General features: G+C 53.0%; 5 protein-coding genes across 6 annotated transcripts; 2 read left to right on the top strand and 3 right to left on the bottom strand.

Annotated features, from left to right (window-relative positions):
- Positions 1 to 9178: 9178 nt before the first annotated feature.
- On the bottom strand, positions 9179 to 10395 carry POU4F3 (POU class 4 homeobox 3). Its single transcript, XM_041489974.1, is given in 3 exon segments — positions 9179 to 9699; positions 9702 to 10002; positions 10276 to 10395. Coding segments are annotated over 3 exon segments (942 nt in total).
- A 9962-nt stretch (positions 10396 to 20357) lies between these two features.
- Positions 20358 to 40769, bottom strand: RBM27 (RNA binding motif protein 27). Of its 2 annotated transcripts, XM_041489972.1 has the most exons (21): positions 40640 to 40769; positions 38038 to 38156; positions 37146 to 37270; positions 35262 to 35368; positions 34507 to 34697; positions 33441 to 33704; positions 32657 to 32890; positions 31119 to 31253; positions 28967 to 29116; positions 27002 to 27149; positions 26568 to 26721; positions 25219 to 25473; positions 24996 to 25124; positions 24038 to 24160; positions 23470 to 23544; positions 23197 to 23361; positions 22660 to 22764; positions 22384 to 22575; positions 22036 to 22122; positions 21469 to 21579; positions 20358 to 20888 (listed from the first exon to the last, which is right to left on the bottom strand). In XM_041489972.1, the coding sequence occupies exons 1-21, from the start codon at positions 40696 to 40698 to the stop codon at positions 20802 to 20804; spliced, it is 3015 nt and encodes a 1004-aa protein (XP_041345906.1). In that variant the 5' UTR covers positions 40699 to 40769; the 3' UTR covers positions 20358 to 20801. The 2 variants fall into 2 exon arrangements, with proteins under 2 accessions (XP_041345906.1, XP_041345907.1); XM_041489973.1 differs by lacking the exon at positions 28967 to 29116.
- A 286-nt stretch (positions 40770 to 41055) lies between these two features.
- On the top strand, positions 41056 to 66661 carry LARS1 (leucyl-tRNA synthetase 1). Its single transcript, XM_041489961.1, has 32 exons — positions 41056 to 41198; positions 42136 to 42254; positions 43657 to 43744; positions 44316 to 44396; positions 44827 to 44967; positions 46095 to 46256; positions 46837 to 46949; positions 47350 to 47413; positions 47942 to 48009; positions 48365 to 48590; positions 49672 to 49759; positions 49850 to 49926; positions 50577 to 50630; positions 51292 to 51432; positions 52139 to 52216; positions 53091 to 53176; positions 53267 to 53332; positions 53426 to 53508; positions 54100 to 54238; positions 56261 to 56473; positions 57309 to 57366; positions 58099 to 58162; positions 58811 to 58994; positions 59211 to 59301; positions 60111 to 60251; positions 60774 to 60914; positions 60999 to 61109; positions 61939 to 62049; positions 63836 to 63940; positions 65047 to 65142; positions 65526 to 65658; positions 66283 to 66661. The coding sequence occupies exons 1-32, from the start codon at positions 41193 to 41195 to the stop codon at positions 66486 to 66488; spliced, it is 3534 nt and encodes a 1177-aa protein (XP_041345895.1). The 5' UTR covers positions 41056 to 41192; the 3' UTR covers positions 66489 to 66661.
- A 3123-nt stretch (positions 66662 to 69784) lies between these two features.
- SH3RF2 (SH3 domain containing ring finger 2) lies at positions 69785 to 90586 on the bottom strand. Its single transcript, XM_041490000.1, has 8 exons — positions 90215 to 90586; positions 79041 to 79298; positions 77081 to 77392; positions 74375 to 74469; positions 72160 to 72330; positions 71749 to 71957; positions 70878 to 71239; positions 69785 to 70069 (listed from the first exon to the last, which is right to left on the bottom strand). Exons 1-8 carry the CDS (start codon positions 90584 to 90586, stop codon positions 69785 to 69787), a joined length of 2064 nt encoding a protein of 687 aa, XP_041345934.1.
- Positions 90587 to 100462: 9876 nt separating this feature from the next.
- Positions 100463 to 104268, top strand: GRXCR2 (glutaredoxin and cysteine rich domain containing 2). The gene is made up of 3 exons (XM_041490017.1): positions 100463 to 100810; positions 102752 to 102967; positions 104089 to 104268. The coding sequence occupies exons 1-3, from the start codon at positions 100463 to 100465 to the stop codon at positions 104266 to 104268; spliced, it is 744 nt and encodes a 247-aa protein (XP_041345951.1).
- Positions 104269 to 128507: the final 24239 nt, after the last annotated feature.

Genomic DNA, 128507 nt, shown 5'->3' with positions numbered 1-128507 from the left:
CCGCGCGGGCCCCGCCGCTCCCCATTGGTCGGCACGCCTGCCCGTCAGCGCGCGCGGGGCCGAGCCCGCCCCGCCATTGGCCGCCGCGCCCGCCGGCTTTGAATGGGGGGAGCCGGGCGCGCCGCGATTGGCCCGCGCCTCTCGCGCCTGGGGTCACGTGATGCGCGACCCGGGGAGCGAACCGGAAGTGACTCAAGCCGTAGAGGGAAGGGGAGGAGCAGCATCCAATCAGCGCTCGGAACCACGTGCGCCAATCACCGCCAGCACCCGGCGGTGCGCCCCCCCGAAACCAAATAGGGAATGTCCCACCTCGTGACGTCACGGGGCACGGAGCCAATGAGCGATCCTGGAAGGGGGAACCCGGCGGCCGCCAGGGGCCGCTGTGCGCACGGGGGGGCTCTGAGGGACCCGGGGGCTCTGAGGGGGCTCTGAGGGACCCGGGGGGCTCCGAGGGGGCTCTGGGGCGTCCGGGGGACACAGGGGGATCTGTGGGTCCGGGGATCTGTGCATCCGGGGGGATCTGTGGGTCCGGTGTGTCCGGGGGTCCGCGGGGTCCCGGGGTCCGGGCGATGCGGGGGGCTGCGAGGGGCGCGGGGGCTCGGCCCTGTGCGGGGCAGGGCCCCCAGGCCGCGGTGGGCCCGGGTCCGCAGCCCCCGGCACCGGCGGGTCCGCGCGGGGTGCCCGGCGCGCGGGAACGGGACGAAGAACGGGGCAGCGGGAGCACGGCCGGCCGTGTCCCGGTGCCGTGACCCACGCCCTGGGCACGGGAGAGCGGCTGCTCCCGGGGACGCTCGGCAGCGAGCCCGGGACAGCCCGGGGGAGCCGTGCGGGGAGCGCTGCCCGCACCGGGCGCGGACGGGGCATCACGCACCGCTGGGCAGCGGCAGCGCGGAGGAAGCCCCGCATGGCCGAGGGCACGGACGCGCTCCCGGCACACGGGGCACGGGCCGGCGGCCGTCCGCCAGGCCTTTGCAGCTGGCTCCGTGGTCCCACATGTCCCGTTCCTCTCCTGCTCTCAATAAAAAGATCGTGACAGTGAGGAGTTGCTGGGGGCCTTTTGGCGGTGCTGAGCCACAGGGGCTTTCACACGCTCTGAGTTCTGCGGGGTCTTTGTTGGTGTGTTGTGCCTGCGGCTGCTGCCGCGGTGAGGATCGGGGCTGCTGGCCCCGGGAGCCTGTGTGCCCCGCTCCGTGCGCGCTCTGCCCCGGCAGCAGCGGAGCCGGGTGTCCCTCCCCGGGTCCCCTCCGCACCCGCCTCACCAGCGCTTCTGATGGCAGACATTGGAACGGGTTTGCCCAGAGTGCTCGAATCCTCCGCGCACAGCGGGGCTGCCTGTCTGCCACGCGTCTTTCATCCTCTTTTATCTCCGCGTTCCCCGGTCGTCTCCATGCTTTATTGATGTCAAGCCAGCAGGCGGGAGCAGCTGCAGGGCTTCTCCCAGGTTCGGGGGGGCTGGAGCTGCTGCCGTACCCCAGCCCCCTCACCTTTGTGTTCTCAAAACATTCCCGTCAGGCGTTCTCAGCCTGCAGCTCCTTCAGGAGCTGTTAGGTGACGGTGAGCTGCAGAGCACGAGTCATTTTGACGAATGCACACTTCCGTGGGTTTCATTGAAACCGAGAATTCCAATGGCTCAACTCTCCGTTTGCCTGGACACCCTCCCGACCTCCCGGTGGGCTCAGGGGGGCAGGTGGAGGCTCGGTAAATCCCCTCGGGAAGCCGTGCATGCTCCCGGAGCTGCGAGGGTACTGCTGGCCGTGCTCCTCGGGGAGCGGGGCTGTGCAAGCCCTGGAGACCGGGATTCTCTGCGGGGGAATCCCAACCCACACCCACTGCAGCGCCAGTGGATCTGCTGATGGAATCCTGCAAAAGGAACGGCTGTGGGTGCAGCAGGTACCCAGGTTTTCCAGAGAAGGCTGCAGCTGGGGCCCCACTGCAGCCCTGGCTCCCCATCTGTCCTGCCAGTCCTCCCCAGAGCCCTTGTTCCCTGGCTGGAATGCTGCTGGCTAAGCTGTGCCACATACCAGCGCAGAGCTGCTGTGCTGCTGTCACTGCTGCTGCTGCTGCTGCCCCAGAAATTGTTCCCAGGGAGGCTTTAAACTGGGAACCTTCTCAAGTATTTGGATCTCTGTAGTTTTTAAAAGGCTGTTGGTGACACGGTCTGATTTCTCTGCCAGGCATATGGGAAGGAGTCCTGAATCCCCCAGCGCAGATGTTCCCCCTCAAACCTGCCCATGTTCCTGTGTTTCCTTGGCCCAAGGTGAGTGGCCTTCTTCATCCTCGTTGCAGCTCTGTGCCATGAGCTGGTTTCAGCAGCAAGGCTCCTCTGGGCAGTGTGGCAGGCCCTGAGCTGCTGTGGGCTCCCGCTGCTGGGACTGGCCCCTGCCGTGGAGCTGCAGCGGCCGTGGGGTTGTGTTGTCTCGGAGACACCAACATCCTGCCATTCTTTTTACATTTTTTCAGATTTCAGGTTGAAGCGTGATGACAAATTTAAAATTTTGCCCTGGGCTGTCTGCAGGGCCTCTGGGCTGCTGCGGTGCCAGCATCTGCCGGGGAGAGCCCCGGATGCCGTGCTGGGGGCGGCGGCGGGGGAGGCTCCTGCTGGCACCGAGGTGCCCCCGCTTTCCCAGCCCCCCTCGGCCTCTGGCTCGCTGCTGAAGCTGGGGCTGAAGCCACTGGGAGTCCCCCCATCCCTCCAGCCCTGGGGGCCTTGGGGGGCATGGCTGCTGTGCCCCTGCTTGGCCCTGCAGCTGGGCTGGCCATGTGAGGCATCATCTGGGCACTGTGGGGAGCAAGTGGGTCTGGGCAGTACTGAAATTTAACAGGGCTCCTCCCTGTCTGTGGCACGGCACAGCACGGCTCGGTATGCTGCACCCAGGCTCTGGGCACGGAGCTCCCCTGTCTGGTGCCAGGCTTTCCCTGTATTTACATGAATACATCCTATTTTTCTCTACATATGGAGCCTGCAGATTCCCTCCTGCAGCGGGAAAGGGGTGCAGGCTCAGCCATGGCAAGAGCAGCAGATGGGCGGGAGGTCTGGGCGGTGCCGAGTCAGCCAGAGCAGGGGTTAGCCCAAAGGAGCTCCTTGGAGGTGATGGCTGCAAAGAGCCCAGCAGAGCAGAGCCCAGCAGCAGAGCTGCAGACATCACCTCTTGCGCTCCTTGGCCAGCGGGGACGGTGCCACGGGCCCTGCGAGTCTTCTGAAAACATCGGAGTCCTGTGACTGCAGCGGCCGCATCCCGACATTCTGGGAGCATCCAGGGAGAGTTCTCCTGTCTGAAACCACCGCAGAGCTGACACTAATACAAAAAGACCACTAAAAAGCTGTGCGATATTCTGCTCTGCTCCCGGTCCCTCTCTCCCTCTGTTGCTGCTGGCATTTTATGAAATATTGATGTGCTTAGGTGCTGCCGCTCTCCCGTGTTCTCCGCACTGCTGCCGCGGCCGCGCCGGTCCGGGGACGGGCAAGGGAACGGGACACGGGACGGGCCACGGGACGGGCTCGGTGCCCGGGGACGGCCCACGGGACGGGCTCGGTGCCGCGGCTGGGGAGCAGGCTGGGGCTCCCGGCCGGAGCAGGCGGGGGCTTCCCACGGGCTTAGAGATGTCGTGCTCGCTTCCCTTCTCATGCGAGGCTTTTCTCCGGCTCCAGACCACGAGTTGTGGTCCCCCCGAACGCCCTTCTCCAGCCCGTCCTGCCACGGGCTTCCCCTCCGGGCTGCCGGAGCTCCGGAGCCCGCGGAGCAGCCGGTCCGGGGCCGGCCGGGCTCTCCGGAGCCGGTCCGGGGCTGGTCGGGCTCCCCGCAGCCGGTCCGGGGCCGGCCGGGCTCTCCGGAGCCGGTCCGGCACGGCTGGCCGGGCTCCCCGGAGCCGGTCCGCAGCGGCGTTGCCCCGGAGCAGGGGCGGGCGGCCGTCGGGAGCGGCGGCAGGGTGGGCTGAGGGGACACGGGGCTCGGTGGGCTGAGGGGACACGGGGCTCGGTGTCCCCTCCCCGCGGGACACGCGGGGTTTGTGCTGGCCCCGTGTGACAGTGCGCCACGCAAGGACATCACCCTCGGAGCGCTGCAAATGCGCCTCCTTCCCCAGAGACCGGGCACGCTCCGGCTCGGGGTTAATATTTCATGCGGTTTCAGGGCAGGCGAGCTCTCCCGTCCCCGCAGCAGGGCAGGGAGGCTCGCGGTGGCCCAGGGGCCCTGCCCTGCGGCAGGGGACAGCTCCGTGCCGTTCCAGAGGGCTGCTCCCGTCCGGCGCTCCTGCGGCTGCCTGGGCCGAACTGGGGTGAGCTGGAGCCAGCCGGCTCCTCAGCCTCAGCTCTGCTGTCCTGTCTCAGGAATGGCATCGGTGTGAAATCCCAGGATGCCTCATCTCATGGCAAATTTGCTCGGGTTTCCTCGGCGGGGGCTAATGTGTTTTCCATGTTAACGTGCCTGCACGTGGCATCCAACCTGACTGCAACATGGAGCCACTAATACTACATGACTGGCACACATGCCCCGTTGGAGGGGACAGGGCTGCATGCTGTGCCACTCCTCCACTGGCTTTTGCCTGGGCTGACCCCAAATTTACAACATTTCAGGTTTCCTCAATAAAGAAGGAATGTTTCTCCCACAAGGAAAACATTTGCTTTATCCAAAATATTTCAGGTCCCTTTGTTGCTCCTCCCCTGACCCCCGCTAACGAAACTGCTGGAAAAGGTGCAGGGAGCTGCAGGGGGTCATGGGGGGCTGCAGGGGGCTGAGGGAGTTGTGGAGGGCTGTGTGGAGCTCTGGAGATGCTGCACACAATACTCGAGGCTCTGGCAAACGAGGGGTGAGCACAGGATGCCCAGCTGAACCTTCCTTAGTTCTGCGTCACACAGAGGTCTTGAAAATGCAATCCCTCTCCCCAGATAATGTTCTGATTTTCAGTGTGTTTATGCTCTGACCCCCTGTATGTGTTTCTGTGGTGTGGATTGCAGTATTTGGCTGGGCTCCATGCACAGTTGTGGAGCCAGGAGGGTACATGTCCCTGCAGCAGCCCATGTGCTGCCCCTTGGCCCTGCCAGCTGGCACCTGGGGGAGGATTTGCTCCCCATGCCACAGCCCCTGCCCCCAGTGACATCCCCAGGGCCTCGGGATCCAGGGTCAGGATCTCCTGGGATGACCAAGGGCCCTGGTAAGCCAACAGGTGTGTTAGACACACCAGCCTCTGGAGGAGGAAAACCCAAGTTTCCTGCCTGTCCCTCTGCCCTGCCCCTCTCCACTTCAGCTCATGCCAGTTTCAGAGCAAGTAAATGCAGGTGGTGGATTCAGCTGCCCACCCATTCCCTGCTCCTTTTGTTCCTGGAATGAGAAGTTCAGCTCACCTGCCTGGCGGGAGCACCACTCCAAGCACAAGGACATGGGGAACTGCACAAGATGCTTCCACTGAAACCAAAAACCTCTCCAGTCCGAACAGCACTGAGTTGTTCACTCCCCTCCCCGAGCTGTGCGTGCCGAGCTCTGATGGAAGGCGGTGCCTTGGGTCCCCTCCCGCTGGTCTGCTGACAGTCCAGAGCGAAGGGACAGAGAGCCCGCTCCTGCAGCACTTACAACAATGACCCACACCGGCTGGGGCAGCGCTGCCGGGGGCAGGCAGGGCCGGGGCTGCTCCTGCTGCTCTGGCCAGCACCCCGGTGCTCTCCCATCCCAGTCCCAGCCCTGCCAGCCCCAGCCGTGGGGACCACAGCTCCCCGCCAGAGCCCGGAGCAAAGCCTGGCAGCAGAAACCACTGTCCTAAGGAACGTTTTTCATCTCAAACTGAATGTGTCTCCTTGGGAGGACAAAGGTCCTTGAAAACTCAGGAGAAGGGAAACACTGAGGGCAGAACGTGTGAAGGAAAAGGGGACTGGAAGTTTGGAATTTTGCAGCAGAAAAGCAGTTTTCTCTGGGAAAGCAGCATGGCTCCAGCTCCAGGGGCTGCTTCTGGGACCTTCTGGTGCCATCACGAGCACGGGCCTGGCTCCACGCCAAGCCAGGACCTCAGCAGCTCCTGCCACTCACACGGGACACGGGCGGCTGGTGGGGACACGCACACCGGCACGGGCACGCAGGGACACGTGTGCGCACACACACACACACACGCACACACACATGCACACACACACACACACACATATGCACACAAATTCACACTCACACATACACACACACACAGGGCACACACACACACACACACACACACATGCACACTCACACACACACACACACACTCTCACAAATTCACACTCACAAATTCACACACACTCACACACACACGCACACACACACACTCACACACACTCACACACACACATGAATTCACACTCACAAATTCACAAAAACTCACACTCACACACACACACACTCACACACACACACTCACGAATTCACACTCACAAATTCACACAAACTCACACACACGTGCACACTCACAAACTCACACGCTCCTGCCGGGCCCTCTGCTGTTCCCCCCTGCCCCACAGCACCTGCTGCCTTGCTCCCGAACCCCCCAAGCCCCTGAGCCCCCTCTCCTCTCTTCCCCCTCCTCCTCACTCATGCTTTTGCACATCCAGGAGCTCCCCCCAGCCCCCTCGTGTTATCAGATGTGCTGCTATTGATTTCCTCCCTGCATTTGTTTCTGTTATTCATTATTAATGGGATCATTTTTCCATCCTTTGTGCATGAAGGCAAATTTTGTGTAAAAATCAATTGAGTGAGTAGCGCCAATGGCTTGTTTGGTTTTCTGTGCTTTCATCTCCTGTGCACAGGTCCCGGGAGACAGAGAGCAGGATATTAAGGAACAAGCATGGAATGGGGAAAAAATAATAAATCAATGGTTAGTGGTTCAGAAACCATAGACAGGGAGTTTGCCTGCTGAGTCTCTCACACGTGTACTGGGTATTTCCTATTTCAGCAGGTTTCCCTTTCCCCTTTACCTGGGCTGTCACTGAAAGGGAATTCCCTTTCTCAGCAAATTTCACCTGCATTTTTCATTTTACCTGTGGGAGATGGGTTTGTGCACGGGGTGTGTTTTGAAGAGTCAAGTGTCCCAGGTGGATCCCACAGACCTACTGCCCAGGACAAGGAGCCCCAGCCCCAAGAAAATTGCGAGTCTGATCCCCAGGCACCCGTTGGGAGAGATGGGGCAGCGGGGAGTGGGGGCCGGGGGCTGTGTTGTGGGGCAGCTTCTCACAAACCCGGAATTCCGAGCCCTGGCTCCATCCTGCCTCCCATCCCCTGCTGGCGGCGCTCACTGGCTGCGGGGCGCTGCTCGTTACCCGGAGGGAAAACGTGGGCAGCTCCTTTGTGCCCCTCCAGCATTAAATACCGGCTCCGAACTCTTCCGCCGGGGCTGAGAGAAGTTCATCCCCGGCTCCAGGAGGATCAGACGAGCTTCCTGTATCCCAGAGGGTTTACCCCAGAGCCTTGGGAGCCAAACCCAGGGACAGACTGAGGCACCGACCGGGACCTGCTTGACCTCCAGAGCAAATCTCAAACGGAGCGATCAGGTCCTGTGTGAAATCTGGGCAGAGCCCCCCGTCCAGAGCCCTGCCGGGAGAAAAGGAGCCGGGAGGGAGGGAGGGAGGGTGAGCTAAAAGGTCAAGGGGCTTAGGGTGTCCCTGGTGATCCTGCTGGACGTGAGGAGGAGCTCAGAGGAGCTGCTTTGTGGGACAGTCGCTGCGGGTTTGGGAAAGTTCGTTTAGGATTTGTTTTACATCTTTAAGGCACTCTCCAGAGCTGTGCAAAAGGGACAAACGCAGAAACGTCCAAACCACAAAGCTAGGCAACACAAGAAGAGCCACAAGAGAAACAGCGGCGATCCCTTTGCCATTGCAGGAGCGAGCCCGGTCCGATCTCCCTTCTGCAGGAGCGCAGGGCGGAGGTGGCGGTGAGGGCGTTCCGCGCTGCCGGCTGCGGGGCTCGGGGGGCTCACCCTGGCTGTGACCCCAGCCGGGGAGGACACTGATCCCATCCGAGGGCCGCGCTAGCCGTGATTTCTGCTGGGACACAAAAGACGCGAGGCTGCGGTGCCCCGGGGCAGCGGCACCGCCTGGGATCCCGGCTGGATCTCCATTCCCGTGCCCGGAAAGGCTCCCGGCTCCTCGCCCGCTCCTCCGGAGCCCCGACTGCCTCGGGGCCCGTCCTCAGCCCGGGGCAAGGCGGGGGCAGCTCCCGGACACACACGAGAACGGGGGAAGAGATAAAGGCACATCTTACCTGTGAGAACACGGGCCTGGAGTCCGCAGCTGGGGGGAAGATGCCGTCGGAGCTGCCTTCTTTATAATGCGGAAGGCAATTGATATTGCGTCGCCCTGATTCTAAATTTTCAGAGCCCACAATATAATGTAATGGCATGAGGGCATTTTTTGTTAAAGGACATTTGACTGGGGAAAAAAAAAAATCACTGAGGGTGATTGGGAAAACGCGGTGAGAGCAAGAGTTACCCGCGAGGAAAAGGTGAATTCGTGAGATCGTTTCCTGGCGGGGGAGGAGGATGAGACCCGGTTCTCAAGTTCGATGTTTGTCACTCATTGAAATGCTAAAGTGGAATATCCAGAGAAGGCTCACGCTTCGAACATTAATCTTTAATCGTTAAGGTGCTTCTGGGAATCGCAAATAAAAGCCCTTTCCCCGTCCTGAACACATTCAGAAACGAACCCGGCATCGGTTTTGGTGGGGGGATGTTTCCGTTTCCCCGGGGCCGCGGGGCCCGGCGGGGCGAAGCCCAGCTGAGGGGCGTTTATTGAGGGTGGGATTGCTCTTTCAGGTTATTTCGGGTATTCCCGTCGGCGCTGCGGCGCGGGGCGGCGAGGAACGACACGTCCCGACGGGTTGAAAAATAAAGCTTTATTAGGGAGCGGGGCTCGCTCGCCGCGGCAGGACGGGGCGGGACGGGACGGGAGCGGCTCTGCCCGGGGCGCGCCCCGGAGGCCTCGCCCGCCGCCAACGCGGTCCGGGGACCCGCGGAATTCCGGCCGCGCCGCTTCGCTCCTCGGCTCCGCTCCTCGGCTCCGCGCCCCGCCGGGCTTCTGTCCCGGGCTGGCTCGGCGGGACCGGCCGGGCCGGGGGACGTTCAGGGCAGTCCGCTGCTCCCCGCCCCGTCCCGTCCCGTCCCGTCCCGTCCCGTCCCGTCCCGTCCCGTCCCGTCCCGTCCCGGGTGTCGGGGCGGTCGGGCCGGGCCGTCAGTGCACCGCCGAGTACTTCATGCGCTTCTGCTTCTGGCGCTGGTTGCAGAACCAGACGCGGACCACGTTCTTCTTGAGGTCCAGCTTCTCGGCGATGGCCGCGATCTTCTCGGCCGAGGGCCGAGGCTGCAGCGCGAAATACGCCTCCAGCGAGCGCCGCTCGGGCGCGGCGATCGAGGTCCGCCGGCGCTTGCGCTCGGCGCCGGGCGGCGGGTCGGGGCCGGCGGGGCGGGCGCGCCGGGCGGCCTCGGCGCCCTCCAGCCAGGCCTGGAGCACCGGCCGCAGCGCCGTCATGTTGTTGTGCGACAGCGTCAGCGACTCGAAGCGGCAGATCGTGCTCTGGCTGAGCGAGCCCACGCCCGGCAGCTTCAGCGCCGCCAGCGCCGCCCCCACGTCGGCCTGGGTCACCCCCAGCCGCACCCGCCGCTGCTTGAAGCGCTCGGCGAACGCCTCCAGCTCCCGCGGGTCCGCGGCGGGCGCGGGAGCCCCCGGGGCGCCCACGGGCAGGCCGAGGGCGGGGCGGGCAGCGCGGGGGGCTCGGCCAGCCCCGCCACGGCCAGCGACGGCGAGAGGTGCTCCAGCAGGTCGGCGCCGTCCAGCGCCGGGTGCGGGAGCGGGTGCGGGTGGGCGGCGAGGGCGGCGGGGTGCGGGAGGGCGGCGGCGGCGCAGGGGACGCCGCTCATGGCGTGGAAGGCGGCGTCCGGCTTGAAGTGAGGGTGGAGGTGGTGGCCCTTGGCGTGGGGGGCGATGTCCGCGGCCGCCAGCGCCTCGGCGCGGGCCAGCAGGCTCTCATCGAAGCTCCCGAATATATTGCCCTGCAGCTGCGAGCAAGAGCACGCATGGCGAGGTCAGTGGGGAATTCTGTCATCTCCGCCTGAAAAACCGGCCCCGGCACCGCGGGTCCTCCCCGGAGCTCAGGTCATAAAAATTAATGGGAAGACAGCGGCCCCGCTCCGCACGGCGCGGATCAGGGGCGGGCACGGGGGGGGCGCGGGGCCGCGACGCGCGATGGTGCTGCCGACATGAAAAAAACATTAACCCGGTGCCTGTCAGAAAATGTGGCTCAGAGCGGCAATTGCGCTGCATCCACGTACCTGCGGGGCCGGGAGGCAAACTCTGCGCATCGCCTCGCTGCCGGCGTGCAGGCTGGGGAACTTGGGCTCCTGGAGGGCGGCGGGCACGGCGAAGGGCTGCTTGGCGTCCATGGCCATCATCTCGGCGCGGCCCGCGGGCGGCGGGCCCCGGGCATGGGCGCGGGGCTGTGTCTGCCCTCGGCACTGCCCGAGCGAGCGGGGTTGGGTGGCAGAGCTCCGCCGGCGCCCGCCCCCCCCGCGCCCCCTCGCTCATCTTACAGCCGCCCGCCCGCCCGCACGGGCCGCGCACGCGTGATGCGGCACCGGCACGGACCGGCGGCACCGGCACCGACCGGCGGCGAGACCCCCCGGTGTCCCGGGCCCGCCGCCCCCAGCCCCGCTCGGGGTCCGGCACCGCGCGGCGCCGGGAGCGGCTCCAGCCCCCGCTCGAACCCCGCTCGAACCCCGCTCGAACCCCGCTCGAACCCCGCTGTTCCTCGGCCGGCAGGTCCCGGGGGAAGAGGGAGCAGCGGGCGTTTCTCCGTGGGCAAACCCCGCGGGCTGACGTCCACACACCCACCCCGGGAAAGCGGCTCTGGAGTTGGCATTGCTCTGCTGCTGAGCGGCCCCTTCACTTCTGCTCTCCCAGTCTTCACACATCTTCAGACATTACTGTACTTTGAGGCACCAGAGATGCAAATATTTTGCAAAATTCTGAGTTCTTAAGCAGAAATAAAACCTACTCCGAGATTTAACGTTTCCAAGTCTTATAAGCCTCGGTAAATACGGACCACGAGCCGGAGGAGCTGCTCTCTGCTTTCTAAAAACGGGCTCTGATCGCGGGCAGAGGGAAGAAGCGCTGCTGCTGCGGTGACACGGTTCCTTTGGGAAACACGCAGCGAGCCCAGACCGCAGGACCAAGGAGCGGCTCGGGCTCGAAGGGGCTCCGCTGCGGGTCGGGCCGGCCCGGCCGTGCGGGGAGCGGCGGCGGCGGCACGGGAGCGCGGCAGCAGCACCGCGGACAGCGCCGGCGGCGGGGCCGCTCCGAGCCGAGCCGAGCCGCTCCGAGCCGAGCCGAGCCGAGCCGCTCCCGTCCTGTTCCGCTCCCGCCCCCGGGGTCCGCCGCCGGGCCGGGGGCGAGGGGCCGGGCCGGGCCGGGCCGGGCTAGCGGCTCCCTCCCACCGGGGGGAACGGCGCGTTGTGGCGAAGCTGCCTGCCCTGATTTACGATAAAACATTTAAAGGAAATCATTTATATTTCAGAGGCCCTAAATAGCTGCATGAAAGTTTTATCTGAAGTGGCACCGCTTTAAAGGCGGCCCTGCTTGCTGGAAGTAATTAATAGAGGGATAAATTTCAGGCCTTTGTTTTGTTTTGGTTTTAACCCTCCCTTTATTTAGCGCTGTCTGTTAACGCCAGTAAACAAGAAGATGCGAAGGGCGGATGCAGAGCCCGAGTAGCGCCAGACTCCGACTCCCCGGCCCCGGCTCCGGGGTGCCCGCAGATTGGCACCTTTTCTGTCTCTCTGCTGTTTCATTCTCTCCCAAACGAGGAGAAGCTGCCGGGGACCCCCACGCTCCTTCTGCCGGTCCCGTTGTCGCTGCCACAGCCGAGCATCACCCGTGGGACCGCAGCCGGGCTCGGGCCGCTGTCACGGCTCAGAGGGTCCCTGTCGCAGCCCACCCCAGCACAGCTCTCCTGGCCACCCGCCTTGGGCACGGTCCTCGCCTCCCTCCGCAGGCAGCCGGGCCGGGCAATGCAGCTGCTGAGCTGCCTTTAATTAATGCTGTAAAATATTGATGCTCCTGGCCCTGTCTGCTGCCGTTACACCTCAGAGCCGGGGGAGAGGAGTCCAAAGGATAAACAATAACAAGTTAAAGGAGCCCAGATGGTTTGCCATCAGAAACTGTCTGCAGACTCAGAGGTGTCACTGCAATAGATTTCAGAGATCATTCACCTACTGGTAAATAATTAATGACATTTCTGGAAGAAAAAACCCAAACCCATACACTGATGAAACATTGCTGGTGACTCACTGGAAATCTGAAGGCAAAAGTCAGATTAAAAGCATGTGCTATTTTATCCTTTGTCACAGTTCATGGATTGTTATCAATTTTCCTAATACATCAAAATATTCTGATCTTATTTAAATTTTAGTTCAAAGCTCATGACAGAGTGGTGCCAATAGGTTCTGTGTTTCATTGTATGAACTCCATGTAGTTTAAAAAATATGCAGTACATGCTGACAGAGGAGTGATGTCCTGTGAAAGTTTGTGAAAGTTTCTGGGCAAGTCTGAAATAAAACCATGAGTTATTTAATCCACACTTCATGCTGGTACCCTCTCTGCCACGGGCTGGGGGCAGCACGATGTGTTACAGTCACAAAGCTGACAGAACTCACCTCTCTGAATGTTCTTCAGCTGCTGTTCAGAACCCTCACGATGTCCTGCACTCCTCTGGAGGAGCTGCGAGGCAGCTGAAGCGCGCACAGCTCCCACAGGGACACCTCCCTGCACCTTCACCCCTTTGCTCCTGCTCTGGAGGCTTTGCTCCCTCCCAGCTCACCTCGAGGCCTGGCCAGGTCTCACTGCTCTGCCCTTGTGTTTGTATTCGCTGCAGATCTGGAAAAGAAATCCTGTTTCCAGACCTGAGTCAAGGTTTATGTGATAAAATAACTTCTGTTGCTAAAATGCAGCCAGTTACCAAAATCATAGAATCAGGGGATGGTTTGTGTTGGAAGGGATCATCCCCAGGCTCAGGAGGTTCCATGGGCCCACTGCTTGAGCTCATGTGCCTGCTGCATGTGGAGGAAGAGGACTAGAGCTGACTCTGGAAGGTTCCTGCGGACCCTGAGCTTGCATTTCCAGCACCCCAGAGTTGTGAGCCATGCTGCACCGTGGGTGACACAGTTGTTCCACTGCACAATCTGATCGAGGAAATATCTCGAGTTACCCAGACAGTCAATTATTCATCAGCTAAATGGCCAAGCATCAATTACCTGGCCTGATTCTCTTATTCATTAAGGAGATTGAAGAACCCACCTTAACAGAGCAAAAAAAAAAGTTGCTAAGTTACAGGAGCTGTCTGCTGCAGTGTCGGGCTTCCAAAGGAAAGGGCCTGCCCTGAGCCTTCCTCTTGGCCTCCAGAGCACTTGCTTTTGTGGAGCCTGTTCCACTGCAGGCTGGAAGAGTGGCCTTGGGAGAGCAGCTGGGGTTGGGCTGAGCCTTGTGTGGAACCATGGGGCCTGAAAGGGAGTTTGGCAGGACTTGGAGGGTTAAAGGGAGGGACCAGGGCAGGTCCCATCGCCCTGGGAAGGTTTTAATGCAGGAGAGGATGGGATGGGGAGTGTTTCAAAGAGCACAGCTGCCATGGCATCACAGCAAGGACGGGCTTCCTCTGCAGGCAGGGAGCACTCGGCAGGGAGCACAGAGAGGGTCACCCCCACAAACCCACCAGAGGGCTGAGCATTGGGCCAGCTGCTGAACTTCCTTCTGAGGAGAGGGAAGGGGAAGCATCTGGGGTCTGTGCATTGCTTCAGATTAAGTTAGAAGTGCTTTCTCTCCTCTTGTGTAACTAAAATCCAAGCAGGGCTTTGCTGGCTGCAGGGGGCTCTTGGCAAGCACAGCCTTGGGCACGTCCTTGGCCTCAGGTGGTGGCACGGGTGGCCCCAGGGGCTCAGCAGGTGTTTGTGGGTGTCAATCCCCGACCAAAGCCCAAAGCCTTTGGCATTAGCAGAGCATTGTGGCCACGCTAGAACACAAGAAGTGCTGGGGCTGTGCTGCAGCTCTGCCGTGCTGGATGATGGGGCAGGACAGACAGCCTTGGCCAGCAGCAGCAGGTGGAAAGCTCATCAACTGAGTTTTGAATTTTTCAGGAAGCAAGGTTTGGATTTGAGATTCCAGCAAAACAGGAGGCCACTCTCTTGGGAGTGGCATCCTTTACTCGCTTGTATTGTACATGAATTATAGAATTTTTTACACGCATCACTCACTGTAATTAAAACTGCAATAAAGATCAGAACAAACTCTCCCCTTCCTGCTGGAGAGGATGGGAGCAGTGGGGCAGTGCTTTCCACAGGTGGAACAGAACACTCAGCTGCCAGGCATCTGGTTATATTTGCTCCTAATTCTAGAAATACACCTAAATGCATCTAACAGGACTGTGCCACAAGAAGTTAATGAGGAACAAACATTAATTATTCATGCCCTGAAACAGTAGGTCTCCTAATGTTTTTGCTAATCAACAAGTGAAACATCTGTATCTTCTCAGGGCAATCTTGGGGGGACAGAAGAACAACGCTGACACTCTGGGGACTGCCCCCAGGGTCTCACCCTCTAGCTCAGTGAAGGGTGTTTGTTCCCAGCCCAGCAAAGGTGCCACGAGTGTGGGAGCACGAGCAGTCTTGGCCCTGCACTGCCCAGCAGCAGCAGCTCTGCACCCTGACTTCTGCCAGGGGCACGGACGGGGCTGGCCAGGGGTGCCCGGGGAGCACGGACAGGGGGAAGGCTCAGTCTGCTCCCAGAGCAGAGAGCTCAGGCTGTTTGGTGAGAGCCAGCTCCCTCTGGGTGCCCCCGGAGCCCCCCTGCTCCTCTGCCGCCCGCAGGTAACACAAAGCCACGGGAGCAGCTACAGGGAACAGAGGATGGCAGCGCTGTCTGACAGAGCCTTCGCCGCGAGAGAGCACAGAGAGGATTGTGATGTTGAGTTGACTTCAAATAATTTTCACATGAATTACTAAAGAAATGTATAATTTATCGGGGTTTAAATAAATCACTGGCAGGAGTGCTTTAAGGCTGCCGGCGCAGGACGGGCTATAATTAACTCCCGTCACGGAGCGCAGGGCTGCTCCAGCAGCGAGAGGAGGCACGAAAGGAATTCGGCTCCATAAACAAGGTGAATGACGGCCGAGCAGTCAAAGCGCTGGGCTGGGGGCGATGCCGGTGTCCCCAGGCTCCGGGGCTGTCCCCAGGCTCCGGGACAGGGTTCGGGCTCCCCCGGAGCTGCCCCGGCAGTGCCCGGCCCGGGCTGAGCCCGGCTGCCGGGAAAAGCGACCCCGGTGGAGGCACAGGGACACTGCTGGGGGACCTGCTCTGCTGACAGGGGCCACTGCTGGTGCTCCTGCTCCTGCCCCAGCTCCTGCCCTGCTCCTGCTCCTGCCTCTGCTCCTGCTCCTACCCTGCTGCTGCTCCTGCCCCTGCTCCTGCCCTGCTCCTGCCCTTGCCCTGCTCCTGCCCCTGCTCTGCTCCAGCTGCTGCTCCTGCTCCTGCCCCTGCCCTGCTCCTGCTCCTGCCCCTGCCCGGGCCCCTCTGGCCGGGGTCACTGCCTCTGCCCAGCTGGAGGCACCCAGTGCTGAAGCCCCTGTCATGGGCTCTGTTTGGGCTGAAGTCTCTTGATCAGGTAAAACGTGTTTTTGAACTTCAAATCCAAGAGATGACAAAAAGTGTGTTTTCCAGATGCCATGAAAAAGTAATGAAAAACCCTGGATTTTTTTGTGGAAAAAGGGGGAAGCTCCAGGTGGAGGAGGCACCAGGCAGCGTGGCACAGGAGGCTTTACCCCCCTGCCAGCTCTGCCCCCAGCGCCCCGCAGGGACCAGCCTACCTGAGACCACCACACAGCCCCTGAAACCGTCTGTGGGATGGTCCTGGCGAGAAAGAAAGTGCTCTAGTTTATGAATTTAGGGTTTGATCATCACAGTTGTAAGTCTGTCATGGAATAAAGCAGTGGAAGATATGAGAACCTCCAGAGAAACATCAGACAAACTTATTTTTCCCTTTTGAAAGCCCCTTGCATCAGTGATCTCACCAGCAAAGGCCCAGACGTGTTACACAACCTGCTCCAGAGGACAGAACTGGGTCCCCCGTTTCCAGATGAGTTAAAATTAGATTGTCACCTTTGGGAACCCTCCCCAGAAGTTAGTGCTGTATTCCTTACAGCCTCGACTGGAGACAACAAAGAGATTCTTGGCCTGACAACGACACCAACAATTTACCTTCATGTGACTGTTCCCTTCAAACCCTTCCTGCAGACATTTGTTTCCTTCCAAGGGGCTCCTGGCAGGGCTGGGAAGAGCTGTCCCACCTGCTGAACGCTGCTGCTGCGCTCAGGGAACTCTCAGATCGCATTTGGAATGGCTGGGGGAAAAATACATCCAAAGCCACACACCCTAGCACAAATGCTACTCCAATTCCTTGTACACCCCTTTCCCGGTGAAATGAATTTTAATTGTGTAGGAAGCAGCAAGTGCTTTGGCCACTAAACCTTTCCTGCTGCAGGTCAGGCTCTGCCTCCTGAAGGACCCTGCTGCTCCCTGCAGAGCGGGGCTGGGGCAGACTCCAGGGTTTAACTCTGGGCACTGAGATGTCTCAAAGCCACAGGTTTGTCACGGAGAGGCTCTTCAGCAGCACAGAAGAGAAACACGGGTTTTATATCAGCCTGCAGCACCTGGACACAGCAGGGACAGGGAGGGGCTGCAGGAGGGAATAACAGAGCTGGTGAAAGGGCCCAAGACCAAAAATAAAGTTAATAATAGAACACATTAGTTTTCACTCCAATCTACAAAGCAGCCAGAACTGGCAGCTGTGTCCTGCCAGGGTTTGTATCCAACAGCCCAGAACACTGCAAACCTGTGAGAGGGAACCACCCTGGCCTGCACAGCTTCTGTTCAACTCTGAGCCCCCACAAGTGCCACACAGCCTTTACTGGGCTCCCTCCACCCCTCTCCTCCCACATCCATTTGCCTGTCTTAACGCAGTGGAAGATTTCTCTCTCTGCTCTGACCTAAACCAGACCTGCACAACATTACACACACAAATCCCCCTTCACACACCCACTTCCCCCCAAAGAAGTGATAATGCTCTTTTTCTGGGAGTTGTAATTTCTTGAATGGTTCTCCTTCCAATTTATTTCAGTTAGAATTTTGTCTTTTCTAAATCTTGAACCATTCCATACTATAACTTTATTGCAAAAAAGTCAACATGCATCTTAGAAATTTGGCTTGTAATCAATAAAACAAACATTACATATATGAATTTTAATGTGTAAACAATTAGAAATTCAACAATATCTGCTATTATCCTATTACACAAGTTCACAATCTGTAAAAACTATAGTACAAGGTTACTATACACCAAGAGGAGCTTTGTTCCTTTTCACATGATTTTGCTAAAGTGGTGTTTTCCTAAGCAGGTGCCTGGTTTCAGATTTGAGGTGGTTCTGTCTGTTTTGCCCAGGTTAATTCAGCACAGAAAGGGAGGGGATTGTTTGCAGTGACTTCCTTCCCCCATGCCCTCACCCTGCAGTCTGTCCCCAGCTCAGGCTGGCACTCAGGCACCCCCGAGGGCTGCTTTGCCCGAGGTGCAGGTGAATTCCCAGTGAACATCACCGTGAATGATGAATGAACTCAGCTGCACTGCCCTGCAGCTCTGGAAACACAGAAACCCAAGGCAAACCACGCTGAGACAGGCCCAGCGTGCCCCAAAACACAGGGGTGTCCAGAGGCTGCGGCAAAAGGCAGGCCAGCTGCACCCAGCTCCTCTCCTCCTCCTCCTCCTCCAGCCCCTCTGCCTGGGCACTGCCAGCCCTGGGGGGCACTGCCAGCCTGGGGGCACTGCCAGCCCTGGGGGGCACTGCCAGCCTGGGGGCACTGCCAGCCCCTGAGGGCACTGCCACCCCGGGGGGCACTGCCAGCCCTGGGGGGCACTGCCAGCCTGGGGGCACTGCCAGCCCCTGAGGGCACTGCCACCCCGGGGGGCACTGCCAGCCCTGGGGGGCACTGCCAGCCTGGGGGCACTGCCAGCCCCTGAGGGCACTGCCACCCCGGGGGGCACTGCCAGCCCTGGGGGGCACTGCCAGCCTGGGGGCACTGCCAGCCCAGGGGACACCGCCACCCCTGGGGGCACTGCCAACCCCTGAACTGCCAGCCCGGGGGGCACTGCCACCCCTGGGGGGCACTGCCAGCCTGGGGGGGCACTGCCAACCCCTGGAGGGGCACTGCCAGTCCGGGGGGGCACTGCCAGCCCGGGGGCACTGCCAGCCCCTGGGGGGCACTGCCAGCCCTGGGGCACTGCCACCCCTGGGGGACACTGCCAACCCCTGGGGGCACAGCCAGCCCAGGGGCACTGCCAACCCCTGGGGACACTGCCAGCCCCTGGGGACACTGCCAGCCTGTGGGGGCACTGCCACCCCTGGGGGCACAGCCAGCCTGGGGGGCACTGCCAGCCTGGGGGGCACTGCCAGCCCTGGGGACACTGCCAGCCTGGGGGCACAGCCAGCCTGGGGGCACTGCCAGCCCCTGGGGGCACTGCCAACCTGGGGGCACTGGCAGCCCTGGGGACACTGCCAGCCCCACTGCCAGCCCCAGCCTGGGGGCACAGCCAGCCTGGGGGCACTGCCAGCCCCTGGGGGCACTGCCACCCCTGGGGGCACAGCCAGCCCAGGGGCACTGCCAGCCCGGGGGGGCACTGCCAGCCCCTGGGGGGCACTGCCAGCCCCTGGGGGCACTGCCAACCCCTGGGGGGCACTGCCAGCCCTGGGGTGGCACCTGGCACTCAGGCCAGCCTGCCAGGGGCACCAAGGACAAACTGCAGCCGTGGGCAGCGCTCCGAGCTGGCCCTCGCTGCTCACCTGGCACAGGTGCCACCCCGCTGTCACTTAGAGCTAAAACCATATGAAAAGGAACCCATTCTGTGTGTGTCGAAGGCTACCGCAGTTTTTCTTACAGCTTAATTAATCCACTGTAATTTTCATTTTCCAAATACAAAAATACGACAATTCTTATTGAAATCTATACGCCGGTAATTTTAGTACACAAAAAAGCAAAATATTTACAAAATTATACAGTTTAAGAAAAAACTCTGTACAAAAAAATATATAAATCCTTTTGATCCCTCTCTCCTTTTTTAAGCTGTCAGGACTCGGACATGTTTGCTGCAATGGACTTCTCAAGATACACACTGTGCCACAGACATTAAAACCCCTAGAGGTGATGGGAGAAGAGCAAGACATTCTCGTAAGTTCATGGGGTGTGTTTCTCCTCCATTTCTTCATGCCTGGAATTTAGTCTCAGCATTAGCAGGACTGTCCTAATTCTAGGAAGAGGAGAGGTTTGAAAAGAGACAGAATACTGGAGACATTCCCTTCAGCTGACAAGAAACAGGACGTTACACAAGTTGGAAACCTCAGCACAGCACAAGGACAGAGTCAGCAGGGCTGTGACCCCAAAGGGTGCCACAGGCAGGGAAAGGGTTTGGTAGATGCTGTCCTTGAGTCAGGAGCTACTGGGGCCTACACTGGCAGTCATCCAAGAGAGAAGAGCACCGTGCATGGCCACGGTGCTGGTTTTGTGTAGAAATGCACAAAAAACGTCTTGAGGAGCGGGCAGGGCAAGCAGGCAGTCAGGGAAGGTGCTGCTGGGTGTCCCAGGCACAAGGCACAGCCCTGGCTCAGCACAGCCCTGCTGGCTCAGGGGACAGCAGAGCCACGGGCAGGGGACACGAGGGGCACCCAGTGCACAGGCAGCTCTGAGCTGGGCCGGGCTAGGCAGGACACCCCAGCCCTGGGGTGAGCCCACCCTGCTCTGACCCCCAGGCCTGCCTGGACACAGCTGGGAACAGCCAGAGCAGAGCTGCTCCTGCCTGGACACGGCTGGGAACAGCCAGAGCAGAGCTGCTCCTGCCTGGACACGGCTGGGAACAGCCAGAGCAGAGCTGCTCCTGCCTGGACACAGGGGCCAGTGCAGCTGCCTTTGAGGAAGACTGCAACTCCTTTCTTCTTGCTCACAAATACTGAAATGCAATGAACAGCCTGACCTACACTGAGCCTTACACTGAAATGACAGAAGGAAACCAAGGAGTGAAAATCCACTCCGCTGTGTGCTCCTGCTGATGTTCCCTGTGAGAAACAGTGAACTGGACAACGTTACAACAATACCCTGTGAAATTGTTTCTTCCACCTCCTCTCACAAAAAGCAGCACAACATAGAGATGGTGTGGCTGTCACACATACTGAAGTAAATGATTTAACAATCTAGCCACAAGTAATTCCTACAACATGAGACTCCACAGGAAATAAAATGCTCCCTTTTTTCAACGAGCAAATGAGGCCAGTTTTTCTTTCATAATATTTAATGAAAGTTTGTCTTTCCCCTAACCTCGTAATATTGCTAAATAAAACCTGTAATATCTTTTCAATTATAAACTAACAAACCAATCACATTATAAAAAACCCAAAACAAGGTAATACAGGTGACACAAAAAGAGGACAAGAAAATACTGATTTCCAACCCCCTCCCCCCCTTTTTATCCTTCTTAAATAGAAAAAAATCACCACCCTGGTGAGCTTGATAATCCTGTAAGAAGTTCCTGGGCCCTTGGCTAGCTCAGTCTCACAGCTCTGTGTCCCAAATGTTTTCATACCAAACTGCTCATGGTAAATTTTGTCGTTTGAAAAGAAAGTAAAGCTCTTTTTGGCTCATCAACTTCCTTAAATAAACGTTTAAAAGATGTACTTTGAACTATATTCCTAAAATTATACATTTCAAACATCAAGTTTCATCTTCTCCAAGAACGGGATTCATCCTCATCTTCATCATCATCATCATCATCTTCGTGCAAAAATAAATCTGAGGTTTCAGTCTCCTGGAGGAAGAAAAAAATGAATTTTCAGACACAAGTTCCAAGCTGTGCTGGTATCTGGTGCAGGTGTTAGAGTGTCTCTCTCAAAGTCACACAGTTACATCCAAACAGTTTTAGGGGAAGAACAGCAGCCTCACATCAGGAAAGAGAAAGAGAGCCAGGCTTCAGGGGAAGCAGGAACAAACCACCACTCACCCTCTCCCAAACAAGGTTTCTGTTAAGTGCTACAACAAAATAACCTTTAAAAGCTGAAGGTGTCAAGGTGAATTACAGGGAAGAACACACAACTTCTAGAGTAGAGCACAAAGAGTGAGAAGTAAAAGGCTTTGCAGCCTGCACATACAGAACCTGAGGCTTGTTTACATCATTGACAAATTAACAGCCCATCCACAGTGTCTTTCTTCCCCCCATTTTCTCTGTTTTGAAAGGTGGGAAATGTACCTGACTATTCAAAACCAGTTCAAACTGGTTTGCAAAAGCATCTTCTATGAAGTTTCTTCAGCACACAGGAAACTGTACCCTAAGAGCTCTCAGCTGTTAAGATTCCAGTAAGAATGATCAGGTTGTTAAGAGATTTCCATACCTCTTCCTTGGACTCCTCTTCCTCGACTTCAGTGGACACAGAGGGTACCTTGGGTTTGTGCCACGAGATCTGGAGCCGCCGGTCCTTGAAGCGGGAGCCCTGGTTAGCAGCCTGAGTGGAGTCCAAGCGCACAGATGTTCAGAGAGAGGACCAAGCAAAGAACCTCTAGCACCAGCAACAAGCCAGAGCCAGAGCACGTGGTACAGGGGCATGTTTGAAGACCCCAACCATATAAACCACAACCACCCACTTCAGTGTTCCAGGAGCAACTTCAGCCACACCCAAATCTGCCCAATCCTGCTCCTGCCCGGGCACTGTGAGAGGATGAGCAGAGCTCTGAACTACCAGGGACACGCAGCTTCATCAGGGAAAGCCCTTGCCTGTGTCACTGCTCAGACACCAGGAGCTACTTCCCCTTCAGGGGCACTACCTGCAGCAGCACCAAGCACTATCAAGCTCTAACTGGGGGATCAAAGCCTTTGACATTTTAAAATACAAAGACAGACACAAGTGGTTAAATGCTCTTATTTTAGATATGTGAAAAAATATATCCATGATTCTACTTACATTTTCAGCTTCTGAGCGGGACTTAAAAGTTACAACAACACTTAATGGGGAATCCTCTTCCTGAAGATCTTCAATATCTCCGAATTTCTGTGAGGAAAAGTTCGTTAGGACTGGCAGTAATGCTCTCCTCCACTCCCATAATTGCGGTACAATTGTAGTGTACTGAAGTGGCACTGAAATCTGATTTTTTGGACAGGAAAGCGAGAGCCAGAGGACTCCCAGCTGCAGCAGCCATCACTATTGTAGCCCTTGTATTTTTGGGCAAAATCTCAGACTTATTGCTATTCTAAGACGAGCTTGATTTTACAGCAGCAACAGAAAGGCGTATTAATTTCAGGCCACACTTACAGAGAAGTGCTGTAGCAATTCATCCTTCTCCTCTTCAATGAAGCCTCCCACGGTGAGCGCCTTGGGCCGGTGATCCACCACCATGTGGTTCAGCACGCCCCGGCCTCGGCCCCCACGGCCGCGGCCCCGGCCCCGGCCCGCGCCCGCCGCTGCCTTTCCCCGACCAGCAGGGAGGATGCCCAAGCGGGCAGCCTGGGGAGAGAACACAGCACAGCGAGAGGATCGCAGCAGCCCGGAGTCACACACCCACTAACGGCAGCACTCAGCCCAGCTCACCTCCACCTGCAACTGATTGAGCTTCTTCCGCAGCTCGGTCGTGTCCTCTCCAGAGGACAGCCTCTTATGGAAGTCCAGCTCTGCATCCAACAGTTCCTTCTGTGCCTGGCAGAAAAAGGGGTGGGAAGAGAAAACAGAAGCTAAGGGCAGAACTGTAAGGACAGCTGTAATGTTTTATTGCACTTCAGCAGTACATTCATGCAAATGATACAGAAAGATCAGGACACAATAGCCATACTTTTCTCTAAATTCAGTTTTGTTTTCATTGCCTCTGTGTGTGTGTGGTCCCCCCCATTGGTCCCCCCCATTTTTTGAAGGACCCACAATTCTCTGCTTTAGAAATGGAACAAACATGAATGAGCTACAAGCAAAACTAGGTCATGGAGCTCCTCCAACCATGGCTTGTTTGTCCATGGTTATCACTCACATTAAAATGCTGCTTGCAAGTGTTTTGATGTAATGCTGTTGCATTTTTAAGACATATTAATAGAAATAGTAACAAAAACAAAGCAGGCAAGTGTGTTGCACAATAAATACCTCTGTCTTGGACTTCAATTTGGATGGTGTGGAGGTTGTAGATGAAGTTTTTAATTCATCCTTTAACTGAGATATTTTTCCTGTTAGCTCTTTTAAAGTCTTCATAATTTCTGCTCTCTCTTCTGGTTTCATGGCCTTGTTTTTCTCCAGCTTGGATATCAACATCTATACAAAAATAAAAGAACAGGAACATAAAATTCCAGGAAAAACAGCCTTCAACAGACAGGTATGTACAAAATCAGAATGTGCTTACTAGCCACATCCCAGACTTACCTTCTGGCATTCTATTTGTTTTTCTAACATCTCCTGCTTCTTTTTCCTCATATCTTGCTGGAGTTTCATTGCCTCCTATAAGAGGAGAAAATTCTTTCCATCAGTAAAAAGCAGTCTGGCATTGCATGTACTCATAGAGATCATATTGTCCTCTTCAAGCTACAGAAGTTAAATCCACAACCAAAAGTACTGTCTGCAAAAAGCAGAAGTATCAAGTGCAGCTGATTCAATAAATAAAAAATAAATAAAATCCTTATTTCCTACTGCAAGGTACTTTACTAACGTTTTGCCCCTTTCAGACACCTCTTAAGAAACATACTGTGTGCACTGTCATGCAAGTGTCTCATACTTGCAGAGATTAAATCCAGAAAACCCCAAGCAAACCCAGAAAACCCAACATGGCCAAGTGTGTCAAGTAAGACACCCCAAAAGGACACTCCACACATGATCACCCCCAGGTGTGTCTGCAAGCTCTAGAGGGGTGGTTGAGGTTTCAGGTGCCCATCAAACCTTGCATTTAAAGCACTTTGCTCCTTACACTGTCAAGCAGCCATCAAGCATTAAGTACCTGCTTTTTTTTAAGGGCTTCTTGCACGTCGTGAGGTTTAGACCCTGCACCAGACTTCAGAGTTGTCTTCAAGTTTGGAGAACTGTAAACCATTTTTGAGTGGCTTGTAGAAGTAGGAAATACCTGAAATAGTAAAAAACACATAGTAAAATATGGAATATTTCCAAGTGACCGCGATATACCAGCAGGGAACTCCAGTGGATCATGTCCCCTGAAACCCCAACTCAGATGTCCAGATTTGTGCAAGGAGGCAGAAAGACCAAGGCAATTAAACACATGGATAAAGACATCAGCCCAGTTAAAAGGATTTCTGAAAAAGATACTGTCTTTCCTGCTCCACGGCAGACTCCCTTTGCATCCTGACTCCCACCAGGACACCGCTGAAGGTGATGATCTGCCTGTTCCTTAGTTTCAGCTCTGCAGTCGCAGCCCAACATCCTACTTTCTGATCAAGTAAGGCAGCAAAAGCCACTCCATGCTTCCTTTCTTAAAAGGACTTCCCCATGGCCCAGAACACATGCTGCACTATGGTATCAGTGTGAATTGAACGCTTATTGGCTTGAACTCTGGGTACAAATACTCTCTAAGCTTCTAGCACTGCTATGAAAGCACAGCAAAAGCTCAAAAATTACTGGGAGAGCCATTACATTTGTTGATAAAAGGCTGGTCTCACATACAGGTTGTCAGACTTGTTAACTATCAAGCACTGCTAAAAATATTTTATGCTATTTACAACACTGATAGTGCTGTAGTTGATAGTTCCTGAAGTCATTGTCCCTGTTCCATATAACCAGTCGATGAAACGAGGAAGAAGTGACTGACCATGGCTGCATGAAACATTACTGAAAAGGAACAGAACCAAGAGGGAACGATTCACAAGTTCTCTTTGCTTGTTCCTTCCTGGCTGACAAGCTAAAGCTGTCCCTGAGAGCACGACCATGGTCCACTCCCAACATACCTGAGACTCCTCCACCCCAGCCCCGGGCTGGCTGAGCTCAGGCTGGCTCCCACCCGCTGCTCCAAGGCGCCTTTTCACTGGGACTTTGTTAAGGACGTAGGCACCAGAGGCCAGGGGTTTGTTCATCACCTGTGTACCCAGAGATGTGAAAACATCAAGGTTAGGTACTCCTCTGCAGCAGCAGCCACTCGGGAACGCTGCTGAGCCCCTCGACAGCACGTACCTTGGCCAGGCTGCTGTGCACGGTGACGGCGGGCGGCGTGGCCAGGGCCTGCTGCTGCAGGTGCTGCAGGGCCTGCGGGGTGGGCGCCTGCTGCTGCTGCTGCAGCAACGGGGGCTGCTGCTCGCTCTCCCTGTGCCACAGCACCCGGATGAACCGATTGCTCAGCACGGCCTCCGTGCTGGAAATCGCCTTCCGCGCCTCGTCGTTGCTCAAGTACTGAATGAGAGCAGCTTCGGGGTCATTCTGGAAAGCCACCTGAAGCAAAAGTTCACAAATGCTTTATTTCTCAAGGAAGAAGACATTTCAATCACTAGCAAACCCATCTACAAATAATGTGCAATGATGACTTGAGTATCCAGTGTACTAACAGCTCAAAACACTGGTAAGACACTCTACGTAATTAAAGCAAAATAGCTTTTGGCAAACTTTACATGTACTTGCAGCAAAGTCTATATACACTCAAATAAATGGATGGATGGATGGATGAATGAATCTCCTCCACCAACAGCATCACATATTCAGAGCACTGTGCAGTGCCCCTGGGTATGTCTGGTACCACTGGTGTTGACCCCGAGGCTCTTTATTCCAGCCTCCCGAGGGTGCACAGTGCAAAGCCTCACCACACCCTCAATGCAGCAGCATCTCAAAGTCTTCAATAAGCATCTTTTTCTCTGAAAATTAGTATCATAGCAATAAAAATGTACCTTGCACCTTCTAGTGTAGTAATTGAGATAGCATGTTTGAAATACATTATTTCATTAGAGAGGTGCAGAAAGCACCACAATATCTTTTGGGCTAAGACAAAGTTATCAAGAAATACAGAGGCTTCCCAGGTATCTCTCTCTTATTTAGACCTCTAACTGAGGACTTCAGAGGCAACCGTTTTGTCTAGAAAAATAAATGGAAATGAAATGTTATTTTAACTACTATTTTTAAGTGCTTTTTCTGTTTTTTTACAAGGCAAGGGCACCCCTGAGTTGGAGCCAGTTCTAGGATGCCAAGTGGTAACAAACTGAAGCAGATAAAGACTGTCATATAAGACAAACTGTCAGATCATCTCATTCAAAAGTCATACACAAGTTGCTCAAAAACTGAGTTGGTTTAGACACTGTTATAAACCTGCCAGCTTTCACATGTAATTAGTCGTCATGAAGGCTGAAACCAGTATGTTTTACAGAATTAATAATACACAGTACAGCAGACCAAGAAAAGGTTTCTCTGAACTTGATTACCTCCTCTCCAAATCCATCTCCACTAAGATTTCTCAAAGAAACTATGCAGCATTCAAGCAGGCTTCAGGGAAAATAAAATACCCACACACAGACATAAAACCGATTTTGGTTTTTTACCTGAATGTTTACAATAGTTCCAAATTTGCTGAAGTGTTCATTGAGCTGTGTAATATTGTTCAATTCTGGTGGAATTTTTCGAACTTCTAATTTCGTATTAGTATACTGATTCTTTTTCAAAAACCCTGGCTTATTCTGGCTGTTATTCACTTGCCTAGAGAAAAGGAGAATAGGAAGAGTTCAGATAAGTACATAAATGCCTAACTAAGGCAGCAAATGTTAACATACATCTAAAATGCATTTCTCCTCTGAAAAGTACACCCTCTAGCCACTAACAAAAGAGAGCTTCCCCCAATCCCATGTTTAGTCTCCATATTATGGGAACACAGACTTTCTGACCCAACCATCCCAAATTACAGACTGGTGAATAGCAATGCTCACAGCACTGACAGCCATCGAGTACATTTGAATTAACATCTGTGGCTAACTCTTACTTTCCCAACCAGGGTTTCTTCAGTGGTGGACATTCCATGCTGCTTGGAGATCTCTTCCTGCTGTCCGGTTCCAGGACAACTCTAGTGACATTGCTGCTGTTATTTGTAATGGGAATGGGAGGTTCAGTTTGGATGATAATGTTGGCAGCTGGAGGGAAGGAAAAAGGCCTGTGTTATCCACCACACATGGAAAAGCTTTCACACAGCAAAACAGAACTGAGATTAAAAACATAAACATTAGGATGACTTTATCAAATCAATCAGTTTTGTTTCTGAACAAAACCATTCAAATCATTCCCTAGCCTAACTAAACATCCTGAGAGAAACACACATGGTCCAGCTGGGAGGGATGGGTTTTGACCTTTAAGGCTAGTACTAGCTTGAAGAAGCACAGCTAAAACGTCATTTTTCAGGTACTGAAAACTCAGATTCTGCAAGAAAGGGAGAGAAAGAAAAAAGAAAACCCCAAATCCCAACAAAACAGAAAAGGAGGAAAAGAACCCATGGGTGGATCCTCAGGCTTTAAGTTAGAGCCCTGCAGTGGGCAGGGGCTGCATTAACAACCAGCTTGCCCCGTATGAACCCCTGACAGAGCAAAAGCAACTAAGAACCAACCCCTTCTTTCCACTGCTATCCCACTGCCGCCCTCCAGCCAGGTTTCAGCAACAAACTGCTAACTAAGCACAACTATTACACTCTTTTAAGACATCAGATTTAAAGTTTGAAGCAAATTCTACCAACACAAAGTTGCTAGAAATTTATTTGCAACCTTTTCAAGATTATGCCCTTTGTGTTAGTCTCCTGTGAATGCCAAATATTCAACCCCTAAAAAGAAGTCTGAGTTACACAACAATTTCTATGGCTTTTGTTTAAGCCAGGGCTCTGCTGGTTACACTGGTGAGAACAGAGACTGGGTATTTCTGGGCATGTCATCCTCATTTTGGAGGATGATCTGAGAGCAAACCTTTCATAGCTGTGATAAAGACAGTAAAACATGTCGTGTGAGGCCCTGCACTGAGCACTCACCCCTGCCTTACCTGAGATGGGCTCTCAATTAAGCCCCAACCCTGCCCCTGTGACAGTCATTAAGATGCAAACAGCAACAGCAATTTCTACAATAATATTTAACCATATTCCTTATAAGATGAGTCACTGGAAGGAAATACTGGGGGGGGAAAAAAAAAAAAAAAATCTTTCTTAGCTACTAAGTAAGAAATACTGAAGTAGAACAATAAAACCCAAAACTTAACATTTTTGGTTTAAGAATCAGGGCAGGAAAACACAACGGAGAAAGAAAGTTTTGCTACTACAACTAAACTTTGAAGAGCCTTGACCTGTGCCCTTCCCTAAAAGATGCTTTGTGCACATCACCACTAAGAGACAGCAGCCACATCCGTTCAGGCAGGGGCTAGGAATTATGTAAGTGCAGACTGGGATTCCCATCAGCTGGGAAACTGGAATGATACCTGTGATGTTCACTTCAGAGAGAACACCTGGCTGACAGAGTCAGAGCATAAAGCACCAAAACATGCCATGGCAGCTCTCTTCTTCACTACCATCACAACAGCCAAGGCAAGGAGCTTGGATCATCACCTCTGTGCCCTCCGCTGATCAAAAGCAGTCTGCAGACTGTGCTGCTAAATCCATCTTTAGGCACCATTTTTCTTTCTAGGAGCTACCAGTACCTGGAAAATACCTTCACAGGCTTAAGAGGAATAAAACCCCAACCAACCAACAAAACCCTTGTAGCATTCCCAAGCAAGTGGTTATTTTTAATCAAAAAAGGCTGCTTTGACTTTAATATGGGCATGTTAGCACTTAAAAAAGGTAGAAATGTAAAAAAAAAAAAAAAGCTCTGAAACACTAGATCAGTGAGAAAAACTAGTGCTTTCAGCCTGAAAAGAGGGAAAAGTGTTGACGGTCTTGGACAAAAATAGCAACAGCAATGACCAGAACCCTTCCTACCTCGAGGGTTTGTATCCATCTCCCCAGATGTTAGGCCAATTAGATTTGGACGCTGCATTTGTGCTCTCGTAAAGAACTGTCGATACTGAGATCTACCAGCACTGGTAATACTAGGAGCTTCAGGGTTATAGCCATCTGGCTCATATGTATCTACAAAAAAAGGAGAGAAATGACAGAATTTTTCAAGTGAGTTTAAGACTCGGGGTTAATTTTCCTTCAAGGAAGTGCACGGATGTCCAAGAGTCAGAAGCTCTCTTGGATGAAGAGAAGAGAGGTGGTACAGCCAACCTGTGCAGCCACTGCAAACCCTCACCTGAATTCCAGGCCTAGCCTATCTGGACACATTCTCCTTTGGTTTTTATTCTGGTCCTGTTTGTCCAAAGCACACAGGTCACAATACAGAGTACTGCTGATCCACTGCCTGGAAAGGCCTGAGGTGTCTGTGTGACAGCGTGCACAACGCCTGGCAGTGTTTTAAGGACAACAACACAGGTTTTGGTTTCAGCATGTATACTGTAGAGTCTAAGATGCAAAGAGATTTTCAGCCCAGCAGTCTGGGTCTCTTCAGACAAGAATTTTAGGTGAAGAACATACTTAAATGATTTCAATCAAAGAAAGCTGAGAAATGAGGTAATGGAACCAATACTTACCTACTGAACTCTCTTTATATAAGAGTGAGATCAGCTGCCTAGCTTAGGCAAGGTACTAATGATTATTTCCATTAGAAGTGGTCACCACAAGAATACAAGATGACAATTGACTCCTATTGTTCCTCCAGCCCAAGGTCCAAATTGAGGATAACACAATTTTTTAACCGTAAAAAGGAAAAGCTGTACAAGAACTGGAATGAATGAAGTCTGTGAAGAGCCTTCACAGGAACAGAACAAATGCCTGTACAAGGGAACCTGACAAACATGAATGCCTCCAAAATCTCAGCTCCTTATTCTGCAGCAACAAAGACAACTCTACAGGTAAAATCAGATGCCCCACAATATCCACGTTGATAGCAGGGCCTGACACTGTAAAACAAGAACTTTCTCTAACCTCGAAGGAGCAGAACCACCAGCTCCTCTTCCCTTACTTAGAACATGATTGACTGCAAGAGGGCAACCAGCAGCTGTTACCACAACAGCCCAAGAACAGGACATGAGAATCTCCACAGAGGCTCTGGAGAACAGAATTACTGTGAAGCCCTGTGAGCTCCGACAGGCAGAATCTCCCATTAGAAGTTCTGGAGCTGAAAGGATCAGATGGTGACACCCAAACACCCAACAGGACTTGGGGATAACTGAACAGATTACCTAATAAGAAATTTGAGTGTCTCAGGTTTTGAGAAGCACGGAAGTTACAAATAAAATGACATGGATCATGAACTGAACTAGATCCCCTCTTTGAATAAAATTCAGAATATTTATGTTAAAAAAACCCAGATGAGACTATTATAAAACACATTTAATTATCTTGTTTTGGTGATAGAGAACATGGGAATGCCATTAATGCTTTAATTATCAAAGAAATAAATTTTGTTGTTAAATTTTGTTGTTTGTTGTTGTTAAATTGAGCAATCTAGGACTTTCCAGGTATTTTGCTATATTTTTCCCTCGTAAAAACACACTTTTGAAAATTGTGTTAAGGAAGAGGGATGTGTCCAGTGAAAGCTAACAACCTTTAGAAAGCTAGAATCAGGGTGATTCTGGAAAACGAACAGGAAAAGCACTGATGTCTATGAAGACTGTATGAACTATTGTGACATACAGCTGGAAAAAAAAAGCTCTCATCTGTATTAGTCCAAACTGGAGAGGAATAAAACCCAAGTTCAACAGCAATTACAGGTTTGCAGATCCATCTTTCATCTACTAATGTCCTACTGAATGGCTTGAAGATGAAAGGAACATTTCTCATACAACAATTGGATTGCTGCGAGGACATGAAACCCAGAGCCTCCCACAGTGCTCCTCCTCAGACCAGGGCAGAGCACTGCTGCCATTCCATCCCAGAATGGATGAAGGGCTGACCCAGGGAGAGCCATCAGACTTCTTTTTAGATTTGTATATATTGGAGGAAGACAGATCATAACTTCTAATCACACATCAACAGAGAAAGTGTAAAATGTTTCCATCAAAGAGATTTAAACCAAAAGGCACTTGCTTACGTTCTGACACTGTATAGAGCAGGTTCTGAGGCAGAGGAGGAGGCAGCCTTGCTCCCACGGGTGCAAGACTGGGCACTGCACTTGTCCCCGGCTGGTCACGACTGTTTATCAAGCTGGACTGTGTTAAAGGTGGCCCTGCAACAACAACACCACAGAACACATCACACACCGACAGCCCGAAGGCAGAACAAGCAAACAATTCAGTGCTGTGTTTATGCCTTGCTTTGAGCAAGGTCAGGGTTGTAAGTATGTCCAATCCCACTACAGCAACAGTAAACTGAGAAGCCTGTTCAGGTAGGCTACTCTGAGTCCAACACATTTTCTCTTTCTCAGGAGAGACAAAGCTTTAAGGGAAAAGAAAGAAGTGTCTTTTCTTCCCCAGTGGTTTGTTCATGCTTTAACCACAGCAGCTCCTCCCTCAGCTCTACCATGGAGAGCCAAAGCTTGCTCAGAGCAAGAGATCAGCTCAGCAGCATTCAGACTGCAGTTCTGAAAGAAGAGCTGCAGGGCAAGAGGCATTCCCAGACAAGGAATTTCTCTAGCTGGTTGTGCTTTGGTTTCCCCATGTACCATACAGACATTCCTATTGACTGTATGATCCAAAAGGACCCCAAGTGACACTGCACAGCCCATCCTAGCAGTGTCTGTTCTCCCACAGCAAGCCAGTTCCACCTGCTGAAGGGCTCATGCAAAGTTTAGGGTTAATCCTGTATCAAATTATTCCTCATCCCAAAACTGCTGATACTGGACACAATTATCACAGCATTTATTTTGTCCCTGGAATAGACAATACTGAAACAGAGTAAGCATGCCCCTAATATGCTACTTCTTCATAGACTTTAAAGATGCAGGAGGATAACACAAAAGGTTCAACATCTCAGATCACCGCTGAACTAAGAAAGCTCTTAAATGTGTCAGTAATATATTGCTTTCTAGTATGTAGATAATGTAGCACCAACACTAGATCTTTATTAGAACCTGGTGTTCTAGGTCCTAAGCCCTAGTGTTCTAAGAGACTGCATTGCAATGTTTCTTGCATTACAGCAGGAAAAACCTGGCTAGTAAGTGTCAGTGACCAATCCAATCACCACCACTGCCACTGAGGTGAGCTGAAAGATCCCCAGCTCCACTCCCCAGCCCAGTCTGCAGTGCTAGGAACATCATGGTTTACCAACTAAATATTCAGAATTCTTTGGGCACTGCTCTGAGCAGCACACTGCCAGCAAAGAAAGGAGCCCCAGCTCTGGGCACTGCTCTGAAGAGCACAGTGCCAGCAAAGGAGCTGCAGCTCTGGGCACTGCTCTGAAGAGCACAGTGCCAGCAGAGGAGCTGCAGCTCTGGGCACTGCTGTGAGCAGCACCCTGCAGCAGAGGAGCCCCAGCTCTGGGCTCTGCTGTGAGCAGCACAGTGCCAGCAGAGGAGCTGCAGCTCTGGGCACTGCTGTGAGCAGCACCCCGCAGCAGAGGAGCCCCAGCTCTGGGCACTGCTCTGAGCAGCACCCCGCAGCAGAGGAGCCGGCTCAGCCGCGCTGGACTCACGCGGCACGGGCAGCACGACGGGCGGCGGGGGCTGCGGGTGCGGCTGCGGCACCGGCAGGCGCAGGCCGCGCACCGGCCCCGGCAGCGGCGGCAGCAGCAGTCCCGGCGGCGGCGGCAGCCCCGGCGGCGGCGGCGGGAACGGGATCATGCTGGGCAAGGAGACTTCATCCACCACTAACGGATCGTTTCCGTGATCAAACTGGCAGAGATCACCAAGGACACAATAGCCTCGCTCTGCAAAACAGGACATTTCACCTCGTGTTAGACAGCACACGCAGCAGTTCTCAGCGATTTGTAACACTTCAGGTTTTCATGCAATTTCTTACTAAAAAAAACATGCATCCACTGCTACGTTATTATATTGTAAGGTAAAGTTTCACAAAATAATTAAAATTAGAACCATCTTTCATACAAGCATACAAACTTACATGCATTCATCATAAAAGCTGTGGAAAAAAGTCAGAAGTACTGCGGTTTGTTTTAAACATACACTGCAATCTGCACCAGGACTGCCAGTGGTTGAGGTATTTGTCTGGCACATAGAGAACTGTGAAAAAACTCCATATGTTCTTATCCAGCAATTGCCACAGCATATGCAAACTGCTTGCAGTAAGACTGGTTATTTCTCCAGTACAATAAAGGGCACCTCTGCATCTGTTACATACAAGTACACATCACATGCTGCTGCAGTGTGACTTGCTGCTCAGATTTAGCGAATATCTAAAAAAAAAAGTAACAGAAACATTGAAATAAGGCATGAAACTGAAAACTAAGGAACAGTTACCATCATAATCTTGACATCTTCTTTTAGGAGGAGGGTTTCTGCCAAATGAACTGGGATTGCTGTGATTGTTGAAGTAATTTGACCAGCTCTCGGTGGTGCCTTCAAGGTGGTGTGCAGGTGCAACGACAGTTACAGCACTGGGAATAGCTTGTGCAGAGGAATACTGCTCAGAGGATTTACTGGGAGATGCGGACACCGGATTATATGAGCTTTCGACGTCATTTTTTTCGCTCTTGTATTTTGACCTCTCTCTCTCTCGGTGCTCTGTTTAAAAAAAACAAAGCTGAGTAAAGCCTTCATGTTGTGCTCTGTACACCAGAGCCATGAGCAAGAGATAATAACACGTTCTCTGAAATACTCAGCGTTCTGCACATTGAGCTGTTCTTGAAGGAGCTCGGTCTTACCAATGGAGTAGTAACTAAATATAACGTAAATAGGGGTTTACCTTCAGAAATATCCAAGTCTTCTTTGCAAAATGCACATTCATTCCTCTACTACTTATTTCACTCTGGCTTACAGCTCTCTTTTAAAGGAGAAAGAAGGGCAAAAGCCTGAAACAACAAACCTACCTCTGCCCTTAACTAACGCGGCCTCAAGGTGCGTGGAATGCTGTAATCTGTGCCACCTACTTTTCCGACAGACCTGAACTAGCCCTAAAAGAACAATCATATGGTAACCACCTGCAACTGCAAAGAAACCTTCTCTAAAAAATACACAGTAACAAAAGGAAAAGGGAAACACTGCTTGGCAAAAGTTCAGTCCTTAAGAGGAAAAAAGAATAAAATCAACAGCTTTGGCAGAACACACAGTACAAAAATATGAGCTACTGCTATCCACAAGAATACACCTGTGGATAAATTAAGAGGTTAGCAAATAAGAAAACAAACCTCTTAATTGTTCTACTCTGAAGAACAGCATCTTAACTAATCATTTCAAGAACACAAAGCTATCAGAATTTGCTCCAACTTCTCAAGGGCATCTCCTGCCTGCTGGGTGATCCCGAATGCAGAAGTGACAGCTGTCACTGCAACAGGATGCTCTCCTGAAGCAGCCCCCGGGTACTCACCACTCCTGCTGCCATCCCGGTCTTTGCTGCGGCCCCTGCTGCGGCTGCGGCTCCGACTCAGCCCTCTGCTCTTGCTCCGGCTTTTACTGCGGCCCCGGCGCCAGCCAGACTTCTCCCTGTACAAGTCACTCCTATCATAGTACCTGTCATAGTCCCTCCATTTCCCATCATCCCGCTTCTTCTCTCTGGTTCTAGGAAAGACAGACGCAGACCATGTCAGTGAAAAGAGACACAAAATTAAAAAAGAAGGTTACAACATGGAAAGATACTGTTCACCCTTCCCATCCATTTGGGCAGTGAAACACTTAAGTCAGAATTTCACAAATTACACTGAGAAGTACAGAATCTTAAAGCTGGTTCACCGGTATGTAGAAAGCAGGAGGAGCTTCCAAAGTGAGACAGTTATGATGCTCAAACCAGAACAGGCTTTAGAAGTGATGCTGACACAGTGTGAACAGCTGCCCCCAAAAACTAGACCCCAAAAATGTTCTTCATTTATATAACAAGGGAAACAATGGAACTGATGACATTCCTAGGAATTGTAATTTGAAGAATATTTGGCCTCTTTTGCAAGAGGCCAACTTCCTGTGAAGACTTCTCATGCACGTGAACAGCATATACACAACGTATCACAGTCAAACGAAGGAGAAAATCCCTATTTTTCACAAAAATCACTACCTACAAGGTAAGAAAACACAGTCAAAGACTGACAGCAAATACAGAAAAATTTCTTAACATTGTGGCTCAAAGCTAACCTTTGCTCACTGGAATCTGCACGGCTCCTCTGGGGACTGGAATACTTCTTCTTCCTGCTCTCCCGCTCTTCTTCAACAGACTCTTGAAAATTCTGTTTAACACACAACTACCAAACAAGGACGAGTATCACTTTTTAAAATTAAGAAAATGACACTAAAATGTAGTCAAGTTATAGACAGCAGCACAAAGAAAACAATATTCAAGTATTACTTGCCCAGAGTACTGAAGCACTAGAAGTAATCAAGCACTAGAGTCTGTTGAAGAGTTTTGGTCTCAAAACTTACTTTTTTTTTCTGCAGAAGAGATGCCCCTAAATAAAACCACTTTGATGTTTTGTTTCTAAACAGGATTCATGAAGGACAAGATCTCTCTCCACTCTACTTCCTTATTTAGCATAAGCACTCCTACAAGTGAGGTATTTCCTGAACCTTTAAACACAAAGTGTGCAGTCACCTCTCCAGGCAGGGAAGTCACTAGCTGACATTTTAAATAACTGCTTCAGGGCAAAAACCTGCTCCCATGGTGGAACTGGTCACATTTCTTGCTGGCCTCCACCATAGCAGATTCAGAAGTCTGCCAGCTGTACCACTACTGCAAACCACTGACCCATTCTGTACTTCTGCTGACATTTCACACTGCTTACAAGTTACTGTAAATTTTGGTGGAAAAAGCTTACATGCACTGATTTTTAAAAGACTTTTTTTTCCAACTGAAACCAAAAGGAAGGCTTCCTGCATCCTTCTAAAAGAGGATGATCTGGGGAGAACTGGCAGAAACACTCAAGGCTTGGCTTGACAGCGCTCTGGAGAGCTCCACTGCAGTCCTGCTCCCAGCACAAGGTGTACCACATGGCACCTGGGGTCCCCTCCAGCCCTGTAATCCCATGTGTGGTTCATTTTGTGGCCTCCATGTGTAGGAAACACACCATACACCGAGCTTCATGACACATTGTGAAGGCCTTGCTGATGTCAAAGTAACTAATTAATGTCCTGAATTCTGTAACGTTGTCCCATAAAGCTGTCCTAGATATCTTCTTTTGCTTATTGCCACTCCCCTCCAGCCCCTCAAACCTTCTCCTCTGCCCCCACCAGAGCACTGGCAGTGTCAGCTGAAGGTAGTTCTGTGGGACTTTCCATAAACTACAGCAGTACTTTGAGAACAGAGGGGAAAGCTCTTACAGTGAAAGTCTTGCTCAAATTATGAACTGCCATAAGCAAAGCTACTTCCACAAACTGTCATAACTCTGCATCACATCCTCAAGTAAAACAAGTCATCAGAGAAAAGGAAAAAGAAGTAGAAAGCAACTTTAATTTATATCAGTTGATGAACCACAGTCAGGTAAATAAGGACCTGCATTGGTTTGGGCTGACCTGGGTTTGGCTGACTGACAATTTCTGCAATTATTTGTCACCTTCTTTCAAAAATGTGATTGCTTTCAATTTTGCCAACAGAACTTAAAATCAAGATATACCTGTTGGCATAAAAACCCTACCTACCTTCCCAAAGTAACTATTCCAATACAGAGGCTGACATATTTCAATGATTTTAAGCATCACAGAAAACATTTTACGTAATTTTCATTCCTCACAGAATATACAAAATTGGAAATGTTTTGGAATGTTTTTGCTGCTTCCCCCCTCTCAAACCCTTCCAAGCAATCATCCACTGGAATTACCAGAGCTGTGAACAGGATTTCTGGGTGCTTAATCAAAGGTAGACTCTACAAAGGGATGTACAGTGTTCTTGTGTGAACAGTCACCTTCCATGGTTCTTTGGACACACATCACTAGTCACAATAGAGTACATTTTTCTGTCACATTTTGCCTCACAAATGTAGGAGAGCTGATTTGAAAATAAAAGGCAGGCAGAATAAATAACATTACCTCCTCCTTGACTTCTTCTTTCTCTTGCCCTGCAGGCTTTGCCTCTGCCTTTGTGGGCTCAGCAGAAGGAAGGTAACTCTTGGTGTACAAACTTTCAAAAAGTTTATCTACAAACCCTGAAGTTTCTGAGGATACAGAACACAAGAAAATACAGTTACATATGCATTTAAGTGCATGCTTACATTTACCAGAGAAGACCCTGAAAACAGTCAGCCAGGTGGGCTGCTTGCAGCCCCTCAGATTAATGAGCATTAGCTCCACTGAAGGAGCTGGAATTACATTTGTGGCACTTGAGGCTGTTCATTTAGAGAAAGAAATTCCTCAGGCATATCACAGACAGCAACAGAGACTCTCCTGTTCTAAGAGGCAAGCATGACTGGTGCCTGAGATCAAGGAGCAAGTCCACAGCCATCCACAAGTTCCATCAGCTACACTCAGCAGCCTCTCAAGGGCAATTTTTATGAGAGTAAACAATTTTCAACACCCTCATCAGCAGTTCGACATCACAAGAAATGCACAGTAACCTTCCCAGTGAGTGTCAGACTTTCAGGTGTTTAAATCCTTGACTATGAAGCCAACTGCCACATGTGAAGGTGCCAGCAATCTGAAGGACTAACACGGACCAGGTTTTCAAAAGTTACCAAACACCTGTCAGAGAAGCTTCTGGCAACTCGACTGACACTTTAAATTAAATTGCTTTTATTTAAGAACATTTCTTCCCACACACCGATAAAAGTCCAAGTTACCTGACTTCATCTCATGATTGTTATGTTTTTAATCACAGGATTCCTTCAAACTCTGTATGGAATATTCAGAGCTACCAAGAAAGATTTAGAAGGCAGTGGTGGTACAGCACCCTCCCTCCCCCAGCCAGCCAGCCGTGCCACCACACCTTTCTGCAGGAACACATCCAGCTGGTCAGCACAGAAAGCTTTCAGCTCCTTCTCGGGCTTGTCCTTCTTGACTAACGCCACGACATAGTTGGCCAAGGCTGAGGGGTCAGCGTCACATCTGCTGAGAGAGAGAGCTGTGCTGGGCTGGGGCACAGGCACTGCAGAGCCCCCAGGAGCTGCCCACACCCCTGGGCTGCCAGCTCACCCAGCACAGCACAGCTGCCCTGGGGCCAGCACAGGGCTTTCTGCCAACACAGCCCAACATTTCAGCTGCCACACCTGGCAGGGGCAGCCCTGCTCTGCTCCTCCTGGGCTCTGCTGGGGGAAGACCACCTTTCCTCTGCCCAGCCAGACCCACTGCTGCTGAACCTCCCCTGGCCCAGCAGAGCACGGCCGGGGCAGGCATGCACAAGGACTGGGAAGGGTTAAACTGCGTTTATAAGTTAAAACATTGTTATAAAGGAGTTCAGAAGGTGTCACAGAGGTCATACACAGACGTGTTTTGCACAGCTTCCCTGACTATCCTGCTGAGCTGGGGTTTCCTCCTCGAGGACACTCTCATGCCATATTTTACAGAAACCCTTTAAGGCTGGCAGAACACCTAGAGGGGAGCAATTACTGACCCAGGCTCTCTCCTTGTGCTCTCTCACTCGTGTCTGGTCCACAAAGACCAAGCTCACCAACTGTGTGCAGTGATACTTCACCACTAATCTTTCAATTGGATATTGCTTTAGATCCCATTATTCAGCAGTGTGACTAAATTACAGCTCCTTGTTTGGCCTCTCAGAGTGTGCAGATGCCAGATATCAGGTGGGGGCAGACACCTAAAATACTCAAAAGACTTTTTTTTTTTAAATTAAATTAACATTTAAAGAGGTGATTGTGTATTTTCTGAGAACAGTAACTGTGGAAACTGAAAGAAAAATTCTGAAGTATGTGTACCTCAAAATAATTTCAAGTAAAAAAAAGATCCAAAAAACAAGCAAAAGGCAAAAAGCCAAGCAGAGGGCAACAGGTGAAAGAAATAAAAATCCTCAATGAGCAGCAATCAAGCAGCTCTGCTCTCATATAGCCTCCAACAACATCCAACCTCCACTGAGAGCCAGGGTAAATGGAGCAATTAAGAACAAAGAAACCACAAATTGACAGATTTTACAATTCTTACACACACAGAGAAATAACCTGTATGTGATGCATTCACTGTGTGTGATGTACTGGGGCCCTCACCCACTGACTATAAATCTTCAATTCCAAATAGAGGAAGCAATCCCTCACTGCACAACCATCACCTTTCCTTCCTCCATATGCCAGGCACCCATCCCACACAAGCCAGCCTGTACTGGCACTCCAGTGCCACTCTAGTGCCACTACAGTGACAATAGTGCCAGGGCCCACTGGCCAATCCCTTGATTTTCTGCCTCACATTCCACAGTGCAGCTCAGATGCCCAAGAACGCTGGACACTGACTGGAGCTGGCAGGGAAAGTGCAGGAGCAGGAGTCGTGCTCCAGCCTGGAGACCTGCAGCAGCGTTTGACCAAACACCAGAGAAACCCTGAATGTAACAAGGGAAAAAGAAAGCTGTGAAGAACTTCCAAAAGCCTAATACTTAATGATGGCAACCGAGCAGACCTAAGGCCTATTTAAAACCCTTCTCACAGGCCTTGGCTGCACATCATGGGAGCCCCAAGCCTGGCCAGGCACTGACAGGCAGCTTCCCCCAGTGAGAGCCCTCGCTGTGTGTGCCAGCAGCACCAGCTGTGCCCAGGCACTGCAGAGCTTGGGGCCAGCACAACTCCAGCACCCCTTGGCAGCCAGTTACCAGAACCCAAAATGCACACCGTGACCCGGACCCATGCTGACTCCATCCCGGTCCCACTGCAAGCAGCAGCAGGATGTAAATGCAGAGTTCCCACAGTTTCAACGTTATGCCTGGCTTTGTCAGCTCCTCCAGCAGCCCCTGGCTGTGCTCCGAGATGACAGAGCTGGGGCTGAAGTCGACAGCACAGCTGGGGCAGCAGTTGGGAGCAGAGAGAATCACAGAGATTGGAAAAGTGCTCCCAGACCACCAAATTCAATCTATCCCCACCCTGTCCCCAGCCCAGAGCCCCGAGTGCCACCTCCAGCCCTTCCTGGGACACTCCAGGGATGGGGATCCAAACCTCCCTGGGCAGTTCCAGTGCCTGAGCACCCTTTCCATGGGGAAATTCCTGCTGTGCCCACCCTGAGCCTGCCCTGGCCCAGCCTGAGGCCGTTCCCTCTGCTCCTGTCCCTGTTCCCTGGAGCACAGCCCGACCCCCCGGCTGTCCCCTCCTGGCAGGAGCTGTGCAGAGCCACAAGGGCCCCTGAGCCTCCTGTGCTCCAGGCTGAGCCCCCCCAGCTGCTCCTCATCACACTTGTGCTCCAAACCCTTCTCCAGCTCCGCTGCACGCTGTAGGACAGAGGGCCCCGGCACCTCCCCGGCCGGGCTGTCCCGCACTCCGGGCGCGCCGGGCCCGGGCCGGGGGCAGGCGGGGCAGGGCCGTAACGCCCGGGCCGGGCCGGGCCCGGCCCGCGGGAAGCGCTGTCCGCCCGGTCCGCCCGGCCCGCACGCCCGCACTCACATGGGCTCCAGCAGCTTGGCCAGCCAGGACTTGAGCGCGTCTACGCTCTCGATGATCATGGTGGCCCCGCGCCGCCCGCTCGCAGCTACACCGCCGCCATCGCCGCGACCTGCCCGGCACCGCCCGCAGCGCAGCCTGCTGGGCATGGCCGGGGCGGGGCCGCGCGCCAGCACCAATCAGAAGGAGCCGCTCCGCGCTGCCAACCAATGGCAGCCGCCAAGAGCCCGAGCCGAGGGTCAGGGAGAACCAGCAAGTTCGGTAGAGCGAGCACATGAACCCGCGGCGACATCTTGGGGGGGGCGCTCTTAAAGGGACAGCGTGCCCGCGGGCGCACCCCTTGGCCCGGCGCACCGCGCTCATTTCCCCCTCCCCAGCCTGGACGAGAGGCCGCAGCGATCGCTGCGCTCGCTCTCCCTGCCGCCCTCCTTCTGTCCTCTTCCTTCACCCTAAAAAGGGCCCGGTGTTCCCCCTCCGCTGCCTTGGTACGGCCTGGGCGCCCCCGCGCGCTGCCGCTGTTGGCACGGCCCGTGCGGACCCCGTCAGGCGCGGCAATATGGCGGTGAGTGCAGGAGCCGGGCCGGGCTCCGGCCTCAGGGCTCCGCGGGGGCTCGTGGCGGTCCCCGCGGGGGCTCGTGGCGGTCCCCGCGGGGGCTCGTGGCGGTCCCCGCGGGGGCTCGTGGCGGTCCCCGCGGGGGCTCGTGGCGGTCCCCGCGGCGGCTCGTGGCGGTCCCCGCGGCGGCTCGTGGCGGTCCCCGCGGCTCCTCACCCTCTCCTCAGGGTCACTCTCCGGCGCCGCGGTCTCCGGGAAGGGGGTCCCATAGCGGCGTGCGCGGGGCCTTTGCCCGGCGGCTGCGGCCCCTTGGTGTAAAGGTCTTAGGGGTGTCTTGGTTTTGATGGGAAAAAACCGAAATCCTCAACTTTTATCAGTGCAGAATGCGTGTGTCTGTAATGCGTGTGTCCTTCACCTATTCCTGTGTGTTATATGGTGAAAGAATAAGATCCTTCAATACTTGCCATGTGTTATGTGATAAAAGAGTGAGGGGAAGGGCTGCTGAACACCGATTTAGTTAAAATCGCTTGGAATTCTTTACCTGATGAACTCCGCGAACCACAGTTAGAGTTGTCACCTGCTCTCTTAGCATAGCGAGTGCTGTACGTCAAGAGGGGCATGCATCGCATGGGTTTATGGGGAGTCTGGAATAAAACAAGAATTCTATGGGAGTTTTCACTTAAACTTTATATCCTCTTGTACCTCCCCAGTTCAGACACCTCTGAGTTTGCTCTTTACTGGCAGGACGGCCGGTGTGTGTGTGTGTCCTGGCTGCTGTGGAGCCCTTTGCTGTGGGAGGTTGTGCTTTCCCTGCAGATCTGGGCCCGGTGTCAGAGGGCTGGATCTCAGGACACAGAGCCCTTACCCCGGAGATCGGGCTGGGCTGGGCTACAGCTCTGCCATTGCCCTGTTCAGCCAGACTTCTCTTCCTTTCTCCGCTCAACAGGAGCGCAAGGGAACAGCCAAAGTGGATTTCCTGAAGAAGATTGAAAGAGAGGTCCAGCAGAAGTGGGAGCGCGATCGGGTGTTTGAGATCAATGCTGCAGACAGGAAGGACCAGAGGAGGTATCGTTGTACCCGACTGCTTGAAATGTCTTTTCATTTGAAATCTCTGGGGGGAAAACCTGGCCCCTTTGTAAGGAGCAGTGCTCGTGGCTCAGCTGGAGGGACTTGCTGACACGTTGTGACACAAAGCGGCTGAGTACGTGCGTGGCGGGGTTCCAGCAGGGTGAGAGAAGCTTTGTCATTCCCTGGCAGTGTCAGCACCCTCTGTGAGCCTGAAGCCAGGCTCTCCCTGGTGCCGTGTCCCTTGGCTGGAGGGGGTTGTGCAGTGGGTGTCTCCTCGCCCCTGGGAGGGACGGCTGTGCTGCTCTGCTCGCAGAGCACAGCAGCGCTGTGCAGGATCCCAGTCCTGCCGGGCAGCAGCCTCCTGTGCTTGTGCAGAGCTGCAGGAAGGCAGCTCCCGGGGAGCCTCCGTGGTCAGCACGGGCTGCAGCCCCGCCGGGGTGGGGCAGGGGCCTGGCACAGTGCACAGAGGGCTCTGCGCTGCTGGGGAAGACCGTAGCTCTGCCGCTGTTGTTTCTGCCCCAGAGTAAACACTGAGGAACTCCTTTATCCTCTGGGAATGTGGAGCGTGCTTGGAAGCACAGATCCTTTGGAATTGGTGGGGTCCATGCTCTTCACAGGTGTGGAGGGCTGTCTGGGGCAACAGCATTCATCCTGTGGGGAGGTCTCTGGCTGGAAAAGCAGTGACCTTGGCAGTGTGAGGTTAATAGTTGTGTGTGGGAAAGTCAGACTGAGCCAAGATAATAACTGAAGTGGTGTAACAGGTGTCAGGTTCTTAAATTGTAGATTTTGCAGGCAAACAAATGACTTGGCCTTTATTCCTCTGTTAATGGATTGAGGGAGTGTGTGAAGGGGAGAGACAAGGCGTAGAGTACAAAGGTAGAGGTAGAAATTCACTGTTCTAAATGTAAATATTTTCTTAACTGCTTTGAGAGCTCAGGTTCCAACAACTTAATACATCTTTGAAACACCCTGCAACAATATATCCCTGTGAAAGGAGTGATTGCTTGCAGTGTGCCCTTAAAATCTGAACTCACACAGTGGGAGATTAAATAAATTACTTCAAGCCTTTGCTGTAATTAATTTACAGAAGCAGGATTAGAATTTGTTACTTTTGGGAGCATGCTCCTATTTCAATGTTTCTGTGTGATGTCAGTCCTTATGGGTTTTTTCTTCTGTGTTTATTTTTTAGGATGATAAAGCCTGTTAGTGTATCAGCTCTTTAAAATCAAATACTCAGGTTACTGGCAAGGAAAATATTTTAACATCACTGTGTTAATGTGTTATTTTAACATCACTGTGACAACAGCTGAACATCCCAGTTACCTGTTTTGCTCGTGTATTGTCTGATGGTCATTTACAAAGCTGATTGTGTGTTTTAATTCTTTGACTTTCTTCTCAGCAAAGGGAAGTACTTTGTTACCTTTCCTTACCCTTACATGAATGGCCGCCTGCACCTGGGACACACGTTTTCCTTATCTAAATGTGAGGTAAAAATTCTCCTTTGCTGATACCTTTAAATACTACTCTAGAACAAATGCAGATTTTGTAGTTCAGTTTTGAGCTAATAGGATGCCATGTCAATTCCTTTATATCTTTAGTAATGACTTATTAAACTTTCCTTGTTTCCCCACACTTTCAGTAGAAGTATTGCTAGCTGAAGGGAAATTCCATTAATGTAGTTTTTAATTTGATGAGATGAGGCTGCAGGTGTTTCCCCTGTTTTTTCTTTGAGATGAGATTTTTAGGAGACGCTGCTGAATGGCTCAGCCTTCACAAGAGCTGTGTCCCCTTTGTTAGGTGGCTGTGCTCTGTGAGCTGTGTGGGGGCAGGCTGTGGGTCTGGGGTGGGCTCCCACACCCGCGGTCGGGGAGCCTGGCACGCCCGTGCAGCCACAGGGGCAGGCCTGGGACAAACTGGGCTCCACCTTCCTGCCAGGGCTGCCCCAGCTCTGTCACCTGCCAGTGGCTGTGTTAGAGGAGGGGTCTGAGCAGTGTTTGAGCAGGTGCTGGCTCAGCCAGGGCCGTGCCCGTTCCAGCTGTTCCATTTCCCTGTCTGCAGTTTGCAGTCGGGTACCAGAGGCTGAAGGGGAGGAGCTGCCTGTTTCCCTTTGGGCTGCACTGCACGGGGATGCCCATCAAGGTGAGAGTTTGGCATTTGCTGGGGGGTTGTTTCTGGTGGGGTTTTTGTCCCTAAGGCTCCTCGGAGCCTTGCTTGCTGTCCATCCCCAACATCATCTTAGTTTATTTCAAAACTCACCAAGACAATGTGATTTGGAACCTGAGTTTGTAATAAACATGTGTTGTGCTTGAGTTATAACATCACTTTAAAAGACAAAGTGATGGAAAACTGAATTTTACCTGTTGTATATTTTCATTTGCAAGAAAATCCTTACAGTAAATCTCTTCCTGCCCTGGAAGGAGTTCTGGAAGTGGCAGGATCTCCTAGATCTTAATTCAAGGCCCAAAAAAAGTTTAAAGTGTGGAATGCAAAATGTTATCAGTAAAACCCCCTCCTTGGCTGTGGCTGCAGCTGGTGCCCTGGCTGACATACTCCCAATAACTCTGTTCAGGCTTGTGCAGATAAGCTGAAAAGAGAAATGGAGTTGTATGGTTGCCCACCGGAATTTCCTGATGAGGAGGAGGAAGAGGAAGAAAATTCTGGTAAAAAAGAGGAAGAAATTATCATCAAAGACAAAGCAAAAGGCAAAAAGGTAAAGTTTAAACCAAGCCTTCCTGGACTGAGAGTTGTGCTGTCAAAACTTTGGTGTGCACATTGTAGGCTTTTCTTCCTTTGGGCTCACAGAAACCTTGATACAAAGATTTTTTTTTTTCAAGGTAGCTGAGTTACCTTTAGGGTGGACTTGAAAAAATGCACTAGCTGCATGGTTCCAGAGATACCATGTTAATGCATAAACCCTTATTGGTAAGCTAATGCACTGCCTAATAGTTTTCTGAGAAAAAACAGATCAGATCCAGAGTAATACTCTCATTTTTTTCTCTTTTTTTTTTTTTTTTTTAAATCCATTCATGGAACATTCATAAGCAGGTTGTAGGAAGTAGCCTGCTTTCTCAGAGGTAAAGCATGTGTGTTCCTGCTGTTCTAGTTACTGTTTTTTAAGTTGATATCTAGTCAGTTCTGTCTAGATAGGCTCAGTAAAATCATCCAAACTATTTTTACTTACCAGCTATTTAAATGAGATTTAGGCTTTTGGGAGTGTCCCAAAGCAAGCCAAAGAATCAAGTCTGGGAAAAGTTTAGAGATGCTCTGTGTGTTGTTAATGTATATCCAAGAGATTGTGCCACTGGAACTGCTGGGTTTGGGGTTCTGGCTGCTCTGCAGGACAGAAGGTGTGACCTTGCCTGGGTCACTGCTGGGGAAAGCCAGGAGATTCTCAAGGGACAACAGCTGGGAAAAGTACCATGAGCAAAGTGACAGCAGCAGAGGTTTTTGGTACAGGGGTGCAGGGCTATCCACCTTTCCGTGGTGCAAAACACCATGGGTTTGAGCAGGGCCCTGACAACAGGCAATTCCTTGCCAGGGTGTTGTGGCAGAGCCTCTGCAGGTGTTTTGGACATTGGCATGGAACAGTTGGGAAGAGGAGGCTTAGGGCATGAGCAGTGAACACAAGGTGTGGTAGAATATACCCTGTATTCTACACCTCTGTGAATCCAGGGTGTAGAATGGAAACTCCAGCCAATTACCCTCACTGTTAGAGGCAGGATGTGAGAGTGTTTGTATTAACTTGTGTATCTGGGATCAGAAACCAGAACATTAACAGAGGCAAATGCTCCTGTGACGAGACTGTGCGCTTCTTCCTAATCCCAATTGTTCTTTCAGAGCAAGGCTGCTGCCAAGACTGGCTCTTCCAAATACCAGTGGGGGATCATGAAGTCTTTGGGTCTGTCTGATGAAGAAGTGGTCAGTTTCTCTGAAGCTGAGCACTGGCTGGATTATTTCCCTCCCCTTGCTGTCCAGGATCTGAAGAGCATGGGATTGAAGGTGACTCTGGGTGATCCCAACCTCAGTTATGCAGGCAGCCATACCTGTATTGTTACTGTGTTGGTGAATGTGTGCTTCTCCTTGAGATTTTCTGAGTAATACCAGCATAATTCCAGGAATGTTTCTGATATTTATGGAATTAGTCATTTAACATTTAATGGTCTTGGGCGATAATTAAATCGTTTCTGATATAGAGCTTGTACCCTGTACAGTGGTCACAGCTGGAAATTAGTCCAGTAAAGACATTGTGACCTATGGTTCCCATGTGAGATAACTTTTCTGTAGTCAGTATTGACAGTAGTTCTATTTGACATCACATCATTCTTCTTCCTGAAAGTACTTGTCCTGCTGACAACAGATTTTTGAAAATGGAGAGAAATAAAGATGATGAAACAAGGCAGTGCTGAAATGCAGCTTGAATGGTTGGTTTAAACTACTAAAAAATCTCTAAATTTCTCAGTCAGTGGAGGGATTTTGGAGAGAAAGCTCTTTTTATTTTTAAAATAATAGTTATGGTATTATGAGATTCCTTTGGTTTCTTGATTGTGCTTACTTACCGGAGCCTCTTGCGCGTTTTCAGGTGGACTGGAGGCGTTCCTTCATTACAACAAATGTCAATCCCTACTATGATTCCTTTGTGAGATGGCAATTCCTGACACTAAAGGAAAGAAACAAGATTAAGTTTGGCAAACGGTAAGCTGCCACTGAGCTCTGAGATTTTGGGAGTGTGGATAAGCTCAGCTGTGCCAGAGACAGAGCCCTGTGGCACATCTCTGGAGCCTGGTTTTAACTCACATGAAACCAGAATCATTCCTTGCTGGTGCTCTGCCTGTCACAGTGAAGTGTAGTTGTTGTGCCAGCAAAGCCTGTGAGATTTGTCTTCCAGGTTTAGTTTTCCTGTGGGTACCAACTCCAAGCAAAAAAGGGTCAATTCTGAAAGCTCTTGTGAAAACTGAGCATTGGCACTGATGGAAACAGATACACACAAAATTTGAAAATGCCATTAAGAGGTCTTTTTTTCCCAGAAGCTGTTTTTTTTTCATCTTGCTCTATACACTAGTTTACTCACTGTTAAATGAAAATATTTTTCTAGGTATACAATTTATTCTCCTAAAGATGGACAACCTTGCATGGATCATGACAGGCAAACAGGAGAGGTAATTTTTAACTTGACATTTTCATGCATTGCTTATGATCCTAAATACTAAATGGAAAGTAAGTTGTATCTTAGAGCAAAACAGTTTGGATGTGCAGAGTCACTGGCTCTCAGCTGTCAGTGCATGTGAAAATTGAATGAACTCCTCTCTTGAGGAGTTTTGTCTGGAACTATGGATAGTATTTTCCATTGTAGCTGGTTTCTGTGATTGTTTGGCAATCTGTGCCAGCAGCATTACTCCATTGTGTTGTTAGCTATTGAACTAAATAAACAAGCTGTTGTTAACTTAGATGTTGCTAAGACATTGTCTGTGACTAGTAAGTTTGTGGCTGTAGGAGCACAGTATAACTTCTGCAGGCTGCATTTTAGTGAACAGCCTTTCAAATGAGTGGAAATAGGATTTACTCTGAGGAAAGCATCAGTACCTTAAATAGTGTTTGGATTAGGTTCCTACAGAATAGGATTTATTTTCTTTCCCGCTCAAGTGACTTTAATTTATTGATTATTGCATTGTTTGTGGGAATTGTAGGGTGTTGGGCCTCAAGAATACACACTGATAAAAATGAAGGTGTTGGATCCTTACCCTGCGAAATTGAGGTAGGTGTTGACTTTTTTAGTGGCAGCTGGGCTCTATCTCCTGGCCAGAACTGACCATTGAATTAAACAGACTGTTTTGCCTAGTGCAGAATTTAATTTCACCTGGTTATTTCCATCACTTCAAAGACCTGGTCAGAATTTTGACCTGCTCTATTTGCTGTGTCTGCATGGACCTCAAGATGGAATTTTAAAAAAAAAAAAAAAAAGGAAAGGAAATGGAAAACCCACAATGAACTAATGACTCACTTCTGTCTCTTAGGAAACGTTGCTTGGAAGTTGATGTTAGTTTGTTCTTGTTCTGTATGAGCCGTAATGATTTTCTGCTGGTAACTTATCCAATACTTGTTCCCCCCAGTGGCTTGAGAGGGAAAAACATCTTCCTGGTGGCTGCCACGCTCAGGCCAGAGACCATGTTTGGCCAGACCAACTGCTGGCTGCGCCCGGACATGAAGTACATCGGCTTCGAGACGGGCAGCGGGGACATCTTCATCTGCACGCAGCGCGCCGCGCGCAACATGGCCTACCAGGGCTTCACCAGGGACAACGGCGTCGTGCCCGTGGTCAAGGAGCTGATGGGAGAGGTGAGCAGCCTGCAGCCTGCTGCCCAGGCTCAGCTGCTCCTCTGGGGCTTAGGAGGTGATGGTGGAATTCTAATTGTGAAGAGAATGCAGGAGGGATTGCAGAAATGTTGGAGTGGCTGAAAGCTTTGGTGACAAACAGTGCAAGCAGCAGGCAGCTTCCTTGGCAGCCAAGCCAGAGCTGCTGCTGGGAGAATAACCTGGTGCACTTAGCTGGGGACAGATGCATTCCTATGCCCTCAGCATGATGTGGTGAGAGGATAGTGTTAAGTGATGCTTTTTTGCTTGCTGGGAAGAGTAAATGGAAAGGGAGGGGGAAAGGTAATAGCTAGAAATGGTTATGTGGAAAACTTTTGTTGGTGCTGACATTTCTAGTACATCTGTGTGAATGAAGCTTTCTTAGCCAGTAGGGGTTGTCAGTGGTTTTGGGGTTTGCTGTCCTTAACTTGTGTGCTTTGTGCAAGTGTCATCAGTGGTGTTTATTCATCCTGATACAAAGCACCTTCAGCTGTTTGCATCCCTTGATCTCCATTCACTACAACTTGTCACCATCTTTCTTGATCTTTTTTGGAAGAATGAAGTAGAAAATATGTGTTTTTTTCCTTTGTTAGTAGACATGATGTGAATTCAAGCAAATGAGTGAGGTAGAAGACAGCTGCTGCATCTTGACTGCATCCTGTCAGGGTGTGAATATCTTGACAATGTACTTTCTTTGTTTAATGTCACTTGGGATGCTGGCTTCCTAAGCCACTTCTGCCTCAATGCTGTTGTGCTTCAGACACTTGGAAGCAAACTGTCCTTCTGCTTCCTATGCTTTCCCAATTCTACATACCTGCAGTTTAAGTTTCTTGGTATTTGGTATTTGACTTTTCTACCAATATATAACCCATACCCTGTCTCAAATAGTACCACACATTTTCATATGTACTTCCTCCTTGTCCCTCTGTATATAAAATGCATTTAATTTGTTTGTAATGTGTCAGGAAAATGTACAGAAAATTTGAAGAATATCAGCCAGGAGAGCTTACTCTACTAGGCTGAAAGCCCCTGATTTACTGTAATGCTGTTGCTTTGTCCTGCTCAGGAGATCCTTGGCGCTGCACTTTCAGCACCCCTCACCACCTACAAGGTCATCTATGCCCTGCCCATGCTCACCATCAAGGAGGATAAAGGTAATTCTGCAGCAGAGCCTGTTGGATGGCCACTGGCATTCAGTATGTGGGGACAAATCCTTTCATCTGTTTATCTCTTCCTTTGCCAAGGAACTGGAGTGGTGACAAGTGTTCCCTCTGACTCTCCAGATGACTTTGCAGCCCTGAGAGACTTGAAAAAGAAGCAGGTCAGTCTGTTAACTGAATTGTTTGTTTCCTTTCCCTAGTGAAAAGGGTCAAAAGTGAATATCCAGTGAGTAAAATGAAACTTGCTTCAATTGGCATTTTGCCATCTCTAACTTGAAATCAAAGCAGTTAGAAATAAATGAAGTTTAAACCAACTGGGCTAGGACAGATGGGTTTTTTTTTCAGACTTCAGTCTGAGTTTTGGATGAGAATCATGTAACTTGTGCTGCATGTTAAGGTAGAGAAGAGCACCAGTGAAACAGAAATGAATTCTTGTTGTGGAAATGACTTCCAAAAATGAGATTAAGATTCTCTGTGAATTTCAAATGAGACTGAAAGTGATTGTTACTAACTGAAGGAGTACATCAGCATCTGAACAGCTATCTCTGGCTACTGAATTTTTGCCCACTCGTTTCAGGGTAGAGCAATATCAGTTTTTCCCCTTTTAAAAAATGCAGACAATTATGGCAAAGAATCACCTGGAAATGAGGTGGGGATTGAGCTCAGGTGTCAGAAATAGTGAGAAGGCAGGGAAGTGGCTTTGTCTGATTTGTAATAAAACATTATGTACAAAAAAACCACTATGAATGGATAAAAACCTTTACATCTAGAAGACTTCTATCTATTGCTTTTTTTTCTTCCAACTTTCAAGGCTTTGAGGGTGAAGTATGGCATCAGAGATGAAATGGTCCTGCCGTTCGAGCCGGTGAGTGCACCCAGACGTGTCCATCTGCAGCACACAGGGAGTTATGCTCACTGATGAGAAACAAACCAGGAGCTCTGCTAGAGAGTTTCTGTTTGAAGTCCTTCTCAGCTGAAAAATGTAAAGTTTTCATACTGTCCTGTAGCTGCAACATTTGGTCTGTTAAGGGCTGCAACCAAGATTTGTTGTTCTATGCTATACTTCAGAGAGAAAGGAAAGCATCAATTTTTATAGGAGTTATTGTTTTGGGAAATGGAATGCATCATTATCCTGATAACCTGTTGGTTGATTAAAACTTAGTGCCCTCATGGCTAGGTTAGGAGGGTATCTGTTCAATGCAAAAAGCTGAAGTCCCTCACTGCTAGCACAGCCTCGAGGCTGAGGCAGTTTTCATGAGGAAATGCAGGTTCCAGGTAAAGCCATCCCAGTACTCTGCAGTACCCTTGGTTCCACGTGCCAGCTGCAGTCCTGGCACAGCTCCGTGTGGTGTCCTGTCATGGGACACACCTGGGCAGCTCAGGAGTCCCCCTGGGGCTGCCAGAGCTTCTGGGCAGTGAGGGAATTGCAGCCATCTGTTGTAAGCCCTGTGTAACTTGTGTTGGATGTTGTACAGAGTGAGCAGTGGGGTGCAGCAGGGGTTTGACAGCCCTCTGTTAATTCTCAGGTGCCCATCATTGAAATCCCAGGCTATGGCAGCCTTTGTGCTCCATTTGTCTGTGAGGAGCTCAAAATCCAGAGCCAGAATGACAGAGAGAAGCTTGCAGAGGCCAAGGAGAGAGTGTACCTGAAAGGATTCTATGAGGGAGTAAGTAATACAAGATTTTGGTAAGTCTCGGTGAGTTCAACTAGGAGAAAATAAAGGCAGGTAAAGAATTGAAAAAAAAAAAATCTCAAGAAAGAGGGATAGTGTCCTTTTTTCCCAAAAAAGTCCCAAAGGGCTTTTCATTTAGACTCTTCCTGCAGTAAGATTCTGCAGCTGAAGGAGTGGTGTAGAATTGGAGAAAGTTTCCATTCACACATTCCTGTGTTCTCTGGGCATTATAACCTGGTTTCTGAGCAAGTGATCACCTTCTGGGGAGCTGATCCATTTTGTTGCAAGTATAGATAGGGAAACTGTTGTTGTTTGCAGGTTTTTTATTTTGTTTTGGAGTTGGTTGTTGTTGTTGTTTTGGGATTTTTGGTGTTTGTTTTGGTTTTTTTTTTCTTTTTTTTCTCCTGTTTTTACCCCAGTAGCTCACCATGTGTATTTCTCAGCTGTTCTTTTGTAAGCAAGCAATAGTTTTTATTTCTGACTCTTTGCAATCTGTCATCAGTGTGGATGCTGATGTGTACAAATTGTTCTTGGGTAAAGATGACTGCACATAATGAAAAAACCCCAATACCTGTACTCTTATTTTTTGCATGTCAAAGATTTTAGTACCTGCTACTTCCTTATATTGATTTGAACACCTGTGGCACATATTTCTTGCTAAATTTTGGAAAAAATTATCTCCTGTGACCCGTCTTTGCAGGTGATGTTGGTGGATGACTTCAAGGGACAAAAAGTTCAAGATGTCAAGAAACACATTCAGAAGCTGATGCTGGATAAGGTCAGTGACAGTGGGCACACAGCTGCTTCTGAACTGTCTGCTTTGCTCTTTTCACAGGGCTGAGTGCCAGAGAAACCCCTGGTGTGGTTCTGCAGCCCTCAGGGTGCAGAGAGAGGGACCTGCTCTTCTTGGGCTCGTGGGCTGAGCAGCTTCCTTAGAGTTCTCTTGTTCCCTGCCTCATTCTGTCACCTTCCCTAGGACATGTTTGGTGGTCCAGTTTATTCTTTAGCATAGCTGGGAGGATACTGGAAGTGTAGGACCTGGACTGTCAAGTCTCTTTCAGGCCAGTGAAGGAGATGTGTGATGTGCAAATGCCCCCTTGCTGGGCTCCTGTTTCAGAAAATGAGAGCAGTAAACAAACAGTGATTGTGGCATCCCTCTAATGAGACTCCCTGATGAGGACTGGGAGTGAGAGAGGCTTCAGGCATGTAGTCATCATTCCCTTGGTATTGTGGCATTATGTCCAGATTATAATGCATCAGCATGATGTGTGCAAGTAGATTTGAAGCTCAGCATCCCATTTTCCTTTGCCTTTCCCCCTCCTTCTGTCCCCCAGTTTCCTAGGAGCTTTTTCAGTCAGGGGCAGAGTCAGTGGGGAATATTTTGTGCTTATGTCCTCCTTTTCCTCATGCATTCTGCACAAAGTGCTGTGAGCTGGTACCTTAGAGAAGTTGTCCTAGGGTACAGAGTCAAGCCTTGCCTCATTTTGCCCAAGGGGATACTGAGGCAGAGAGCTTGTGCAGTGGTGAGAGCTGTGCAGTAAATGCTGTAAACCAAATTAGAATGGAGAGGATGCTTTTTAGTAAGTTGTCAGGATTGTCAGTACTTTGGTAAGTACCTAAATCTCAGCTTTCATTGCCCTTTCAACTGTTAGGGTGAAGCCATGATTTATATGGAACCTGAGAAACAAGTTATATCGAGATCTGCTGATGAGTGTGTCGTGGCCCTTTGTGACCAGTGGTGAGTGAAACAAAGCTGCAGTTACAAAGTTGCTCCAATTGTACACTACTTCTCAATTGCTTTATTACAATAAACCTCTCCTGACTGTAGGTATTTAGATTATGGTGAAGTGAGCTGGAAGAAACAGACTTCAGAGTGCTTGCAACATCTGGAGACGTGAGTTATGAATGTGGCTGTAAAGGAGAGTGACTTTGCTGCTCTTGGTGGGGTCTGAGAGGGCTGAGGGCAGTAAGAGCCTCTTTCTTACAGGTTCTGTGAAGAGACTAGGAGAAATTTTGAAGCTACCTTAGGTTGGCTACAAGAGCATGCGTGCTCCAGGACGTATGGCTTAGGTAGGCAAAACATTCCTTTCTCAGCTGGTTCTTTGTAAGGATGGTACTCCTTGTTTAGTTTGGAAGGCTTAAGTGCTATACAACATCCCCAGTGGTATAGGGAAGTGTGGGAATGTTTTCCAACTTGTATCTTGGCCCAGCATCCCAGAGAAGGTGTGCTTTGTTGGAAGGGCATGGGGCTGGTAATATTTGCACTACTACAGGTAGTCTGTGCAACGTCTTAGTAGCTTTCTGCCTGGGCCATTGATTTGGAAGGGACCTCAGGAGAGGGAGCTTATAGCATTTCTTGAGTTTTCTCCTTGAATCCTGATTAGCCTTCATCTTGTGTAGCCTGACATGGGACAGCTGCTAGATGTGCACTGTAACCCACAGCAGATGTCCTTGCGCAGTGTCAGGAAATAGATTGAAAATCAGCAACTGTTTGCTCTTGAGTAAAATTTTCAAATGCATAGTTTAATTTTTAAACCAAATGTTTTTTAAACCCATAAGCATGAGTACTAAAGTACATATGTGTGTTTGTGTTCCACTGGAACTGGGGAGCTGCAGCGGGTGTGGGTCGGGGTGCCTGGGCCTGACGCAGCCTCCCCGCAGGGACCCGCCTGCCCTGGGATGAGCAGTGGCTGATCGAGTCTCTCTCCGACTCCACCATCTACATGGCCTACTACACCGTGGCTCACCTGCTGCAGGGGGGGAACCTGAGGGGCCAAGGGGAGTCTCCTCTGGGCATCAGGTAAGGAGAGTGAACCATTCAGTTCTCTCGTTTCATTCGCTGTGCTTACCTCCTGAATTGCTCTGCAGAAAGGCTTGCTGAGGAGGCTGAGTCTGCTTTGTGTGTAAAAAGTGTCTTTATTAAACTTAACCTGACGTGAGCTGAGTTGGAACAGGTTTGCAGAGGGGCAGTAAGGAAAGAGAGGAGTGTGACAGGCAGTGAGAAAAATAGAGAGGGGAAAAGTGCTTCTGAAAGCACCTCTGAAAGAACTGTGTGGAGAGTAAATCACTTTTTTCAATACTTGTTTGACTTGCCTTGAAATGGGCCTTGGCAGGTCGTTGGGTGATTGGTTTCAGTGGCTGCTTAGGTGTCTGAGGCTGCTGTGCACCACAATAAATTGTAGGCTCCAGTGTACAGAGAGAGTAGGATTAGTTCTTGGGTTTTGTCACTGTCACTCTCCTGGAAGCTCAGAACCATCTTTTATCCACAGCTTGTCTGTGGGAGCCTTCAGAGCAACGGGGAGGAGGCATGTGACCTCGTGGTTGAGTGGCTTTTGAAGTGTGGTGATAGGGGTCAGAGAGATGAGATAGTACAGCTCAGTCTGGAGTTGAAAAAACACTTCAGATTGTGCCTTGAATCATCTGCTCTAATTCTGTGTGGTTTGTGGACTAATTTCTGGAGTAGTTTACATATTGGAATGGAAAGTTTTCTTACTTTATGTTATAACTAATCTGAAAATCATTTCCAAAGTAAAGATTCTGATACTTACAGACAGAAATACCTCTGAGACTGGGCAAGGCTATCACTTGGGCTCAAACCTCTGTAATTACAGAGAAGCTATGCACGAGCTAGTTGTGTCTAGAAACAAGCTTTGAAGTGAGCATCCTGGGCCCTGAATTACAGATCTGATGTAATTAAGCATGTACAATTAGAGTGCTCTCCTATGCAAGTAGATGACATCTAGCAGCCTTGGAAAATGCTTTTTACTGATACTTGCTCTGTGGTGTGAAGGAAAAGGGGATCTATGGCCCATCCTTTCAGTCACCTTCAGTTACAATGAATTTGGCACCAAACACAAGCCCAGTCACAGCACAGCAATTTAAAGCCTAGAACAAGAACTGCCGGAACCAAAGCAGCAAACCTGTAGCTGTAGGATTTATTCTGGACTGGTAGTAGAGACCACTATCTGAGGTGTTATTTAATGTGTACTGGAAGTATTTGGGGTCCAGAATGCTTTTCCTCTCTGCATAGCACAGATCAAAGCCCCTTAGCAGGTGCTAGCACATAGCAAACTTTGGCTTGAAAGTATTTAATTTGGAATGCATGCAGTATCTGGTGCACTGTACTGAAGTTCTGGGAGCCAGGAATAAGAATCTCTGTAGAAACAAGCAGGATGTGTCAGTGCAGCCCAGTGGCCACAGAGCTCTGGGTATCACTTGTATCTCATCAGTATTTTCCTTCAAAATTGTGGATCTTACCTCTGGTAATCGGTAAGATGTGTCTTGCAGTAAATGTTAATTTTAAATTTTCATTCCATCTGAAGTGGGAAAAGACCACAAATATTTTCCATGTAGGAGGCAGCCTTGAACTGTACAGCAGTTCTCTCCTGTCCTCCTGCTCCTGGACTTCTGGGAAGCCAGAAGGAATGGCTCCATGAGGCATTCCACTGAGGGGCTCTAAGATTCACTTAAGGCCACTTGAGGCTTGGGTGGTGACATTTGGAAAAGAAATGATCAAGTTTCCAGGATATCCAAGATTATGCTTGAATTATTAATCACTTTTTCTTTATGGGAGTCTGTATGTTTAATTGGGAAATCTCCAAGGGCAGTTTAAGCAGGGCATGGCGTGAGCAGTTCTGAATTCTGTTTCTGACACTGGATTCACTCACCTGAACTGAGGTAAAGGCCCTGGGCACTCTGTGTTGGCTGATGAGGTGGACTGTGCCGTGAGAATGGAGCCACAGGTTTAAGCTGCCTTGCAGAAAGTGCTGTAGAACGTGAGGAGCTTTTACTGACTGTGCAATGTGGGACTGATTCTGTGCAGGGCACATCAAATGAGCAAAGAGGTTTGGGATTACATCTTCTTCAAGACAGCTCCATTCCCTAAAACTGAGATTCCAAAAGAAAAGTTGGATAAGCTGAAGGAGGAGTTTGAATTTTGGTATCCTGTGGATCTCAGAGTTTCTGGCAAAGATCTTGTTCCCAATCACCTGTCGTACTACCTCTACAATCACGTGGCCATGTGGTCAGAGCAAAGGTGAGTTGGGAAGTGATGCAGGTAAAGCTGGACAGTTTGCAGTTCTGCTCCATTTGCTAATGGCCTTTGGACTGGACAGCATTTAGAATTGTGTTCAAAATGTTGTACGTATTCTTTCATATTGCAGCTTTGATAGTTTTCTGTAACAGAAGTTACTGAAATGGAAAGGTTTTTTACCATTACTTCCCCTGGTTTTTCTGCATTATCTCCTCCTGTGGATTTCCCAGTGTTGAGTTTGTTTGACTTGATCATTAAGTCTCCTTAATTCCTTCTCAGGGATAGTTAAAAGAGCCATATATACTCCCCTGGGCTGTGCAGGACTGGTTGAGAATCTTTGCCCATTGCATGATGCTTTTATGGTGAAGGTACCGTTTGCATTCCCTTGAATTTTGGTTTAGGGGTTGCATAAAACTGTATGTAGGAAAAGTGTGTTTCTGATGTATAGTAAAGATGGTTGTGGATAATTTAATATCTCCTTCCTTCATGGGTAGAAATGTGGACCCAGCACTGTTGTGTGCTCTTGGGCAGTGCCAATCACTTGGACTTTAAATTAAAAATACCTGAACTGAAGAAGGTGACATAAATGAACTGTAATTGCAGGTGCACTGCTCCCTGCCCTGCATTTCAGCAATGATAATCCTTAGCCTTTATACTGTAGTTCTTTTCATCTTCAGAGACACTCCTTAATATATTTAAGACAACCCTTAGGTATTTTTTTTGAAGATTCCACTGAAGGCGTTCATCTCAAACTGGAACATAAAATATTTATTCCTTTTTTTAAAAAAGAGAAAATGTATTTACTTGGTGAAAAGATTTGTGTCTTGCCTTTGAACAGGGAAAAATGGCCAGTAGCTGTGAGAGCCAATGGACATCTACTCCTCAATTCTGAAAAGGTATGGTGAGGTTTTGTGTGACATGGCTTTTGTGTGGTCAAAATAGGCATTTGCTAGCCAGGCTGGAAACTTCATCTTGGGATGTGAGCAGGGGAAGTACTGACATTTCTTCATTAGTGCCCTCCACTTTTTCATTCATTAGAGGTAGAGACCTGCTTTGCCTGTGATTCTGTGTAGCACCTTCTCTTAAGTCAGCTCTTGTGTAGTCACACCAATTTAGTGAAGAGTTTGGTGCATTTCTATTAAGTTTTATAGTAATATAGAATATTAATTTATTTAGGTAAAGTTTATCTTTTTAGAGCATTTGTGTAGGTGCAGTGAGAGGAAAAAGTTTGTGCCAATAGCTTGCTAATGTGTGCAAGTTCTGACACTGAATTGAATTGAAAGTGCCTGAACCCAGGAGTTAGGTCTTGGGTACTGTCTGGTATGAATCAAAAACCCCCCAGACAAACCCTAGTGGAGTCCTTCTTGAAAAATAAATACATGGGGATCTGAAGCTGCCAGTTTTAAAGTAGTCTTTAAGTTTAATTTAGGGAATTTCTGGGATTATGTTTTGTTGCTGAGTGCATGCAGAGTTCAGTCTGCTTTTGCTGTGAGACCTCATTCAGATTTACCAAATGCTTTTTGCTGTGATTCATGAGAAAATTGTTTGCCCAAACCCTTGGGTTTGTCTTGCTTATCCACCAACACAGGGGATGTGTGAGAAAACAAACATTCTTATCTTTCTTTCAGATGTCTAAATCGACAGGCAACTTCCTCACCCTCACTCAAGCTGTTGACAAGTTTTCTGCAGATGGTGAGTGTGTTCTGACCTGCATCTGATTGTCAATTATGCCAAAACGACTGAAATGAGTGTTTAGCTCTCAAAGGAGTTTATTGGAGTATTGAATGGCAATAAATCTGCCACTTGCCACCTGTTCTTGTTGAAAAGCTGAGCTCCACTTGGAAGATTGGGATGTGTGTTAGCACACCTGGTTCAGCCAGGAGCTGCTCCTGGGGCTGAGCTCTCCAGGAGCTGCTCCTGGGGCTGAGCTCTCCAGGAGCAGCCTGCTTGGTCTCTCTGCATTCACTGGGGAGATCAGGACACACTGTTGGTGTGCATGGGGTGTGTACATATTTGTGTACCCACGTGTGCCATGCTCCTCCCTTGGTGTGCATGGGGTGTGTACATATTTGTGTACCCATGCTCCTCCCTCGCTCCTGTGTTTTGGCAGGGACCGTGCTGGTCTCCTGCTTCTGGGGTCTGTCTGGTCCCTGCCACGGAGGGCAGTGTTCCTGTCCTGGGGAAGTGCCTCCTCTGAGGCACCTCTGGCTGGCCAGGCAGTTTGTGGCCTGGCTTTGCATTTATCTGCAGCTGAAGGGAGCTGTCACAGGAGGCACAGCACTCCAGGGGTGTGGGCCAGCTCATGGCACCCAGCCCTGCAGCTGATCCCCTTTTCTTCAGGCATGCGTTTGGCCTTGGCTGATGCTGGAGACACTGTTGAAGATGCCAACTTCGTGGAAGCCATGGCAGATGCTGGTATTCTTCGCCTCTACACGTGGGTGGAGTGGGTGAAGGAGATGATTGCAAACAGAGACAGCCTGAGGAGTGGCCCAGCCAGCACCTTCAATGACAGAGTCTTTGCCAGGTGTGGTACGAAGGTTAATGATACAGTTTGGACTAGGTTTTTCCTTGCAAGGTGGAATCTTGTAGTTATTTTTTCTAAAAATTAATGAATTGCATAAAACAGAGCTCATTCCAGAACAGGCTATGGGGTTTGGCTGAATTGGTGACAGTTTTACAGCTGCCATTATGTAGGGCTGACTATGCGGTATTGATGTTGTCACTTCCCTTCCCTTCCCAGTGAGATGAATGCAGGCATAATGAAGACAGAACAAAATTATGAGAAGATGATGTTTAAGGAAGCTCTGAAAACTGGCTTCTTTGAGTTTCAGGTAGGAGGTGTAAGAAAGTGACACCCAATATTTGTTATTTAGTGGATTTCTTTTGCTCCTTCTGTCTCTGATCCTTAATCATACAGCTGAAATCAGAATTATGTCAAGAAACAAGTGTACTCCAAGGGAATAAATGTGGAATCGTAGAGGTTTACCAAGGTCCAGAGGAAAGCAAATGCAATTCTGCAAATAGTCCTGATATCTAATATGAGCAAGGAGCTGCTTAAAAAGAGACACTGTTAAAAAGAGTATTGTCTTTCTTTATATATTTCATGATAAAGGACTCTTCATAAGAAAGCCAGATAATGCATCAACAAAATTGTTTGGAAGCATAGTGCTTTTTGATACCCTCCATAAACCATGTCTCCAGAGTGTCTGCAGAGCCATGCTGCTCCACTTCGTGAATTACACACGCTCCTTCATGTGGCTGCTTTGAGATACTCAGGAGCAGGGATAAATAGGCTGAATTATGTATAATGATAGATCATATTCATTGCCCTTTTCTTAGTTCTTATTAGTATCTGTATGTAACTTATTTGGGATGACAGCACCTGATACACAGCTGTGGATGTCTTTGTCTTTTATGTTTGTGCCAATAAACAGTTTTTTAAAGTACCACATAAATGCAAAAATCCAATGGCCAGCTGGCAGATTCACATGTGGGTGCTTCAGGAAAACACGGTTCTTAGAGCTCAGTAGTGGATTATGACAAGCTGCTCACGTTCTGAAGGCGTGTTGGAGCCAGCAGGTGTGAGTGACTCTGGTGTTTCTCCCTGGCAGCAGGGCTGATGGCTGTGTTGTTGTTCCAGGCAGCGAAAGACAAGTACCGGGAGCTGGCCATCGAGGGCATGCACAGGGAGCTGGTGTTCCAGTTCATCGAGGTGCAGACTCTGCTGCTGGCTCCCATCTGCCCCCACCTGTGTGAGCACATCTGGTCCCTGCTGGGGAAGGTACTGGCGTTTCAGTTCTGTCATTGATTCACATCTGAGCTTTTGTGGATTTCAGTAACACCCATGTCAGGCTTCCAGATATTCTGTACAAATAGGAAAGATATGTCAGAATCCAAGAAGTCATACTGGCTCCTTGTCCCTGGGACAGTGACTGCAGGGAGCTGGCCTTGCTGTGATGATACGTGCAGCATTAATACCAGTCACTATCATTGCGTATGAAGAGGTGATCTAATATTTAGTGCAACAATGCAGTAATCTTACAGTTCTGCACAAAGCTTAGTTTTGATGTTTTTGAAGCCCTCTGCTTATAGATGACATTCCATAGGCATATGGTAGTTGTGACTGTATGTGTACTCCTGAACACACTCACAGTGCTTCTTGGCTGTGTGTCCCCTCCTTTAGGCTGTTAGGGGTGGGTGCTCACTGAGGTCCAAACTGCTAAGCTCTCTTTTCCAATCAAGCTGCAAGCCCACCAGCTAACGTGTGCTCACCCAGTGCATTCCTGTCTTGCTCTGCCCAAAGGCTGAGTCCATCCTGAGGGCCTCGTGGCCAGCAGCAGGGCCCGTGGATGAGGTGCTGATTCGCTCCTCTCAGTACCTGATGGAAGCAGCTCACGACCTGCGCCTCCGCCTCAAGAGCTACATGGCACCTGTGAAGGGAAAGGTGAGGCTGCTCTGCTTCTGTGCACGTGTGGCAATTCTGTAGTGCCTAGGGACTCCTTCCTGATTTTTTTTTTTATTTCCTCAGAAAAGTACAAAAGAGCCTTCCCAGAAGCCTTCTCACTGTACCATCTACGTGGCAAAGAGCTACCCACCCTGGCAGCACACCACCCTGTCCGTCCTGCGCAAGCACTTCCAGGTGCTCACCCCTCCTCTGCCCTCCAGCTGCTTGGGGGCTCATCTGTAGAAAGCTTATAAGCGGTACCTTGCTACCAAATTATTTCAGTAGAATAATTTTCTTTATGCTTTTACAACTGTCCAGTAAGTTTTGATGCTGAATGAAGATATCCCAAGGACTGTCATTGATTTGACAGTTGCATTTCATTGGTTTTGACAATCTGAGTAAAAAACATGCCTGTGCTCTGTTTTTTCTTTCAGTTGTAAGTGGTTAACTTTTGAATATTCTTTACAAGTATGTTTTTGAGGAAACATGGTTGTCTGACAGACTGCTGCTGCCTTACTCTGCAAGTGGGCTAGGAAGCTTTGTTCTAGTCCTTGAGTAAGTGTATACCACTCAGCAGTGTCACAAGAAATAGCTGAAATGGAGTAAGTCAGTCATAAGAAGAAATATATTAAGAGAACAGAAGGATCTATGCTTCTGACATGGGGAAACTGCTGAGAGTGGCTTTGGGATCCCGATGAGCCATCCTCAGCATGAACACACCAGGGTTGTAGCTGGTAGATTTGGGAGTCCTGACTATTCCAGCTTGTGGCAATGAGATAAACCAACATTCCTCATTTGGAATTTGTTCTTGGGGGTATTCACCTTTGGGCATTGTATAGGCTTTTTTTCTGTATTAGTGTTAAATGCTGTTTGGGTTTCAGAAGGATGAGAAAACGATCTGTGGAATCAGTGATGCTGACAAACTGTGCTGGTATTTATGGGAAAGCAGGAAAGTACATGATATTAAAAGGCAAATTTTTCATGATAGCTGTTCCCTTTAATGCTTGTTCATCCCTGTTTCTAGGCCAGTGGAGGTCAGCTGCCAGATAATAAAGTAATTGCCAGTGAGCTGAACACCTTGCCAGAGCTGAAGAAGTATATGAAGAAGGTGATGCCTTTTGTTGCCATGGTTAAGGTAAGTGTCAGAGGGACAGTTGTGGTACAGGAAAAGCTTTTGTGATTGCAGTGTCTCTCCCTTTGCTTATTTGGCAGCTTCAAGGGTTTGTTTATAAACATCTTCTACATCTCTAGAAGAGCTACATAATAAAAATGTCTCTGTGTGACTTAGCCCAGGTGAGCTCTGGATCTGGTTGAGGCTTGGTGCTTTCTGTGTTTTGTGGGTGGTGCAGTCTGTACTTCAAACATACCTGGATCCCTCTCTATTTGAAATGTATCCTATTTGACTTCTCCAGTTTTTTGAAAATCTTGGCTTTCATTTCTTTAAAGAAACTTTCTTGTGCTTGCTGTTGCAGATGAAAATTCAATACAACTAGGGAGAGCCAAGAAGCAAAGAATGAACAAATTTTTTTAAATGAGTGGTTGCAGTGTATTATTTAAAACCTTTTTAATGACTTTTCATGATCTGTAGAAATTGAGAGGGATTAGTAATGGAAAAAAATCTTAATGAGTGAAAAAAAAAAAAATTACTTTTTGTCCTTAAGCTTTAGCTTGATTTTTGAAATGCACATAATAATTACTTCTCTTTGTAAGCTTTGTCATGTGGAGTGAAGCTGTTCTTTGCTGTCTCTGTGGGGTTGTTCTGATTGTTCCTTTTCATGGAAGCTTGGGAATCTTCAGAGGAGCAGAGAGCACAGAGCAGTTCTGTAGCTTCCTAAGTTTGTAAGAACAGTAGGGATGTGTTAGATCCACTGATCCAGCTGGGAAAGGTCAGACAAGCTCTCAGTCCTAAGAGTTAGGGCTGAAACATTGCTGTGTGTTGGTGTCTTTAGTCTGGCAGCAGTGAGTGATCCTGGGGCAAGTGGGGAAGGAGCTGAGGCTTACCTCAAATCCATCTTTTTCCTTCCAAAGAGCAGCAGCCTGTTTCCCACAGAGACATGGAAACACCTGAGCTCAGACTCCCCTGAGCAATGTCTTTCTCTGAAACCAATTATTCATCAATTCCAGGGTACAAGGAGCATCTCTGCTTGTGCTTCCTACTCATCAGAGGAGGGCTGAAATGTAGGAGCACCTCTGTGATTTACAAAGGGAAGCAGTTCCATGTTGAAAGGGAATCTTCACATTAAACTGATGAGGAAACCAGGAAACCACAGCCATGCTGAGGCTGACAAAGCAGAGCTTCAAAGGAGACAGCTGGCTCAGCATGTGAGAGCCAGGCAGGGACAGATTAAACTCCAAAGAGGAAGTTCTGTTTTAGTTAAAAAAAAAAGTGTGGTTTTTATACTGCCTTTAATACTGTGCCTCCTGTGACTGTTGCTGCTGGCTTTCTGGACTAATTAAGTTACTTTTATGTTAACGTACAAAGTGGTTGTTATTTCCCTGCAGAGAACTCGCTGTGAGCACGTCCAGGTGTTGTGGGCTCGTCCTTTATTTTAAACTGGGTCATAAGCCTGAGTTTCCTGCTGTGAAATACCACTGAAATGCTGACTGATTTTGTGAATTCTCAACCTGCACATTAAGTAGGGATTTAAATAACTGTGAATGTCAAACACCTTTTCAATTCTATATTAAAAATGTGTTCTAATTGCTCTTACTCCTCCCATCAGTGTCACCTGCTCCCTGTAGAAGAAGAAGCCCTGTTACAAGAAAATTATTGCTCCAATGCTAATGTTGTGCCAGCAGAGAGCTCTTGGATTTACAAGCCTGTTCTTTTCATGACTAATGTGGATAGTTTGCCATTTTGAAGCATCATTTTACTTGCAGCCTTTAGAAGGTTTTAATACTTTTTCCCTCCCCCCCCACAGGAAAACTTGGAGAAAAATGGTTCTCGTGTTCTTGATCTTGAGCTGGAGTTTGATGAGCGTGCAGTGCTCATGGAGAACATTGTCTATTTGACAAATTCCCTGGAGGTTGGTACAGACTTGGCACCTACCACTTGGCATTTATTGGGATAGCTGGAGCAGCAGCCTTCCCTAAGGCTCTAAGCCACTTTACATTAACTTCTGGGTGTGCATTGCTCAGGTAACAGTTTTTCATCAGCTTTGTCTCCATTTGTCAAATAGATGCGTGTGGATCTGCTCAGTGTTGGCATGAGGTACAGGGGTAGGTGTGCACTGCAAGCCTGGTCCCAGAAAGCAGGGCTGCTTTTCACTGCAGAACTGGGTGCAGCTGTGACAGTGAGTCCACTGGCACTTTGAGTTTTTCTCTGAGCCAGTCTGTATCTCACATTTCCAGCTGAAGAAATGGGAAGGAGCTGCTTCAAGGCATTAGCAAGACCAGTCAGTCCTTGGGCACCTGCACTGGTATGCAGCAGGATGTCTTCCCTCTGCAAGGAGCAGGCTCTGGGCAGGGCTTTTCACACTGTGCTGTGTAAAAGGCATCCAGCCTGGCAGCAGTTGTGCTGCTTCATGTGATGAGCAGAATTTAGTTTAATAGGGGCATGGTGATGAGGGGACAGCTCAGGCACGTGGTGTTAAACCCAAAACAAACAAAACCAAACAACCCCAACACCGAAAGTCAAAATCAAAAGCAACTGTTTTTTAAGAATTAGAAACTACACATACTGCAGAGCTGGATGTAACGTGTGCAGTATGAAACAAGTGTGACTTTGTTGGGCTTGTCCCACGTCAGAGCAAAGCTGAGAGCGAGCAGCAACTTTAATTAAACCATCTGTAAATCTTCAAAGCCCTCTGACAGGGGGGAGGGAGCAGTGTGTCCTCAGAGCAGGAATGCACTGCTGGGAACAGCCAGAGGGGCTGGGGGTCTCTGGGGGTCACTGTCCTCAGAGACTGACAGTGGGGTCTTGGGCACCTCACACAGGGAGTAGGTGACCCTCAGAGGGCTCTTCCAAACAAGATGTTGTGGCTTCACTTGTGCTTTTGTTGCTGTATGGCAGTGCAGGTTTGCTTGCTCCTTTCCTACATGAGCTGTTTGATGGGACTGTAACCTCTGCTCTTCCCTCTAAAGCCATTTGAACTCCTGCTTATTCCCTCCTCCCCCATTTTTTCTTTTACAGCTGGATCACATTGAGGTGAAGTTTGCTTCTGAAGCAGAAGATAAAATCAAAGAAGACTGCTGTCCAGGAAAACCATTTTCTGTATTCAGAACTGAGGTAATACCAGAAATTCAGATATTGAAAGTCTGAAAGCTTCATTAAAAAACTTAAATTGAAACTTTACTTTTGTCTGGGTTTTTTTAAATATGCCATTTAAAAACTTTGATCAGACATGAATGTTTATCATGTATGAATATTTCTAACTCTCAAAGTAAAAATGTCATGATTTCCCTAAATACTTTTTAAACCCTTGTAACACTTTGGGCTGCATTTTAGAGTTGGGGCAGTGCTGGTATCCAGCATGGCCAGGCAGGTTCTAAAGGGATTTTATCCCTCTGGAAGTTTCATTAACAGCAGATGTTTATTTGGTCTAGTTTCATGTTTCTCCTGAGGGATCACATGCACGGGTTCTCCTTTAAGGTCTGTGTTGTTTCTCACAGCCTGGCGTGTCCGTGTTTCTGGTGAACCCTCAGCCCTCCAACGGCCACTTCTCCACAAAAATGGACATCAGGCAAGGGGACAGCAGGGAGACCATCGTCAGGCGCCTGATGAAGATGGACAGAGGGATCAAAGGTAGCCACCAGCACAGCTGTGCCAGCTGCTGAGGGGGTGCACACAGGGCTGGGACGTGCCCTGGGTGTGCAGGGATGTGTGTCACTGCCCGCTGGGGTGGGGGTTTGGGAAGGACTGAGGTGAAGCAGGGACTCCCTCCCTGTCTTCCCAGGAGTGTCAGTGTGCTGGTGGGCACAGGGCTGGCAGGCTGCACCTGCAGGAAGGCTTAGCTGAAGGGTCCCAGGCTTCTTGGTCTGCTTAGCAGTGCTATTAGTCTGCCTTTTGATGGGGAATTGTATTGAAATCAATCCTCACCTTCCCCTTCCTCCCAGTCTCTGCAGTTCATTCCTCAGAAGATGAGGTATAACTGTTCAGTTACTCAGACCTGTCCTGAGCCAGATAAAGCAAATTCAGTGCTTGGAATGTGGTATTAGGAGCTGGTGTTTCTGTGTGGTTTATCCCCGTTTCTGTTGGTAACTCACTGAGTAACCCCTGGAGGACATTGTTGTGTTGGTGTAAACCTCAGCACGAGTTATTCCCATGAGAATGTATTTCCTTGGAGCAGGTGTGGCAGTTCCAAGGGTTCAGCATTGCTGTGGTCTGTGTGCAGCTCCCATGGCCTGACCAGCTGCTCTCTCTGTGCAGATCTCTCCAAGGTGAAGCTGATGAGGTTTGATGATCCTGTGCTTGGGCCCCGCCGAGTTCCAGTCCTTGGCAAAGAGGAAGCAGGCAAAACTCCAATCCTGGAACAAGCCATCTTCCACATTGACCTGGCCCAGAGGCACGTCTGTGTCACTGAGAACGGCCTGACAAGGGACATTGGGGACACAATTGTTTACCTGGTGCATTAACTGGTGTGTGTCTAGTGAGAAGGTTCATGGAGGGACTTGGGAGCATTTGTATTAAACAAAGGGGAGAAATTGTTCTGTAAAACCAAAAAGCCCACTCAAACCAACCTGAGTTCCCATGTGAGTTGCCCCTGCTCATTTAAACAGGGATTTAATAAAATTATTTTCTTCTGGTGCTTTGGCTTCTCTTGAAAAGAAACAGTTCCCCTGGAGACCCTTCTTTTCCAGCTGGGGGCAGGGTCTTCAGGAACAAATCGGAATGTCACGCTTAGAATTCCACTCCTTCCTCCAGGGAGCTGTGCTGCTTCTCAGCTGCCTTCAGCTCCCTCCAAAGCTGATCCAGCCAAAGGCAGAGCCTGCTGCTGCCTGGCTGGGAGAGGGTGGCCCTGGCAGGTGGGAGCTGTGTGACAAGGCAAGGAGCATGATGGCCAGCTGAGCTGGATGTCTGGGGTCTCATCATTGTTTATTCCCTCCTGGCTGCTGCCTCAGGATGCTTTTATTCCATTTCACACCCACAGCCAGGTGACCCTCTCGCCCAGGTCACCCCCTCCCCTTGCCATCTGTTCCCAACAGGCAAAACCTGAAATAAGAAAGTGAAAATAAACATGCTTTCATGCAAAAGGTTTTAATGGTGCCACAGCAGCTCCCAGAGGCTGGTGTCTCACACGGTGGGTGCCAAAGCTTTCCTGAGCCCCATTTTCCCCAGTGCACCCCCCAGTGCTTGCAGTGCATAAGGGGCTGTAATCCATTTGGCCCCAATTAATTTAATTATCTACAGGCTACAGAGCTAAGCATTAGTGCTATAAACTTAGATGAATAAACTTCTGAAAACTTAAAATGTCTTTAAACCATTGCTTTTTTTTTTTTTTTTTTACAGAAATACAAAATAAATAGCTTGAGGATTAATACAAAACAGTAAACTAATATCTTCTTGTTTATTGACTTTTCTCCCAAATAGTACCTTAAATTGAAAAAGCCTTTTTAAAAAATGAACTTCACTTCATGGAAAAAATACTCAGCATCCCTGGATTTTTACAAGTGTCTCTGAACAATAAACTAAACATATTTTATTTATTCCTGCTACCCATCACCAACTAAGCAAATGTTATGCATCCTACTGTTTCTAAGATATATATCTGTAAAAATAGTAATTTATGATTTCTAAGTGATGGTGACCTGGCTGTGACATTTCACTGGAGCATTCCCTGGGCTGGATGCAGAAAGTAGACAATGGCACTCCCTGCTTGGTCGTGTGAAGGATTAGGGGACTTTTGTTGACCCCTTCTGCCTGTAGGATCTATTTTGGCTGTAACTTTGGTGTAGATAGATCTTTTCCTCCTCAGCACCCTCCCCAGCCTGACCTGGGGTCCCTCGTGTGCTGCTCCCCAGGCAGTCTCGGATCTGATGGATCCCACTGGGAACACGCACAAAGGGATCAGCCAGAGGAGCTCCCATGGGCTCCGTGGGCACTTTGGGGTTCTGAACACTGATTTCATGGGTATTTGGAAGTGTTGCTTTTCAAATGGAACAGGTACTGAAGTTTATAACAAAAAACCTGAAAAGCCTTGAGCTGTGATTACACTTCAAACACGCTGCTTCACAAATTAACTGCAGTGGCTGCTGGGCAGTGAATAAACCTCCTAAGAATGATAAATGTGTGATTTTACAGTCCCAGGCTGCTCTGGTGCTTCCAGCTTAAACCTTTTAGAGCCAGTGTTTGCATTCTTAGTTCTTGGAGAGAGGGGCTGCTGGACTGAGTGCAATCCTGTTCATTTCTGGGTGTGCTGGGCTGTGTGGCTGTGTCCCAGCGACAGAGCCAGCTGCCTTCTGGTTCAGCTTTGAAAGGATGGCAGGCTCAGCACAGAGCCAGCACTTTGTCTCTCCCCCCTGTGGCATTCAGCTGTCTCTGGGGTGGCGTCGCTGAGTTGGACTCACCCTCATTTTTGCAGCCGCTGCCACCTTTTACAGCTGGGCACAGAGCTTGCTTTCAGCTTGCCGGGGTGTTTCTGCAGGAGCTGCAGTACTGACAGAGGGCACAGAGTGACAACAGATCTGTGCCTTGGAGGTTGCTGTGCCACTGAAAATCCCGCAGGCAGACCCAGCTTTCCTGCTCCGCAAACAGGAAATCTGGAAGAGGGAAGCTCCAAGGGCTGTGGCGTAGTGAATTGTTTTATCCATTCCCTCTGTGTAGTTTTAGGAAAAAATGTCCTCCTCTGAGGAGTCTCCATTGACAGTGGAGTTCCTTCCCCGGGTTTGTAGGCAGGGAACCGAGGATGGGATTTCGGGGCAGGTTTGGAGGGAGCACAGCTCCTCCTGTCAGGAGAGGGCGGCCGTGCCTGCAGCTGGGCTGGGAACTGCGAGGGATAAACCAGCAAAGGAAACCGAGCATGAAAACCAAAATCTGCTGTGCAGAGGTTTGGCGGAGAGCAGGCACAGCTGTGAGCTCTGCTGGCTTCCCTGGGATTCAAGGAGAACGCTTGGACTGGGATGAGCTGGAAGCCAGAGCTGGGGCTGCTGGGGCAGAGCGGGGTCTGGGCATGGTGAGCTCTGAGTTCTGCTCTCTCTTACACAGACAGTGTTTCATGCATCTGAAACCCATGAATCCCACTGAAGATATTTACAGCAGCCACGTCTGAGTGGGCGGGCGGTGGAGGGGCTGGAAGGAGCTCATGGGCAGGAGGTAGCTGACAGGTGACAGAGGAAAACAAGCAATGAGGAGAAGGGAGATTCAGTGCCCTCGCTGCAGAGCCTGCGTGACTGCAGTGATGGCAAAGCCCCTTCCACTGGCTCTTTGCCTTCCAAATCACCTTTTAGGCTTCTGTGTTAAAATTCCTGGGCTAAAACCATTGAGAAAAGCAAGCAAGCAACCAGCCTAACAAAAAATCTGAGTGACCCTCTCCCCTCAAAGGCAGCATGAATCACCAGCCAGGAGCTGACTGATTCTGATTTATGGTTTCTTTATCCTGAGGCAGGCAGGTAATGAGCCGGTATTAGATCTCTGCGGGCTTTCCTGCAGCCCTGAGGAGATCAAAGCGAGTGACACTCCTTCCGATACCTGCACGCTTTCTCCCCTGCCGCTGCAGGACCCGGGGAAGGTGGGTTCTGTGGAGCCCCGCACCTCTCCCCGCTCGGGCAGCCCGGGGCTCTGCGGGTTCCGCAGAGGTGCCCGCAGCTCTCGCAGGCCCCGCAGCTCCCGAGGTGCGGGCGGGCAGGAGAGCGGCCCCTGCCCGGGGGCGCTGGGGAGGATGCGGGGCTGGAGCGGAGCAGGAGCGGGGGGAAGGCAGGCGCGGGTGAGCCGCTCAGTTTGCTGAGATGCTGCTGTAGCTCTTCTTGATGGGGAAGGTCAGCTGCCCCGAGAGGTCCAGCGACAGCGCCTTGGGGTGCAGCGCCCGGCGCGGGTGCAGGGGGCTGGAGCCCAGGCGCGGCGAGTACAGCAGCAGCAGCTCGGGGCCCAGACGGGGCTCGGGCAGGAGCCCCTCGGGGCCGGGCTCGGTCCTGCTGCGGGGCAGCCTCGGCGAGGGCTGCAGGCTGTGCCGCTTGGGCGGCGGCGGGCTGTGGTTCTGGAACCTCACCGTCTTCACTTGCTGCAGCGAGAAGGGGGCCAGAGTCAGGCGGGGACTGCAGAGCCTGCCCTCCCCCCCTGCCCTGCGGAGCCGCGGGGATGTGCTGGGGGGCCGGGTCCCGCGGGGGCAGAGCAGCCCACGGCGATGCGCGGCCGGTGGCAGGGGCAGAGAGCCCGGGGAGCTGCACAGCAGGGCTGGCAGCTCGGGGAGAGCGGGCTGGGAGCGGGAGGCAGCGCAGCACCAGGAGATCCTGCCCTCGCAGAGCCGCCGGCTCTCAGCTGATGCTGAGCTGCCTGGGAGCTCTGAGGTTGGCTGGGCTCCTGGGGGCGTGTGGAACGATTTGGGCACGTCTTTGGGTACTGTGGGAAAGGGAAGCTGTCACAAGGGCAATTTTCAGAATGATTTTACCTTTATGAAATTTCTCTCTGGCTGCCAAAAAGGAAAGAAATTCCCATTCCAAATGGCTCAGCTCAAGTGACATGAGGGAGACGGGGGAGTTCTGCAAAGCTCTGCCTGACACCAGTTCTGTGGCATTGGCTCCCAAACTCACAGATTCTTGCCCAATTTATGACCTCAGAAAAGTATCGAGGTTTGCTTGTGACTGAGCTTGGTGACAGGGACAGAGCCCTGCAGCGCCCTGCCTTTCCCCAGGGCTTAATCGGAACAGCTGCGTCGGCAGCACCAATACCCGATTTCCTAAGGCATGTGTCAGTCCCAGCGATTTCTGTGGGAAGAAATTGCTGAGGATGGAGCAAAGCCCCCGGGGGTTTGGCCCTGACGCTGCCGGTTCCGGGGGATGCTCTGGGGCTCGGGCAGGTTCTGGCCGTACCTTTTCGGCGCTGTTGCGGGAGGTTTCTGGTTTCACCAGGATGGACGGCGGGGCTGATGCCGGCGGCTTCGGAGCTGCCTCGCTCTTCGCCGAGGGGTCTTTGGCGTCCAGGATCACCGAGCTGCACACGGACGGGCTTCGGCTCTCCCCTGCCCTGACCAGCAGCGCCGGTGCAGCCTCATAGGAGGAGTTCGGCCTCGCTGTCTCGTCCACGGCAGCTCCGGGGGGGACGCTGTGCGGGGCCGAGCTGACGTGCGGGTAAAGCTGGAAGTGCTGAGGTCGCCCCGCAGCCGAGGGACGCCTGAGGGAGCCGGTGATCTGCACGGGGGTCCCTGCCTGTCCTGGCCTCTGCAGGGATCCGTCTGGGGAGCAAGGACCACGGAAAGGCATTTGGTCAGGAATCCAAAATGCGCAGTTACAGCGCGGTTACAGCCCCGCACCAGCAGCCCTGCTCACAGCACGCTGTGTGCGGGGCTGCAGCTCCCAGGGGTCACCCTGCGCCCACCCCTGGGCACCGGGACCCATTTCGGTGTGAAAGCACTGACAGGGACCCCTGCCAGGGCACTGCTGCCCCCAGGAGCTGCTCCGCTGCCAGGGCTGGGAACACACGCTGGGCTCCCAAATACCCTTGGGAGTGCATTACAAAACCGCGTGTCTGGGATGAAGATAAACCTTGCGGCCTCCTTGTAAAGAATGCAACCACCGAGCTCTGCGCAAAGCTTTGCAAGGGATTTTTCCACGCTGAGTCACACCCCCTGGAATTCCCGGAGCGGCCAGAGCCGGGCCGAGCGGGGCTGAGGGACCATTAACCATTAAAGTGGGTGTGCTTTTTGGGAACGCGTCCTGCTCCCTCCCAGGCCCCAGCACTCACTCCTCCTGGCGCTGCCGCGGCCGCGGCGCAGCGGGGCCGGTGCCGGCCGGGCCGGGCCGGGCACGGGCACGGGCAGCAGCAGCGGCCGCAGCGCCCGGCTCTGCCGCGGGCCGCCCTCGGACACGCTCCCCTGCGAGGACAGCGAGGAGGTCGACAGCGTCCATGAGGTGTACAGGGCAGGCATCTTCGAGTCGGAGAGACTGGATTTCCTGTTGGAAAAGAAGGGCGAGGGCTGCCGGGTGCCATCCCACCTGGACAGGGACCCCTGGCCCTGGCCAGTTCTGGGGGGTCCCTTGTCAGTACTGGGGGGATGCCTTGCCCTGGGTACTCTGTGGAAGCAAGAGCACCCCAAGTTCTACGTGTTACCCCCTTCCCTCTCCCCGTTTTGGTTTCATGTAAGAAGTCCCAGACCTGAAGAGGGGAGCGACGTAGTTGCTGGGGAAGAGGCCGACCCTGCCGGTGACGAGGGACATGCCCCGCAGCCACCCGTCCTGCTCCTTGCCGAAGACACGGACCCCTTCTCCCCTCTGCAGCTCCAGCTCGTCTGGTCCGTGAGCCGCGTAGGAGTGGAGAGCCACGCACCTGGGGAGAGAGGGCATGAGGGGAGGCAGAACTGCCCCGGGCGGGGCGGCTGCAGCATCCCGGAGCCCCGCGGTGTGACCCTGCAGGGGGAGGATGCTGCTGGCCCTGCCTGGAGCATCCCGGAGCCCCGCGGTGTGACCCTGCAGGGGGGGATGCTGCTGGCTGTGCCTGGAGCATCCCGGAGCTCTGCGGTGTGACCCTGCAGGGGGAGAATGCTGCTGGCCCTGCCTGGAGCATCCCGGAGCTCTGTGGTGTGACCCTGCAGGGGGAGGATGCTGCTGGCCCTGCCTGGAGCATCCCGGAGCTCTGTGGTGTGACCCTGCAGGGGGAGGATGCTGCTGGCTGTGCCTGGAGCATCCCGGAGCTCTGTGGTGTGACCCTGCAGGGGGGGATGCTGCTGGCTGTGCCTGCAGCCTCCTCAGCCAGTGCTGCACCGAGCATTCGGGTGCTGCCGTTTGTGGAGAGACCTCGCAGGAGGAAACAGCCTGGCACCTCAGGCCAAAGGGGACGTGGATAAAAGAAGAGCCAGCAGGAATGGGGAACAAAGCACCCCAGGAAGTGGTTTCTGTCCCAGAAGTGCCAGCCCAGGGTGACAAATGCTGGGGGGAGGAAGCTGCTGCTCTGCACCTCACACAGCGAGTGCCCCACCAGAAACACGGATCAGGGCCTGACAAGTACCTGTCCTAAGGCAAAGTTCCTGAAAGAGCACAGTTCTGGTGTTCAAGATAGCATCAGGCAATTCTGCCTTTGCAGCCAGAGGCCTTGGATCTGCTTGCCTGGAGCATCACCAGGAGGTGTTGGAAGAGCAGGGAAGAGCACCACTCTTGCCCTGCTTTCCTTCCTCCCTCCCTGGCTCCCTGCCTCCTCCTCCTTGACTGGAACACAAGGACAGGAGTCCCAGCCTCTGGAGGCCATGGAGAATGGACAGAGCAGGAGGGAGGAGGAGGCACATGACTCCGCTCCAAGATAGTGAGGAAATCAGACTAGAAATTGATCTGAAATCCCCCCTAGACTTCTCTTTTATGATTCTGGGATTGGGACCGAGGGCTGAAGCTTTGTTCTTCTCTCTGACCCACACATGAGCACACAGCAAAACAGCAGCAAAAGAAAATGGTGTATTTCTCAAAACTTTTCCCTATCTGTTCCTTAAAGAACTTGAATTTGTCTCCAGTGTAACACATTTAATTGCACTGTTGTTTTTTCCAAGGGGAATGTGATCTGCTCCAGGAATCAATGAGTTACAGCCCAACACCCCAAGTATCAGGTGTTATTTACCAAACAACAACAGACAGGGTGTCTGGATAGTCAGGGCTGCCCCAGACCTCTCAGAAGGGTTTCTCTCTCTCCTGTTCAGCACAAGCATCTGGAGGTTTGCCCTGCTGGGCTGGTGTGTGAGGGGCTCCCTGGGCCTGGCTCAAATTATTCTACAAATTATTTTAAGGTCTTGGGAGTTCTCTTGTCCTTTGGGTTATTTGTGTGCTGGAGTCTTGGCTGGCTGGTGATGGTGTGTGTGGGTCCCAGCACAGAGCTGAGCTGTGGTGCTGCTCTGGGCACCAGGGGTGCTGAGTAAACAGCGTGTTGTGATGCTGTTGTTATTTTAGATGCTTTACTGAAGTGCCAGGGTGGTGAATCTCACCTTGATGTCATCATCATAGAGCATTATCTGCAAATTTTAACTCTGTGAAAGTTTTCAGAAATTGGATTGTTCAAAACACTGGTGGCCATGAAGGTTTCAGGATAAATAACTAGAGGCACTTAAGGAGTAATTAGTTTCTTTACACTTAAATAAAATTAAAATGTATTATCGACAAACAGGCAGAACTGTTTCTCCACAGAGACTGCAGTGAGGCAGAAAGATGCACTCAGCTGTGGTGGCAGGTCTCTGCCAGCCCTGGCTAAGGCCAGCCAGGCACATTCCTGCTTGGATCTGCACTGGGATCCGAGCTGTGCCCTGCTCTGCCTGCACCTCCTGCCTGGCAGCAGCCAGCTGTGCTGAGGCTGCAGCAAACCACACCCGTGCCCCAAAGCGTCCCAGTTTCCTTACAGGTAAGCTGGCCCGTGGTGCTGCAGGTGGGGAAGGGTCACGATGGCTGCTGGGGGCCCCAGGGGTCCTGCTGAGGGGTAGTAAGAGGTGCTGACCTGTGGGAGAAAGGAAGCAAAGAAAACAAATTATTCATCTGGTTATCAGCTCCTTTCAGCCACTGGAGGAGCAGCTAACACTTGACTGGCTTCACCCACCCTTCAAAAAACCACCAGACCTTTCAGGAAATTTAGAAGAGTCTGGAAAATTTGACTTAGAGGAAGACCAGGCAGCAAGAGGAAGACTCAGAATAACAGAGTCATTTAGGCTGGAAAAGACCTCCAGGATCATCGAGGCCCTGTGAGCGACCCCCACCTGGTCCTTCCCCACTGTACTGGCACCTGCAGAGTGGCACCAGCCACCACAGTGTCGGCTGTCCCTCGTGCCGGGCTGTCCCTTCTCTCGGGCTGTCCCTTCTCTCGGGCTGTCCCTTTTCCCGGGCTGTCCCTCCTGCAGCACAGTGTGACTCCCCGGGCTGAGCAGCTGCCAGCAGCGGCTCCCTCCGGTCCGGAGCCAGCCCTGCCCGCGCCGCGAGGCGACACGGCGGCGGAGCGCTGGCCGTGCCCTGCCGTGCCCGGGCCGGGGCAGCAGCGTGGGGACAGCGCTGCGGGGAGCGCAGGGCAGCGGAACGCCGCCGCGCTTGGATGTGGCTGGCAGCTGCGCTCCCCACCACCGGCCACAGCATCTTTAATGATGCAAGCCGGGGCTTTAATCTCATGTTCATTTCAAATCTAATTTCTAGTGGTCATGTTTGTAATGCGCTGCTGGAGCACTGGCTTGGCAAGGACCTAGGGAAACAGAAAAGTGACTCACCCGCTCTGGTGCTCTCCAGTAAATTAAATTAATTAAAACACCCCAGCAATTCCAGCTTCTGTCTCGGACCTGGAGTAGCAGGTCAGCTTCAAACCTTCTCTGCATTCCTCATTTTCTAGTCCAGGCAGGATTGGACCAGGTGCTCATAAAGTTGACTGGAAATTATAATTCTGTTTTATTAATTACCATAATGCTTGAAATTTGGATATTTGGAGCTTCTTTTTTTTTTTTTTTTTTTTCTGCATTGGAACAAAATGACAGCCTTTTGCTGTTTTTCCTGATGGAAGTGTGTTGAAATGTCCCCTTCTGGGTGGCAAGCTCCATGGTTTTCACCTCTGTGTTCCCCTGTGCCTGGGAGCAGCCATCATTTAGAGCATCCTCAAAGCTGCCTTTGCATTTGCAACATGCAGAGGGGAAAAAAGATTGGGAGAAATATTTTCGAGTCACGTACAACTGATTTCAGCACTCTTGATGATCTCCCATGAGTACCTTGCAAGTCCTTGTAAGTACAAAGGGTTTAATTCCCTGCCTCTCCCGAAATCCCTCTCTGGCTCCATCTCCCTTTCTGGCGTGTCACCGATGTGACCCCGGCTCTGCTGACACAGGCAGGTCCCTGCTGGGAGTGTCCCTGTGGCAGGGACGCCCTGCCCGTCCCACGGCGGGGCTCTGGGCACCGCGCCCGCCCGGCTCCCATCATTTATGGCTCGGGACAGCCGGGGGTGCTGGGACAGCAGCTCCCTTCCCCTGTGCAGGGCACAGCAGCAGCTCCGGGTCGGTCCGGCCAGGACTGCCAGCGCGGGGAATCAGCTGGGTTGTGCTGGGAAGAGATTCCAGCGGCGCAGAGGGAGGGCGTGGGTGCCCCGCTGCCCTCGCCCCACAGCCGCTTGCACAAGAGGCACATGCACAGACACGGCCGCCGCAGCCCTGCGGACTGGCTCTGGCTCCAGCCGAGCCCGGCTTGGCAGCCGAGGGGAAGCGGGAGCCGGAGGAGGAGGCTGGGGCAGCGCTGGGAATTCCCTTTTATGGGCCAGATGAGTCGGCCCTGCGGCCGGTGCGGGAACGGCAGGCGGGCAGGAGCCGAGGGGGGAGCTCTGCAGCCCCCGGCACAGCCCCCCGCCCGGGCTCGGCCAGGGCTGCTGCTGTCCGGGGTGCAGCCCCTGCTCCCGCGGCTCCCTGCCACCCTGGCAGTGCCCAGCCGGGCTTGGAAGGGATCCCAGCCCTGCAGCTCGGCCATTGCAGCCCAAAGCCAGAGGTGGAGAAGGAAAGCTGCATCCTGTGCAGCCCCAGAAATGGCACAGGTGCCCCTGCGAACCTCGGGCAGCAGCACTGCTGATGGGAAAAAAGCGATTTCCAACCCTTCTAAGGCCCAGCCATGACATGTCCCCTCTCTCGTTTCTGCTCTTGGCAGTGATTCACACCAAGACTTTTGGGAAAGACCCTTTTGGGGGCGAGAGAGAGGATACAGTTCCAATTGAATTATGGAACTCCTGTAGGGTTTGATTCCCCTCTGTAACCCGGGGTATCACATCCCAGCTCTCTGCAGGCTGGTGCCCAGGACACAGCGCCTGCTGGGTGCTCCTGCCTGGACACGGACTGCCAGGGGCAGGGTGACTGCTCTGAAAAGGAGCAAAGTGGAGCAACCTGCACTATGAAAGAGGTCCTAGCAATGTAAAAGCCCCTTTCCCTCCCATATCAGATATCTGTGAAGATTCTGTGCTCAGATCTCCGGTCAGAGTGGGCAGAAGGAACGAGACTTCTGCCTGGAGGGGAAGGACTCCAGCAGGTCGCTCTGTGTCCCAGCCCAGCCCCAGGCTCCGCGTGCCCCAGGATCACCCCGGGCTGGGGCTGAGCCCTTACCTGGAGCGGGGGGCTGCAGGGCGGCTCGGCTTTCTCGCTGCTCTGGGTGGGCACGCTGGGGTTGCTGGAGCTGATGAGCACGGGGGAGCTGATGTGCAGCGCGGGGCGCTCGGCGGGGGCGTGCACCATGCGGTTCAGGGTGTTGAGCGCCGTGGTGATGGAGAACTGCCGCAGGCTCTTCCGCCGCGCCTCGGGCGCCTTGGGGAACGCGGCCGGCTCCGCAGCCTTGGCCTTGGCGCGCAGGGACGCGCCCTTGGGCGGCGGGGACCAGCGGCCTTTGGCCTGCAGGAGCTGCTGGACCGCGGGGCTGGGCTGCAAGAGACAACGGGAGCACGGGGGGGTCAGAAGTTACCCCCGCACAGCCCTCCTCTGCTGCTGCCCTCTCCCTCCGGCAGCAGGGGTCGGGCGGCGTTACCTTTACCGGGTTATCTTTAAAATCTTGGGGCTCTGTCATTTCTCTCATCTGGTGTCAGTGACAAGCTCTGGGTGTAAAATTTCCGATTCAAAGCTGACAGCAAAATTAAAATTGGTTTTTAAAACTTGTGCTAAGACAAGGGGTTACTGAGGATGAGCGCTCCCCCCGACACTCTCCTTGTCCAGAGCTTTGGCTGGCAGAGGTGCCGGGAGAGCTGTACTTGATAACTCTAACTCTGGATTAGAAGGGATGTTTGGACTCGTCGCCCTTTCCCCCTCGTCTGTGCTGGCACACGTGGGGGCATCTTGCAGCTGAGGGTATGGCAGGGGCTCAGAGAGGCCCCCACTGATGGTGGCATTCCCAGCAGGATTACATCCACCCAGTTCCACCTCTGTCAGCCTGAACATTCATGGCTTGATGCTGCTTCCACTGAAAAACCCCTGGCTTGCCAAGGACTGGGCAAGTCCTTGATGAGGGAGAGGCAGGCCCTGGTTTTGCATACGGGCAGTGTTCACACAGAACTTCTTGGAAACTGCTGATCAGGGTGTTAGTAGCAAAGGGCATGTGGTGACAGCGTTTTTCACCACGATGGGTGCCAGAGGAATTAATCATGATTTACTGCTGACATTAATGAATTGCAAAACCTGAGATTCTCACCCACTCGTGGGAGGCAATGTGCTTGATGCCTGGGATGGACAGGGAGACCATGGCAGGAGAGGTACAGGTGGCTTCCAGATGTTGACATTTTACAACAGGGGCAGTTTTCTCATTTTCCCTCTCCAAAATAACGCTTAAAGCCCACAGTGTGCATGTAGGTACACACATGCCATGGCCATCCTGTCATTTCTCTGTGTGTGCAAACTGGAAATGTTTTTCTGCCTATCTAAATCCCAGGAGACACGATGAAGTGGGGCACAAACTGCATGTCAGAGCCAGGAGAGCCTTGTGTCTCCCACAGTAGCCCTGCCTTTGCCTCTCTAGAATTAATTTCTAATTCCTTGGTGGCTGTATGTGTCCCTTAACTAACTTGTGTCTCTCAATGCCAGACTTGAATAAGTCATTACTGAAGCTGAAATGATTTCATTAAATGAAAAGTCATTTAAAAAAAATATATTAGAGCTTCAAATAAGTTGTTTTGCTTGTGTCCTCCTATAAACAGTCACAAAGCAGAGCTTGCTGTAATTATGGACACTACAAGTATTAATTTTATTTCTAGGAACTGGTGCTGGTGCCATGTACACCCTGCATCTCAAGCTAAGCTGCACAGCACGATTAACGTCTGGACCAGGGCTGGCAGCGTTCTGCCGGGGAGGGGGTGGCTGGAAGGTCTCTGGGGCTGTCCTGGGCAGGGCTGGCACCGCCGCGCCCCCCGCGTCCCTGTCCCTCTGTCTCTCTGTCCCTCTGTCCCTCTGTCCCTCTGTCCCTCTGTCCCCCTGCGTGCCGCGGCGGGGCGGTGGCCGCCGGCAGCGGGGTCCGAGGGGCTGGGGGCGCCTCCGGCGGCCGAGAGGAGCTGCCGAGGGGCTGGGGGCCGTGCTGCGGGGGTACCTTGGGCAAGGTGGGGGTGTCCCGGCTCTCCGCCTTGTCCCGGCCCCGCAGCTCCAGGCTGTAGAGAGGGCGCGGCAGCGGCAGCTGCTTGATGACCTGCACGGAGCTGGCCGGGAAAACGCCGCTGGCGCCGTCGAGCTCGCCCAGGTACCAGTTCTCGTCCAGCTGCCGCAGCAGCACGATGGTGTCGCCCTTGTTGAAGCGCAGCTCGCCGGGGCTGTGCCCGCGGTACGTGTACAGCGCCCTGGCCCGCGGCACCTGCGGGGACGAGAAACAGCCCCTGCAGCTCGGCTGACACCCAGCTCCCCAAAAACACTCGTAATTCAGGAGAAAAAAAATGCGCAGGTCTAAGGCTTAAGCATGCATTTATTAGGATTAACTACCCACATCCTTCCTTGATGGGTTTTACTAATGAAGACAAGCTCCCAAATACTTATGCTAAGTTTGTATCAAGATGAAAAGCAGGCTGGACTTGTTTAAGAATATTAAGAAACAGTTAAGGCCTTAAACTAGTCTTCCCATGGGATCTTATTGCCTGCTATAAGGGCTCCTCCAACACAATATCTATTTTAATGGCCCAGGTATTTCTATTTCAGAGGGACTGGAGGTCTCAGCCATCACCCAGCTGAGCTGGTGGCTGTCACCTGCCAGGAGAACACAGCAGAGCAAGGTGAGTGCAGGTTCTGTGCTCCCGTGGCTCCATCCCTGCTGTAACACGTGTGACTGTGGTTTAATCCAGCCTTTTCCTGCGTGCTGGGAAGGGCTGGGCTCATGTTACCATTGCTGCAGTGTAATGTGACACAGAAGAGACATGGCAAACCCAGAAGAGATGCAGGGACGTTGTGATGTTGACTCTGAGCCAGGTGAAATGGCCAGGTTGCCCTAAGAGAGCTGCTGTGCTGAGCCCTGCCTGTCCCTGAGCTCTGCCTGGGGCTCTGCTGTGCCTGCAGTGAGGGCTCTGGGCAGGCTGCAGCCCCTCCTCGGGGATAACCCGAGTGCTGAGCTCCTTCTGCCCTCTCCTCGGCCCCACGTGAGCTCCTTGCTGGCCAGCTGGGCAGCTGGGTCTGTCCCTAGCTCTGGAGCCTTGGCCAGCTTTAGGCTGACGTGCCAGTGCCCAGGGACAAGGGGCGGCTCCGCTGCTCCTGCCGGGGCTCTGCATTGTCCTTCTCCTCTCTCCAGAGGCTGCCAGGTGCTGTGGCATGGTGAGGACAGTGCCCTGCAGCTTCTCCAAGCCACAGTCACCCCCTCCCACCCATCTCACAGCAGACTCCAGTGACACATTCCAGATTTCCTGCCTTTTTCTGTGCATTTCCCCAAATCCTGCTGTGTCTGTGGCCAGGGCTCAGGCAGAGCTCCTGCAGAGCTCCCTCTCTCTCAGCCCCTTTTCAGAGCTCAGGAGGTAGAAGCACGAATCTCAACGTTAGTTTCTAGAAGTGTGGGAAAGATCGAATTTCCCATGGCAATAGTTACGTTTTTGGAAAGAGGGCAACTTCCAGCATCCCCAAACCCTGATGCCTGGTAGGGAAAAGGAAGCAAGACGAGAAAAATCTCATGTACTGCTTTTACTTCAAAGTCTTTGAAATGGGAAGCAATTAGTCTAATGTTTAGTTCTAATTAAGTCATTCTCTCTCTTAATTTGTGCTCAGAGTAAACAGATGTGCTTGGCTCAGTGACACTGACAGCACATTGCTGGGAGAAAGGACACGGGCAAGGGAGGCTTGGCCAGTGCTGCTCTCACCAGAAAACCAGGATCACATCCGTGGGGGCAAACACACACCTGGACAGGTGAGCTTGCCACGAGGAGAACAGGCTGGGGACAGCAGCTCTCCTTCAGAGCCACGCTGGCACCACTGGCACGAGGAGCACAGGGCTGGCACTGCCTCAGGAGCAGCCAGAACACAAATGGGACCTTCACAAAGGGTGAACAGGGCTTGGGAAGGAGGAGCAGCAACGTCTGGGAGGTGAGGGAACAGCAGGATACAGCAGAACATTAAAGGCAGCATGAACGAGTTATGGAAATGTATTAAAAAGAAGAGAAACTCTGAAATGAAATGCATGCCTGGTGCTGACTGGGAACGGGGAGCAAGAAACAGAGTGCAGGGAGTCTGGAATATTCTTTCTTCAGCAGGGAAGGGGACGAGACAGCAGGGCAGGCTGGGACAAACACCCAAAGCCCAGGGGGACAGGAGTGTGTGGGGGCAGCTCTGGCTGAGCACAGCCCTCCACTCCATGCACGGACGGACGGCTGGATGGATGGGCTCCTTCTTCCTCTAACCACACTCACAACCTTCGGCTCTTCCCCTCCTCTTTAACCCTTTCCTCACACCTTTCTGCCCTTTCAAATCTCCCAACCCAAGTCAGCTTTTTCCAAAGTCTGTAGGTTTTGGTAATTTCAATTTTTTAAAATAAATTCAGACACTGAGCCAAAAATATCCCATCTATTTCCCAACTTCATTTAGGACGCAAACTAAGCCTTTACCTACCCACAGGCAGCAACTGAAGTGCCCTGTCACAAAATAAAGCAGCAAGCTGGGGATTTCAGAAGGACACACGTGTGTAAAACACACGTTTTTTAACGTGTTTGTAGGGTGTAGGAAAGAACACCTGACCCCTGCAGTGCCAGGCACGGTGCTGGAGCTGGGGTGGGCCAGCAGAGCCCCCGGGGTGGGCACCAGGCCAGCATCTCCCTGCTGTGGCTGCAGCTCCGAGCTGCTCTGAGCCAGGGCTGGTTTCTGCCCACTCCCGGCTGCCCCAGATCCTCTGCGAGGGATCTGTTTTGCTTTATTTAAAGTAGGTTAATTGCAAAGGCAGAAACTGGGGTGCTAATTAACCTGTGATAAAGACAAGGAGTGCCGGGGGTGGCTGAGGGCAGAGGGAGAGGCGGTCCCGGCCAGAGCGTGGCCCTGGCAGGGGGAGCAGGACCTGCTCTGCTCTGCTGGAGCCTCTCCCGCCAGCACGTCCAGGTGCTTTTCGTCAGCCCAAAGCAGCCTTTCACTCCAGCAGGGCGGCAGTGGCAGCACATTGTCCAGCCAAGGACTGCACACGTGGGCCTGTCCCTGGCTGGAGAGAAAACCTGGGAGCAGCTCTGTGACAGCTGCTGGAGGCTGCTGAAAGTTGGTGTGCAGCATTGCTGCCCAGCAGCAGAGAGAGAGAAATACAGCGAAGAACCCACTGTGGGGGTGCCTGTCACTTTCTCAGTGCCGCCTCATTTTTCCTGATTTTCCCCTCTGTTCTCCCCTCCATCATGCCTGAGTGAGACCCAGGAGCTCCATCAGGCTCTCAGAGCAGCTGAGCCCCGGGTGCCCCTTGCCTTGCCTTGGGGGAGCCCTGGGGAGAGAAGGCAGAGGGAATGCCGGGTGTGGGGCAGAGCCCCCCTGCATCAGCACCGCCTCTGGGGGAGATGCTTTTCTCTCCTTGGCCACTCTGCCAGCAGGGATGGTCATGGCAGATGCACTTCAACTCCTTGTCCCCATTCTCAGTGGATCTGAGGCCAGTAAGGGAGAAAAGATTTTATTTTTTTCACTATTTTTGGCATTTGGCATCGGTTGCGCTGGGCAGCCATCCAATGCCTTTGAGTCTCCCTCTGCACAAAACAAAGATTAAAAATACGTATATGAGTGTGAGGAAGCAAGTGGGACATCTCTTCCTAGCAGAGAAGTGCACTCTGTGGTTGTCTGAAAGGAGCTGAAATGACTGCTCACGGCTGGCAGGGGGGACCCATGAACGACCCCTGCCCTGGGCAAGGGAATCCACAAAAAGGAGAAGGAGCAGCAGCGCGTGCCACTGGCTGGGGAGGGATCACCGGCAGCAAGGCAGGAGCACAGGAAGGGGAGAGGCTGCTGCTGGCAGCTGGAGTGCCCACACCTTGTCCTTTGGCACCAGCCCAGGGAGCAGGGGTGCCAACAGCAGCCAGGGGAGGCCGAGGCCAGGAACGGGTCTGGGCTGGAGCCACCCAGCCCCGAGCCCCTGCCGCGCACAGCTCGGTGTCACACGGCTGGTGGCACCGCTGGCACCCTCCTGAGCCCCCGTGCTCGTCCTCACCAGCAGGGCCAGCAGAGGGACGGGGATGGACCCGGGAGAGCAGCACGGGACCCTTGGGACAGCTCCTCACTGTCCAGGGCTGCTGCTGCATCCTCCTGACTCTCTGCCGCTGACCTCGGGGCTGGCCCCCAGAGCCCAGCAGGACAGCGGGGACGCTGCTGGCAGGTGGGTCAGGAATGGCCTCAGACCGGCTTGCACCGGTGTTTGCCCAGCTTTGACTTTCCTGACCCGGGCAGGAATGCCCTGGAGCAGCTTCCCCCGGTGCCCGTCCTGCTGAATGCCTCTGCAGTGAACCCCAAGGGACCGGTGCCAGTCTGGGGGTCACAGGAGCTGCCCCACAGGGAGGGTGTCTCGGACCTGTGCAGGACACAGGGCAGCCCCGGGCACTGGGGATGCCTCCCCTGAGGCAGGCAGTGACTCCAGCACAGACCTGAGGGCACAGCCCTGCTCTGCTGAGCTGTGACTGGCACTGAGCCCTGGAGCTGGCTGTCACCCACCACTGACACCGAAGGACGTGCACACACTGCCTTTTTATGGAGATGATCAACAACAACTCCATCCACTCTGACTCCTGAGAGCTGCCTCCAACATCCTGCCATGACTGCCCATGTCTCCATGGCATGAATGAGCCCCATCACCTGCTTGTGTGCTCAGCTAGCACAGTTCAGGGCTCTGCAGGATCCAGGTGGATGAAAAGAGCTATTTGAATGTAAATTAATTGCCATTACAATTCTGTTTTTCTGCATTTCGGCAGAGGAGATAACTTCAGCCTTGTCACAGAGAACAAAACCTTCAAAAGTGAACTTGTCATTTCAATCTCTTCACGTAATTATATTCTGAGGATTCAGACAGTTGGGTGGTTTCTGCATTATTTCTTCCCTGAGGAGGATTGTTCCTGTCTTCCAAGCACACGTAGACTGTGTGCAGCAGGGAGAACAGAGCCAGTCCCTCCTGCTCACGTCAGCCCTGGAGCTGCCCCGTTCCCTCCGGGCCTGCCCAGAGGGGAGGCCAGCGCTGGCCACGGCTGCTGCTGGTGGCCACCGGCTCCTGAGCCAGCTGGCCATCATGGGACATGCTGGGGATGTGGATTGAATGGACTGAGCTGCTTTTGTGCTGCTCCGTCTGCAGGGCTGCAGAGGGGCTGGGAGCACCCACCCCCCGTGCCCACTCACAGCCCTGGGGCACCACGGCACCCAGGCTCCCGGCACTTCTGGCCTGGCTTTGGAATGCAAAGGTGGAATGGAGAATGGGGGAAATGATTACAGCAAACCCAGAGCAGCTTCTCTGAAGGAGAGGATGAGAGCTGCCGAGGCAGCCAGCCCCGGGAACGCCTGGCCCTGAGCTGGCAATGCCCTGAGCTGGCAATGCCCTGAGCTGGCAATGCCCTGAGCAGGCGATGCCCTGAGCAGGCGATGCCCCGAGCTGGCGATGCCCTGAGCTGGCGATGCCCCGAGCTGGCAATGCCCCGAGCAGGCGATGCCCTGAGCTAGTGATGCCCTGAGCTAGTGATGCCCCGAGCTGACGATGCCCCGAGCTGGCGATGCCCCGAGCTGGTGATGCCCTGAGCTGGGATGCCCTGAGCTGGCGATGCCCCAAGCTGGCGATGCCCTGATGCCCTGAGCTGGCGATGCCCCGAGCTGGCAATGCCCTGAGCTGGCGATGCCCTGAGCTGGCGATACCCCGAGCTGGTGATGCCCTGAGCTGGCAATGCCTGAGCTGGTGATGCCCCGAGCTGGCGATGCCCTGAGCTGGCAGTGCCTGAGCTGGCGATGCCCTGAGCTGGCGATGCCCCGAGCTGGCGATGCCCTGAGCTGGTGATGCCCCGAGCAGGCGATGCCCCGAGCTGGTGATGCCCTGAGCTGGTGATGCCCCGAGCTGGCAATGCCCTGAGCTGGCAATGCCCTGAGCTGGTGATGCCCTGATGCCCCGAGCTGGTGATGCCCCGAGCTGACGATGCCCCGCGGCTGCCAGGGGGACACAGCTGCTTCCCTTTGCCTGGGTGAACCACGGGGGACACCCGGGTGGGCAGGAGGAGCGCCCAGGGCGGGCACAGGGAGAGCAGGGACGGGGCTGGGAGAGGACAGAGAGGACGTGGCAGGGGCTCCCGGCGGGCTGGGGCTGCCCAGTGGGCACGAAAGCCTCTCTGGCTCCTGGCTGGCTGCTGCAGCATCAGAGGAGCCCTGCTGCCGTCAGCAGGCCCGGGCAGCGCTGGGCTGTGTGTCATGGCTCTAAGCTGCACGGAAAACAAAGTGTGTCAGCCCCCGGCGTGCCCAGTCATGATGCTCTGCCTCAGCAGCACGGTTCTCACAAGAGGCTGTTTACTGTGCAGGGAGGAACCGGCATCCTGCTCCCTCCCGCTGCTCCCCGGCCCTCCCTGTGCTGGAAAGGGAGTGCTGCTGTGGCTCCTCACCAGCGCTGACAGCCCTGGGCAACCTCTGCCAGTGGGCACCGGGCCTGGCACTGCAGGCTGAGACCTGGCAGCAGGGAGAGCTGTCCCGTCCCTCGGGACGCTGCTGCCCCAGCCCTGCACCTGCAGAGCTGCACGGCACGCTGCCTCCTGCCCACCCTTCCCTCCGCAGGGAAAACCACAAAGTCAGGCCAGTGCCAGCCCATGGACCCCGGGACAGTGGCCAGAGAGCAGCAGGGTGTGAGAGGGGGCACTCAGGGGTGCTCAGGGGCACTCAGACTTTGGGGCTCCCGGCTGACCCCGGCTCTGCTCAGGTGAGCTCGCAGAGGAGCCCTGCTGTGCTATTCCTGACTCGCCATCTGAGCCTGACTCATTGCCTTGGAAACAAATTAAAACACTTTTATGTGTTTGCAGCTCGGTACCTAATTTTGTAAAACCAGGGAAACTGGCTCCTGCTGCTGGCCGTGGAGGTCTTTGGGTTTCCTCAGCAGAGGTGGCACCAGGGGTGCCCTGTGCTGGCTCTGCTGCTCACACAGCTCTCAGGAGCTGCATCACCCGCCAGCCTACGCTGACCTCACTCTCTTTGAAGTAGGCAAAAGTGCTAAAACTGCATGCAGAGGGAGAAAACACACCGATGCCTGGCACAGGGTGCCAGCAGCACTGTGGGAGCAGCTCCTCGTTCTGCTGGAGTGAGACAAGCCCAGATGGGACACGGCAATGGAGCAGACTGGGGACAAATCCTTCCTCCAGAAAGGCCGTACCACCACTCAGAATTCTGTAGCCACATGAAGCATCTCCGTGTCCTGCTGAGGGGCTCTGTGAGCCCCACCCACCCCAGCAGCTGCGAGGATGCTCTGGGGGAAAGGAGCCAGCACCACGCAGGCAGAGCCCAGGCCAGGGCAGCACCCACGGGTGGTGACATCCCCAGAGCGCTCGGCCAGCCCGAGGGATGGGACACACGTTTTGGGGTCACTGCTGTGACTACACAGGAACTGCTGGGGCCTTTGGGAGGTGGGAAGGGGGTTGGCTCAGTGAGGAGGCCAGGAAACTCGCTTGCCTCTGCCAGGTGCAAACATGGAGCTTGCTTTGAACAAGACTCCGAGAAGCTCCAGCAATCCAAGTCCTGTCTGTCAAAGGCAGAAAGGAGTTGGAGATGATTCTGGAGGAGAAGAAAATACCAAGACGCAGGCACTATCTATAGACGTCCGTGTGAAGGTGGGACGTTGGAGTGCAGAGTATTTTTATCCCAATAGAGGTGTTATCTGTCTATCTCCCATGAAATGCTGGAAGGGGGTGTTGAGCACTCAGTTCATGCAAAGAGAAAATAGCCCAAGTCACAGTTAAATCTGCGTGGTCCGTGTTTTCCTAAGGCAAGCTGTCACACTCGGAACTTTTCTCCTCTGGCTCACTGTCCCATGCTCCCATGACACAGCCCAGCAGCCGGGCTCGGCGCTGGACGGGGTCTGGCCGTGTGCAGGGGTCACCCTGCCCCCCGAAGGGCCGAGGGGGGCTCCTGCACAGCTCAGCACACACGCTCTGCTCGCTCACCAGCTCACGCTGGGGCTGGGCCAGGCGAGGAGGAGCTCCAGCACAAGCTGTACCCACACCTGGCACATGCCAGGGGCGGCTCCTCGGAGTTCAAAGGCTCCAGCGTGGCTCATTTGCACATACACCTCCCAGCAAGGCCCTTTATTCTTAAATTCCAGACGGTTTATTATGTGGAGATGCTGAAAATCCAAGGTCCTCCCTGCACTGGGGCTCAGGATCTGAGGGCCTGGCCGAGGTGTGGGGGCAGCTGTGGGCAGAGCAGGGGCTGGGGGCTCGGCGTGGCCGCGGCACACACGGACGGCTCCACGTGCACAAAGCCAGCACGTGCCCACACCACGCTAGCTCGTAGGAAGTGGATTCAAAAGGGATTTAAATGCCAGCAAATAAATCGCTTGGGATGGGCTGTAATTAGAAAATTCCCTGTTTTTTAACAACTGGCTCTGGGAAATTCCTGACCGCAAAGCAGTGCCGTGTTTGTGCTAAGCCAGCAGCTCCGTGGGGGCCTGCTCCCTCCTCCTGCTCCGAAGGAGACCAGCTCTTGGCTGGCTGGGTGATGAGGGATTGATTTGATTTTTTGCCTCCATGGATGCTCATGAGCACGAAGAGCAAAGAGCTGGCAAGGAAACATCTCTGCTGAGAGAGAAACTTTGATCAAACTTGTGATGTTCTCAGCTCCAGGGAGTGAAGGGAGTTTATTCATAGAACAGCCTTGGTAAAACCAAAGGCTGGCCCCTGTCCTGGCTGGGTGGTGGCTCTGGCTGCAGGGCTGTGACAGGCACGTCAGGAGTGTTCTCTTTGTGGCACGAGGTGGTGGAGAGCAGGGGGTGATCAGCAGCCCTTGCAGCCTGGGGCAGTCTGGTTTTGGGGGGCCGTGACCTTCTGCTGCAGCAGGCACTGCAGTTCTGAGTAGCCAGGGGAGAGCTGTGGTGGGGTGAGCAGCAGGGCAGGGCAGCTGCTCTCACCACGGTTCCTGACAAAAACAACCTGCTCTGAGCTTCACAAGCACCTGGAGGTCTCTGCTTACCCAGACTCCTTCAGGTGACCCTGGAACTCAAGCACCATGGGGTAGGGTGATGACAAGTCACCCTCATCACTGTCTCATCTTGCACTGCACAGGCACTTTCAAATGTGTCCCTGCTGTGCTGGGTGACGTGCTGCTGTCACCGAGTGCCAGCTCAGGGGAGGCTCCAAATCCATTAACACCCCACTGGAGTAGCCAAAGTAACATCTGGTCCTGAATGCAGGTATTTAAAACCACTAAAACCAAAACGTGACTAATACATTGCATTCTTCACCTTGCAGCAGAGGATTCCAAAGTGTTTTATAATTAAGTAACTAATTAAGTCTAAGAGTGTTTCAGTGTAATGTGTTTTATATCCCTTCCCAGAGAGGCACAGGAGCTCAGAGGGCTGTCCCAGTGCCAGGGAGCCAGCCACAGCTCCCTCAGTGCTCACTGGCTCTGCTGATTTCCAGGAGTTTGGTCTTAAGTTGGTCCTAAAAGCTTTTGGGAGCTTTGGATGGATGGATGTTGCCTTTATATGCCAGCAGCAAGTTCCTACATGTCCTGAGAACCAGTTAAAGAAACATGAAATGAGTGAGAGAGAAGAAAGCCAGACGAGCGTACTTGTGCTCTTTTATCCAGGGCCAGGAGAGTCCAGTTGGAAAATCTACAACCTTCTCCTTGTCAGCTGGAATGCTGCCCGGGATGGCAGTGCCTGAAAGCTGTCCCTGCTGGATGGCTTGTCCCTTGCACCATGGTTTGTCCCGCAGCAGCTCCTGCAGCTCCCCGGGGGCTGGGGGGTCCCAGCAGGGCCCTGTGGAGGGAGCCCTGGCAGCCCAAGGACCTGCTGCACCCTGCCCTGGCCCTGTGCTGCAGTGTCACCCACCCTGCCCTGGTCCTGTGCCCCTCTGTCCCTTGCACCATGGTTTGTCCCGCAGCAGCTCCTGCAGCTCCCCGGGGGCTGGGGGGTCCCAGCAGGGCCCTGTGGAGGGAGCCCTGGCAGCCCAAGGACCTGCTGCACCCTGCCCTGGCCCTGTGCTGCAGGCAGGAGAGTGCTCTGGGCTGGGCAGGTCACCCACCCTGCCCTGGCTGTGCTGTGCCAGGCTTTGCTCCGGGCTGGGCAGTGTCACCCACCCTGCCCTGGCTGTGCTGTGCCAGGCAGTGCTCCGGGAAGGGGACACGGTGCCTCGGGCTCAGGCTGGCACAGGGGAACAGCAGGGAGAGGAGCTCCCGAGGGATGCCCGGTGTTGGTGTGTGACCCATCCAGATCCTCATCAGCACCACAGAGATTCCCTGGGTGCCCGTGCCAGCTCACACCCACAGCACACAGCCACGGCTGCGTGGCTCCAGCGCGGGGCACAGCACCTCTACAGCTCTGAGCAGGCTCTGGGGCTCCGCAGCCCCTTCAGCCAAGCTTTTGAGTGCCATTAAGAGGCTTTAGAGGCATTGTACGGAGCAGTTCAGGTGAGAGAAATGGAAATCCAGGAATATAATGTGGTAAAGGTGAAGCCACAAGCCTCTACCCTAAATTCCAACTAAGCCAAGCTCTTTTAACAGATCTAATATCCTGTTCTCATTACTCAAGAAAAGCTTTTGTATTGTTAAAGAAAATGATGGAACTAACTTAGAATTTTAAAATTAGCCTAGTAAATCATCCCTAGGTACAGTCATAAGTGAGTCAAATTTAACATCCTTAACTAGTGAACTTCCAAGAACTTTGGACAGAACAACAGCAGCTGCATTGGGCACCCCCCCTTCTTTTCCAGTGCGAGGAAACCGAGGTGCAGCTATGGAAATACCTTCTCCACCACTAACAGTTACAGCTCTGCAATTACTGACTTAATTGCTATCAGTCAAAAGCAGTGTACTGCCTGAAAGTCCAAGCACCTGAAATGCCCTCAAAAGCCAGAAGCGTCTGAAATCTGAGAAAAGAGCTGCTGGGAAGTTTTTGTAAGAAGGGCAGGCTGGCTTTGTCTCAGCCTGGAAGTCAATTTCTGCTGTAGTGAGCTTGAAACAGTCAAATATCACATTGAAACAGCAGCCAAATTTGCACACAAACACTCAGTCCCACTTCAAGCACCCTGCAGTGCTGCTAACAGAGGAGGTTCCTGGCTCTGGGCACACAGCAGGAACCCTTCCAAGCTCATGGGCAGAAGAAAGAACTAAGAACCTCCTTACCCCCTCCATGTGGATCCGGGGATTCGTTGCCAGCCGGTGCTGGTGCAGCTGCAGCCCCCTGGGGACCCTCCTGATGGAGGCGGGGGAGGACAGGAGCCCCGACCTCTGGACCGAGCCAAACCTGGTGACGTTTTGTCCACACCTGACTCCATCCAGGAGGCGAATGAGGAGCAGGTTGGAGGGCAGCTGCTCAATGCTGCCCAGGACCAGGGTCCTGCACTCGGGGCACCGCAGCTCCTTCTGGGATTTCAGGATCCTCTGCAGGCAGGGCTTGCAGAATGTGTGCTGGCACGGCAGCACCTTTGCTGTGGCATCGAGCTTTTCAAAGCACACGGGACACTCCAACAGGTCAAGGAGAGCCAAGTCATCCATCTTCAGTGCAGAGCCCCTTCAGCAGCGGGCCCGGGGCCATCCACACCCCACATCCACCGGAGCCGCCCGAGATGCCGTCCTGCGAGAAGCAGAGCCTGGCTGAGGCAGCAATCCTGCACGGAGGGCGAGGAGCAGGGAGCAGAGCTGCGCTGCCGGAGCGCGGAGCGCAGCCACCTACATCCAGAGCTGCGCTCCCAGCCAACTGCACCCCGCAGCCGACTCCGAATGAGTCACTCCTGACTCAGCTGGAGCGAGGGGACGGCTCCGGGCCGCGGCCGGGCTGAGCCCCGGAGCCGCGGTGCTGCTGGCCGGGCAGAGGGTCCCGGAGCCGGGCCGGGCAGGGAGCGGAGCGGGCGCTGCCCCGAGCCGAGCGCAGGGCGGGCTGCAGCGCAGGACTGGCACGGCACGGGAAAATTCACAGCTCAGGAGATGAGAGCGCCCGATAAACATCAGCCCCGAGCGGCTGGTGCTGGGCTCCGGCGGCAGCGCCGCTCGCTGCGCACACCCCTCGCCCACCCACCGCAGCCCCCGCCGCGGGGAGCGCGCCTGCCTCGGCTCGGCTCGGCTCGGCTCGGCTCTGCCCGCTCCACCGCGGCTCTGTAAAGTCCTTCAAACGCCACCGCTCGCCGAGGGTAGGTGGCGGTGCCGCGGCTGGCTCCGCAGTGCCATCCTCGCCCGGTTTGGCCGCCCCGGCTCGCTGAATCAACCCCAGCGATTATTCCTCCCACAGCCCGGAGCCGCCCGACCTGTTCGGCTCCCGGCGGGGCCGCGCCGGGCGCTCGGCTCAAGCCCGGGCCTGCAGCGGCCCCGCGGCTCAGCCGATGTGCCGAGGGCACGGGGCAGCCCGGGCACCGGGGCTGGCACGGGGCTGCTGCGGGAGCAGCGTGGGCCCGGCCCGGGCCGGACCCGGCTTCCTGCGCTCCTGCCTCGCGTTCCGGGGATGCTCACCTCGGCCCGCCTTGGACCGGGGTGCAGGGGGACCGGGACAGCGCCAGCCGGGCCGGCTGACCCTCTGCCGGGTGCCGGCACTGCGCTGCAGCAGCTCCAGCGCTCCCAGCTCCGCGCTGAGCATGGCCAGCACCTGCTCCGTGTGCCAGCCCAGCCCAGTGAGACCTGAGCCCAGCACAGCCAGAGGGGTCCGAGGGGCCCCTTCCTGCCCCGCGAGGCACTGGCTTCGGCAAGGGAGGCCAGGGACCATCCCGGTACCTGTAATTTGCATTCCCTTTATCAGCTGAATTCCTGTCTCGGGTCTGCCTGTCCGCACATACTGATGGATTGCCTGAGGAGGGCAGGAGGGGCAGTTAAGGCCCAAGACCATTTTCCTTACAAACCTTGCTGTGTTTCAGCCCTGTGTTTTCAACATAAGAGTGCTACACATGTTAGAGAACAAGACTGTAAATCCAAAGATGCCTCAGATAATGCAGTCAGGCTGCAGCCATCCCTGCCCTACTCTCAGGAATCTTCAGAAGTACAGTGTGGAAAGGGTTAATGTGTTTTTCCAAAAGTTATCCCCCCAGATCATGATTATATCAAAACAAAATATTTCTGTATTTCTGTAAAATAGTGGCCATTTAGCTGAACTAAAATGTTGACAAACATCTTCAGGATAATGCCAGGAGCCAATGACCCCACTCTGTTTCATCTCAAGTTTCCTTTTGCTTTGGTGCTGCTCTGCAGCCTGTCCTGTGGTGCTGAGTGCTGGGCTGGTGGGGTGCACACTGGAAAAGAGTGAAGCTGCAAGCAACAGCAGCTCCTCTGCCAGTGGTTTGAAATGTGATGCCTGCCATAAACTCTACTGAAAACAAAGGTGGTGAGGGTTGTTTTTCTTTTCTACATATTCTTCCCTATTTGTGCTCTGTGATTAGCACTCAGTTTGTATTTTCATCTGAATTGATTAGAAAGGAAACAGAACCGTGAAGTGCCCTGCAGTGGGGAGGTGCTGGAAACGAAGTCGGGTGGATGGTTCTCTGCATGCCGGCTCCTGCTCACCTCCGGCCTGTTTGGAGAGTGATCCTTTGTCTTTTCTGGGCTTTAAGGGCCAGGCTGCATCAGCTGGCTCTCAGAGCAGCGGGTGGGACCGAGGCTCTGCTGGGGGATGCACCTGCACAGTGCAATGCACAGTTCCCACTGAATTCCCAAGGGAAACCACTGGCCACAGCTGGCACCTCAGGAGGGCCAGGCCAGGGAACCCAGCAGTGCTGAGCACACTCGGGGGGCCCAGGGGATCAGGGGGTCTTCAGTGATGTGGGTGGTTGCAGGAAGCCCCCTGTGCCCTCCATGTCCCGGGAATGCCACCAGGGATATGCCCTGGGCAGCTCCCCTGAGCCTGGCAGTGACCCTGGCCCTTCCTGCGTGCCACAGGGTACTGATCACCCGGGGGGCCAGGGCTTTTCCAAGGGCAGCTCCCGAGCTGCCAGGACAGCCAAGAGAGGCTCTGATCCGGGCTGCATTCTCGGGTTCTGTTGCAATACAGAAGCTGTCTGTGCTAACATTTGTATTTATACAACTTGTTAAATCTTCAAAGTGCTTCCCAAAAGCTAATTCATCTGCGGAATGCCCTCAGACTAAGCATCTCCCACTCCCCAGTTTACATGAGAAAACCAGGAGACAGCAGATCAATGTCCAGTTTGGGATCAGGATGTGAGGCTTTCCTGGTTTTCCCCTTCACACTCAGACCGTTCCATTGAGCTGTATTATCCGTCACTGCCTCTCTTCCAATGTGACTCTTACTTGGGGTTAGAAAATAAAGGCAGAGCAAGAAAGCTGCTCATCCTTCTCTTTCATTTCAGCAGTGTCTGGAGCCGCTGCTGTAATTAACTCAGGGCTGGATGCAGCACCCTGCCTGCTCTGAGGACGCTGCTCTGGGCATGGCCCCACTGACCCACAGGAGCCCTCTGCAGCTTCCAGGGGTTGGATGCCTGGTGCTGAGGGCGTGGAACCACTGAAATATGTGTTACAAGATTGCTCAAGGAGCTTTATCATGGAGCTGGAAACTGGGAGACAGCGTTGAGAGCAATGTGCCCCCCTCTGCTGCCTCCCAAGTGCTTGCACACACATCTGCCCCGGGGGTGCCTCTTGTGGCTTCCCCCAGCTCCAACACTGATGCAGAAAACAGCTCCAGTGGATCCCAAAGCAAGTGACACAGCTTTGTCCATCATCCCACAGGAGCGGCAGGGCTGGGGCTCAGTGGCCACTGCAGCTCTGCTGCAGCCAGGGCTGTGTGTGCCATGGGAGGGCACGGCACAGCAGCACCCCCGGGGCGGATAAAAGCCTCAGCCACTCTGCACCGTGCAAGTGGATGCCACATGCCTCCTTCCCGGGGGAAGGGGGACCTTTCAGACTGTTTTTAGCTCCTGGAGGGCAGGGAGAGGGGGTGCCTCTTACAAGCTGCTACAGATTATAGATCTGAGCTGGCAGCTCACCCTCCCACCCACCCACAAACACGGCGCCCAGCGCTGCTGCGAGGGGCGAATGGCAGGACCTGCCTGTGTCCCAGACCCCCAGGGCCAGGCTGGGAGTGCCCTCCTGGCACGGATGGCCAGTCCTGTGGGCAGTGTGCGCCGGCCGTGGGCTCTGAACGCGCGGCGGGGCCGACGGCAGGACCCAGCACATTCAGTAAATAAGTTGTGTTTGCCTGAAGACATAATTAGGCCAGCGTGACTCTGCAGGGATGTGCAGACTGTGGGGACTTGCAGCCAGCAGAGAAAGAGCCTCTCTGAAATTCTCCATCCTCAAACAAACGCCTGGTGTCCTGTGCTGGGCAGGAGAGCAGCCAGTGGCCACCCCTGCCCTGCCCCGCCCCAGCCCCAAGGGTCCCATAGGGACAAACCCCCGGGGACCTGCATGGTTTAGGCTTTCTTCTCCTTTTTTTCCCCTTCATGAGGTACATAGACATCAGCTGGAGGACAGAAGCCAAGCACTGAGACCCCATGTACACTTCATAAAGAGGAGGGGTTAGGGGAGCTGTTTGTTAAGCTCACAGAGGGTTGAATGCTGTGTTTTGCCATTACAGCCTTGAGCAGTCTGGCTGTTGGGCACTGTGCAGGCTTCAGCTGATTCTGAAGTAGCTGGCGCAGAGTGGTGCCTGTCCAGAAATAGAAAAGTATTTTTAAATTAAATTTATTCACTGATTTTCATGAAGACAGATTGTTGTGTGTTTGTTGAAGTGTCATTAGGAGTAGTTGGCGGTGGAACCAGGCTGAGCAGCAGCAAGAGAGGATGGACGTGTGCTTCCTGTGACTGGGGAGGTCGCCCAGGCCACCTCCTCCTGTTCCTCCTCCTCCTCCTGCTGCTGCCTGGTCCCTGCACCTGGCAGGAATGGGATGGGGGTGATTACAGCTGACACCGGGCCTGTGAGCCTGTGGGCAGACACAAAACCAGCTCTGGTACCCCTGAGCTGCACGGCCCAGGGCTGGAGCTTCCCCACAGGGAGAGGGGGGCAGAGGGCAGCCCCCCTGCTCTGCTGGGAGCTGAAGCTGCCTGTGAGCCCCTGGCCCCCGGCAGACAGTGCCCAGTGCCCCCCACCTGCTCTGGGCATTCTGCTACACTGGTCCTTTTCCCTGCAGTGCAGAGCAGAACCACGAACACCAGCACTGCATCCTGCTTCTCTGGGATCTGCCCCATCAGGGCTGAACCTGCAGGCAGGCAGTTGTAATCCTGCAAGACAAGAATTCAGGGTTTCCAAGTAGTATGGACCTGAACACAGACCAGAGGCTGGTCTCCATGCAGATTTGACAGCAGAAACAGCAGGCTACAGTTACCTGATTAAACACATGGAAATGGCCCTGCTGCTTGCAAGGCTGCATCACCCTCAGTGCTCCCAGGTGCTCCTGGCCACCAGTGAGTGCTGCAGGCAGGAGCAGGCTATAAATCCTGCAGCTCTGCACCCCCAGCTCCAGGAGGGGATGGTGCAGAGCACGAGGGGCAGCTTGCAGAGGTGAGCACTGACCCAGCACTGCAGGTGTGCTGCTGCTTTACTGGGTGGGGGAGAGACTGCTTCAGCTGCTTGCTCTGGGTGTGTTGTGAGCTCTGGGGGCTCAGCTGGATTGGCTTCTCCCACAGCTCCTGCTTGCAGAGCAGAGCTGCCTGTGGGAGGAGGTCTGGGGGCTGCAGCAGGCTGCTCCTGAGCCTGCTGAGCACACACAGGGGCTGGAGCCCCAGTGCTGGAGCCACCGTGTGCTGGCAGAGCAGTTTCCACGTCTGCAGGGCAGAGCAGGGCTCTCGGGGGCTCACCTCCATCACCTGGTGGGTTTATCCAGCAAAGCACCGTTTCCCTGTGCCCTGGCCAGTGCCTGGGCTGTTCCTTGCCCACCGCACACGTGTTTTCCTGGGCTCTGGTCCCAGGCTGTGCTGCTGCTCTCAGGAGAAGCCCAGGCAGAGTTGTGTCCACAGATAAAACTCAGCACCTGGGAATTTCCCTCTTTGAAGCGCCTTTTCCTGTTTTCTCCTTTGTTTCTTTGTGACTTCAGGATTTTTGTGCTTACTTAGGCAGGTGCAGAGTAAGCTGGCTTTCATCGCGGAGCCTGCCTGCTCTCCCGGAGGTGCTGGGCGTCCTCCACTCCCGCTGACTTCAGCCTCCAGGAATGTGCAGCGGGCCCTGCCTTCTGCCGGCACAGGGAAACCTCCTTAGCTTGGATTCCTGGAAAATGGAGTGCCGTGGGCTCATGGCGTGTGTGCGTGTGGCTCTGTGCCTGTGCACCCTCACGACTTGTGAATCCAGCTCGGTGCAGTGTTAAAGCATCCAGAGTTTTAAATAACCTGTGACTTTGGTGTTTTTGTGAAAACAGCAGGCTGCGCACAAAAGGAAGCGCTGTCAGCCCCTCGTGGAGGCAGGTGATGCAGCATGACATCACTCCTCGGTTCAGCTCTAATGAGGCGCTCAGGACTCCCGAGGAGATGTTAGGTGTTTGCACCGGAGGCTCAGCCCGTGCTGGCTGTGGCTGCTGTGGGCAGCGCTGCCGGCCCCAGCCCCAGGCTTCAGCCCCCTTTGGAACAATTCCTCTTTGGAATTTGGGTACGGGAGGGATGTTGGAGGGTACAGCGGTGGGGGTTGCTGACCCAGGGCTGACAGTGAGCGACCAGCCTCTGATTGGCGATGGCTGCAGGAGCTCAGGGAGTGGAAGAACAGCTCTGGGGGAGCCGGGCTGCATCCACCCACCCTCCCTCTGCAGGAGCCGTGCAGTGCCTTGGCTGTGGGAGCCAGGCTGTGCTCTGACTGGGAGGGAAGAAAACTCCTGCTTCAGCTCCTTGGATTTTTCACAGGATCTATGCCTGCCCCTGTATTTCACAGCAGGAACCACCCACCTGGCCAGTGCTTCAAGCTGTCTATGTAAGTCCCTGGCAGAGGATGATGATGGCCAGGAACGCCAAAAATGATTGGTGTGGGTCAGGCTGCTTCCCCTGGAGACAAACTAGTGCCTCCTGATCTGAACATCAGAGCTTACACCTGAGCCAACCCTGCAATGGTTTCCATGATTTGGAAATAGTGGTGTGAGGGCAATCAGTGCCAGGGCTGCTTGTGCAGGTGCCACCCACTGCAGCTCTGTGTGCTGCTCTTTTGTGCCTGTTTTCTGCTGATGACACTCAACAAATCCAGTGCATCTCTGCTGGAGCAGGAACACTGACCAGGCTGATTTGGGGGGGCTGCATTAGGTACCTCTGAGGTCCCTCCCACCCTGGGGATCCCAAATCAAACCCTGAACATGGCACAGCCAGCCCTGAGCACTCTATGACCTGTCAGGTTTGGCTGGGGCAGCTCATATTTTAAAACTTCTACACCCTTTTAAAATTGTCCGTTTAAAAAATGCGTTGTTTAAGGTCAGATGAAAGATTACAGATGTTCTGAGCTGCTGGCAGGTATCAATTGCAGACAGCTGGAAGCAGACCTTTGTCTTGGCTCATGTGGACAGGTTTGTAAAAAAGAGTGCCAGCTGAGGCTGTCTCAGTGCTGCTGAATAGTAGAAAACTCCTGAGCAGTAGTTAGCAGAATACTTGTACTTTTTGAGGTTCTCTTCTAGCTGCAGGTGCCAGTATCTCCTGGCACAAGAATGATGAAATCCAGGTGCAGGCTGCCAGGCCAGAGGGAGTGGTGGCTGTGCTGTGAATGCCCTCCCAGGCCTTGCTCTTTTTGTCACACGGGGTGTTGGGACACATCCTTGGTGTCCTGGTCCCTGGCTCTCAGGTGCTCGTGGTGATGTGAGCAGGGCACTGCTGCAGCTGAAACCCCATCCTGCTCCCTGTGCAGGGGGAGGAGGGCAGCAGGGCTTGCTCTGAGGAAGCACAGCACATCAAAGCGTTTTCCAGCAAAACTTGCAGGTGGAAACACGCCTTCAAAGTCCAGCTCCCCGTGGCTCTTCTTTCGGCCCCGCTTTGTAGAGCCCGGCTTTGCTGCGAGGCTCCAGAGCGTTGTGCTGCTCGGGGCAAGGGCCGCGCTTTGTTCTGCGGAGCCTGCGGCTGCCCCATCCTCCCCTGCTGCGGGGGGAGGACGGGCCCCACGCTTGGAAGACAGATGTCATTAAAATGCAGTGGAACGGAGTCTGAAGTCAAATATAGTGCTGTGATGATCTAGGTCGTGCAACTTAATGATTTCACTGTTGAATGCTAAATTATTTTTGTTACATTTTTAGTAAGGCTCGTGCGGGCTGTGGGAAACAAACCCCCGCTGGCCCCGGGAGCTCTGCGGGCGGCGGGGGCTCCGGCATCCCGCACCCGCCCGTGCCAGGGCTCCCGCATCCCGCACCGCCCGTGCCAGGGCTCCCGCATCCCGCACCCGCCCGTGCCAGGGCTCCCGCATCCCGCACCGCCCGTGCCAGCCCCGCACGCTGCGGGCTCCGGGGGTCCCGCGTGGCGCTGGGGATGGCCTCACCAAACAGCACCGCGAAGTCCCCGTTTGGATATTTAATGCGGGAGCATTGACCCGGGTGCTCAGAACAGCTGAGAAATGCAGAACGGCCCTTTGGGAACTTTTCTTTGCAAGAGCCATCAGCGCACGGACATGAAGAAGCGTGTGGCTCTGGCCCCGGGTGACACGGGGAGCTGTGGCTGCGGGACGCTGGGTGGCAGGAGGCAGGGCTGGCATGGGCTGTGCCAGCAGCAGTGTGGAGCTGAGCTGTGGCAGCACCTGTGGGCAGCTGTGCAGCGGCTCTGCTCGGCTCGCAGAGGTGCTCCTGCTCTGTTCTTCATTGCTGCTTTGAACTGCCTTTCCTGTCTGATTGTTCCCTCAATCAAAAGAAAATGAACTCCAATTGAGGTGTCTCACCGTGCGATTTGTGTCAGATTATGGCCCTGGGGACCCTTTGAAAAGCGGCAATTCTGAGCCAGGTTCAGTAGGGTTCACGGGGGAAGGGCTGGATCCGGCTTCCCAAGGGAATGTAGCAAGAGAAGAGCGTGGCTCATGCAAATCCGGGTTTTCACGCGAGGTGAGGTTCTGCTGTGGGGCAGGAAGGAGCCTGGCAGCAGCGCTGCCGTGGGATGCCAAGGGCGTGCTGGGTGTGGGTGCTTGCCCGGGCCTGTTCAGGCTTGCTCCCGTGGTACAGGAAACATTTTTTACATTTCCTCGTGATGAGGCTGCCGCAGCCCAAGGGACCCTCAGAGCAGCGTCTGTCGTGACAGAAACTGCTCGTGGCGGCTGTTTGCTTGGTGGAAGGGCTGTGCAGTGCAGTTATCAGCAGGCAGCTTCTAAAGTGTCATCCTAGGATTTCCTAGTAACATCCTAGTAACAAACTTTCAAAAGACACAATTAATTAAGCTATCGAGAGCATTAAGCAGTGCTGGGTTTGAGCTGAAAGAAGTTAAATGAAGCCCTCTGCCTACATCCTGCCAAGGCAGAGTCCTCCTTGATGTGGATATATACTAAAATCTTGGAACTCAAAAAAAAAAAAAGAAAAAGATACTTTTAACTCCTGTTGGGGACCTACATGATTCAAGTAGGTGTTGGGAGATGTTTAAAGCCCAGACAGCAGTTACCTGTAGATGTGTTTTGTATCACATGTGCTCTTTATTTTAGCCCTCAAAAGGTCAGAGGAGCTTGAGATGCCCAGGTAGGGAAGGGAGCAGGAATCAAACCCTCTGTGACAGAGACCAGCCCAGTGAGGTCCCAGCTCTGGGTGACCTCTGGGGGATCTCAGAGGATGGGCTGTCCCAGGAGGTGTCTGGGTTGGATGGCTGCCTGCAGATGGAGATCTGGCAGTGCTGGGGAAAGGAAGCCCCTCAGCTGGGGCTGCATGAGTGACTGTCTCCTAAAAATAGAAACCAAACCCAGAACGGTCCAAAAGGCCCTAAAATGCTCAAGAATTACAAATAGGGATTGAGCACTAAGGAGAGAATATCTTAATTAGATCTCACAACCTGTAGAGGAACACATTAGATTAAAACGAAACTGAGCTTCGTGCTCTCAGGGTTTCAGTGTGAGAATGGAAGAGGAATTATTCACATTTGCAATTTGTGAGGCTGGATTGCTTTTTCTCTGAATTTGTCTTTTTAACTTTTTACCTTGTCAGAAAATTATGAAAAGCTACTGGGATGATGTATTTGGGGTAGTTCTTATCACAGCACGTGGCAGAAGCATTTCCATGGTTTCAGAAACATGAATAGAGTTTCCCATTTAATCCTCTCCTTCCTGGTTAACTCCTTTCTTGCTGTGGTGTCCAGCCTGGCCCCCACTCACCAACCTGCTTTTGACTTCACTACCAGTGATATTTTCTCTTTGTGAATTTCTATCAATATTTAATACAGCGGTGTCAGTTTTGCTGTAAGATGAGAGGAACTACTAGAAACCTTGAATTATACATCGTGTGGCAGGGGAAGCTGGAAGTGTTTTCTTTTGGACCCAGAGCTCTTGGAGCTGATCTCCAGGAGCTGCAGCTTGCAATCCCAGCGATGGATGAGCCCCAGAAGAAAGCCAGCCAGCGGCACGAGGCCCGGCCCCGCAAGGTGAGGTTCAAGATCTGCTCGGCTTACAGCGGGCGGGTGCTGAAGCAGGTCTACGAGGACGGGCAGGAGCTCGAGCCCCCGGCCAAGGAGCACTCGCGGCGCTTCCTGCGCCACAGCTTCGAGCCCGGGGAGCCCCTCTGCGGGCCCGGGGAGCTGCCGGAGAGCAGCTGCTGCTGGCCCACGGCCCTGACCGCCCGGAGGATCAGCGTCCTGCGAGAGGAGCAGCAGCAGCACGGGCCCCCGGGGAGCGCACCCCTGCTCAGCCACTGCCAGCCGGGCACCGGCCTCGGCAGGGTAAGTGATGCCCTTACCCCTGACCGTGCCTCTGGGCACAGCTCCGGGCTAAATCCTGCTCTGCAGGGTAAGTGCTGCCCTTTGCTGTCCCCTCTGGGCACAGCTCCGGGACAAATCCTGCTCTGCAGGGAAAGTGATGCCCTTACCCCTCTGGGCACAGCTCCGGGCTAAACCCGGCTCTGCAGGGGAAGTGATGCCCTTACCCCTCTGGGCACAGCACTGGGACAAATCCTGCTCTGCAGGGTAAGTGATGCCCTTTGCTGTCCCCTTTGGGCACAGCACTGGCCTAAATCCTGCTCTGCAGGGTAAGTGATGCCCTTTGCTGTCCCCTTTGGGCACAGCTCTGGTCTAAATCCTGCTCGGCAGGGTAAGTGATGCCCTTACCCTTGGCCGTGCCCCTTTGGGCACAGCTCTGGCCAAATCCTGCTCTGAGGGTAAGTGATGCCCTTACCCTTGGCCGTGCCCCTTTGGGCACAGCTCCGGGCTAAATCCTGCTCTGCAGGGTAAGTGCTGCCCTTTGCTGTCCCCTTTGGGCACAGCTCTGGCCAAATCCTGCTCGTGGAACGTGGTGACAGGAGCCTCACACCGCAGCCTCATCCGCATAAAACTGTTCTGTCAGGCCAGGCTTGAGAAGGGTGGTTGTGGATCTCCAGCCATTGTTCCAGGAATCTCGTGTGCTGAAAATGCCACACGTGGCAGGGTCCTCAGGGTCTGCAGGAGGGAACAGCATCTGCCAGCTGTGCTCCAGCTGTGCTCCGGCTTCTCCTGGTCCTGGTCTGCATCTATCCATTGGGCAGAGTAAAAGAGAACATTTCCATACATATTGATATCTGTACATGGGAATCCTGCTGCATCTAGATCAGTCAAGTGTAAGGAGAATGTTAAGTTAATGAGATATATTTAAAATATTCAAGTTGTGTGACTTTGGCTGGCAGGAAGCCAGTGCTGCCATCAGGGTACCAGGTGTCTGCATCCTCTGGCAGCCAGAATTCCTCTTTGGCTACTTTGACAATCCCAGTCTTAGTTTCACTGGCTATTTTCTTAACATATAATTAATGCCACTGATAGAGAAGTGCCTCTTTAGTCCTTATAAAGAGGCAGTACATGCATAATATGTGTAAATACACTTTATGGCCTTGGTTTGAGCACACTGAAAGTCTGTTAATTCCTGGTGCTCATCAAAGCTGTGTGTGGGAAACCCAGCTGGCTGATATTTGACCTGTTGACACACCAGACATGCAGTTTGCCTGAAAACATCAGACCACGATGAATCTCTCCTGCCCAAGGACAGTGCACTGCTGTGATCTTATCCAGCCCGTTAATTTGTTTTGCATTCCTGGGTAAGGCTCCTCTCCCTCCCCAGTGTCCCCAGCCACAGATACCTGGAGTAACCACACTGTCCAGTACCAGCTTGTGCTGCACTTGGTGCTTGGAGACACCGTGTCTGTGCAACACGCACGAGGCTCTCACCTTCTGCAGGTGGGCAGGACTTGTGCTCACCTGCCTCCCCCTCGTCTTCCTCCCACAGGGAAGCAGGTGCCCTGCTGCCAGGAGAGCACCAGCCATCACAGCAGCTGACGTGACTCAGGGCATTTCTTAGGAGAATGTCTCCTTTTGCATGGCTTCTTGACACAGACAGAGTGAAATATGACGAGTGTGTAAAGCAATAGGCCCCAGTAACTCCATATGACACCAGGGAGGAGGGACAGGTCAGCAAAGTGCTGCCCTCAGGGAAATGTCTGACCAAGTTTAGCTTTAAAAGGGCTGGAAAAAAATACAAATTTACCCAGAAGGGCTGTACTTCCACCAATTTGCTGGATGCTCTGGGGGTGGTCAGGGGAGCTGGCCTGGTGGAGGGGACACTCTTCTGGAAGGGCAGGGACCATGAGTGCTTGCAGAGTGAATTCATACTGGTGAGACACTGGCAACTTCCTTCTTCAGACTTCCCCAGTTGTAGATTTTGGCAAGATCATCATCTACACCAATAACCTGAAAATCATCCGTGCGCCGATGGACCAGAAAGAGCTCATGAGAAGAATCATCCAGACTGAGGGAATAAATGACTGGACGTTCGTGTACCGGGAGAAGAAAGAACGATTTAGTGGTGGACATAAAAGAGATGTGGAGAATAAGGTCACTTGCAACCAGCATGTGCAGGTAACAGAAAATGGAAAGTGCTTTTTCCCCTTAACCCTGGTCAAACCTCCCAGGCCCCATCCATCTCTGTATCTGGCTGCTGGCTAAGTTTGGATAAAAGCACCACTCTGTTCTCGTTTCCCTCAGGAGATAATGACCAGCACTGCTGAGATCCTGCTCTGGGGGCAGCGGTGCTGGCTCCAGGTGCTCATGGCTCCCACTGATTCTTCCCCTGGAGGTGGCTGGCATTTACAGAGCTTGGCTGGGCTCCATCCCTTGTCACCCCTCCCAGCAGGATAAGAGCAGGCCAGAGTTTCTCCAGCCTGACAAGGCTAAACACAGCTGCTCTGTGGCTGAGACTGCTTCAGGCCAAAATTTTAGTATCAGCTGAAATAAGGTTATGCCTTACATTTGCTTTCTCACGGGGGAGTCTGTGTTGGCCAGAATCCCAATTAGTCTGACCATGATTTGATCCCACAAAACCTAATGTTGCCACGTGGAGCTGATACAGTTTCATGGAACTGAGCGTGGGTCACCGCAGTCCTTCTGCTCCCAGGAATTTCAAGGTGGGATTTGAAAGATGCTGCCTGGCACAGTGGGAGAGAGGCAGGCACAAAGGACAGCTCCAAAGAAAGTGTGCATGGTGGTGATGAGGGATTTGGGCACAGAGGGTGACGAACAATCCCTGAAGAAATGAAGTGTGGCTCAAAACCTGGGGCTACAGAGTGGGAATGGAGTGATAAGAAATGACAAAGGGATTTGGGCACAGAGGGTGACGAACAATCCCTGAAGAAATGAAGTGTGGCTCAAACCTGGGGCTACAGAGTGGGAATGTTGTGATAAGAAATGACAGGAGGATGGGTGGAGTTGTGCAGAGGAGAAAGATGAGTTTGGAGTATTGTGTTATAGGCCCAGTCACATTAACGCCTCATTTTCTAGCAGTAGCCACAAATTGTCCCCAAGCATTTTGGAGACTTTTTGTCCAAGTCCTTGCTGTGGAGAACTGATTGTCATGGGCAGAGTGGTGTGTCAGGAGCAACCGTGATGGCAAAGACTGGGACAGAGACTTTCCCTCTCTCCAGAATGTTCCTGACTTCGATATCTCACACCCACTAACAAATTTTCTCTGCTGTCTGCTTCAGGAGGGCAATGCTGAGCACGGCTGTTCGCAGTGCAAAGGCTCGGGCTGCGCTCCCTGCTCGCTGTGCCACGGAAGCAAGTTCTCGATGCTGGCGAACCGATTCCGGGAGTCCTACCGGGCGCTGCGGTGTCCGGCGTGCGACGAGAGCGGGCTGCAGCCGTGCCGGGTGTGCGCTGCCTGAGCCGCACGCCCGGGAGCTCGGCCAGCTGCGGCGGGGACAGCGGGTGACAGACGGGACAGGCGCTCCGTGCGCATCCCACGGGCAGCGCGGAGCTGCTCCCCCGCTCCCGGCCGCGCTCCTGCCCAGCCCTGGGGCCGGGCTGACCGGGCGGGCAGGGTGAGCGTGTCCCCGAGCCCAGCGCAGGGCCCCCCTGAGCCGGAGGAGTGCTCCTCATTCGGAGCCAACGCGCCCGAGCAGCTGTCCCTGCAGCTGGGACTCGGCCGGGACGGAGCCCGTGCTGGCACTGCCCTGCCTCCCCTGGGCGCTGGTGCCCGGCTGACCGCGGGGAGCTCCGCCAGCAGGACAGGGGCAGCGGAGGTACCAGGGCGGGTGGGCAGGCGGTACCAGGGCAGGCGGTACCAGGGCAGGTGATATCAGTGCAGGTGTGCAGGCAGTACCAGTACAGGCGATACCAGTGCAGGTGTGCAGGCAGTACCAGTGCAGGTGATACCAGTGCAGGTGATACCAGTGCAGGTGTACAGGCAGTACCAGGGCAGGCGGTACCAGGGCAGGTGTGCAGGTGATACCAGTGCAGGTGGGCAGGCAGTACCAGTGCAGGTGATACCAGTGCAGGTGTGCAGATGATATCAGTGAAGGCGATACCAGTGCAGGTGTGCAGGCGATACCAGTGCAGGTGATACCAGTGCAGGTGTGCAGGTGATATCAGTGAAGGCAATATCAGTGCAGGTGTGCAGGCGGTACCAGTGCAGGTGATACCAGTGCAAGCGGTACCAGTGCAGGTGATGTCCTACCGGGCGCTGCGGTGTCCGGCGTGCGACGAGAGCGGGCTGCAGCCGTGCCGGGTGTGCGCTGCCTGAGCCGCACGCCCGGGAGCTCGGCCAGCTGCGGCGGGGACAGCGGGTGACAGACGGGACAGGCGCTCCGTGCGCATCCCACGGGCAGCGCGGAGCTGCTCCCCCGCTCCCGGCCGCGCTCCTGCCCAGCCCTGGGGCCGGGCTGACCGGGCGGGCAGGGTGAGCGTGTCCCCGAGCCCAGCGCAGGGCCCCCCTGAGCCGGGGGAGTGCTCCTCATTCGGAGCCAACGCGCCCGAGCAGCTGTCCCTGCAGCTGGGACTCGGCCGGGACGGAGCCCGTGCTGGCACTGCCCTGCCTCCCCTGGGCGCTGGTGCCCGGCTGACCGCGGGGAGCTCCGCCAGCAGGACAGGGGCAGCGGAGATATCAGTGCAGGTGGGCAGGCGGTACCAGGGCAGGCGGTACCAGGGCAGGCTGTACCAGGGCAGGTGATACCAGTGCAGGTGTACAGGCGGTACCAGGGCAGGCGGTACCAGGGCAGGCGGTACCAGGGCAGGCGTGCAGGTGATACCAGGGCAGGTGTGCAGGCAGTACCAGTGCAGGCGATACCAGTGCGGGTGATACCAGTGCAGGTGTGCAGGTGGTATCAGCACAGGTGTGCAGTCAGTACCAGTGCAGCTGCAGTCAGTACTGGACCAGCCTGTACCGGTGCAGGTCACAGTCACTGCTGGTGCCAGCTGGTACACCCGTACAGGGCAGCTGCACAGGGGTTCTGGTACCAGTGGGTTCCCAGGTCTGTGCTCTGTTTGTCCCACAGTGCCTCTCTGGGTTTACCTTGCTGAACACCAACAATGGCACTGCTGTTGCAGCTCTCTCTCTGCGCCCTGCAGGGTCACAAGCATTTCCCGAGGTTTTACTGATCTGACACCTGCCTCGGTGACACAGGGATTCCTTTGGAGTCTGATTTATGGGGAAACTGAAAACCCTTCCCAAACCTGGAGGTATTAAAAAATGTATGTGAATTTATTATTCTGAATAGAAGTTATTAAGTTTTAGCCTCCCTACAAGGAAGGGCTGAATTAAATCTCCCCTGAATGCTGCTCAGCACTTCTCGGGACCAGGCTGAGGGTGAGCAGGACAGCTCTTGCTTAATACTAATCCCATGTTGTAATCTGCAGCAGGTAAACTCTAATTAGTGAGATGAAGCAACGATGGGGATCCTTTGCACAGAGCACAGGGGCTGTGCTGTGAGAGCCTGAGGCAAACAGGGGAAATGGTATTTTTTCTCTAAAGCATTAACTTATTATTTTTTATATTCAGGAGTGGTGTCAGTGCAGCCTTAACTCCCGTATTGCCCCGAGACCCTGATGAGCTAGAGGCTGCTCACATGTGCTTCACGCTGAGGCTGCAAGCCCAGGCAGGGTAATTTATGGCCAAGTTTCTCTTTTCCTGTGGAAGGTTACAAGGTTTCTCTGCAATACTGAAATTATTCAAAATAATGCTGTTCTAGCTCCTACACTTCCTTGTGTCTTCTGCTGAAATTGTGCAGTGGGTACTGAGGGTTTCTTTTTTAAAAGTACATCAATCTACAGGAGATACTTGATTGGCTTCACTCATCATATCAGTATCTGCAGCGTCAAAAAATGTTGTCCTTGGGGTATCACTGAGGGCAGGTGAGACTTCCCAAATCAGAAATTGCTGTCAGGCAGATCCCTTTGCTCAGATATGACCTGTTTGATCTCAGTTTGTTGGGCTTGCTGGAGAGTTTGCTGGCTTAAGATAAGAAAAAAGTAACCAGGCAAAACTGCCTGACAGTGTTTACAATAAAACTAGACACAAATATGCACTTATAAAATCAATATTTATTGTTCTTTGGTAATTACGATGTTTCTCAAGCACTGTCACTCCTCCTGGCTGTGTCAGCTGTTCCCATCATGTGGACATGTCACAGGACAGCCAGGAGCTGAGCTCTGCCCTTGCTCAGTCCTATCCCACAGGTTCTGTGTCCTGTGGACCAAGCAGAGCAGGGATTTCCTTCCCCAGCCTCCAAAGTACTGCTTTCATTTTTGGTAATACGCTGGCTTGATTTACCCAATAAATGCTCTTATTTCACACGGCAAAATTTGACCTTTCCTACAGCATCCAGGTGAGCTGGCTGCCGAGGCAATGGGCTCCTTGTCACATGCTGCTGGTGCCATTTCTGCTGCATCCCGAGCCCCCATCCCTCCCTGCATCCCCCCTGGGCTGGTGGCAGGGGGTGGGGGGCACAGGCTGAGCCCCAGCGCTGCCCTGCTCCTGTCACCAGCTCAGCAGCACAGATCTGGCTCTGGCCATGGCCCAGCCCTGATGGCCTCGGGCAGTGCCCAGGGCTGCCAGTGACGGGCAGAGTCCCTGCACTGTGCCACTGCAGTGCCACTGTCACCTGCCCTGTGCAGCCTGGCTGCTGCTGCTGCCATCCCACAGCTGACAGCCAGCTCTGCTGCTGACCTTCCACCAAAAATTGTCAGATCTTTACAAACTGGATTGCTTTATGGGTCAGGGTAGGAGTGGAAGATGACGTGTTGCACTTCTGCTGAAAAATAACAAGTTTTTCCTGTTTGCTGAAAGCCTGGAAAGATGACATTGGACTTGATGAACTCACCAGGTTTCTGCATGTGATCTCAGCGGGGTCAGCTGAAGTGTCTCTGGTGGGAATGGTGGATGAAATACAGGAATCTCTAAAAAATGTGGGTTTGGTTTAATTGAGCACCTATTTTTTTCCTGGTGTTTAATGGCTCAATAATAGAAGCAGACCCCTAGAGTGGTGGTGTGCCCTGTACCAAAACCCAAACTGTCCTGTGTATGATATTCTTTTACAAAGGAAAAATCCAAATATCTCTGCAACGGCCAGGACTTTGAACAGTAAATACAGGTAAAGATGCTTAGTCTGGAGTCTATTTTTTGTGGTTTTTGTTAAGTTTCTTCAGCTGTTCTTGTTTTGCCTTAGAACAGGAGCACACAAAAAGGCGTTTAAGGGTTTCTCTGAAGAAAAACCAAACCCAAGAGCAAAAAAGCAACCAATTCTTCTCATGCCCTGCTGCAGAACTCCAGAGCTGCTCTCTGGCAGGCTCGGGCAGCCTCATTCACTAACTGTTGTTGGCTGCCACACCATGGCGAACCGATGGATGTGCTCTGAAAGGCGTGGGAAAACCTGGAGCAAACTTGGAAAAGAGAACTCAACCTCTTGCTGACTGTCTTGAGTGCTTGGCAGTTCAAGGTGAAAGGAGAAGCAGAGTTAGTGCTCTTGGTGGTGAAGGGTTTGAGCCAAAGCAGGGTGCTCAGGGAATTGTGTTCCACGTCCGTGTGGCCCAGGAAGGGCGGCTGGAGCTGAGCAGTGAGGCTGGCAGCAGCAGGCAGCAGAGCTGGGAGGTTAAACAGTTTAACTGCAGGTTAAATCATCCCTGTTTGTAGGTGGTGCAGAGTGTTGCAGGGCTCTGACCCAGAACGCAGTGGCACTGGAGAGGTGATTCCCAGAGTTACTAATAAATGCCTTGGTTAAAGTTGACTTGAGGGCTCCTGCCCTGGTTCTCTCTGTTGGGACTCTGCAGGTGGAGCCTTGGAATGTTGTTGTGCTGCAGATCAGGGTGGGAAGGTGTGACCAGACAGGCTCTCAGAGGCACCAGAGCCAAAGCTCTTGGGGTTCTTCAAGGCCACGTTAGTGCCAAGACATCTCCTGGCCCACAGAAATCCCACGTGTGTCCCCAGCTGGAGGATTTTGTGTATCAGCTGCAATTTGTGGTCCATGGGGAGGGAGCACAGAGGTCCCTTGGACAGTGGAGAGGTCCCTTGCACAGTAGAAAACACCACTGTGGGATTTGGGGTTTTTTGGGTGGCCTTTAATTGATTGTAGGGGTCGTTTTAAAGTGAGTCCATGACCTAGGAACAAAACATTTTGTTCAGGTGTGATTAATTTATCTGTATTTGAAATATGCATGTCCATATGTGAAAGGGTTTTGTATTTATCAATCTTTATCACTGTGACTAATCTGTGCAGTGGGTTTTTAATTTACATTTATTCACAGCCACCACCCTTCCAAAGCAGAAGACAAGTGGAGGAATCTGGAAGCTTTAGCTGAATTTGCAATATCTTTGCCTTATTTCCCTGCAGTTAAAAAAGAAAGAATTGGAATATTTTTGAATTTAAACATTATTATTTTTGCAAGTCTTTGAGGTTGTAGTTTTGATTTATGTGGGCTTACATGTAGATCAAACATGTAAACCCAGCCCTTCATTGCTTTGAAATCTTTGGATTTTATACGAAGTGCTCTGTGTGAGCTGCAGTGATGTCTGTGTGCTGCAGAACTCTGTGCAGCCCAGTGACTCCCCTGCAAAAACTTCTGAGAAACGCTGCTGGTACCTGCTGTTTCTGGAGACGATGGCACACGTTCAGCCAGCAAAGGGACGGGGGGCCTGAACTCCCTGGATTCGGAATAATGGCCAGTGTGACCCATTCTGCTTGGAGCTGTTAGTGGAAAACTGCCAAATTTGCTGGATGATGGGTGAGAGCAGAGGAATTCTTGGTGTTGTTTTATTTGCTGGGTTTTTGCAAGCGAGGAACGGCTGGTTCTGGTTGGAGCAATGCGGGGGATGGCCCTGGAACCCCCGGGACCCCCAGGCTGAGGTGCTGAGGATTTCTGGAAACACTCAAAGACAACAGTGGGGTGGGAAAAATAATTTGGAACCATGGGTGGGTTACAGGCAAAGTCAGCTCTGTGGTTGCTTTAGGTCCAGTCAGTGTGACAGAGGAGAAAAGTCCTTGGAATAAACAAATTCTGGAAAGAAATTTATTACAGGAGCGCAATAACGATTTTAGGAGAAGTGTTGGGATACCTGTCCCTGTTTCCCAGCCTTTGGCATTCTGTGGGATGGCGTGTGGCTGCTGCGGGCCGGGGGTCCCTGAGCCCGGGGTGTCCATCTCTCTCCCGGGGTGTCTGTCTGTCTGTCTGTCTCTCTCCCTGGGTGTCTGTCTCTCCCGGGTGCCTCTCCCGGGGTCTCTCCCGGGGTCTCTCCCGGGGTGTCTGTCTGTCCCTCTCCCGGGGTGTCTGTCTGTCCTTCTCCCGGGGTGTCCGTCTCTCCCGGGGTCTCTCCCGGGTCCCCCCGCAGCGCTACGGGACGTCCACACGGTGGCGCCACTGCCCGGGAGGTGCCGAGGGACGGAGGGACAGGGACAGAGGGACTGCGGGGACAGGGACAGAGGGACAGCGGGACTGCGGGGACGGAGGGACAGCGGGACAGGGACAGAGGGACAGAGGGACTGCGGGGACGGAGGGACACCGGGGCCAGCGGGGTGCGGAGGGCTGGGGGCCGGGCCGGAGTCAGCGGGGCCGGGGGCTCTGAGGCTCCGGCTGTCCCAGCTCCCGCGCCCGCCCGGGGCGAGCATCACCGGCACCGGCCGGGGCACGGGGACAGGGCTGCGCTGCCTCCGGAGCTCCCGGGACGCACGGAGCAGGGGGACAGGCCATCCCACCCCGGGGAACGGGACCTTGCAGTGGCTGTGCCTGCCTGGACACCGGTTTTGGGGCTCTTCGCCTCTCCCAGCCATTATTACATCTGCTCGCAGACTTGCAGTGTTATTTCTTTTACCCTTACGTGTAGGAAATTGAGTCTATTTCTGTTTAAATACTGGGTAATAGAACCTGCTATTTAGTGAAAGATTTATGTAAATGGCTCTTTGTTTCACACGATTGGGCCTCGGAGAGAGCAAGTTACATCGATAATGTAATTATGCCCCTACTGCCATTTCAAAGCAGCACATGTGGAGAAGCCTCCAATTTTGGTACAGAACAGGCCTTGAAAACCTTGTGTTTTTAAAATCAACTTGTGTTCTGCAACAGGAAAAACTAGAAGGGCTAGGTTTATTGAACAGTTTTTTTCTGGAGTTGTCAACCTTTTTAGCTTAGAACACAAGATTCCTTTTACATCAGAATTTTGTTATATCAGAGTTTTGGAGCACCTGTGATTGCACATCATAATTGTACTAGGTAACTGTGTTAGCCTTAAAATGCAATTTCCCTGCCTTTCCTAAAGCTTTGTGTTTTCTTTCATACCAGGCTGATGGCAGTATTCCTTTAGCCTGGCACTCGTATTAGTATGGAAGTCGCAGTAATGTTCTGGTATTATCTGAGATCACTGAATTATCTTGTGCTTTACAATGCAGTTTGTCATCCAGGTGAATGTTGTTTGTCTTTTGCAACGGGGAGTCAGGTCCCTTCTGTGTCTCACTCCTGGCCAGAGTTTTGTACTCTCCCAAGCAGAGGGTTCTTCCTCAGCAGTCCTGTTCTGTGCATGCTTTTCTTACACAGGATGGTGCCCTGCAGCAGCCTATGCCATGTCTGGGATGAATTAACAGTTGTGGCACCACGTGGGAAACAAGTGCCGCAGGACCTGATGGGGAAACAACCCACTTTCTTCCTCCTACAGGAACTGCAATCAAATACTCATTTTGGATGAAACAGCAACTCTCAGGCATTATATTTTTAGTCCCCAGTGCTTTAATCCCCAGAGTTTTAGCCCGTAAATTCTTTGCCATGCAGTTAGAGATGTGTTTTGGTTTGGTGGCGGTTTCTGGTGCCAGGTTTGTGCTGTTGGTGGGTGAGCTGCTGGCGAGGGTGCTGAGAGCCCCAGGTCAGGGCTGCCCTTCTCTGCAGGCCAGGGAACTGCTCTGGCTGAGCACGCTCCTCTGCTCTCTGCTTAGGGAAGGGCTCCATGTTATCCACGTGATGTGCTTGCTCCAGTTCAGAAATCAAAGCCAGTGGAGTTTCATTTCCCAGGTCCCACCAAACGCAGCTGTTGGAGAAGGTGCTCCATGATCCCAGAGAATTCTTTCCCCTGGGCTGCCTGCCAGCTGGCTGCTCCTCCGGGAGCATTCTGTTCTTGATCTGGGTCGTTAAATATTAAAAGGCAAAGTGATTCTAAAAGCCAGCCGTTTTTTTAGAAGTACTAAATAACTGTAATTTGTTTCCTAATAGATAGTTTTGTCCTTGTCACTGAGTCCAACTCAACAGAAAGAAGTGTGTGATGAGACAGGGCTGCTCTGTAAATCCCGTGCACAGTGTGCTCGCCTGCCTGGAGAACGAGCCTGGGAGCAGCAGCTGGGGTGGGGCAGGATGGAGCCACAGCTCAGTCTGCTCACTCGGTCCCCTCAGCTTTTCTCCCACCAGTCACTGTCCACCCAGCTCTGCCAGGAGTGGGGGTCTGCAGGGGTCCTGCCAGACCCTGCCCGGGCTGAGGGAGGGGTCCTGTCCCCACACAGCCTGGCACTGGCACTGCTGCAGGGCCTGGGGGCACCCCGGGGGCTCTCAGTGCCATGTCAGTGTCATGTTTGTCCCCTGGCTGGGTGAGGGGCCTGCCTGGCACTGCTGGGTCCAAGTGCCCTCCTGAGGCCATGGCAGCCCCCTTACAGCCCGCTGGCAAACCAGCACCAGCACTGGGTTATGCTTAAAAAAAAAAAAAAAAAGTCCTCCCCAAGTGCTCTGTAATTTGCCAGCACTTCTGCTTGTATTTGCTGTGTTGTAAAGTCTTCCAATTCTTTGTTTTTATTTAAAAAATGGTAATATACGCTGCTGTGACTCTTCCCTTCTGATTCGCTTCTCTCATTGGGTTTGCATTTGGGGATTACTTACTGGAGACTTACAATGTGCCAGAATGTAATTCCTGAAATTGTAAGAGAGGTAATTTAGTCAAGTTGTAAAACCTTCATGCTTTGCTGTGGTTTGTCTTGTTTCAAAGGATCCCATTTCCTCAGATGGCTTTTTTTAAGAACCAGAGAAGCTGCTGGTAAGGAGAACTCTGGGTGCTTCCCCTGCCCCTTCTCCAGTGGTGGGTTGTGCTGCCTTGCAGGTAACTGCTCAAAATCAGCTCCTCTGATCCCTCCTTGGGTGGGTTGGCTGTCGGTGGCAGGATGGGAAGCACGAGGGTGAGGTGACCTGCAGGGTCTGGGCAGCCTGCCTGGGCACTGAGCAGCCCCCCAGGCCTCGGAGTGTTTGTGTGGCCCTTGGCACTGGCTGAGGGCTCTGGTGTGGGATAATCTGGCTGATGTGTCCTCCAGAACCCATCCTGCCCCTGGGGCCAGCAATACTGGCCAAATGCTGAGAACTGATTCTACCCTATCACTTTTGTTTGCTTGTCTTGTCTTCTTTTGTTTGTTTTGTTTAAAGCTATAATTCTTCCATTCTCCAGATCAGGCTGTTAACCTAACCCTAACCTGATACCTACTTGGAAAAAGAATCTTGACTTAGCAGAAAAGAAATACAGCCCTGCAAACTCAGTGTCTGACATGGACACAGGATGTGTCCTCTGCAAGTGAGGAGCCTGTGAGGCTGGGAGGGAGCTGGGAGCACCCGGCCTGGGGAGTGCTGGGCACTGGGCAGCCCTGTGCCTGCTCTGCAGAAATGGCTTCTTGTGGCTTTTTGTGTGCTTGGAATAAGGGAGGTTTGAATAAGATTTCTTGGGCCCTTGAATGCATTTGGAGCAGCAGATGTGGGTGTCCTGGAGCTTTCCTCTGGTCGGTTCACACTCGAGGTCTTTGGCCAGAGCACAAATAATTGCTGGAAATTAATTTTCTGTGCTGCTCTGCAGCCAGAGCAGGCTGCCTGCTGCTCTGCACAGCAGGTGAGGCAGAGCCTCCGCTGTGCTCTCGTGTCTACCAGCAGATGCCTGGACAGAAGTTTAAAAATTATCAGCTCCCTCCTGCTTGCCAGCCCTTGGCATGGAGCGTTCTCCTTCCAAAACCATTTCCTTTCCTTTCCTCTGTGGGTGTCTGCTGTGCCCCAGAGGTGTGAGCTGCCATGGGCTTGGCCTGGAGATCATGCCTGGTGCAGAGGGGAACACAGAAATGTCCGGATGCACATTTATGACAGGATTAGAGTGGAATTTCTAACTCCTGCAGCTTTGAAATGAGCAGGTATGTGATACATGTGACTGTCCTTAAAAAAAAAAAGATTTATTTCCAGCTGATGTCAACCCCATTAATTCCTACTTTGTTCTGGTGTCTCTTGTAATTTGTCGTTGCTTTTCCTGGTGCTGCTCCCTGGGAAGTGTGGCAGGGCTGTCCAGCAGGGTCCACGTGACTTCAGAAAGCTCTGAGGGTGTTTCAGAAAAAAATCCAGTAACTTTAGAAAAAATTAAATCCCTTGTGGCTCAGGCATTTTTGAAAGCACATATTGGGATGCTGGACACATTCCTCTGGCTTTTTAAAGTGCTTCGTTTCAGAAGTTTGCTGGGACCCTCTGTCCTCTCTGGGGCTCCCAGGGCTGCATTGCAGCTATCAGTGTTGGCCTGTTGTGTAGAGATGTTAAATCCTGCAGCTGGTCACTCGTCGTGCCCTGCGGTCAAGGTGTTCCCGTGGGGCAGGTCCCTGTCCCCGGTGTGCTGTCCCTGTCCCCTCGGTGTCACCTGCACAGGGATGGGCTCGGGGGCAGGGGCTGCTGGCTGTGGCTGCAGCTCCCCACGCTGCTCCCACACCTGCCCAGGTGGCTCAAGGATGGCCAGGTGTGCTCAGCACAGCGCTGTCACCTCCCCAGGAGCCCCTGGAGCTAAGTGGATCCAGCACGGCTGGCTGGACAAACAGGAGATTTCAGCACGGAGCACAGTGACACTCAGGTGTGAATGGACCTGGCACAGCCACACGCGACTGTGCAACTGCACTGGAGAGAAACAAGAAACCACAACTGCATGGAGTGTGCCCAGCTGGCTGGGCACTGCCTGTGCCCGGGGCTCTGTCCGCTCCTGGCTCTGTCAGCTCCTGGAGCTCTGTGCCTGCATCTCAGCCCACTCCTGGGGCTCTGTGCCCACAGCTCAGCCCGCTCCTGGGGCTGTGTTCCTGGCTTTGCCCACTCCTGGGGCTCTGTGCCCGGGGCTCAGCCCGCTCCTGGGGCTGTGTTCCTGGCTCTGCCCGCTCCTGGGGCTGTGTGCCCGGGGCTCTGCCCGCTCCTGGGGCTGTGCTCCTGGCTCTGCCCGCTCCTGGGGCTGTGTTCCTGGCTCTGCCCGCTCCTGGGGCTGTGTTCCTGGCTCTGCCCACTCCTGGAGCTCTGTGCCCAGAGCTCTGCCCTCTCTGTGGGCGCTGTGCCCAGCTCTCCCCGCTCCTGGTCCTGCCCCGGGCAGCTCAGGGCCGGTTCCTGCCTCAGGATGGGAATGGCAGCGATGGGATCCCCGAGCGCTGCGGCTCTCTCGGGTTGGAGCTGTGCTGCCTTCACAAACCAAGGCACTGAAAAAATCAAACTGCTAATCCTTCCCTGCAAGGACCAGTGCTTTGGCATTGGGCAGACCCGCATCCGTGGGTGTGGGGGAGTTTATCCAGTTTAAGGCTGACAGTAACATCCTTTATTATTTTCAGCTAGAGAATCAGCTGCAATCAGGGAGGGGAATCTGCGACCTTCCTGGTGTCCCTGATACAACTGGGGCAATTGAAGTGACACTTGCTTGGTCCCAAACAGTCATTTAACCACAGCACAGCTCTTCCTCTTAGTGGCAGGTGTTATTTTGTCCTAAATAAATGTGTATGTGGTGCTGCTAACTGCTCCATATTCTAGCAAAGAGTTCTGCTTCCAAGCAGGGCATATAAATGTCTGGAAATACCTAATAGCAAGCAGACATTACCATAAATAAATGATAAGCCATGGGAAAGGCACGATGAGGCATATCTGTGTATCTGGAGGCCAGGAAGCACTGGAGTTACTGTCTTGGCTGAACTCCTGCCCCAGTCCCAGTGCTCTCCAGTGCTGCTGAGGGGATGCAGCCTGGGAGGGCTCCGGGGCTCCTGGCTGCAATATCAGACCAGTTTGTGTCCTGTCACACACTTGCAGGAGGCTGTGTTGGGCGAGGGACAATTTCTGGAGTAATGCACCTGTGCTTGCCCTAACCACGTGTGCTGTGTTAGGGACGGGCTCACCTGGGCAGGTCCACGGTGCAGGGAGGGATCTGGGAAGAGCTCTCAGCACCAAACCAAAGGGAAGGTCAGTGGTCAAACTGCTGTAACTGCCTGGATCTGTGCTGAGGTTGTGCACTGGCAAATTCCTGTGTGTCTGGGCAGGTGACACCTGTCTTTCTGCAGTGGAGAATTGTGTGCAACCTGAGTTTCTGGTGTCATTTGATGTCTCTCAGAGTTTTGGTTTGACTGCTTGCCCCCTCCTCCCTGGGAACCTTCCTTCACTTTTCATTTGGCATGCCTCCATTGCCATCAGATTTCCATTACTGCCCAGCACTGCCCTGGTTTCCCTGGGAGCTGCAGTCTCACAGCATGGAGGGTGCAGTGTGAGATGTCTCCCTGGTGGGGAGATGTGGTTCAGGAGCAGGACTTGTGAGCTGGAGCTGGGAATTAAAGTGCTCTCCCACACAAAAGCTCCCTCTTTTGAAGAGCTTTGCATTGGATGTAACTTTTAATTTGGTTTTGAAAGCTGGGCAGGCTTTGGAAACTCTCCCTGACACTATCTGAACAAGGATATTGCTAGACTTTTTATACAAAAGACGCTTTAATTAAACTCCCATCATGAAAACAATTAGACCAAATTTGCAGTACTTAACTAGTCAATAATTTAGTAGTTGGAGCTCATTAATAGACTTCTCCCTGTGCCTGTGCTGTGCTGCTGTGGCCCTGCCAGCTGCCTGCCCAGGGATCAATCCGGGGTCAATATCTTCCCTGAGCCTCCCTCTTCTGTCCCTGCCACGGTGGCACAGAATAAATAAATAAATGGATGAATGAATCAGCTCCTGGCAGGGCAGCTGGGTGCAGAGGTGGGTGCTTTGTGCTGCTGTCCCTCTGGGGCCAGGAGCTGCTCCCCTCCTCAGCCCCGTGAGCTCCCCGTGCCATGGCTCTCGGGTGTCCCCTCCCAGCCCTGTCCCCTCTGGGGACAGTCCCGCTGGGCCTGGGGCAGTGCTGGCCCTGGAGGGGACGTCACAGCCCCTCGTTGCACAGATGTTCCTCTGCCTCCCCGTGTTTGCCTTTGGGGTTGTCGGGTAAAATATGTGAAGAGATGAATCCCCTGCTCAGGGATCGAGCCCCAGCTTTGTAACACAGAGTTTACCCATTATTTACTGGGTAGGCAGAAAAAGGAAAGGGTGTTCTGCTCTGTCCCTGCTTCTTAGGACAGGCTTCTCACAGGCAGGCAGCTGTGTGTTGGAAACTCACACAGTCAGTTTTGGAAACAAGGTGTGATGAAGGTAAGTAATTTATTACTTGAATTTCTTCCCTGAATTAGATTCTATATTTTTTTCAAATCACCAGATTATCTCCACTCAAAATTAAATTGATGTTTTGAGTCCTGATTCTTTACATCTTTTAATTGACAAAAAAAAAAGTTTGACCCTTTCTTTTGTCTACAGAGAATAAGCAGAACAGAAATGGATTTACTTTTATTATGGTAATAGTTTTGTTTCAAATACATTTTAGAACAGGGCATGTATAACTGTATCAGTTTCTGTAATTCATTCTCATTCCTGATTTCCCCCAGGCATTGAGGCAGTTCTTCTTCCTAATGCCTCGTTGTACCAGCTAATACTGTAATAACAATTTGTGGTTCTATAGCACCTTTACACTGAAATAGTCAAAAGTAGGCCCTGGGAATTTATATCATGTCATGCATCTTTCTCCAGCCCTTGGATGGTTTTTGCAGCTGGAGGAGTTTACAGCAGCCCCAGTCACTCCCCCTCCAGCACTTCTGGTACTTCAGTAGCTCAGGATTGTGAACAGGGATAAAAGCTCTCCAGCAGAGCACCCTGAGGGAGCCAGCACTCCAAGGTCTTTCATTCCAGGGAGCCTGTCCTGCTGACAAACCAGACCCAAGGAACTGTCCTACTGACAAACCAGACCCAGGGAACTGTCCTGCTGCCAAACCAGACCCAGGGAGCTGTCCTGCTGACAAACCAGACCCAAGGAACTGTCCTACTGCTAAACCAGACCCAGGGAACTGTCCTACTGATAAACCAGACCCAAGGAACTGTCCTACTGCCAAACCAGACCCAAGGAACTGTCTTATTGCCAAACCAGACCGAGGGAACTGTCCTACTGCCAAACCAGAACCAGGGAACTGTCCCCTACTGCCAAACCAGACCAACAGCCACATCTGCCCTGGGCATGGGGGGCACTGCAAGCCTTGCTCTCTGGCACTTTGTGCTTTGGAGGTACTTGGGGCTCAGGTCATGCTGTGCAGTCCCCAGCTATCAGGGGGGACCATGTGGTTCATTCTGACGAGGTTTGGTGTGGTTTGGTTTGGTGTTTAAGTGGCTGCAGCAGTGTCCTGTCTGTTTTCCCCCTGAGGGCGCAGGTGTCGGATCCCAGAGCCTGGCAGCACCCGCAGTCCCCGTGGACACTGCTGTGGTCTCTGCAGACAGTTCTGTGCTCCCTGGACATGGCCATGGCCCCCTGGACACCCTCTCTGCTGGAGCAGGGCCCCATGGCCCCAGCCTCTCCTTGGTGCTGCTGCTGGAGCCTGTGCCTGAGCTGCTGATGGAAATGTGCTTCGTTTCCATGGCTGGTTATTGATTTGTTGGTCTTTGTAGCCCGAGCTCCTTGTGATGAGGCTCTGAAAGGGAAGAAGGAGCAGCAGTGTGGCAGCAGAGCTGTGCTCAGATGTGGGTGACCCTGCCCACAGTGTCCCCACAGGGCTGCAGGAGCCCCTCAGAGCCCCTCAGAGCCGTGGCTGTGCCTGCAGGAGCCCCCACAGCCCCTCAGAGCCATGGCTGTGCCTGCAGGAGCCCCTCAGAGCCCCTCAGAGCCGTGGCTGTGCTGGCAGGGCTGTGAAATGGCAGCACAGGCACAGCAGGCTGCTAAGGCGGGGGGTCTTGCACCCCCTGGCTCTGGGCACCCCGCTGTCCCCAGGCTGTTCCAGGGGATCCTTCCCTGGCTCTGCCTGCTCCTGAGGCACCCAGGGCACTCGGTGGTGGCACAGCGATGGTGTTTAAAGGTCTGCAGTGCCCCTTGCACGAGTGGCAGTGACTGATGAACATTCCCCTGGCCTGGCTCAGCCCTGGTTCTGAGGCACTCGGTGGCGGCACAGCGATGGTGTTTAAAGGTCTGCAGTGCCCCTTGCACGAGTGGCAGTGATTGATAAGCGTTCCCCTGGCCCGGCTCAGCCCCTACCCCCCTGCCCTGCCCCTGCTGCCCCTGGCTCTGTCCCCTCACACCTGTGGGGCTGGTGGCACCTGAGGAGGCTGCTGGCAGAGCCCAGCCCTGATTCCTCCTTATCTCCTCCATCCTGACAGCACTACACCCTGCTGGAGAGCTGGCGGAGATAAGGGAGTCAGCCTCACGGGCAGCAGCAGGGTGAGGGGCAGGAAATGGAGCAGGGATGAGCTGCTTGAAGAGCAGGAGAAAGTACTGCATGAATATTAAATTTTGTGCATGGCTATGATAAAGCTCGTGTATTTACACAGTCCAGTTAAATATCTGTATTTTATAGAAAGAGAGGGAAAAGTTATGCTTCGTAAAACTCTTCAAGGACACCAAAGGCACTGATTTATTTAATCATTATTTTTGTAACTGAGACATGAGCCTATTCTGTGGGTAGGATGGGGGTTTTTTAATGCCTAATGGACTGTCAGTGCCATTTCACAACTCCTCATATTTGTCACATTTCTCTTATTTTATTCCAACTCTGAATAAAAATATATGAAAAAAAGTTGTCCTGCCCCACTTTGGGGTTTTTTGGTATAAGTCATAGTGCATTTGGGTGGAAATTACAGAATTTATATTTATTTTTCATTGCTTGTTCAGAAAAGGTGCTAATGAATGATGTGCACCCACGTTATTGCCAAAAACTTTCTTTGTGAATAATTTGGGAGTCTGAGCAGAAATGTCAGTAAGTGGCAGCTAGCAGCAGAGCCCAGTCTGGATCTACTGGTGAGAGCATCACTCCCTGCTGGGGTAAAGGAGGCTCTGGGATCTGCAGGCACAGTCTGGGCAGAGTTTCCAGCCCACGAGGGGTAGTGCTGAGCCAGGGCTGTACGTGGAATCTTTTAAAACTTCATTACAACGTGGCTGAATTAACTTGTCCATGCCCAAGGCAGGAGCTCCCTGCCAGGGTGGGGCAGGCCAGGTGAGAAGCTGTGAGAGCAGCTCTGAGCCAAGGTAAGGCCACACAATAAAGAATGGTTCTGTAGGAGGAAACTTCTGCTCTGTTGATACATTATTTATCCCTGTGAGTGCTCCCACATCTCTACCATTTTCACTTGGTTTCCTTTTCGAGTTCCTTTTGCTTGACTTGAACACATGGAGGTGGCAACTGACTGCAGGATGTGGTGTTTGTTGCGTGCTGAGCTCAAACAATAAATTCTGAACCGAACAATGTTTTGTCCTGGTTACAAGAGGAAGGAAAGGTGCTGGGTGCTCTGTCCGTCACCTTCACTGCAGCCCCCCAGGCTGCTGCTGCTGGCCCTGTGCCCCCTTCACCCCCAGCTGAAACCCCACAGGAGTGTGGGGTGTGCGACAGGCGGGGCACCTGCTCCTGTCCCTGTCACCTGGGGGTCACTCCAGCTCCTGGCAGTGACAAACGGGGGCTGCCCCGAGAGCCAGTGCTGCTGGAAGCCCTGAGGCTGCTGCTCTGTGTCCTCGTGTCCTGCCACCCTGCACAGCGTGTCAGTGACAAGGTGGCCCTCACTCCTGGGGCCACCTGGAGCCGTTCCTGCGCCGGGGACCATGTGGGGTGTCCCAGCAGCGGGGCTGGGTGAGGACAGGGGTGGCAGGATGGCTCTGCAGGAGCTGAGTGCCTCCTCCAGGGCTCTGCTCCTCGGCCTTTCAGCTGCAGCCGTGGAGGGCAGAGTTTAATGGGCAGGTGAGGTTTGCTCTGCACTGCGAGTGCATCCTTGCCCTCTGAGCAGGGTAAATTTAGCTCCCTCGAGCCTGGCCTCCTGGGGCTGAGATTTGTGTTTGAACTTTACTTGAAAGGAATATATTGATCAGGCTTTGATTTAGTTGCTCCTTGCTGAAATGACTTGCCAGGTAATGACTTTACCTGCCCTTTCCTATTTTATTCACTTAATGGAGTCCCCTCCTTCCCCTTTTCCTCCTGAAGACCATTTTGCCTGGAAGTCTGCAGCACTGTGAGAAGAAAGAGAAGAAAGAGCAGCTGTCACCCTGCCAAGGCGACTGACCCCATGGGTAACTGCCCTGGCACACCTGGGAGGCTGCACCGGTGCCAGTGGGTGCTTGCTGCTGTGCACAGGGCACATCCAGGTGGGACTGAGGGACTCAGGCACTGCTTGTAGCCTTCAGAGCAGGGGTGTCCGTGCTGTGCAGGTGTGTCAGTGCTGCACAGGTGTGTGAGTTGGTGCTGCACAGGCGTGTTAGTGCTGTACAGGTGTGTGTTGGTGCTGTGCCCGGTGTGTTGGTGCTGTGCCAGGCGTGTTAGTGCTGTACAGGTGTGTGTTGGTGCTGCGCCAGGTGTGTTGGTGCTGTACAGGTGTCTCTTGGTGCTGTGCCCGGTGTGTTGGTGCTGTGCCAGGCGTGTTAGTGCTGTACAGGTGTGTTGGCACTGCACAGGTGTGTGTTGGTGCTGTGCCCGGTGTGTTGGTGCTGTGCCAGGCGTGTTAGTGCTGTACAGGTGTGTGTTGGTGCTGGGCCCGGTGTGTTGGTGCTGTACAGGTGTCTCTTGGTGCTGTGCCCGGTGTGTTGGTGCTGTGCCAGGCGTGTTAGTGCTGTACAGGTGTGTGTTGGTGCTGGGCCCGGTGTGTTGGTGCTGTACAGGTGTCTCTTGGTGCTGTGCCCGGTGTGTTGGTGCCGCACAGGTGCCGCAGGCTGTGCCAGGTGTGTTAGTGCTGTACAGGTGTGTTAGACTGTCTCAGCCCTGGCCGTGCTGTTGGTGCTGTACAGGTGTCTCTTGGTGCTGCACAGGTGTCTCTTGGTGCTGTGCCCGGTGTGTTGGTGCCGCACAGGTGCCGCAGGCTGTGCCAGGTGCCACCCCAGGGCAGGACACGCCTGGACTGTCTCAGCCCTGGCCGTGCTGGGGGTCCCTGGGGCAGGAGTGGCCCGTGCAGCCCCAGCAGGGTCCGCAGGAAATGGGCACAGCAGAGCACGATGCTTCCCTTCACACTTCTCGCTGTGGTTGGTGACTGATGCTCGTGAACTGGGACTCTGAATACTGAGCAGTAAATATTTACGAAATGTAATGGCCAAGACTAAATACATTCATTAGCATATTTATTCTTATTGAGTTGCTGCTTTGTGTGCCTGAGGAAATTATCAAATTGCTTCTATTTGAACTGCTCTGTATAATTTTAGGACTGGCATTTTTAGTCTCACATCACTCTGGATTTTGGAATTAGGGTGAGGAAGCATTTGTATCTGTCCCCGGCCCCAAAGTAAGTTTATGAATAGTAAAAGTTCAGTAAATCCATCCTCTTCTCTAGAGCCCTCTTCTCATCTTACCCATCTGCTTGGAGCCAGGAGGAGAGCGGGGTGCCCCCGGAGAGGCCGGGACTGAGGGCAGGGAGCTGGGAATGCGGGCAGGGAGCTGGGAATGCGGGCAGGGAGCCGCGAATGCGGGCAGGGAGCTGGGAACGCCGGCAGAGAGTTGGGAATGTGGGAAGGGAGCCGGGAATGCGGACAGGGAGCTGGGAATGCTGGCAGGGAGCTGGGAACGCCGGCAGGGAGCCGGGAATGCGGGCAGGGCTCTGGGGTGGGCTGCCCCAGCTCCTCCCCGGGCTCCCTGGCCAGGGCGCAGCTCCGGCCGCTCGGGCTCTGCTCTGCCGGAGGTCCCCGGGCACCGTGTCCTGTGCTGGAGCGAGGTCACCCCGCTGCTGCAGGGTGTCCCCGCGCCCTGGGCACCAAGAGCTCCCGGAGGAGCAGCAGCGGTGGCCGGTGGGCTCTGGGGCTGTGCCCTGGCGCGGTGTCACCGCACCCAGCGCTGTCCGTCCGTCCGTCCCGGTCACTCCATCCGCCTCCAGCGCTTCTCAGGAGTAACTCCGTACTCGCCGTCGGTTTTCCCTGTGTGCCTGTGTGTTCCTTGCTGTTGCATACTGGCATAGCCAGATAAAGACAAACATTGCCATGGGAAACGAACGGACCAGACCTGGTGCCCTCTCTCCGGAGGATTTTTCCCTCAGCTCTTCACTGCCCTTCTCCAGGGGCCCGTGGATGGTGCCTCCTCTATTTACCGTAAAATCAGAGAGGTGATCACACATCGCAGCCTGGAGGGGCTGCAGGAGGCAGCGCAAAGGCTGGCTAAGGGCTGTGGGTGCCCGTGCCCGTCACTGTGCCAGGCTCGGCTCTGATCGCTGGCACCGCTGCAGCACTCGCAGCAGCTGCCTCCCAGCAAAACAGCTTCCCTAGGAACAGGTTTCTGCTGTAGGTATTTAACTGCAACAAAACCAGTGTCAGAACGTGAGGAGCTGCTTTGGTGAAGCTCCAGGATGGGCTGGGACGCGGAGGGGGAGCTCTGGGAGCAGGGGGCAACAGGGGGTGTGAAAGTAACGACACAAAAATCACCGAGCAGGAAAGGCAGCGGGATCACCGGCGGGACAGAGGAGCAGAGAGGAGGAGGAGGAGGGAGGAAGCAGCACTCGGGCAGGGGCCGGTGTGGCCGCAGCAGGGTGGACACGGTGCTGACCACGGCCCCGCCGGTGCCGCAGAGCTCTGCTGCTCCCAGCAAAGCGCTGCTGGAAGTTTGTCCTGCCCAGCCCTGCCGCTCATTCCCACCCCGGCAGCAGCTGACAGCTCCGAGTGCACCAATTAATTCAGTTCAGGGTAGCTGTGCCGTGATCTAAACCCATCATTTAAACTCCTTGTTCCCAGCTTTCAGCTCTGTGTGATTTTTGCTGCGTTTATTTGTTGTTTTGTAAATAGTTTCCTGTCTGTCTCACTAATGGGACAAACATTCCTGTAGGAGTGGCAGGATTTGGGGCATTACCTGCTTTAATATTTATCAGCTGCTGGATTTGAAGCAGTGCCAGGGCCGTGGGGAACTGTGGTCCCAGTTCCCTTTACAGCCAGGAGATCCCGGCCCTGGGAGCCCAGGATGTGTGGCTGCTGGCCAGGGGGATGGCAGGGTCTGGTCCTAGGGCTGGGACATATGGCTGCTGGCCAGGGGATGGCAGGGTCCAGCCCTGGGAGCCCAGGATGTGTGGCTGCTGGCCAGGGGAATGGCAGGACCCAGCCCTGGGGCTGCTGGCCAGGGGGACAGCAGGGTCCAGCCCTGGGAGCCCAGGATGTGTGGCTGCTGGCCAGGGGACAGCAGAGTCCAGCCCCAGGGCTGCCTGGTGCCTCTCCCTCGGCCAGGACACCCCTGGGTGCCTGCAGTCACTCTCTGGGCTGTCCAAAACAAACTTCATGCAGCGTTTGTATTTCTGGGTCTCTCACCTCGTGGTTATTTACACAGTCAGATCTTTTTGCTGAATGTGACTGAAGCTTTGTTTTGTTTTTATTCCCAGGAACAAAGTGCTCACCTGAGATCCCAGGTGGAACCTGGCCCAGAGCCTGAGCCAGCTGTGGGCAGGAGCTGGGCACCGGCAAGAGGCCAGTTAAGCCAGGACACTCTCTGTCCATCCGATGCCATTGAGCTGCTGTTTGCACTGACTGAAGCTCCAAAGTGCCCGGATAAAGGGCCTGGCAGCCCAGCCTGGATCTCCTGCACTCTTTGGAACTCAGGTTTCAAAGGTGCTGAACACGTGGTGGACAGTACTGGAGGGTGGAATGAGACAGGCTTTGAGGTCCCTTCCAACAATTCCATGATTCTATGACAGTGTTTTCCTTCCTAATAAAAGCCATATTTTCAATGGAAATAAAGTCTGCCCAGGACTGGATCTTTTCAAAGGGAGAATAATTCCATTTGCTCCCAGGATCCTTAGGCAGGGCTGGGAGAAGGGAGTTGTGGCTGGGAGGCAGGATGTGTCCAGAGCTGAGCACTGGAAAACTCCCACATTGGCTGCTGCCTTGTAAACAGAAGGTGGAGAGAACATTTGTGACATTTGGAGGGACATTGCTGCCACCTTGGGTCACCCACCCTGGCTTTGGGACAGCACACACTACATTTCACTGGTTTTTTTAAACTGCCAGACACCATTTGTGTGAAATAGAAATTGTTCCAATCAGGAATCAGCTTTCCTTCGTGCAGGAATCCAGTGTTTTGCTGTTCAGTGGCACGGGCGGCTCCCCCCGTGCCTGCTGCCTCTGCAGGGTGTGCTGGGCTGCCTGGGGGCTGGGGGCTTGCCTTCCTCACCTGGGCGCGTCCCTGCACTGCTCCTACAGACACAGAGGGTTGGTTTATGGACCAGAGCCGAGGGCTGGGCACGCACTCTGAGCACAGGCTCAGCGCTGACTTCTCTGATTTCTCTGTAAATTCCTTCAGGCTTTTTCCTCTTCCTTTGGCTCTCATTTGCTTTAAACATCAGCAGAGGCACAGCCTGGGCCCCTGTGGCACCTCAGCCCTGTGCAGATGAGGCTGGGGCTGTGAAAGTGCCAGGGTTTTATACGAGTTTCCCATTGACACCACGGGAGAGACCTTGCAACCCAAGTGCTCTGCCTTGATTGATTCCTTCTCATTACAGCCCTGAATTATTTGCAGAGGGAAATGACAAGGCTTTATTTTCTCATGGTGCTTTATCTTTGTACAAAACGCATCCAGCGAAGCTGCTAATGGAAAAGCTTTTAACCCGGGGCGAGGCTGTGTCCGTGCGGGTGAGCTGTGACGGGGCTGCTGACGGGGGCTCCGGGCTGCAGCAGCCTGCTGCCACCTTCACAGCTGTCCCCAGGCGCTGGGAGAGCGACCAGACAGCCCAAAGGGACTGGCACAGCAGTGAGGATGAGCTGTTTGCTTCGAGAACTGAAGAGAACAGAAAGGACAAGCTTATTTCCCTGCTTCAGAGGCAGGGATGCTTCACGGCGTGTCCTGGTTTCACCAGCGGCTTCCAGACAGCCCAGTCAGGAGGGATGCTGCTGGTTCTGCTCCATGGCAAAACAAAAAACCCATTCCTGGGGCATGGGAGGAATTGCTGGGCAAACCTTTCCCTTCCGAGCCAGGCAGAGCGCAGAGGAGCTGGGATGGGGCATTCCAGCGCATCCTGCACCAGCAGTGCTTCTCCTCTGCTTACATCCTGTTGGGTTTTACTTTTCAAGCCTGCAGCATTTTCTAATGATGAAAAAGCAGGCTGGCTGGGCATGTGGGGAGAGAGATGCAGCTCTGAGGAAAAAGATAAAGAGCTTCTGCAAATATTTATGTACAGAAAATCGAAGGAATGGTAATGAACCTCCTTTCCAGGGGAGCTGGATGCGTTTGTGTGGCTGGAGCAGGTGCAGGAAGGGGCAGCTGCCCCCCACAGCCTGAGCTGGTTTTGGGGACACCCAGTGACATGTCTGGAGGGATGGGGAGAGGCTTTTGTGCTGTTCCCTCCTGGTACAAGCCCCAGGCTCCCAGGGAAGCCCTCGGTGCTGGGCGGTTTTGCCCTCGGGGTGATGCTCTCAGGTGTCTCTGTCGTGGCCATCAGCACCTCCCAGTGCCTGCCCACCACCCTGATTTAATCCTCCGCAGGGGGCTGGGCTGTAAAGGGCAGGTTAGCCCTGCTCCTCCCCAGTCCTGGCCTGGCAGAGGGAGCAGAGCTCGGGTCTGGGCTCAGGCAGCCCTGCAGCACAGGTAGGAGCCTCTGCTCTGGCACCATCCTGGGGAGGGCTGGGCAGCTTCCCTGCCACTGCCAGGGAGGTGGGAACAGGGCTGGAGGGGCTGTGTCCCCCCTGTCCTGGAGAAGGGATGGAGGGAGCATGGAGGTGTCTCCAGGTGGCCTTGCAGCCCCCTGTGCTGGCTGGGGGGAGGCTCCAGGAGCAGGGAGGGCTCCCTGAAAGCCAGGGGCCCACGGCTGGATTTCATGTTTTAACATGACCCTGAGCCCATTTTCACCCACGGTGTAAATTTGTTCCCTCCAGTGTTTCTACTAAAAGGTGCAAATATCTGGGAAATTCCATATTGTGCAGTGACCTACTTTACAGCTTTTTTTTTTTTTTTTAAAGTACTGGGAAAACTGCCAAAATGTCAAGTCTTAATTTTTCTGAGGCTGGGCCTTTGCTGTTGCCTGTCTGTGGAGGAGCAGCAGTGGGGTGAATGTGCAGCCTGAGCGTGGTGTCCCCTGGGAGCCAGGAGTGCAGCAGCCTTGGCTGCCTGGAGCCTGCCCAGATTTTCAACCAGCTCCTGGCAATAAAATCCAAACTTCTCACTGCTGCTCCTTAAAGCCTGTGTTTGGTACCTCGGTTCCAATGGCCCTGGGGTGCAGGGGGGCTGTGGCTGTGCTGGGGTCTGTCCCTGTGCCCATCCATCCACCCTGAGCTGGCCATCGCCTCCAGGCTGGTTTTCCTCTCTGGTCACTGCAGGGTTTTGACCACTGGGAAGCAGAAACAAGTTGGGCTCAGCAGTTGCATTAATTTTTCCTGGGTGCATGCCGTTGGCTGGGTTTAGAAGGAAGGAAAGGAATTCAACTGAACGTGGCAAGGAGTCAGAGCTGTTTTCCACAGCCATCTTTGAGTCCTGCTGGAGACATAAACAAGGAGTGGGAAGAGGCTGAGGGGCTGCAGTTCCAATTAGAGGCCATCTGCTCGAGTGCACGGGCTGCAGGTGATTTGTACAAAACACTCACAGGGCTGTGGATGCCTCAGCTGGCTGGGCAGGGAAGGAGGTCAGTGCTTACCTGAAATGTGCCTGTTATTGGCTGTGCTGCTCGCTGTTTCTGCAAGGCATCATTTAAAAACAATTTTTCTGAATTGCACCATCTGGAGGGAGGAAGAAAATCGATGGAGTATTTACATGAGGCTGGGCACTCTCCCACCTCAGGGCCCTGCTGCTCTCAGGTGAGAGCCGGGCAGGAATGAGGGCTGAGGGAAAACAGGAGCCCAGGCTGGGCTGTGCCAGCTGCTCTGGGCTGAGCAGCAGCCTTGGCCTCTTCCAGCTGCACCTTAGGTAACTACTGACCCTCCTCAGCTCCTCTGGGATTACTGCTATCCTGACAGTGTTCAGTGGCTTTTTTCAGGCAAATGAGGTTCAGGAACTTCCTTCCTCATCAAGGGATGGAGCACTTCTGGCCTCATGGCATGAGGGCAAAACCTGGTGGCAGGAGATGCTCGGGGTGGGGCTGGGGCTGCTTTGGTGGCAGTGGAGGCCACTCATGCATCATTTTCTCACTTGGGAGAGCTGCCTGGTCTGCAGCATTCCTTGTGCAGTGCCTGAGGGGTCTGCTGGCTGCTTTGACAGCATCCCCACAATGCCACTGCTGCTTGTTGTCCGGATTTCAGTCGTGCTGGAGATAAACTGAGGGTGAACAAAGGGAGGATTTGAGAAAGGCCAAGCCCAGCTTCGCTGCCTCCCAGCACGCGTGTGACACCAGCTGGCAGAGCTGTAAACAGGAACCTGCAGCCATAACCATCCTGAGAGCCATCCCAGAGCTGATTGCTGCTGAATTAAATTCAGCCCGGGTGACACAGCTCCTGCTCCCCGAGCCCCGGGC

This window comes from Pyrgilauda ruficollis, unplaced genomic scaffold (genome assembly GCF_017590135.1).
Source record: "Pyrgilauda ruficollis isolate IOZ18807 unplaced genomic scaffold, ASM1759013v1 scaffold97, whole genome shotgun sequence".
Classification (NCBI taxonomy): Eukaryota; Metazoa; Chordata; class Aves; order Passeriformes; family Passeridae; genus Pyrgilauda; species Pyrgilauda ruficollis.
Note: the sequence above shows the minus strand (reverse complement) of the source record. Positions and strands in the feature narration are given on the sequence as shown.

What these genes read in the sequence shown, in the direction of transcription:
- GRXCR2 (XM_041490017.1), top strand. Translation starts at nt 100,463, where the DNA reads ATGGATGAGCCCCAGAAGAAAGCCAGCCAGCGGCACGAGGCCCGGCCC. An exon ending in CGGGCACCGGCCTCGGCAGG is followed by an intron (nt 100,811 to 102,751) that starts GTAAGTGATGCC and finishes TTCCTTCTTCAG; the next exon opens with ACTTCCCCAGTTGTAGATTT. An exon ending in CTTGCAACCAGCATGTGCAG is followed by an intron (nt 102,968 to 104,088) that starts GTAACAGAAAAT and finishes TGTCTGCTTCAG; the next exon opens with GAGGGCAATGCTGAGCACGG.
- LARS1 (XM_041489961.1), top strand. An exon ending in CACCATCAAGGAGGATAAAG is followed by an intron (nt 49,760 to 49,849) that starts GTAATTCTGCAG and finishes TCCTTTGCCAAG; the next exon opens with GAACTGGAGTGGTGACAAGT. An exon ending in TGGTCCTGCCGTTCGAGCCG is followed by an intron (nt 50,631 to 51,291) that starts GTGAGTGCACCC and finishes GTTAATTCTCAG; the next exon opens with GTGCCCATCATTGAAATCCC.
- RBM27 (XM_041489972.1), bottom strand. Translation starts at nt 40,698, where the DNA reads ATGATCATCGAGAGCGTAGACGCGCTCAAGTCCTGGCTGGCCAAGCTG. An exon ending in CGTCGTGCTGCCCGTGCCGC is followed by an intron (nt 31,254 to 32,656) that starts GTGAGTCCAGCG and finishes TTGTTGTTGCAG; the next exon opens with GGCCACCTTTAACACAGTCC. An exon ending in AAGAGGAGTCCAAGGAAGAG is followed by an intron (nt 20,889 to 21,468) that starts GTATGGAAATCT and finishes TTCTTCCTCCAG; the next exon opens with GAGACTGAAACCTCAGATTT.
- SH3RF2 (XM_041490000.1), bottom strand. Translation starts at nt 90,586, where the DNA reads ATGGATGACTTGGCTCTCCTTGACCTGTTGGAGTGTCCCGTGTGCTTT. An exon ending in CCCGGATCCACATGGAGGGG is followed by an intron (nt 79,299 to 90,214) that starts GTAAGGAGGTTC and finishes TCGTCCCCGCAG; the next exon opens with GTGCCGCGGGCCAGGGCGCT. An exon ending in CCCGCAACAGCGCCGAAAAG is followed by an intron (nt 70,070 to 70,877) that starts GTACGGCCAGAA and finishes TTCTCGCTGCAG; the next exon opens with CAAGTGAAGACGGTGAGGTT.